The sequence below is a fragment of the Oryx dammah genome, unplaced genomic scaffold (genome assembly GCF_014754425.2).
Source record: "Oryx dammah isolate SB20612 unplaced genomic scaffold, SCBI_Odam_1.1 HiC_scaffold_2, whole genome shotgun sequence".
NCBI classification, from domain to species: Eukaryota; Metazoa; Chordata; class Mammalia; order Artiodactyla; family Bovidae; genus Oryx; species Oryx dammah.
Window position 1 is genome coordinate 31,091,664 of NW_024070186.1, and position 144,179 is coordinate 31,235,842.

The 144,179-nt window shown below is 41.8% G+C and overlaps 1 protein-coding gene across 1 annotated transcript; it reads right to left on the reverse strand.

Annotated features, from left to right (window-relative positions):
• Nucleotides 1-314: 314 nt before the first annotated feature.
• On the reverse strand, nucleotides 315-83,981 carry PCOLCE2 (procollagen C-endopeptidase enhancer 2). Its single transcript, XM_040234178.1, has 9 exons — nucleotides 83,639-83,981; nucleotides 82,535-82,643; nucleotides 29,331-29,586; nucleotides 23,223-23,347; nucleotides 19,797-19,933; nucleotides 11,409-11,563; nucleotides 7,064-7,147; nucleotides 3,937-4,104; nucleotides 315-891 (listed from the first exon to the last, which is right to left on the reverse strand). The coding sequence occupies exons 1-9, from the start codon at nucleotides 83,719-83,721 to the stop codon at nucleotides 761-763; spliced, it is 1,248 nt and encodes a 415-aa protein (XP_040090112.1). The 5' UTR covers nucleotides 83,722-83,981; the 3' UTR covers nucleotides 315-760.
• Between the last annotated feature and the right edge of the window lie 60,198 nt (nucleotides 83,982-144,179).

Below are 144,179 nucleotides of genomic sequence, written 5' to 3' on the forward strand. Positions count from 1 at the left end.
ACTGCTCTTTTGGTGGTGGTGGTTTAGCCGTTAAATCGTGTCCAACTCTTTCGATCCCATGGACTGTAGCCTGTCAGGCTCCTCTGTCCATGGGATTCTCCAGGCAAGAATACTGGAGTGGGTTACCATTCCCTTCTCCACGGGATCTTCCTGATCCAGGAATTGAACCCAGGTCTCCTGCATTGCAGGCTGATGATTTACCAACTGAACTATGAGGGATGCCCCTTGATACAAGGACAACTTTACAGGTAAATACCAGAGAATATTCTTTTCATAGTGTTCCATTTTTTAATAAAAAAGTTTAATGGCAGTTATATAATCATTTAAAAATATTTTATTAAGCACTGGTTTTAAAAATGCAAGAGAAGAATATAACACCTCAGAGCAAATGCTTGAAGGTAAAACACATATCACTATAAATATTGCACGTATAAAAATCTCTTTTTTACATCTTCACACAACTCATTTCTAAAATATCCTTTTACAGAGATACATAAATAAACTGCTTCCAAACTGTCAACGCTTGATACATTTAGTCTCATCACCCCACTGAGTCTGCAGGCTTCCAATCAGATATCTGCTCCTCTCCCATGCAAGCAACAGAACTTCCATCAGCAACACCGAGCTCTCCTACCTACATCCTGTGAAGAGTAAATCTCTCTGAAAGCTCAATATTTCAGGTTATAAATTTTCTTTTTCTACTGAGGAAAAAAAGATCTTTCAAAGGCAGTGACAGAACGCAGCTTAAATGGACACAGTGTTAACATTGCTTGTTCTTCAGGGCGTCCAGGAGCTTCTGATTCTTGGTCTTGAACATCATGATAAAGCTGTTGGGCATGATCTTGCCTCGTCCATCTTCACCCACTTGACCCATAATTATGTAATTTAAACCTAAAAGAGAATGTAAGATTAATTTTTTTCTCTGTGTGTGTTGGTTTGAAACAACTTAAGACTATAACTTACCTCCAGGTAAATGTTTTACAAATGGTGTAATTAGATATTTGTTTTTTCTAGCATAAAATCTTGTTTAAGACTCTCATTGAAAAAAAAAAAATCTAACTTTGACAGACTAGAATGTTCCTGCTCTGGTTACATTAAGAAACTGGATGGAATGATTAGACCCAGTCAGGTCCAGCTCTGCATAAGGTCTAGTATTTACTGAGTGTCCTCTACAAACACTATTCCTATGAAAAAGCTCTCTTTCCTCAAGGGGCTCTCTTCAGAAGGCCCCTCCTGGTCCCACTAGGCTTCTGGATTTCCCCAGGCATTTGGAAACTATTGATCCATTGTCTTCCATTGTTGTCTTGAACTTTTATTAAACCCTCCAACATTTATATTATGTAAGTTTTTGAGGGCATGGTTGGACCATATGCTTCTTTACATTCTTTTAGTCCCTAAAAAGATATGTACTAAAAAGTACTTTTATCGTTGTACTATTTATTTATGTATCTGTGTGTCTGGCTAAGGTAGGTAGGCCTAGACTGGAGCCCACACTGAGGTATGTCGGGTTCAACTCTGAGGATTTACATTGCTTCAGAAGAATATATGTGTTACCACCTCCTTTACTCTCCCTCTCCCCCTGTGTTGTCATGAGACATTTTCCCCCTGGACAAGCCTTCCTCTGTGGTCCACCACTATAATCGTAGTGGTCCTGAGCCTGTGAAGGCTCGGCAGGCTGGGCAGGCAGATGCCACTGAAGGAGAGATGACAGTAAGTATGAGATCTGATGAGATGAGATCTGACAGTAAGTATCCAGACCTGGATTATTTGCTGTTCTGGATACTTCTGGAAAGAAGTGTTACCTTTTACAGAGTCTTTACTATCCCTTCTTAAGAGTCAATGGGATTATTATTTGGAATTTATGTGTTTTACATGCATATTTGTGCTCATCTCTGATTATTTCTTCAAGAAACTGTGTTTTAGAGCATAATTTCTGAGCAAAAGTATGTGAGCATATGAAAGTTGTACTATGTTGCTTTTTTAACAAACTATAAGGTGATGTTGGTCTTATTTTTCTGATGTTCACTTTTCTTAATAGTGAGGTACAATGTTACTGTATTAATTTATTATTTATTCTTGATTATATCCTTTCTACATTTTGCTTTGAAATTACCAATTATTTTCTGTTCAGAAATCAAGTCCTTAATACTACTTAAATATTATCAACCTCTTGTCCATTGTGTTTTCAAAAATTACTCTATCATTTTATTTATCATGTTTGTTTGCATTTTAATCTAGTTTATAATGTTATATGAAGCTCGGAAGATCAAATCTGCTGGCATTTTCCATTTTATTGTAGAAAGATTTTCTCACAATATATAATTTTTTTCAAAAATAGAGCCGATGTGAAGCTGCTGGCCTCTGACTTTTCTGAACAATCTCAATTCATAGTAAAGCTTTCTTAATGTGGATATCTGTATTTCTGTATGTGTGGTAAAGGTTTGGCTTCTTTTGATTGTGGAAGAGGTTTGTAATAAGACTGAGAAAAGGAACAAGCTGATGTCGGATGGGAAGTCATGGTTCATCACACAGCGGAGTGCCAGGCATTACTGCCATTCCAAAGAAAGAGAGAGCTGTGTATATGCTGTTGATGGAAAGCTGTCCACATACACATCATGTGGAGGGAAGTTTGAGCAGAATATGTATAGAAAGATCCCATTTGTCTACATGTGTATGTACATTTTTACACGGACAGAACCTTCTGGAAGGAGCTTTTCACTGTGCTTCTGGGGAAAGGGAAAGGGCTTCCCTTTTTATTTTAAATCCTTCTCTACTTAGTTGGCACTAGTGGCAAAGACCGCCTGCCGATGCAGGAGACATCAGAGACGTGGGTTCGACCCCTGGGTTGGGAAGATCCCCTGGAGGAGGGCATGGCAACTCACTCCAGTATTCTTGCCTAGAGAATCTCCAGGGACAGAGGAGCCTGCTGGGCTATATAGTCCATAGGGTCACAGAGAGTCAGACACAACTAAAGCGACTAAGTGTGCACTACTTATTTAACTTTTTCAAAAACCATAGAACACACATTACTTTTATATACCTGTTTTAAAAAATTATGTGCCTCTGGTTCTAGGGTAACTTTCCTTTTCCTAAAATTTATCTTAATAAACTCACTCTCACCCATGAATTTAATAATCTCATATCTACAGATGAGCCCCAGATCTTTCATTCTAGCCCATAGATACCTCTCTCTTCTGAACACCAGCTCTGAATTTCCCGTTCCTTTTTTTAAAAAATGTTTTTATTTGGCTGCACTGGGTCTTAGTTGCTGCTCATGGGATCTTCAGTCGTCACTGAGGTATGTGAACTCTTAACTACAGCATGTGGGATCTAGTTCCCTGAACCAGGAATTGAACTCGGGCCCCTTGCATTGGGAGCGTAGAGTCTTATTAGCCACTGGACCACCAGGGAAGTCCTTGAATTTCCTATTCTTTGATAGATATTTTCCTCTACACATAGTAGTGGTACTTTAAGTGCTGCTGCTGCTGCTGCTGCTAAGTCGCTTCAGTCGTGTCCGACTCTGTGCGACCCATAGACGGCAGCCCACCAGGCTCCGCTGCCCCTGGGATTCTCCAGGCAAGAACACTGGAGCGGGTTGCCATTTCCTTCCTGCAGTAACTGAAAATCTCTCTTCTGAACCTCTTTCTCTGTCTGTTCCCTATTGATCCAACTTCAAATGCTTCTTGAACTCACTGACCATTTCCATTATCCTGTCTTCTTCCACAAGTTACAGGAACTGAGATTGGAGCCCAATTCTGCCTGACTCCAAAGGCCCTCCTTCTCCATCAGAAGTGGGCAATACATGAGCCACGACTTGACTTCTCTAGACCAGCCATGGCATGGAAAGATCCATGACTTGCTCGGAGAGGCTCTCCTTTCCCCTTCTCTGCCCTTGAGCTCCCCCGGAAGAAAGCCTGGAGTTTTCTTGCTGCTCACCTCTTCTGAGGAGTGGGCACTGCTTGCAGACCACAGTGACCTTGGCGCTCATGTTCTTGCCAGCCTGCTGAATTGCCAGATTGCCCTCTTTATAAATGTTGATGATCGAGACCGTGGCATGCAGACTCCCACCTCGAGGGATGGTGGTGATGACAGTGCCGGCTAAGACTGCAAAAGAAAACATTTTTAAAATCATAGGACAGCGAAGACCAATGTAAGCAGAACTGAAAATAGTTGTATTGATACATTCCTCTAACTTTCAGATGGGAAACATTTTAATGTTAGAAAGAAGGGCCTAATAAGAGTCATTAAATTTAATTCTGTATATCTGTCATCAAAATACAGGTTGAAAAACAGGAGTCATGGGGCTATAATGTTACCCTAGCCATTAGGCATTGAAAAAAAACCCAAAATAACTACCAAACTGCAGTCAGTTGCTGAGACAGACTTGTTCCAATGTTTTATCCAACTTGTGACTCAATTACCAAACGTGGTAATTGCACCTCTGCTTGTTAATACTCAACAGGACCGTGTATCTTTAAGGCAGTGCCATAATAAGAAGTTGCATGATGGAGGTTTGAGACATAAAGATCTGAGTCCTTGTGTCTGTGTGGGTGAGCACTTACCTTTCTGTATCTCCCTGATTCCTCTCTTTTTATTTATTTATTTGGCTGAGCTGGATCTTAGTTGCCGCATGCAGGATCTTAGTTCCCTGACCAGGGATCAAACCCAAGCCCCCTACATGGGGAGCTTGGAGTCTTAGCCACTGGACTTCTGGGGAAGTCCTTCTGGGTCTCTCATATTCTCTTTCTTATCCATCCTTTTTATCTCAATGAACAAGTCAAAGTATAGAACTGAGGTATAACTTTAAACATTTCCTTGGTTAGAAAAAACTAGCAAAATTCCGTTGCTTTTCATTATGTAACTCTCTTTTCTTACCATGTAACACTCAAAGAAGAGTCTTACTTCCGAGCCACATAAAGAAAGATGCACAAAGGCATATGCTTTGGGCATTTTTTGAAGGGGGTGTATTCCATGTGGTGCAGGACTTGGATTGAATGACTTTTTGATAATCCTGTCCTTACCCAGAAAACCAACTGCAGCCCCCAGTCATTGTGAAATCAAAACTTGCCCCTAAAGGGATTTCCTTGGTGGTCCAGTGGTTAAGACTCCATGCTTCCACTGTAGGGGGCATAGGTTCGATCCCTGGTCAGGGAACTAAGATACTGCATGCTGCATGCTGTGGCCAATTAAAAACAAAACCCTGCCCCTAAAAGAGTGTTACCAAGGCTGGTTAGGAACCAACAGGCCTCCGGTGATAGTATTGGGTCATTTTGCCGTGTAAGTCACAACGGAATGGATGAAGTTTTGGACTTAATATTACCCTTTCAGGATAAAGTGAAAACTCACTGCTTATGTGGTGTGCAAAGCTCATCACATCAGAATTCTTATTACGCCTTACTTTGATTCCCAGTGATGAGCGATTCTCTACAAAATGTCAGTCGGTAGTGGAGTGGAATCAGCTAGCTCTGAAGGACTGGGAGGGAGATTTCCTTAAGCACCTGTTACAGGAGATCACACTGGATGTGGGAGCAATGACACCTGGTGCTACTAGTGTTCATTTTCATGCCGGTTATTTGCATTTTGGCATGCAAATTCCAGATACATTTAGGGGCCTAGTTTTTTTTTTTACTGGGGTATAGTTGCTTTGGGGGCATCCCAGGTGGCTCAGTGCTGAACAATGTGCCTGCCAATGCAGGAGACACAGGAAACTCAGGTTCGATTCCTGGGTCGGGAAGATCCCCTGGAGTAGGAAATGGCAACCCACTCCAGTATACTTGTCTGGGAAATCCCATGGACAGAGGAACCTGACGGGCTCCACTCTGTGGGCTCACGAAGAATTGGACATGACTGAGCTGCTGAGCATGCATAGTCACTTTATAATGGGGTACAACAAACTGAATTAGCTATGTGTGTGTGTGTGTGTGTGCGTGTGTACACTCAATCATGTCTGACTCTTTGCGACTCCATGGACTGTAGCCCACTAGGCTCTGTTCATGGAATGTTCCAGGCATGAATACTAGAGTGCGTTGCCATTTCTTCCTTCAGGGCATCTTACCAACTCAGGGATTGAACCCACATCTCTTACATCTCCTGCACGGGCAGGCAAATTCGTTACCAAATGCACTATCTGGGAAGCCCCAAATGAGCTATACGTATACATATATTCCCTCCTTCTAGAGGGCCCTAGATTCTTTACTGTCCTCACATCTTTACTACAATATGGTCAATCTGGGCTGCAGTTATCATTTGAAGGCATAAGGAAAAGCAAGCAAAGCTTCTTCTGGGAGGCCCTCTGTGTTAGGTAACCTGTTTAGGCCGTAACAACTTTCTTTTCCTGATAAGACTTTTCTTCCATATTCCTTTCAAACATAACCAACATAATTCAACTTGGGATCATTTGCTTTTAAGCAGTTTTCACAGAATGTGCAAGATTTTTTTTTTTTTTTTGATTCAGGGTGCAGGATGCTTGGGGCTGGTGCAAGATTTTTTCTAATTGGAAAAAAACTCTTTAGGAATTCTGATTCATTAGGTAATATCTGCCTGATATCTTCCAGTTTATAAGAGTTTCCAAATGGATTTCAGATTTCCAAGTTTTAATTTCATCCTCTGGAGGGACATTGCAGAGGAAATATTTGAATTTCTTCTGAGAGAGGCCAGCTTGGATATGTTTCTGATTTATTTAAGTTGAATTACAGATGTGTGAAAAAATACTCAGTACATGAAAACTATGTGAGAAAAAAACAGGATGCAGGGTTTTTTTCCCTGGGGTGGGGGAAACACTAGGCTACACAGAGTACACAGAACAGCAGTGCCATGCACCAGAGGTCAAATTATTAAGCTTTAAGTTTATGTGAAAAACGTGTATTTTCTGCACACATTTTTCTCAGTTGTGAACTCTAACACTTCGAACTGTGCAACACACCTTAGTGTGGAGGAAAATACTTTCCTGGGTAGATGCAGAGTGTAACTGACCCTCTACCATCCCATTCATGGCAGTTCCTTTGAGATTAAGCGTGCAGTTTCAGGTTTCTGATTAAAGAGGAAAGACGGTTTTCTTTCTTACCGAAGTTGCTTGAGCAATAATTGCTCTCCAGAGTCCCCGACCGTCTACACTTCTGCTGACACAGGGCCACGGTGGGCTTTAAACCTTCATTCCAAGAAGAAATGTATAAGATTCAGGAAAATGAATGCATATATAATTGGTGTTTAGATCTGAATCAGTCAATTTAAAATTCTCATTTATTTCTCTGAGCCCCCAATCTGTCACTGCAATGAAATAATTAAAGAACCTGCAAAGGATATTCCTCATGTTACCAACCTCTACTCTTAATTTCCTCAGGGTAACTCAATGCCCTCTACTGAGCTTTAAACCTGAGATCAAAGATAACCCAAATTTAGCCCTATTCTCTTCTTCCTTTATATATAACTAATGCTGTAACCAAAAATAGATACAGTCTCATGTGCCCTGCTTACCAAAAACCCAGAACAACAAATAAGAACACAGGAAATATAGGTTAACTCTTCACTTCACCAAAGGAATCTTATGGGGTTCCCCTGAGAGTGGAGGGAGTTTTCTTGGTGCATTTGAAATACACAATTATCCAAATGTTAGCATTACAGGTTTTGGGGAACAATGCTCATGTGATGAAGTGTGCTATATCTGTACTTAGATGCAACCCAACACTAAAACATTTTGAGCCTGTCATTGCCTGTAATGATCTTAAGAACTGAGAAGTAGGCAAATTTAAAAGTACAGCTAAATAGATAAACACAGTAGTTCTCAATTGGGGGTGATTTCTCCCACTAGGTGACATTTGGTAAACTCTGGAAATATTTTTGGCAGTCACAACTACGGGATGATACCAGCATCTAGTAGGTAGATAACCAGTGATGCTGCTCAACATTTCACAGTGAACAGGACAGCCCCCAACAGCAAAGAATTATCTGGCCAAAAATGTAAATAGTACCAAGGTTGGAAAGCTGTGATATGATGATAATATTTAATCCTTATGAAATGAAATGAAAATATTTAATCCTAATTTTCATCATTAAAAATGTTTCCAAAACATTTGGTAATGATTCCCTTATATGTGGCAACATGTTGTTGCTGCTGCTAAGTCGCTTCAGTTGTGTCCGACTCTGTGCGACCCCATAGATGGCAGCCCACCAGGCTCCCCTGTCCCTGGGATTCTCCAGGCAAGAACACTGGAGTGGGTTGCCATTTCCTTCTCCGATGCATGAAAGTGAAAAGGGAAAGTGAAGTCGCTCAGTCGTATCCGACCCTTAGCGACCCCATGGACTGCAGCCTACCAGGCTCCTCCACCCATGGGATTCTCCAGGCAAGAGTACTGGAGTGGGGTGCCATGTGGCAACATGTTAGGAAGAACTAAACAGAACCACTGTCATAGAGCTGTACATATTGGGTAAGAATTTGCCCTTCTAATATGTTCTGCTAACCCTTCTGTGAATTTACTCTTAATTTGTATCCCTACGTATCTCCAAAAGGATCTAAAGTGGTTACAATATTAAAAATATACACAGTTTAATGTTAAAATATACATAATAGCATATATATATAGTAGAGAAAGAGCTCAGAAAGCATTTAGAGGGAATATTGCTCTAAAAGTTGGGGACCTAAATTTATCTAATTCACTGAGTCCAAAGCTAAGTGCCCTAGTGGTTCTCTTGTCTGATGAAAGAGCATCTTCTTACGTGGACCACTTGAAACCAGCTCCTTCTCGACCTCAGGACATTAGTCTGGAGGTTGGGTGGGTGGCCCACCCTGACACTCTTCATCTTCCTGTCTGTTCTCTGCTGCCCTGTACACCCAAGCGTGGCATGGGGTTTTCAGCTTTCCTCTTCACGTGCTCCCTCAAGCATCTCGGTGCGTCCTCCCTCCTTGGGGACGATCCCTCTCTGGCTGTAGCCTCAACACCCCCTGCATCTCAGATGTTCCCTTTGGTCCATCTCCGCCCCTCAGTCCCAAGCTCACGTGTCCTTCTGCTGAAGTCTTATCACCAATCTCTCATCCTTCATCCAACAGAACCTCCTCTCCTTTCAGTTCAGTTCAGTCGCTCAGTCTTTCTGTCTTTAGAGGTTCAATACACTGACCCCTCTCCTATTTCCCACTCCATCGCCCTGGCCCATCTTAATTCCTTAGCTTCTCCACGTAGTCCATTACTTCAGTCACTTTCTTAACAATACTTACACTCCTGTTCCGCTCTGCCCTCTGCCCTTTAGGAGTCCAGTAGGAGACTTTTCTCTTTCTGTGCCTGCTCACAGACAGCTGAGAACACAAACAGACCCTCATCCAAGTGACAAACTGCCCCACAACCCCCAGGGCGCCCACCTCCCTTCTTGTTCTCAGCGGGTGACCTTGCCTATTTTCTGGTGAGAACGAAGATCACAGAACAAAAGGTCCTCCACCAGACCTCTGAGCTGTCTCCATCTGTACCCTCACTTTCTTCTCCTAAGAGAGGAGGCTGCCTACCTCTGGCCTAAGGTCTGTCCTTCTGCATGCCCTCCGGAGGCCAGACCCTGCCATTTTTGTGGAAATTTCCTCCTCACTTATTCCCTTGCTCTGCCCTTCTGTTTTCCCTCTTTGCAAGCTACTTCCCCTTAGCTTTACCACGTTCAAACACTCAGGCTCTCTACCTCCCTTCCTCAGGGCTGAACCCTCAGACTAAGTTGCTGGACGTGGTGTTCATTTCCTTGCCATGCTCCACACACTCCCTCGCCCTTGTCCAGCTTCTACCTGCACCACTCAGCTCACACAACCCCTGCCAGGGTGTCCGGCAGCCTCCACATCACGAAATCAGATGGTACCATTCTATCCCTGCTCTTGTTTAAAGTCTCATCAACATCTGAGTGAGGTGAATTCTCAACATTAAGTGAGAATCTAATCCTAAACTTTGCTTAAATCCACCAACAGCTTCCTCCACACTTAGGATAAAATCCCAAATACTTAGAGCATAAGGAGCAAGGTGGTAGAGCCCAAAGATGAAGCTAGAAGGAGAGGACCCAGGGTGAAGGAATTTGGCCCCTGTGCTGTCCTCTGGTCTGGCCGCTGGCCACAGGAGGCTTTTTAAATTTAATGAAGTTAAAAATTCAGATCTTTAGTTGCACTAATCACATGTCAAGCATCTAAAAGTGGCCACCGTATTGGAAGGCATAGGCATAGACAAATTTTGTGGGGGAAAGACACAGTCTGCGATGTTGGGGGTCGGGGGAAGGGACAGGGCATGCTGTGGGGAGTTAAGATAGAGAAAGTCAAGGGAACCCTAGGAGTGTGGCTGCAGATGCTGAGGCCCAGGCTTGAGAAAACAGGTGGAGAAGCAGAAATGAGACAGAATACAGTGTGCCAGAAATGAGTTAAATCTGATATATTTTCATTTCAATGTCTAGCAGTTGCAAACCTGTAGGAGATAATTAAAAATTCATGTTTGCAACTTCAGAGAAAGTTTAGGACTGGATATAAAAGCTGGAGAACCACACGGGTGTAGACAGATGATTCACTAGAAAGAATAAGGACACCAGGGTCCGCTGAGAGAACTGGAGCAATATTGCTGCGATGTGCAGCAGTACACTTCCGGGCCACAAGGTGGCACACTTGCGGAGTGTTCAGAAAAATCAGCCCTTCTGGAAGTGCCTGTACTCAGGACAGCCCTCTCCACGAACTGGCAGAAAATGGTGGGCAATAAAGCTGGGCTAATTTCAGCCCAATTCATGTCTTAACCTTAGATTCCCCCTTCCCACTTTTTCCTCCTCCCTTTTAGATTTTTGAGATCTGAGGCCTGAAATCCTGGAGGGCTGTGCTGACAGGGTGTAGAGACAGGAAACAGGACGCTCTGTTGCCCTTGCCCTTCTGAGGTCATACCCAGACCGGAGGTCCCCAACTGGTGTCTACAATACATAGAATATATTTTGTTTGATTCACTCCAGTTTGAAGAAAATAAAATATTTTGTATGGCACATTTTGGATCATACCCCTCCCTACAACAAAGTCCAAATACTGGCAGAAATGAAAACAGGCAGGAATCAGAGCCCTGAAATTTTAACCCAAAATTCTACAGTTCTATGTAATAAAAAGAAAAATATGATTTTATAAATGTCGAGAAAGAAAAATTAGGCTTGTTATGATCTCTACTTATAATAGGGTTCCTAGTATTTTTAAGTGACCATAATTTTCTTGGATAACATTTTAAAATTATTATCTTATAAGAATTCTTGTATCTTATACTTTTCTTTCATTCATGGAATCATATTATTCTCTTATGTAAGTTTTTGTCTTATTTAACTCATTTTACTTTCAAGTATTTTCCTCTTAATCAGATTTCTTTTTTCCCCCACTTCAGAATAATTTTTCTTATGCTCCTCAAGTCTGAGTAGAAATTTCAAAGCAGGCTTACTTGTAGTCGCTGGAAAGGTGGTGGTTACAGGCAGTGCAGTTGTTGTCGGCAATTTTTTGGGCCTGAATTTGTAGTGACCAATAAATCCATCTGCAGTTAAACTTAAATCTGATAAAAACTGAATGAGAAGTTCGTTTCTCTCAGATACAATTGGCCTAAAAGGAAAAAAAAAGTTTTAAAAATGCATATATATATATATATAGATAGATAGATTTAAAAGTGTAAGGGATACCTCTGAAATGTAGAACTAACTTTCCTTTAATTTCCAACAATAGATTACTGTCTGTTTAAACCAAAAAGTTAAAAGACTTAAAAAGATGACATTCTTTCTTAACCTGCTCATATTCATGCAAATAGCTAACATTTACTGAACGTTTGCTCAGCTAGGCACTGAGCTTTTTGCAAACTGTTGAATTGTGCTTTCACAACAACCATGTTATTATCCCCTTTTTATGGAACAGGTGACTGAAGATCAGCGAGTTCAAGTGATTTGCCCAAGGCCCTCCGCTTGTGTGTAGGAGAGTCAGGATTTGAACCCAGGACCAGGTGCCACTGGGGACAATGTAAACACTGAAGCTGCAGCTGGTGCTTCATAAGCGCTTTAGGGTCTGGTCTGACTCAGCAACCGCACAGCATCTTTGAACTAAGACTCAGTTCCGGCTGGCCTGGGGAGCTAGGGATTGCTGGCCATGGGGAATCAGATGGAGAAACCTGGTGAACAAATTTCCGGACCCTGTGAAGACACAACGAAAGGGATCATCTTAGCGAGGTGGTCACCTAGGGATAAGAAAGCCACGCAGAATTTAATGGGACTTTCATTTCATTGTTAGTAAGAGTTCCCATGCGTGCCTGAAATGGAAACCTTTCTGTTTATAATCTGGGTAGCAAAATGCTCTTAAGGAGAAAGAGAAAGTGATTGTTTTGGTGGTCATGAACAACCTCATTAAGAATCTAATTTTAAAGCAATCTTAGGGGCGTGCTGGTTAGTTGGGACTAAAGATTTAGTGGCGATAATTACTGAGGCTCAGAAGCTCTCTTACTTAAATCTTAGGGGATAACTATATTATAAAAGACGGTAGTTTCATCTGATCTTTTGCTATTGTTATTTAAACAATGGTTTAAAAATGCTGTTTGGCTAATTTCATTTTAAAACTAATTCAGAAGTGGAAAAAATTAAAGTTATTTAACCAAATTAATTGGTGGTTTGTCTAAACTCCTTTTTTGAGGCATCTTCTCAGCCGAACCACTTCTTAGGCATCTTGGACAATAAATAAATGAGGCAACTCTTGTTTTCCTTCACCTATCAGCTACTTTGAGTTGGAAGCGTGGAGGGGAAGGTAGATCTGGATTTGACCACCAGGGAGAAACAGTGCAGGGTCTTCTCTGTCCTGAAGGTCATTGCCTTCCGAGTCAAGGGATGAACCAAACCTAAGAACGAGCTCTGTGACCTCCCTTTTGCCTTCCAGTCACAAAAATGGGACCAAGGTCTTTTAAATAATGCTTCTGAGCATCAAGCCACAAACGCGAATATTTAATCCTGCTTCTGAAAATATTCCATGAAATAAACACAGCGTGCATGAAACACAGTTCTCAACTACAATTACAAATAAGACATGCTAACCTTGTTTAGATGATAAAATTACAAAAAGCACTTCTTGTAAGCAGCAAAGAAAACCTGAAGATCCAACCAAGCCAGCCTTATGGGCACGATGTTATAATTATAGTGATCATTCACTGCCTCTTGTATGAACTAATCTTGGAAGCACTATACTGGAAGCTGAATTTTCTCAAGGAAGAGTATTTTTGTCACAAAGACATATTTCAGCTATGCTGCTACTGAGCTTTAGCATGAATGTGACAGAACCGCAGTGCCATAAACGTACTGAGGGCCAAGTGTTGCATCTGCAAATTAATGTTGCAAATCACTCGAAAGGCAAGGGGATATCTCATGTGTGCCCACTCCCCACTAGCAAATCCCAGGACTGGATGAAGGATGCTGACTGCTGTCTTACAGAATTGGCTATGAGAACTGTCTGCAGCCAACCAACCACCGTATTTCTTGACCCACCTCCTCGTCTTCATCTCTACCACCCTTCCCTACCTCCTTGTCTTTACCTGGACCACTGCCACAGCCTCCCCCTTGCTCTTGTCTAGGAGGGGGTTCTAGGGGCACCAGTCCTGTCATTTCCCCCACCTGCACGGGGAGAGCCCCCATGTCTGCACGATGTGGAGTCCAACTCCACTCTCAGCCTCCTCTCCCTCTCCCACTCAAGGTGTAGGCTCCAGAACAGCACCCATCTCCTCTGTGTATCTTTACAACCAAACTCTGCTTGGAACGAATCCTCTGTTCTGTATCTAACTTACACTCTTCCTTCAAGACTCAGCTTCAAGAAGCATAAGCTCCCCCAATCTCCCCACCACTTGTCCCTACTGGACCAAAGGACTCCTTGTCAGAAATCCACTCAAGACTTTTCATTGCCAATTTACCTGTCTGCCTTGTTTCCGCCCCTCCTGCTACTCACCTCTGTGTCTTTTATTAATCTTGGAGTTCCAGGTCCCTAACATCGTGCCCACCACATGGCTTGGGTATATATAGTAAATGTTTCTGAACTGAATCCAATGGTACTGATACTGCGCTGAATCAGGCACAGGGATGCTGGTGATGTCCTGCCAGTCACAACACTCCTCCTCCTAGTCACACATCTAACAGGGGAAAAGTTCCCCAAATGGGTTTTCTCACTTTCTGTACTGCCCCACCCCAGAAGTACTCTGACTGTGGGGAGATAGTCTTCTGGTCTAAGTGCTAGTTGGTGGGCAGGCAGTCCAGCTCTTCCAGGCAAACTTCTCAGGAAGCCAGGGATGGTCAACAGTGCCCCCCCATTGCCCCCACCCACACTCATGGGGGCAACCACTACCCTGAGTTTGTGCTCCTTCTTTCCCTTCCTTTATCTACAGATTTACTTATATAAGCTATGGTCTGTCCAGATGTATGGATGTGACAGCTGGACCATAAAGAAGGCTGAGTGACAAAGAATTGATGCTTTTGAACTGCAATGTTGGAGAAAACTCTTGAGAGTCCCTTGGACAGCAAGGAGATCAAACTAGTCAATCCTAAAGGAAATCAACCCTGGATATTCATTGGAAGGACTGATGCTGAAGCTCCAATACTTTGGCCCCCTGATGTGAAGAGCTAACTTGTCGCAAGAGACTCTGATGCTGGAAAAGTCTGAGGGCAGGAGGAGAAGGAGGTGACAGAGGATGAGATGGTTGGATGGCATCACTGACTCAATGGATGTGAGTTTGAGCAAACTCTGGGTGATAGTGAAGGACATGGAAGCCTGGTGTGCTGCAATTCATGGGGTCGCAAAGAGTCGGACACGACTGAGTGGCTGAACAACAACGGTCTGTATCGTGAATCCATATAACCTATAGGTTTGTATGCTTTTAAACTTCATATAAATGAAAGCGTATAGTGTGTCTTTTTCTGTTTTTTTTTTTCCCTCACCCTCAACATTACAACTGTGAGATTTATCCACTATGTTCATAGCTATAGTGTGTGAACTGCAACAGTATCTGACTATTCTCTTGTTGATAAACTGTTTACTCTCCCTCCAGAACAAACAACATTAAAGAGAACACTTTTATGTCCTGTGACGCACGAGGACAAAAGCGTCCTTAGTGGACACACCAGAAGGTTAGGGTATACACTCTACACCAGGTTAAAGGATACAAGCTTGTGTTCAATTTTAGTAGATCTTGCCAAACTGATTTCCAAAGTGACTGTACCAGTTTACATTCTTCTCAAAGATGTAGTCACTGTGCAGCTTTCTTCTTCTGGGAATGCCTTTTCATGTCCTTTGCCCATTTTTCCTATTGAGTTGTTACTTTTTCCTTATTCACTTTTAAGAATTTCTTGATATGTTCTGGAACCTAGACCTAGGTCTTTGTCAAATCTATCAAATATTTTACAAACATCTGTTTCAGTTTTGTGCCTTCTCTTTTCTCTCCCTTTAAGGTGTGTTTTGATGAGCAGAAATTCTCATTTAAACTTCTCATTTAAGTTCCACCTGTAACCCATCTGTAATTGGCTTTTGTGTGACATAGATATGAACACAATTCATTTCCCCATGGAAACAAAAATGGTCCCTGCCTCCATTCTCAACAGGACCAACCTCTGGCTGCTGACCTGTGGGACTCTGGAATGTGCCCACTCTGCAGAGACACGTGGGTGTGTTTCTGGCTTCTCTGGTGTTTTCATTAGTCAATTTTTCTACCTCTCTGTTAAAACCACACTGGCTTAATTACAATAGCTTTCTGACCTTGTTTCATCATGGTAGGTTAAATCTTCCTGCCAGTTCTCTTTCAGAACTGTTCCCTGATCAGGGATCAAACTGCTGTGGTGCCTGCATTGGGACCATGGAGTCTTAACCACTGGACCACCAGCAAAGTCCTGAAGTGTTTTCTATTTATCCATTAGACCAAGCCTGTTGGTTTACAACCTTCTACCTCTTCATTTCTACTTTTTTTAAGAGGTTACCTCAATTTACCATCCATACTTACTTTGGCATATTATAAAGTTTCACAATATCTTCACCCGACTCTCAAACAATACAGAGACCTGAGAATCCTTTAACTCTATATCCAATATCTTTGCTCAGTGCTGGTTCCTGCATTTCAGTCTTTTATTCTGTGGTCATTACCTTTCTGCCTGATTTAAAGTCATAATGCAGTTTCTTTAGTTTGGATTTGTTGGTAGTAAACTGTCTCAGCTCTTATTCAACTAAAAATGTCTGTATTTCACCCACATTCACAAAAGAGAAGGTTTTCTGGGTAATTAATTCTAGAGTGTCAGACTTTATTTTGGGGGGCTCCAAAATCACTGCAGATGGTGACTGCAGCCATGAAATTAAAAGACGCTTACTCCTTGGAAGAAAAGTTATGACCAACCTAGATAGCATATTCAAAAGCAGAGACATTACTTTGCCAACAAAGGTCCGTCTAGTCAAGGCTATGGTTTTTCCTGTGGTCATGTATGGATGTGAGAGTTGGACTGTGAAGAAAGCTGAGTGCCGAAGAATTGATGCTTTTGAACTGTGGTGTTGGAGAAGACTCTTGAGAGTCCCTTGGACTGCAAGGAGATCCAACCAGTCCATTCTGAAGGAGATCAACCCTGGGATTTCTTTGGAAGGAATGATGCTAAAGCTGAAACTCCAGTACTTTGGCCACCTCATGTGAAGAGTTGACTCATTGGAAAAGACTCTGATGCTGGGAGGGATTGGGGGCAGGAAGAGAAGGGGACGACAGAGGATGAGATGGCTGGATGGCATTACCGACTTGAAGGACGTGAGTCTGAGTGAACTCCGGGAGATGGTGACGGACAGGGAGGCCTGGCGTGCTGCGATTCATGGGGTCGCAAAGAGTCGGATACGACTGAGCAACTGAACTGAACTAATTCTAGAGTGACAGTTATTTTGTGTTAGTATTTTGAAGATATTTTTCTAAGATCTAACTTTCATTGTTGCTACTGAGAAGTCAGTTGTTAGGCTCTTTGTGATAATCTGTCTTTTCTTCCTGGATGTTTTTAACATCCTTCTTTGCTGTTTTGTGGTTTTACTATAATACGTGCAGGCATGGATCTATTAAAATATATATTGCTTAGGCTTTATTGACTTCTCATATTTGATCATTGATATCTCTCCTCCATTTTGGAAATTGCTCAGCTAGTATTTCTTCAAACATTAAATTTCCTACGTTCTGTATTTTTTCTTATGGAACCTTGATTAGGTTCCTTCACTCTAGCTTCTATAAATCTTAACCTCTTTTTCATATTTTCCATCTGTCTCTTTGCGCCATGTTCCAGGTAATTACTTCATGCCTGTTTCTCAGTTCCTTAAATCCTTTCTGGAACTATGTCATATCAACTATTTAACATATGTATTAACTTTCTTGTTTAAATTATTATATATCTCAGTTCTGGAAATTCTGTTAGACTCTTTGTTAAATCTATTTGATCATTTCTAGAAGTCTCTTGGTTCTTACTCACTTTCAATAGTCTGTACCTAAAGGCTCTCAAGTAATATATTTTACATGAATTTCTTTGTACATACTTATTTTACATTCTGTATCTCATAATTTTACTATATTTTACTATATATAGTAATTATGTAAATATTTAATTAATATATTTAATTTATATTTAATATAAAATTAAATATGTATGTTTTAATTTTACTATATTTTCACTGATTATATAATCAGGCCTCTGTAGGTCTGATTATAGCTTGTTTCTGCTGCTGCTGGTTTGTGTTTGCTTTTTCTTTGTGTTTCATGATTTTTTTGATTAGTACTTGTATTTCTTGAAACTTTATTTATAGGAATTCTTAAAGCCTATGTTAAGATGCATTCTTTCAGGGAGGATTTGTGTTTTCCTCTGTCATACCATGTGGGCACTCACAACTTGGAAATTTTTTAAGTTTCTGACTGCATTTTTTGGGGAATAGTCAGGTAGTGTAAATTATAACCTCAAGTTCACATGTGGACTGGTTTTTGGTTAAGAATTCCCATCAGAGACTATTTTTCCTTCCTTTCACTAGAAGCCAAGGCCAAAACCAGCCAATTTTCCTTATTATCTCCCTTGGGGCGGGGGGGGGCGGTAAAGAAAATTAATTCAACCACATTGGTGTCACATAGCCATCTCCAAAGCCAAATCTGTGTATAGTAATTTTGAAAGTAATGGCAACCCACTGCAGTATTCTTCCCTGGAAAATCCCATGGACAGAGGAGCCTGGCGGGCGCTACAGTCCATGGGGTCACAAAGAGTCAGACATGACTGAGCGACTGATTACATACACGTTTAAATTACTACTAACTTGTACGTATTCAAATTCTTAATATTATCAAACTTAATAAATATAAATGAATCTAAACTGGAAAGTAACTTGGGACTTTCCTAGTGGTCCACTGGCTAAGACACCATGTTCCCAATGCCTGGGGGGTCGGGGGAGAGGGGGCGGGTTTGATCCATGGCCAGAGAACTAGATTCCACATGCTGCAACTAGGAGGTCGAATGCCACAGCTGAGACCCAGCATAGCCAAAGAAATAAATAAAGATAAATTTTAAAAAAAGAAAGAAAATGCTGTGCTTTAATTCTAATGTGCCTGTGAGAAATCACAGAAATTCACTAAGATCGAGTGATGCAGATACTCTCATTAGGTTGAAGAACAGGGTAAGAAAGACTTTTTTTAAGAAAGACGTTTTTTTTAGAAAGACTATTTAAATTAGCACAATGGTGATTTGCAGGCAAGCAGTAGTCATTTAAACTGCCACCTTTACCAGTATTGTATGCGAAGGTGTGACATGTAGTTTAGTCACTAAGTTGTGTCCGACTCTTGTGACCCATGGACTACAGCCCACCAGGCTCCTCTGTCCACGGGATTCTCCAGATAAGAATACTGGAATTGGTTGCCATGCCCTCCTCCAGGGGATCTTCCCAACCCAGGGATCGAACCGAGGTCTCCGGATTGTATGTGAATTTTTTACAGTCTGAGCTACTAGGGCTTATTCAACGAGAATTTGGGCAACCATGTGAGGAAGCATAAAGCCCCCAAAGGTCCAGGACAGACCTCTGATCAGGTAAAATCATCTGCATCCAGCTAGCCTAAGCTTTCCTCATCTGGATTCTCAATAAACAGCCCTCAAATTTTTCCTTAGAATTTTCCTCATTCTGCTATGACACTGGAGCTCCCCTCGCAGGGCAGTGAGGTTTCCGGGTCTCTGGCTCAGCATCTGCGCCTGGCTCACCAACTCTGCTTCTGTGTATCTATTCAGCTGCCCAGGCTTCTCTGCTGCTGCTGCTGCTGCTAAGTCGCTTCAGTCGTGTCTGATTCTATGCGACCCCATAGATGGCAGCCTCTCTCTTGTTAATGCTGCCTTGCTCTCTGGGTTGGCTATTCTTTGTGTTGTTGCTGTATGGGACTCCACTGGGAAGGAACCCAAGAATTTGTGAACAAAACAACACAACATCTTCCAGAAAATACAATATAATTGGGCAATTTTAGGGGACGTCCCTGGTGGTCCTGTGGTTAAGACTCCCCCTTGCAACGCAGGGGACTTGGGTTCGATCTCTGGTTGGGAAACTAAGATCCCACAAGCCGCAGAGCAACTAACCCCATACGCCACAACTACTGAGTCTGTGTGCCACAACTACTGAAGCGCACACGCCACAACTAGAGAGTCCATGTGCACAACATAACAAAGATCCCGCGTGCTGCAACGAAGGCCTGACGTAGCCGAATAAAGGACGACATGCTTAAAAAATATATTAAACAATCAGGCAATTTTATAAGAAACAAGTATAGAGCCCCTAAAATAAAACAGGTGCTACTTACGCAGGGGGGCTGTCGCCACAATACTTTCCAATTCTTTCAGCGTCGTTGATCTCCCCACCATTAAACACAGCCACGTAATCGTACCGGCAGTAGTTATCACGCTCAACATCAAATTTCTCAAACTTTAATTCTATAAGCTTTAGTGAAAGCACAACATTAGAAGGGTCAAAGGGGTAGTGCAGAATAACCTCAAACAGAATTCTTCCTCTCCTCAACTCAGGTTTGTAAGGGTACTGTGTTTTTCCTTCCTAAAAAAAAAATGTATTCACCTTGTTTAAATGTTTTCTTATCATTTTCAAACTTCTTTAGTTAACAACATATTCCCTTGCTTTCATTTTTAATTATTTCGAAAGATCACTTTAAGCCCAGATCAACCCTAGTTAGGATCTTTTTTTTACTGTTTTTTTAAATTGTGGTAAAAGTCACATAATATAAAATGTACAATTTTAATCACGCTTCCCTGATAGCTCAGTTGGTAAAGAACCCACCTGCAATGCAGGAGACCCTCATTTGATTCCTGGTTCGGGACGATTTGCTGGAGAAGGGAAAGGCTACCCACTCCAGTGTTCTGGCCTGGAGAATTCCATGACGGTATAGTAGCACTTACATTCACGTTGTTGTTCAACTCTCACCGTCATCCATCTCCTGAATATTTCACCTTCCTAAATTGAAACTCTGTCTCCATTAAACTCCAAGTCCCCATTCTTCCTCCCCCACCGCCAGCCCCTGGCATCTACCAATATACTTTCTGACTCTATAATTTGATTATTCTAGGTTACCTCGTATAAGTGGAGTCAAACAGTATTTGTCTGCACTTACAGAATCCCATGGACAGAGGAGCCTGGCGGGCTATAGTCCACAGGGTCGCAAAGAGTCAGACACGACTCAGCGATTAAACAACAACTGTATATTAGAATGCATTTTTAAGGTTACCGATTTAGGATCTTAAACATGGGAACTCTGTTCACGTACAGCTAAGAAAGTACAGAAACACTACATAATCCTAGCAATCTATATTAAGACTTAAATTGGGTTTGTATTGGAGTGGAAATTGGGGCTATATACCAACTTCATTCTTCTCTAGAGGAAAACTAATAGAAATAAAAAGTATTACCTACAATGTCCCCTGTAGTAGTGTACGTTGGGATGTGGTGTTTTTGTACGTGTTTGGTTGTCTGAGATGGGTGGACACAGCAGTTCTACCTTCAAGGGAAGGAGACTAATATTCCCATCACATGCAAAGAACTCAAATTCTTCAGGACCAGAGGTTCAGGGAGGTGGGAATTGACTAATGATGTCTTCTGGAAGTATGTTTTTAAGACTGTGTCTGCCAAGCACAGTGTGCTTGGTGATCTGGTTGATTTTTGAAGAGGCTGCATAGAAGCATGAATGCACAAAGTCAGTGTTAGATTTCTGAAGTTTTTTTTCTTTTTTTGGCATTGGTACCAACAATAGTGTCCTAAAATACTCAAGTCAATAGGAAGTTTTGATTTAAAAGCAATCATTCCCCTTATAAAAGCAGATCTTTCGAGAGTACCTCTACCGTATGAATCAAAGGAAGTCTCACTGGGTTCATAAATACCCATGGCACCCAGAGACTGGTTCCTATTCTTCCTGGGTGGGCAGGCAACCCTCCCTAATGCTTACGGAAGATAATAGGTGTTAACTCCTGTTAGGACAGTCACGATGTTATTAGCCGTTAGCTAGAGAAGACTTGGACAGTAATGTGGGTGAAGTTGTAACACCAGTGACATCACAAAGAGACATAAAAGGAAAGTTTGGCTTTGAACATGATTGCTACATATCCACATATTTATCCACTTTTCAAAAGCACCGGGAAAGGGTGAATAATAGCTTATTCATACTCAACACTGCTTTAAGTTACATTAAAATATTTCCCCTTTGGGTCCTGTAACTTTTCATTGGTCAGAAATAAAATGCATTCCAGGTTACTAAAAAACTGGCTGAACTTTTTCTACTTAGAAATTGGTTACAAATTTTGGGAGAGAAAATAAAAATAAGGAGGGTAAAGTGGAAAACTATGATTTTTTTAAAAAGATATCTTTTAATAGAAGAAAATGCCCAAAGATTTACATAGAAATTACTTGACTTAATTTTCTCATATTATTTTTCTCATTTGGACAGTTTCCACTGATTTCAGACACTACAACTATGACTAGAGACTCAATTGGCTAAAGCCAAAAATTAAATAAACTCTAAATGTAATTTAAATAAAAAGAAAAACTTGGGGAAAAGATGCTAAATTGTAATCTGCAAGTATAATTAAATGGAAATCACTTAATCTAACATATTTACAAATGACACAAAGAGAAAAATGATCAATACAATCACAAGAATTACATAATAGCTTAAATGTTGGATAAATTCAATTTTTAAATGTTATCTTAAACTATAAAATGTTCAATAGATTTACAGAATCCTTTATTATCAAATAAATGAGTAAATTTTTCATTTAAACATAAAACTGAGTTTTAGGATTATGATCAAAGTATGTGTGTGTGTGTACTCAAATCACTGACTTGCATGGTATATTTGCCTGAATAATTTTCCACTAAAGAAATGAATATATGGCAAACAGTATCTGTGTAAACAAAAGATCACGTTAGAAAAAAATTTTTAACAATATCATAATATTCACCATACAGTGTTTGGATTAAAGTCTATAATGTTTCCCATAATAATAATTTTTTAAAGTTATTTTCAAAATTCTATAGCAAAGAGTTGGTTTATTCTCATGCTAAGTTCTGTCCTGAAATTAATATCTGAGAGTGGTCCACAGAAAGGGTAAAAATTTATATAACCACAAACTAGTAAACACTGGAAAACTAGATCTCTGTTGATTGTTTTAGAGCAATGAATAGTTCTTTGTGGGGAACCTGCACAAATTTTAAACCACCAAAAAAAGAAAAAGCATCATGGAGCACAGCAGTTTTCATGTCAGAGACCTTGTTCTCTGAAAAGATGTGATATGCTTGCACTGGCTTTGCTGAAGTGAAGCATTCTGGCTGTTTTGGATTTGGTGATTTGGAGGGCGGTTACCAGGACGTGATGCTCTGTGAGCAGATGGTAACCTGAGGTGTACATAGACTTGGGGATTTGTTGTCCTCCTGCAGTTGGTCACTGCTGCTCATAAACCCGTGCTTATAACACCTTCCACAGTGTTTAAACAACCTCATGTGGGATTTGCAGGCCGTTTGTATTTTAAACCTGTTGAAAATTATAATTCTCTAATTGGAAATTAAACCCATGACTTTGCAAGTCAAAGAGCACAAAGGTAACTTTAACCTGGGTCTCTGCATGAAGAAATACTGTGTCCAGCAGGGCCTTCCTTGCCTGTTATCTTTAACAGTTCACATTGGGCAATTCACACATGCATACTTTCTTCATGTTTTCAGGGAACCTCACCTGATTCTTCGGGGCTACGATGTGCCACACACAGGTGACTCCTGCAGGGTAATCACGGTCTGGCCAGTTGGGGGTTTTGAAAGAGCCGGAAGGTCTTTCCAGGAGGCCTCCACAATACTGATCACCTGAAGTTATTAAAAATGAAAAAAAGTCCACATTTATGGCCAGGCAACCATATGGAAATAGGAACTTGGAATACTGATAGTATAACAAAGGCAGTAGCAGATGCTCTTAGTTTTCCCCTTAAAAATGGTTGTACAGTCTCCTTTAAACACACACACATACGCACACACAGAATGATCTCGAGGTTACCCGGTAGATCACATCAGCATAAGAGAGTGAAGGAGTGAAATGAGGGCCATAGACTCTTTTCTTTTCCCCATTTTTTTTGGATGAGACAAAACCTTTGGGAGGTTACTCACTCATTCAAACACCATGCAGGCTCAACCAAATCTATACATTTAAGAACTCAAGGCAGGGGTATTTATTAATAAGGCTAAAATTCAGGTCCATGGACAAAGTCTGAATGAGTTATTATAGACAATTCTTATTACGAGTAAACTGTTTATAAATCTTTCACAATTTTCAAGAATAATTTTGTCAAAACAATATATAACACTGTCAGCGATACAGAAAAGCATTAAAGGTAGGATTGATTTCTAGATTGGCCTGATATCGGGCAAGCTCTCTCCTGGTCTGAGAAAAGTGACTGCTCCAGAAAAGTCTGCTGGATTAACAGGTACAGGTGTCGCGTGGGGTGGCTCCACGCCTCACAGCTAACCATGCCTCTGGACTTGGTGCCGGGCATGCGCACTTCTGCTCTGAATGACGTCAGAACAGAACCAGGATGGCTAGCCCCCAGGAGCCTCAGAAGGGGCTGTTGGCAGCGCCCTCACACCACACAGCACAGGCCTGCATGGTTTGACAGGGATTGTGCTTCTTTACCCTGCGTCCCTCTGCTGCCCTCTTTCCCCAAACCCTCGGTTCCTCCCTCGCCTGCACACTGAGATGGCCTTGTGTAGGGGGATGAGACCGTCCCCCACCCATTCCTCTGTTTCTCCCACCCCAGACCCTAACCTAACGTAGAGCCCAGACTCAGCCGTGCTGAAGGGGCTCCCTTTAGGCACAAATGTCATTATTTCACTAGGAGGTTCCGGAAGTTTCACCAGAGCCAGACTCAGCAGTAGTTCTGACAGTGAGGATACTAAGGATGAAGGTTTGGTTTCAAACTTGGTTTTCAAGAGAATATTCTGCAATGCTAGCTTCCTGGCCTGTGCCAATATTAGCCTCACTTCCCTGGGACTGAACTGGGTTTCCTGGACACATCTAGACTCCTAGCAAAGCTGCTTATTCCCTGTGGGGGGTGGGGAGGGATTGAATTTGGGGTAAGATTCCCTCAAATCCCACCACTTAAAACTAACCACAATAAGTATGTGACAAACACATTTCAGACATCTCTATGCATAAAGGGTTGACTGAAATAATTTTAGAAAGATATTTCAATACAAGTTTTAATTTAATTTTACTTGGATTTAACCAACAAAGAAAAACTGAAACTAATTCATATACTTTAATAAAATATTTGACACAGAAGTTAATCATTCTTAAAAGGATTCTTTAAATTGAAGACAATGTATTATAAAAATTGAGGTTGGAATAATTTCTACAACTTTTTGTTTATGGAAAACTTCAAGAATATGCAAAGCAAACAGACAATATAATGAATCTCTATGTATTCGTCGTTCAGTTTCAACAAGTATCATCATTCTACTATTCTTTTTTTAAATGTCCTTTTATTTTTATTTATTTATCCTTTTTGGCCATGCTGTGTGGCACGGGGTCCCTTAGTTCCCCAACCAGGGATTGAATCCAGGCCCCTGCACTGGCAGTGTGTGGAGTCTTAACCACTGGACCACCAGGGAAATCCCATCATTCTACTATTCTATCAATATAGCTAGCCAATGCCCACCACTTGCACTATGATTATTATTATTACTTTATAGGTTTGAGGGAGGTAAATTCGATACTTTGAAATGCACAAATCTTAGCTGTAAAAAATTGAAAAATGGTTACACCCGTGTGAGCCACACTCCTACGATGTACGTATCCAAAATTTCTGTATCCTTCACCAGTCAATTTGCTGGATCTCCACATCACTTTTCTGAAAGATTCCACTATAGATTAGTTTTATTCTAGAGCTTCATATAAATGGAATCATATGGTGTTCCTCTTCTGTGTTTGACTTCTCTTGCCTGGCACAATGTCTGAGATGCATTGCTGTGTGTATTGGTAGCTTGTTCCTTGACATTGCTAAGTAGTATTCTGGGGTGTGGAAACAACAATTTGTCCACCCATTCTCCCGTTGATATCCATTTGGGTTGCTTCCAGTCTGGGCTACTGTGAATGAAGATGTTATGAACATTTTTGTACAAATCTCTTGGTGGACTTGTATTTTCATTTCTCTTATATAAATACCCAGGAATGCAATTGCTGGGCCAAGAGTAGATGTAGATGTTTAACTTCATAAGAAACTACCAAAATATTTTCCCAAGTGGTTTTAGTATTTTATGCCTCTCAAGGGATGAGAACTTTGGCTGCATCACATCTTTGCCACCATTAAGTGTTGTCAGTTTGCTTTTTTTTTAACCCAACCTGGTGGGTATGTAACGGTTTCTCATTGGGTTTTTAATTTGCATTTCCCTGTTAACTAATGACACTGAACAGGTTTTCATGCACTTATGAATCATTTGTGTATCTTCTTCTGGAAAGTAAAAGTTCAACTGTTTGCCCATTTTTATATTTATTGGGATCTTTATCTTTTTACTGTTGAGTTATATAAGTTCTTTATATATTCTGAATACAAGTCTGTTATGAGGTATTTTTGCAAATGTTTTTCTTATTCTTTAGGCTATCTATGTAAAATTATCTTTTTATAAGCATTAGTTTTCACTTTAATGAAGTTTGCATGGTACATATTTTTCCATCTTTTTATGTTTAGCCTGTTTTGTCTTATTTCAATTGCTTTATTGTAGTCAATTATGGTTGGGCTTTGCTTTTTAACCCATTCTAATACTTACTGTCTTCTAATTGGAGTATTTAACCCTCTATATTTAATGTATTTATTGATATGCTTGGATTGAGTGTGCCAATTACTATTTTGTTCTATTTGTCATACCTTTCTCTTGTTCCATCTCTTCTTCCTTTCCTGCTCTCTTTGCGGTGGTTAAATAATTCTGGTATTTATACTAATCTTTTGGCTTTTAGTTAAAACAAAAAAGGCATTTTTAATGGAGTCTCTAGGGACTGCAATATGCATCTCTAACTTATCACAGCCTTTTAGAGTTAACCAAATATTTCTTCATGTATTGCATATTTCCACTTGCTTCTCCATCCTTTGTTCCATTATTATCATATATTATACTTGCCACAATATGCACTTAAGCCTTTTGTTTTGTTTTGAACAGACAGATGGTGAAGAAATGAAGAGAAAAAAATAAAATAATACATAGTCTGCTATATTTACCATTTCCAGTGCCCTTCACTGCTTCTGTTACATTTTGGTTACCCTGTGGGGCCACTTCCCTTCAATTTAAGAAACTTCCTTCAATATTTCTTGTGACATGGTTGTTTACCTGAAAATGTCTTTATTTCACTTTCATTTTTGAAGTCTGGTTATAGAATTCTGGGTTGATGCTGTTCCACTGCCTTCTGGCCTCCACTGTTTCTGATTAGAAGAAAGCCATCCTTCATACCACTGTTTTTCTATATGTAATTTGGGTTTTATCTGATTGATTTTAAGATTTTCTCTTTATCTTCTGATTTCTTTAATCATGATGTGGCCAGGTGTGGCTTCATTTTTTACTCATCTCATTTGGGGTTTGTTGACTTTCCTAGCTCTGTAAATTGATGTTCTTCACTAAATTTGGGTGGCTCCAAGCCATTATTTCTTGAGATTCCTTTTTTCTGCACTTTTATCACTCTCTTTTTCCTCTGGGACACAAATTACACATATGTTAGACCACCTGATATTGTCTCACTGGTCTCCAAGGCTGTCATTTTTTCATCTTTTTCCTATTGGTTCTTCAAATTGAATCAGTACTAATCAAAACCACTGCATTTTTCTTCTACCATCTCCAATCTACTTGTAAGTCCCTCAAATAAATTTCAAAATTTCACAGTCTTTATCTTTCAGCTCTGGCATTACCATTGTATTCTTTTCTGAGACTTTCAATCAGTTTGTTTTTTTACACATATATTTTCCTTTAAATCTTTAAACAAATGTATAATAGCCGCTTTAAAATGCTTGTCTGCTAATGGTAACCCCTGGGCTAGCTGCAGGTCAGTTTATTTATTTATTTATCTTTGGCCGGGCTGGTCTTTGTCGCTGCACTGGCTTTTCTCTTGTGGTGAGCAGGGTGGTGGTGAGCGGGGGCTGCTCTCTAGTTGCGGTGTGCCAGCTTCTCACTGTGGTAACTTCGCTCGTTGCTGAGCACAGGCTGTAGGGTGCATGGGCTTCAGCAGTCATGTTGTGGGCTCAGTAACTGTAACTCCTGGGCTCTAGAGCATAGGCGCAACAGTTGTGGTGCACAGGCTTAGTTGCTCTATAGCATGTGGGATCTCCCCGGATCAGGGATTAAATCTGGATCTCCTGCATTGGCAAGCTGATTCTTTATCACTGAGCCACAAGGGAAGCCCTGGGGGTCAATTTTTATTGACTGCTTTTTTTGTTGTATATAGACACACTTTCCTGGTTTCATCAGATGATTGGATACTGGCCATTATGAATACAATATAAAGTATATACATATGTATATGTATATGTGTATATATTATGTATATGTGCATACATTATGATACACTGTAAAGTCTCTAGATTCTACTATGTTCCAATGAAAAGTGATTTTTGTTCTGGGAGGCATTCAACTTGGCTAGATCCAAGCTAGAAGTCTGTCACCCTGCTAATGGGCAGCAGCTGTATCTTGGATCGGTTTCTTCATATTCCAGATGATGCTTTTGTGCCAGGCCACCTGGGCTCTCCCCCATATATGCAGAGTTTAGCTGGTAGCCAAAGATTTGGGTGGATTTTATATGTATATTTTGTGCCTCAATTCTTCAGACGCTCCCAGCCAAGATTTCCTCCCAAGTGTTCTGGCTGCTCTGTCAGCCCCAGATTCTGTACTCTAATATCTCAAGGCTGAGCTACAGTCCAAGGCAAGAAAAGCTTAGGCAGTGCCTTTAGGCAGAAGGCTGCAGATCTTGGCCACTGCAGCTGTCTTCCAAGGATGGAGGTTTCTACCCTTGGGAGATCACATGTACTGATATGAAACTACTCCAACTTGTAGGGCGAACCAAACAGAAAAAGCTGTGAAACAATATGAAAGCATGATCACACTTATACATTTTAAAAGTTATTGCAAAAGTACAAACTAATAAGTAAGTGCACAAACCATGTATGGGACCCACCAGCCATGCATGGCTGTTTCTAATAGGGGACTACCATGGGGTGAAAAGTCACTCTATATATGCAAGGTTTCACATTTTTCACTCCATGAATTTCTACATTTGAATTTTATAAGAATATATATGGGCTTTAAACAAATACTGATTTTTATATATGATTTATCTCAGAATACATGAATATAATTCCCTGTGCCATACAGTAGGACTTGTTTAACCATTCTATATATAACAGTCTGCATCTGCTAACCCCAAACTCCCAGTCCATCCCTGCCCATTGGCAAGACTGATTTGTTTTAATGGTCTCTTGATGGTTTGGTGGTCTCAGCGGTAAAGAATCTGCCTGCAATGCCAGAGATCAGGTTCAATCCCTGGGTTGGGAAGATCCTTAGGAGAAGGGAATGGCAACCCACTCCAGTATTCTTGCCTGAAGAATTCCATGGACAGAGGAGCATGGTGGGCTATAGTCCATGGGGTCACAAAGAGTCGAATATGACTGACTAACACTGATGATTTGGTGGTATTTATTAGCTCTCTGTTTGAGAAGAATTGCTCTTAAACTTTGCATTAAGTGCCTAGAACAGTGCCTGACATAAAGGAGGCATTCAGTAACTATGGGCCCTTATTATTGCTGTAATGTGGGAACAATACCTCTTTCATTTGGTTCCGCGGCAGAGAACATGGCCATGAAGCCATTCCCAGCTGTGTTGGCGTCGGAAACCATCTGCACCATCATCTTGTTGCTGCTGGACACGAGGGCTCCAGGCCGGAACGTGCCGCAGAAGCGCCCGATGCGCTGGCCGTTGGCGTGGCCATTGTACACATCCACAAAGTCATAACGACACAGGTTGTCACTCTCCAGGTCTATGAATCGGAAATTAAGAACTACCACTTTTCCCTCCGGAACCTGCCAAGAAAACGGCCAAGGGGAAAACTGTGTCATGGAAATGGCGTCTGAAGCCTTCACGTCTAAGCCAATTACTGAAATGAGCAGCGAAAAGTTTAATACCCCAGATCATGCTTTTTTCCTTCAACTCTGAATGAGGCCAGAAAAGGCATTCTACCATAATGCGTTCCCAGTAAAAGACGAGCATTTATTATCTTTTCACAAATTCCACAATTCTCTAGGGTACATGAGATTATTCTTAGGGAGTCTGTCTCAAAGTTGCAAACTATTGGATCAGTCTTACTTTTGAAAATTAATTATTAATTTGTTTGGCTGTACTAGGTCTCTGCACCATATACAAAAATGCAGCATGCATTTTTGTTCTGTTTTTTTTTTTTTAGTTGCAGCATGCGAACTCTTAGTTGAGGCATGTGCGATCCAGTTGCCTGAACAGGGATCAAACCTGGGCTCCCTGCATTGGTAGCACAGAGTCTTAGCCCTAGACCACGAGGGAAGTTCCAGGATCAGTCTTACTAATTAATAAATCATAGCTTACAAAGAATACCAGGCCCAACTGGATCTTAGCACACATCTCACATCTGCACATTCTAAAGCACCATGGCACTCAGACATGGTGCTCAGCAAAGATACATTTGAAATGTCAATTCTTACAAATAACACAATAGGACAATTTCAAGATATAGAATGTTTCTATGAAATTCAAACTCAAAGGGTGATTTGGCAACTGTGTAGGTAATTTATAGATAATTAACTTTGGGTCCTCAAGAGGCCAGATCAATTATCTACACTGATTATATTGATTAATTGTTGAATCAGCTCTTCTCAAAGTCACTGTTTTTGTTTTCCAGGTGAAAACTATATACCAGGCAGCCTTGAAACATAATACACTGATGAAAAAGATGCGTTTTCACCTTCTCCACTTTCTCCTAGGACTTTTTCACCATAATATCCTCCTCCCTCCTTGTTCCCTGACTAAGTAGAGAAAAATGGCTACAAAAGCATTTGGCAGGATTCTTACAAAAGCCCCATTTATTTCACACTATCTTTTAATTTCTTCATACAAGCTGTTTAGTCATAAAGTTTTGATCAGATTTGTTTCACACTCGATAGCATAAGAATTTCATTCTGTAAAAACCTACAGATGACAAAGATTAGTGATTTAAAAACAACAAAGATACACAAGCAACACTGTTCGCTTCATCTTAATTAACCATCTCAGACTTAAGGATCAAAGGACGCCATCACATAAATGTAGCTTCCCCATGTTGCTAAGCTCCCCATACTGGTAAGTGACATGAATTTTTTTTTCCTATAATAAGTAGTGTGTCAGTACCACTTGCCTTTTTTAATCAAACACATAACATCCAATGGAGAAACTATAACCCAGTAACCACAGGAAGGGGGATATTTTAGCTTTACCATTGTTGCATTCTAATTGCTGGAGGCTTATCTTAAGTATGAACATCAGAAGCTCTAAAGCCACAGTCTAAGAAGGTGACAGCAGAAAACACAATTTAATTTTTAAACATTCTCACTGAGATATTTGTTGCAGAATATCCTTGGTTTTGTTTTGTTGCATACAATCTCTCTTTATCCCATGATCAGAAAATTATCACAATGTAATGCCACATCTGCTCCTTTGACTATAGGCAAGCTCTCCATGAATCACTGAAAAATTCCCAGTTAAGAAAAACATTTGGAACTAAATTAATTTGGATTGTCCTTGAGTGAATAATGACTATTTGCGTAAATGTATAAACTCTATGGAGGGTAGTTCAAAGCTATGACACTCATCCACCCACAGAGTGAGTGTAGATGAAAAAGGAAAGAGGTCTAAGGATGGAGTCCTGGGGCATTCCAATGTTATCATGTCTCCAAGATGAAGCTAAACCCCCAAAGGGACTGAGTCAGTAAGTAGGAGGCAACCAGAAGGAGGATGTGGCGCCCAGAAGCCAGACGAAGAGAGTGCGTCAAGCAGGAAAGACTGATTGGCTGAATCAGGCGCTGCTGTTTAGTCAGCAAGATGATGTCTGAGATATGACCACTGGGTTTAGCAACCAGAGGTCACTGGTGGCTCTGACATGGCTGTTTTGCTGGAGCAGTAGGGATGAAGCCTGAGAAGAGAAGGATCGAGAGAAAATGGAGTGAGAGGAATTGGTGCAAATGAATACAGACAAGTCTTTCAAGGAGTTTAGCTGGAAAGACGAACAGAGTGAAAAGGCTGTAACTAGAAGGGGATGTGCGGTCAAGACAGGATTTTAAATGGGCTGAGTTAAGGCATGTTTGCTTGCCAGTGGGAACAATCCCGCAGAGAAGGCAAAACTGATAAAGTAAAAGAGAGGGAGAACTGATTGAGCAATGCCATTAGCAGGCCGGGGAGAGCTGATCTAAGACACCGTGGAGCACGGATGGTCTGCCCAGTGAGAGGAAGGCAGGCAGATGCAGGGAGGTTGGTACACGAGGCTGTGGTGGCATGTGAAACTTTTCTTCTGATCACTTTGCTTTTCTCAGTGAAATAGAGAATGAGGTCATCAGCAGCGAAAGAGCGGATATGGGAGGAGCTACTGGGAGTTTGAGAACAGATGAACAGACGTTTAACAGATTAGGGAAATGTAACAGGGCTGCCATGAGTGCTGAGGGTCCACTGGAAGTAAATGAATTAAAAGTGAGTCCTCTCTACCGTATGATCCAGCAGTTCCACTCCTGGGTACGTATTTGAGAAAAACAAAAACAGTAATTCAAAGACACCTGCACCCCAGTGTTCATAACACCATTATTTACAAAAGTCAAGACATTGAAGCAGCCTACGTGTTCATCACCAGATGAATGGATAAAGATGTGGTACATATATACAATGAAATATTACTAAGTCATAAAAGAATGCAATTTTGCCATTTGCAACAGCATGAATGGACTTGGACTCTGGGATTCCCTGGTGGCTCAGACGGTAAAGAACCCTCCTGCAATGTAGGAGACCTCGGTTCAATCCCTGCATTGGGAAGATCCCCTGGAGGAGGGCACGGCAACCCACTCCACTATTCTTGCCTGGAGAATCCCTATGGACAGAGGCCTGGCAGGCTACAGTCCATAGGGTCACAAAGAGTCAGACATGACTGAGCGACTAAGCACAGCACAGGATGGACTTGGAGAGTATTCAGTTCAGTTCAGTCGTTCAGTTGTGTTCGACTCTTTGCGACCCCATGAATCGCAGCATGCCAGGCCTCCCTGTCCATCACCAACTCCCAGAGTTTACCCAAACTCATGTCCATCGAGTCGGTGATGGCATCCAGCCATCTCATCCTCTGTCGTCCCTTTCTCCTCCTGCCCCCAATCCCTCCATCATCAGGGTCTTTTCCAATGAGTCAACTCTGCATGAGGTGGCCAAAGTATTGGAGTTTCAGCTTTAACATCAGTCCTTCCAATGAACACCCAGGACTGATCTCCTTTAGGATGGACTGGTTGGATCTCCTTGCAGTCCAAGGGACTCTCAAGAGTCTTCTCCAACACTACAGTTCAAAATCACCAATTCTTCGGCGCTCAGCTTTCTTCACAGTCCAACTCTCACATCCATATATGACCACTGGAAAAACCATACCTTTGACTAGACAGATCTTTGTTGGAGAGTATTACGCTAAGTGAAATAATTTAGACAGAGAAATACAAATACTGTATAATATCACCTAAGTGTGGAATCTATAAAGTACAACAAACTAGTGAATATAAAAAAAGAAGCAGGTTAACAGATACAGAGAATGAATCAGCGGGGAGAGGGCAGGGAGGAAAGGGAGCAGAGTAGGAAGGTAAAAACTATTATGTACAAAATCAACAAGACCTGGGTTAGATCCTTGGGTTGGGAAGATCCCCTGGAGGAGGGAAAGGCTACCCACTCCACTATTCTGTCCTGGGGAATTCCATGAACAGCATAGTCCACGGGGTCGCAAAGAGTTGGACACGACTAAGTGACTTTCACTTTCACAAAATAAGCTACAAGGATATAGTGTACGACACAGGGGATATAGTCAATAATCTATAATGTTAATAACTATAAATGGAGTGCAGCCTTTAAAAACTGTGCATCACAATAACTTATATAATCTTGTACATAAACTATATCTCATTTAAAAGGAAACAATTGAGTCCTCTGCATGGTTGTATTCTCTTCCTCCCCAGCCATGTTCAGCTCCCTAGGTGGAGGTCCAGAATAGGCAGAGTTGAAGTAAAGCAGTGCTGTGGGTGGAGGTTGGGGAGGTGGAGGGATATTTGCCAAGTTAGGACGATGAAGGGAGAGAGGACATAGGCGGGGGAATGACCACAGTGGTGGGCTACGGAATCCATGCTGGGTTATAAGGACACAAGTCAGGACTCAGTGGGGTGACGACAGTTGTTCTTGTTGTGGCTCTGCTGAGTGGCTCAGTCATGTCAAACTCTTGGTGACCCCATGGACTGCAGCACACCAGGCTTCCCTGTCCTTCACCATCTCCCAGAGCTTGCTCAGACTCATGTCCATGGAGTCAGTGATGCCATCCAGCCATCTCATCCTCTGTCGTCCCCTTCTCCCCCTGTCTTCAATCTTTCCCAGCATTAGGGTCTTTCTAATGAGTTGGCTCTTTGTATCAGTTGGCCAAAGTATTGGAACTTCAGCTTCAGCATCAGTCCTTCCAATGAATATTCAGGACTGATTTCCTTTAGGACTGACTGGTTTGATTACCTTGCTGTTCAAGGGACTCTCAAGAGTCTTCTCCAACACCACAGTTCAAAAGCATCAATTCTTTGGTGCTCAGCATTCTTTATGGTCCAACTCTCATATCCATACATGACTACTGGGAAAACCATAGCTTTGACTAGACAGATCTTTGTTGCCAAAGTAATGTCTCTGCTTTTTAATATGCTAAGTCAGTCACACCTTTTCTTCCTAGGAGCAAGCGTCTTTTAATATCATAGCTGCAGTCACCATCTGCAGTAATTTTGGAGCCCAAGAAAATAAAGTCTGTAGATTGTGGTGGAGGCAAGGATAATGACAATGGATGTGGGTGACTAAGAAGTGATGGAGGAGGGAAGATAAAAGACCCAAAGGGATCATCCACACAGATGTTGAAATGACTGTGAATAATGACAAGTCTGGTGCTGAAAACATCGACCATAAGCCAGGGCCTAAAGTTTATAAGAAATGAGGAAGGCTGTCCTGAAGTCTTCCAATGACTGCAACATGGAGGGACCCGGGACACGATAGTCTTGTTTCACTGGTGATTTCTCAGTTCTCTGTCACTGAGAAAATACTGTGGCTGCAGTGAGGCTGTTGAAATGGAACCCAAGCTTTGGAAATTCATTCCCTATGGGATAAATCATTTCTTCTCCAACATTCTTTACTTGGTCTGGATGCAATTAAAAGTTGAAGCTTCTCTGAGAATGAGACACAAATATATTGGTAATAGAAAACGGGCTACATCGTCTAACTCTGAACACAAAATCCAACAACCCTAACAAAAATTCTTTGGAGGGAAGATTTCAGGGGAGATTGGTATTCACTGTGGGTCTCCTGGAACTAGATAAATGGCATCTTGCACTGAAGGCCAAGAGAAATTCTGTTGCAAGTGAGACGCAGGCCGCAGTGAACCCTTCACTATAGCACAACACTGTTCATCTTTATATGAGGAACCAAGATTAATGCCCTGTGATGTGAACTCTGCTAAGAGTTCCTGGATTATCATTCGAAAGGACTGTGGAAAGCATCTTCTCTGAAGATGAACTTCCACTTCAAGAATGTATAGTCTGTACCCTTGGTTTTTCTTTGTTAGGAGTATAAAAAAATATTGAAAGATACATAAAGTAATATACACCTGGATACCAACAAGCCAGAATTGATTATTGTTAACATTCTTTAAAGTCTCTTCCAATAAAGTAAATAAATAATTTCAGATGAAATAGCTTTCTTTGTCCTCATGTACAGCCTTATTCCTCTGCCTTTCTCAGAAGCAAACACTCACAAATTTAGTGAGTTTCATTCCATGCTATTCAAAAAGCTAAGTTAATATACCTGTTATGTATCCATGCAAAATCCATAATTGTGTTTTTATGTCTGTTTTAAAAATGAATGAAAGTGGGATAATACTGTACATATCACTTTCCAACCTGGGTGTCCTTGAATTTTCTCAAGGGTGAGGAAGAAGAGAAGCAGGAGAAATTAAAACAACAGGGACTTGGTAAGCTATTTCTTCTGCCTAGAGCACTTTTCCACTTCTGCCCTTCTCTTACTCAGGCTCAGGGTCTCAGTTTCAAGGTCACCTCTTCCTGGAGGTGCATCCAGACCCCTCCCACGTCCTCCTCTCAAGATGGGCTCTGCCCAGTTAACAGCCTGGCCCTCTGGTCTCGGAGCCCTGGAAGGCTCAACCCACTTACTTGGCCCCTGTCTGTTTTCCCTGAAAGATGGAGTTCTAGAAGGTAAGGATCCCCATGCCTTGTTCACTGTTGCATTCCCAGCTTCTGGACAACCCATGGCCCCAAGCAGTTGTATCATAAAGATTTACTAAATGAATGAATCCATCAAGAGCTAAATGGACATTAGGTTCTTTGCACAAATCCTGGACAAGGTACCTCCTGGGTGGCTCTGCCTCTTTGAGTTTTAAAATCTCATACCCCATCCAGCAGCAAAACTCTAGAAGGCCTTCTAGGTCATTCTTAAAAAAGAAGAAGAAGAAGAAGACATATACTTGGGGAAACTATCTTTCAAATCTCCTGTAAATGCTAACACAATGCAGAAACTCAATTAAGACACTTTCTTGGGGTAACATATTAGACAAGGCCACTGATTTGTGAGATCAAATTGACCAGGGGATAAATTATCTGCCTGTAGAAAAATAAATCTGTATTCATGTTTTTCCCTATCAGCAGCTGAATCCTTCATCGGCCAAAGCCCGGCGCTGCAACAATGACCTCAGCTCACCCCGCAGCGCCTGGGATGCCCTCACGGTCACAGGCAAGAGTGCCAAGTCGCTCAATGCCAATGCCAGGGCTGCTGCCAGAAAATGAACTGGGAATTGCATTCTAGGCTGGTTGTTTGTATTTTCAGGAAACTATAAGCAAGTGCAAATAGAAGTTAGCTTCTTTTGTGTGGAGGAGTAGATTTCCGCAGAAATGGGAACGCTCCTTTGTATCTACAGCTTTTCTTTCCTCAAAACACCATTTACTAATTTAAGCAAAAAAAAATCTGTTTCTAAAGCCTGAGATTTTAAAAAGCCCTTGTTTTTCATTCTTTTTCATGACTAATACCAAGCTTCCCAGGTGGCTCAGTGGCTCGATGCCTGCTGATGCCGGAGCTGGAGACATGGGTTTGATCCCTGGATCAGGAAGAACCCCTGGCAACCCACTCCAGTATGGGAATTCCAACGACAGAGGAGCCTGGTGGGCTACAGTCCACAGGGTGACAAAGAGTCAGACACAACTGAGCATGTACGCACATATGTACTATATATCTTTATCCATTCATCTCTCAATGGACATTAGGTTGCCTCCCTGTCCAAGCTCCTGGATCAGGAACTGGCAGCCCATTCCAGTGTTCTTGCCTGGAGAATCCCATGGACAGAAGAGTCTGGAGGGCTAGAGTCCATGGGTGGACTCTAGTCACTGAGTGACTAGCACACACACGTCCTGGCTCCATGTCCTGGCAGGCTGTACTCCATGGGGTTGCAGAAGTCAGATACAACTTAGCAACTGAATGAATGGAACGAACTGCGAGACCACTGGGGTACACGTGTCTTTTTGAATTATGGTTTGCATAGGTTGCTTAGCTCGGTGCTCTGTGATGACCTAGAAGGGTGGGATGGTGGGGTGGGAGGGAGGCTGAACTGGGAGGGGATATATGTATGGTGAAGTCGCTCAGTCGTGTCTGACTCTTTGCGACCCCATGGACTGTAACCTACTAGGCTTCTCCGTCCATGGGATTCTCCAGGCAAGGATACTGGAGTGGATTGCCATTTCCTTCTCCAGGGGATCTTCCCGACCCAGGGATCAAACCCAGGTCTCCCGCATTGGAGGCAGACACTTTAACCTCTGATATATGTATACATATAGCTGATTCACTTCGTTGTACAGCAGAAACTAACAAAACATTGTAAAGCAATCGTACTCTAATTAAAAAAAAAAAAAGCCCTTGTTTTAATCTAAGATTCTCCTGTTCCACAAACAGACCTTGGGGAAAGTGTGTTCTAAAACACTGACCACATTTTATTTATGGAAAGTTCAAGAGGCATAGCAGCTCTGTTGTCAACTCATTTATATCCCCAAATATAATCCAGGACAACGTACATACAAATTATGTACAAATATTTGGTGATGCCTCAAGAAGGGGATAAATCCAAAGCTTCAAGATCTTATTCATGTATATTCTGTGTCTATGTAAATACTCTTTTGAAAGATTGAACTGTATAAGCATTTGGAAACCAGAACACACATTTTGATTCATGGAAACAACATGTGATGTTTATAAAAGAAATTTTTTTGGCTGGGGATTGAAAAAAAAACAACTCTATTTACCTGCATGTTTAAAAGGAGGGTGGAAACCCCTGACTACCTCAAGCCCAGGCCATGAGAATCAGTCGAAATGGAATGATACGCCTTTTCTGAAAACGGTCCAAAAGCTTTCCCATCAAGGTAGGAATAGAATCCTCACTGTACCTACAGTCACACACCTGGGTAGTGTGTATTAGGTGCCAGGTATTTTTCTAAGCACTTTACTCATATTATTCCATTTAATAACAGCAAACCTATGAAGGTGATGTTAGCCCAGTTTTACAGTTTATAGGTAAGGAAACTGAGGCACAGAGAGGGAAAGGCCACGTGTAATATCCCTGACTCTGCAGCCTCATCTTTCTCTGTCATGCAACAATCTGGCTGTTCAAGGAACCCTCCAAGCTGGTTCTCCACCTCAGGGCCTTTGCACAGTCAAGCCCCTTTGCTCAGCACACTCTCCTCCCTGATATTCACACATCTGCCTCTACCTACCTCATCATTTAACACTCACCTCAAGTGTCATCTTTCCAGAGGGGCCTCTCCTGAGCCCTTCATTTGCTTTAGATCATGTCATTCACATAACCATGATATTTCTTTATAGATTTTCATCTGTCTCTCCACCAGAATGTACAATCAAGAGACCAGAGCTTGTCCACAGCTAGTCCAATACCTGGCTATTACAGGAGTTCAAAAAGTAACTACTGAATAAATGACTGAGATCCTTATAATCTTTTTTTAAAGAAATTTTATTTATTTATTTTGCTGTGCTGGGTGATAGTTGCGGTCAAAGCCAGGCCTCCTGTATTAGAAGCGTGGATTCTTAGTCACAGGGCTACCAGGGAAGTCCCCAAACACTCCTAATCTTAATTTTTAAAAAACAGTGCAGACCACAACTCCTATAACTAGCACATTAAGTTTATGTAACAATGTACATTAACTAATGGGCTTCCTTGGTGGCTCATTGGTAAAGAATCCTACCAACGCAGGAGACGTGAGTTCAATCCCTGGGTCAGGAAGATGTCCTGGAAGAGGAAATGGCAACTCACTCCAGTCTTTTTGCCTGGGAAATCCCATGGACAGAGGAGTCTGGCAGGCTACAGTTCACGGGGTGGCACAGAGTCAGAAACAACTTGGTGACTAAAAATCAACAACAAACAGGTACAAGGCAAGCAGGAGTGGCACGCGTCTGAAAAGGAAGAAACTGCTTGGAGTGGTTGTGATGACTTAGAGGCACCCAGCAAGTCAGCAGCAGAGGCCAGGTCTCCTGACTCCTTCCCGACTATGTTTCCCGTGGCCTGATACAGGCAGAGGCTGAGGAGGTGCTTACGATCTCAAGTCCTCTCCCCAGCCCCACAGGAAGCTGACGTGTCCCAGCCTGCACTGTGGTTAGGTAAGGCCAGATGCCTGGGTCCTGATCAGTGGGATGTAGTAAGGGAAGTCAGGTACCCACGTCGAGGCCTAGCCATAAATGTCTCTGCCCAATCCTTTCAGAGTTCTCTTTTGGCTCTAAGGAGGGAACTCAACGGAGGAAACAGGAAGGTTCTAGGAGAAGGCAGAGTCATACAGGAGTTAATGCTCAAAAGAGCTGTCCAGGGCAGTCATCCAACAGCACTGGACTGTGTCATAAGCGAGAAATCACCATCTGTTCAGACTCACAGACACAGAGTGCTTCACGACGGCGCTGGTGGTAAAGAATCCACCTGCCAATGCAGGAGACGCAAAAGATGCAGGTTCGATCTCTGGGTCAGGAAAATCCCCTGGAGGAGGAAATGGCAACCCACTGCAGTATTCTTGCCTGGAAGCCCCGTGGACGGAGGAGCCTGGCGCCCTACAGTACATATGGTCGCACAGAGTCGGACATGACTGAAGCGACTTAGCGTGCACACACAGACCCAGAGGAGGCTGCCAGGGGGAGGGAAGGATTGGGAGTTAGGGGCTAGCAGATGCAAACTCTTCCAAATAGAATGGATAAATGACATGGTCCTACTGTATTGCATACCTGGGCCAAACTATGGTGGAGGTAATGAAAATAATGGTGACCTCCTTCAAAAGGTCCCACGCATGCACTGCTACCCTCAGTGTCCCCAGCCCTGCAGCAGGCCACCGCCAACCCACGCCTCCACTGGAGACTCCTGGACACTCACAGGACTGAGTGAGTCTTCACAACCCAGATAATCATGAGGGTGTGATCACTCACCTAGAGCCAGACATCCTGGAATGTGAAGTCAAGTGGGCCTTAGGAAGCATCACTACAAACAAAGCTAGTGGAGGTGATGGAATTCCAGCTATTTCAAATCCTAAAGATGATGCTGTGAAAGTGCTGCACTCAATATGCCAGCAAATTTGGAAAACTCAGCAGTGGCCACGGGACTAGAAAAGGTCAGTTTTCATTCCAATCCCAAGAAAGGCAATGCCAAAGAGTTCTCAAACTACCACACAATTGCAGTCATCTCACACACTAGTAAAGTAATGCTCAAAATTGTCCAAGCCAGGCTTCAGCAATACGTGAACCGTGAACTTCCAGATGTTCAAGCTGGATTTAGAAAAGGCAGAGGAACCAGAGATCAAGTTGCCAACATCCACTGGATCATGGAAAAAGCAAGAGAGTTCCAGAAAAACATCTATTTCTACTTTATTGACTATGCCAAAGCCTTTGACTGTGTGGATCACAATAAACTGTGGAAAATTCTGAGAGATGGGAATCCCAGAGCACCTGACCTGCCTCTTGAGAACTCTGTATGCAAGTCAGGAAGCAACAGTTAGAACTGGACATGGAACAACAGACTGGTTCCAAATAGGGAAAGGAGTACGTCAAGGCTGTATATTGTCACCCTGCTTATTTAACTTCTATGCAGAGTACATCATGAGAAATGCTGGGCTGGATGTAGCACAGCTGGTATCAAGACTGCTGGGAGAAATATCAATAACCTCAGATATGCAGATGACACCACCCTTATGGTAGAAAGTGAAGAGAAACTAAAAAGCCTCTTGATGAAAGTGAAAGAGGAGAATGAAAAAGTTGGCTTAAAACTCAACATTCAGAAAACGAAGATCATGGCATCTGGTCCCATCACTTCATGGGAAATAGATGGGGAAACAGTGGAAACAGTGAGAGACTTTGTTTTTTGGGGGCTCCAAAATCACTGCAGATGGTGACTGCAGCCATGAAATTAAAAGACACTTACTCCTTGGAAGGAAAGTTATGACCAACCTGGATAGCATATTCAAAAGTGGAGACATTACTTGGCCAACAAAGGTCCACCTAGTCAAGGCTATGGTTTTTCCAGTAGTCATGTATGGATGTGAGAGTTGGACTATAGAGAAAGCTGAGCGCCAAAGAACTGATGCTTTTGAACTGTGGTGTTGGAGAAGACTCTTGAGAGTCCCTTGGACTGCAAGGAGATCCAACCAGTCCATCCTTAAGGAGATCAGTCCTGGGTGTTCATTGGAAGGACTGATGTTGAAGCTGAAACTCTAATACTTTGGCCACCTGAAGTGAAGAGTTGACTCATTAGAAAGACCCCGATTCAGGGAAAGATTGAAGGTGGGAGAAGAAGGGAACAACAGAGGATGAGATGGTTGGATGGCATCACCGACTCAATGGACATGAGTTTGGGTAAAATCGGGGAGTTGGTGATGGACAGGGAGGCCTTGCCTGCTGCAGTCCATGGGGTTGCAAAGAGTCGGACATGACTGAGCGACTGAACTGAACTGTATAGCACAGGGAACTATATTCAATATCCTGTAATTAACCCATAATGGAAAAGAATATGAAAAAGAATGTATATATATGAATAACTGAATCACTTTGCTGTACAGCAGAAATGAACACAACATTGCAAATCAACTATACCTGAATAAAATAATTTTTTTAAAGAAATTACCATTTGTTGTGGCAGGCCACCGAGATTTGGGGGACTTGGGGTACAGCTTTGCACTTTAGGTTAATTATCCTGACATGAGTCAGTTGTCCTGACCAAGCAGCTCGGTGACAGGCAACTGGAGAGATGTCTTTGTTGTTTTTTGTGCCTGTTAAGGCTATGGTTTTTCCAGTAGTCAGGTATGGATGTGAGAGTTGGACTGTGAAGAAGGCTGAGCATTGAAGAATTGATGCTTTTGAACTGTGGTGTTGGAGAAGACTCTTGAGAGTCCCTTGGAGTGCAAGGAGATCCAACCAGTCCATTCTGAAGGAGATCAACCCTGGGATTTCTTTGGAAGGAATGATGCTAAAGCTGAAACTCCAGTACTTTGGCCACCTCATGCGAAGAGTTGACTCATTGGAAAAGACTCTGATGCTGGGAGGGATTGGGGGCAGGAGGAGAAGGGGACGACAGAGGATGGGATGGTTGGATGGCATCACCGATTCGATGGACGTGAGTCTGAGTGAACTCTGGGAGTTGGTGATGGACAGAGAGGCCTGGCGTGCTGCAACTCATGGGTTCGCAGGGAGTTGGACAGGACTGAGCGACTGAACTGAACTGAAGTTCTATACAAATCAACATTATAACATGGCCAGTGAAAAAGTGGGCACAGTCTCAGGCTGTGTGAATGGTGAGAGAGGTGACAGACAATTTGGCGCAATCAGGAAAGCGAGCGGATTCAGTAGGCGTCGCTGAGGCGGGCATGTGCTGTGAATCCAATGCCTCCTGCAAAGTCTAACTGGCACCACCATCGTGACCTGACGATGCCTTTACCTGTGGCTGGGCAGTGAAGGTGAGAGGAGGGTCAGCAGCCAGTGGGACTGCTCCAGCTGGGAAAAGAAATGGATCTTACGACTGAAGACTTGGCTTAGTCTGCAAGGGAAAATTCTGGTGGGAAAAACTTGAAGAAGCAATAAGGCAGAACCCAGGGCAAAAGGATCTGAGGAAATCCCAGTCAGGATGGGGAGACAGGCAACTGGAGAACGAGCTGCTGGTTTAGGTTTTGCTTGGGATAGAAGAAAAAGTCAGGTTTAAATGCAGAGTATTCCTTTTTTAAAAATTCTGAATGAAGTTATTTTATTTGTTATTGAATTATAATTGATTTTAAAAGTTGTGTTAGTTTCTGGTATACAGCAATGTGATCAAGTTATATATATATATAAAATATATAAATATATATAAGTATATAAAAATAAAAGTTATATATATGTATATATATGTGTGTGTGTGTGTATCTGGGAGTTGGTGATGGACAGGGAAGCCTGGTGTGCTGCAGTCCATGGGGTCACAAAGAACCGGACATGACTGAGCAACCAAACTGAACTGAACTGGTATATATATGAGTGCATGTATGCACGTGTGTGTGTGTGTGTTTGTTTGTGTGTGTGTGTTAGTCATTCAGTCGTGTCTGACTTTACAGCCCTATAGACTAGCTCATCAGGCTCCTCTGTCCATGGAATTCTCCAGGCAAGAATATTAGAGTGTTTTGCCATTCCCTTCTCCAGGGAGACATATATATACATATCCTCTTTCAGATTCTTTTCCATTATAGGTTATTATAAAATATGGACTATATTTCTCTGTGCTATACAGTAGGTTCTTATTGTTTACTCTCTATATAGTAGAGTGTATATGTTAATCCCAAATTCCTATATTCCTCTCCTCCTTCTCCTTTGATAACAAAGAATTTGTTTTCTATGTCTATGGATCTATTTCTGTTTTGCGTATAAGTTCATTTGTATCTTTTTTTTTTTTTTAAGATTCCACATTTTGTCTGATTTACTTCACTTAGTGTGATAATCTGAAGGTCTATTCATGTTGCTGCAAATGGCACTATTTCATCCCTTTTTTATGTCTGAGTAGTATCCAATCCAGTATTCTTGCCTGGAAAATCCCATGGACGGAGGAGCCTGGTAGGCTATAGCCCCTGGGGTTGCAAAGAGTCAGACATGACTGAGCGACTTCACTTTCACTAGTATCTCACTATGTATCTACCACATCTCCTTTATCGATTCATCTGTCGATGGACAATGAGGTTGGTTCCATACCTTGGTGGTTGTAAATTATGCTGCAGTGAACACTGGGGTGCATGTATCATTTCGAATTACAGTTTCTCCCAATATATACCCAGGAATGGCACCCCACTCCAGTGCTCTTGCCTGGAAAATCCCATGGACAGAGGAGCCTGGTGGGCTGCAGTCCATGGGGTCTCGAAGAGTCAGACACGACTGAGCGACTTCACTTTCACTTTTCACTTTCATGCATTGGAGAAGGAAATGGCAACCCACTCCAGTGTTCTTGCCTAGAGAATCCCAGGGATGGAGAAGCCTGGTGGGCTGCCGTCTAAGGGGTTGCACAGAGTCGGACACGACTGAAGCGACTTAGCAGCAGCAGCAGCAGCATGGTAGTTCTATTTTCAGTGTTTTAAGGAAACTCCCTACTGCCCACATCTTTTCACACTGGGGCCTTGTCTGCTTTTCCTGTGGCTCATGACATCACTAGTACCCTACTGCGGATGTAAGTGATGACAAATCTGAGCAAGTTAGGCAATTCATCATCACCTTTCTTGAGAACTGGAAATTCACTACTTAATTTTTCACTAAATTCAAGCTGCCTTTTTGGCTATTTGTTCCTGAAAGGATTTACTGCAAAAAAAAAAAAAATCATTACCTAATGATAAAATAAAAAATCACTACCAAACAATAAAATAAAGATTTATAAAACAAAGAGCTGTAGATTTATACCAAGCAATAAATAACAAAACCATTCTAGCAAGAGCACTCAGACTATTTTAAACAGAACAGCTCAGCCTTTGTTTCCCAGCATACATTTCATGGACAATGAATTTATACTTCCCATGTTTTCCATGGGACCAGCCCACTGGAAGCCTGGTGGCCTCAGGTGTCACTGGTGCCATGTGGCTGGGGGGAGCAGAAGCATAAAATACTCATCCTTCTACCACCTAAGACTGAACACAGTGGCTGAAGTCCAAGCTATCTGATGTGATCACTGTGCGTCCTGAATACTGCCCTTGAAAGGTCTTAGCTGTGTTGGGAAAAAATAGACAAGTTCTCACTATTTGTCTTTCTCATCTAACCACATGTTTAAGAGAGAATTCTGCACACTGCATATGCGTAATATGTACTTGTAGATAAGATCTCGGCAGAAGATGGAACCACCAAGGGAAGCTCTACCAAACCCATCTTGGATTACTATAGCAACTCTTAGGAGTAATATGCCTTTTAAAACAATGAAAAATCCACAACAAAGAGTAAACTACATGAGATGCCCTGAATGACAGGTACACATCAGAATGGGGTCTAGGCCAAATGAGGACATCTGGCTATCCTGGCCTCAGGGCCTAAAAACCACAGGTTGAGAGATTCCCCTCATGATCTGGTGGCTAGGATGCTACAATTCCACCATAGGGGCCTGGGTTCCATTCCTGGTTGGGGACCTAAGATCCTGTAGGCCAAATGGCATGGCCAAAATAATTTAAAAATTAAAAATTTAGAAAAAGGATTTCCCTGATGGTCCAGTGGTTAAGACTCCATACTCCCACATTGCAGGGAGCACAGGTTCGACCCCTGGTTGGGGAAGTTCTACAGGCCACCATGGTATCAGTTCAGTTCAGTCGCTCAGTCGTGTCCTACTCTTTGTGACGCCATGAATCGCAGCACCCCAGGCCTCCCTGTCCATCACCAACTCCCGGAGTTCACTCAGACTCACGGCCATTGAGTCAGTGATGCCATCCAGCCATCTCATCCTCTGTCGCCCCCTTCTCCTCCTGCCCCCAATCCCTCCCAGCATCAGAGTCTTTTCCAATGAGTCAACTCTTCACATGAGGTGGCCAAAGTACTGGAGTTTCAGCTTTAGCATCATTCCTTCCAAAGAAATCCCAGGGCTGATCTCCTTGCAGTCCAAGGGACTCTCAAGAGTCTTCTCCAACACCATAGGTATCAGAAAGCCATTCCTTCACCCTTTTATCCATTCAGCAGCTCTTCATTTAGTCAACCTATGGTTTTTATTTTACTTATGTATTTATTTATGTATATATGTATTTATGTGTATATGTTTTTATTTATGTATTTACATAGATTTATACCAACACACATAAATAAATACATACATACATAAAAAATACATAAGTAAAATAAAAACCATAGGTTGACTAAATGAAGAGCTGCTGAATGGATAAAAGGGTGAAAGAATGGCTTCTTGATACCTGGAGAATGGAGTCCAAACTCCTTAGAATAGTAGTGTGTGAGGCCCACCCTTCTGACATTCTACCCATCCTCGAACATACCCAGCCCTTTCCATTTCCACCTCTATGAAACCACGTGTGCATCCCCTGCCTGGAATCCTTTCTTCCTGTCTCAGACTATCCACTGCCACCCTCATCCCAAATTCTGGGCCAAGCAGCACCTTTCTAGGAACCCAGCAGCCTCCCAGTCCACCACCAATGTCCACACTCAGGGGGACGTTATCTTCCCTCTTTCTGCTCCGGGAGTCCACTCATCTACTGTTCTCCCTGCTCTCTTGGTAGATCCCTCAGCATCTACGGGGCCCACAGGGCATGGGGTGTGTGTTCTCTGCCTCAAGAAGGACTGTGAACCTTCCACAGGCAGGACTGTTCATTCTGATTCATCTGTATCTGAGTCTGAACCCACAGGCAGCTGGAGGCCAGGTATCAAAAAAAGTGCAGTGAAAGTTAGTTAGGTAGGAGATAGATGGCTCCTGGGTTGGACAGCTGGTGTTTGTCAAGTGGATTAAAACTGAAGCTTTGTTTTCACCCAGACACTCTAAGGACAAAGCTAGTGGCAGAAACTGAGCTCTGCAGAAGTAAAGAGATAAGATGACCACTCCTGGGGTCAAGGAAAACTTCCCTGTCTGTACACGTGCAGGAAGGTTCCCTGGGGGTCAAAAGGGAGGGGGCACCACCCCGTAAGAAGTGTGGGCTTGCACCCACAGGCCTCTGCAATAATGGACTCCATCTTAGCAAAATGTTGCACATGCATGTTGGGGAGGGTCCTAGAACAGGTCAGGTGGGGAAAAAGAAACGAGACAATTGGCCAAGGTAAACAAAGACCCGGGCTTCCCCTATAGATCAGTTGGTAAAGAAAATCTGCCTGCAATGCAGGAGACCCCGGTTTGATTCCTGGGTCGGGAAGATCAGCTGAAGAAGGGATAGGCGACCCCACTCCAGTATTCTTGGGTTTCCCTTGTGGCTCAGCTGGTAAAGAATCTGCCAGCAAAGCAGGAGACCTGGGTTCAATCCCTGGGTTGGGAAGAACCCCTGGAGAAGGGAACGGCTATCCACTCCAGTATTCTGGCCTGGAGAATACCACGGACTATTCAGTCCATGGGGTCTCAAAGAGTTGAACACAACTGAGTGACTTTCACTTTCAAACAAAGACCCGGAAGAACTATATAAGTGATTTAAATCACCTCTTTTCTGTGCTCCTCATTCAGGACACACACACACCTCTCTGGGTGTGTATTTCTGCCTAGCTTCTGTCTTAAATAATAAACTGCTTCTCTGTGTGCTCTCCCATACCTTGTACTGTGTCTCCAATAATATACTTTGACCTTGTTTTTACAACTTTTGCCTCCTTGAAACATTTCCTGCTTTCAAATGGAGGACCCCTTTGCTTCTAGCCTCTAGCCTGGGGTGATCTAGTGGTTAAAACTCCTGGTTTTCATCCAGGCCACCCAGGTTCAATCATGGGCAAGGAACTGTGATCTCTCTTCAGGACAGCTCACTGCTCTCTCCAAGATCATTAGAACGGAGATGGGGAACAGTTTCCAATCTTCACTTCAGTCTCAGATCTGTGAACAGTTTGGGGAATTTCTATGCCATTTGATTATTTGTTCTGCAAATCAACAAGTATTTGTTAAATACCAGCTGCTGGCACAGCATCATACATCAGGCTGGAGAAAACAGACTCCGAGGTTCCCTGTGACCCGACAGTGCCTCCATGGAGCAAGCTGTGCACGCTAAGTTGCTTCAGTCGTGTCAGACTTTTTGCCACCCCATGGACTATCGCCTGCCAGGCTACTCTGTCCACAGGATTTGTTACTGTCTGGGCCACCAGGGAAGTTGCTTGGAGTAAATTAGGGCTTCACTAAGACATGTGAGAGAAGTTTTCCTTGACCTCAGGAGAGAGAAGTTGATTTGGAAGAGCACCCATCCCAAGCTGTCTGCTTTGTTATACTTTCTCAATCTGCATGGGATTCCCAGGTGGCACTGTAGTGAAATCTGCCTGCCAATGCCAGAGATGCAAGAGACTTGGATTCGATCCCTGGGTCAGGAAGATCCCCTGGAGGAGGGCATAGCAACCACTCCAGTATTCTTGCCTGGAGAATCGCATGGACAGAGGACCCTAGCAAGGTCTACAATCACAGAGTCAGACACGACTGAGGCAACTGAGCGTAAACATTTATACTGCTGCTCTGGGCCTCAGTTTCCTCATCTACAGTCCATGGGGTCGCAAAGGGTTGGACATGCCTTAGCACACACGCATTCTCAACCTGAATATAATGGATTATGACTCTTTACAGTAAGGATATTCATTGCTTCTTCTTAGCTGTGTTTCAGCAGACTGCAGATAGGTCACAGAGATTAAAGCTAGCCAATTTTTTCATGCCTTCAAAATATGGAACAAGGTACTTACTTAAGTCATTTTAGGATATGTTTTCAGTTCTCTAGAAGCTGTCAACACAAGTTAATCCAGAATGGGATAAACATGATTGGTGGAGATTCTTGGAGAAAAAGCGTTTCTACCCTAAGCCACTGTTTCATGTTTTCTGACAGCAAAGCTTAATGGTAACGGATACAAAAGCCAGGGTTGTTCTTTGCTAGCAAGGGGCCTTTCTGTCATACAGTACCTGGGGTTTTCTCCTTAAGAACATGTCGGTGTAATTTTTTTTGAATGTTTTTATAGGACAGCATTGATTTTTATGCAGTGACCTAAGGGAAAAAAATCTGAAATATTTTCAGGAACATAATTTTGTAATCTGTGATTTCATCTGAGAAATCTGTAACGGCCCAGGAATACAAAATTCTACTATTTTACTAGGAGTGAAACAGAAAGCCCTTCCCTTCTGGGATGAGAGAAGTCACAGGAAGGTAATAAACACATTTCAAGCAGAACAGATGCAAATGTGAGCATCCAATGTTCTCCTCAAGGAGTAAGAAACAGGGTTCACGTGGCCACATTAGGTTGTTACAAGAAAGAACTCAAGTTGTTTTTAAACCTAATTCCTGGACTTCCCTAGTGGTCCAGTGATTAAGAATCTACCTGCCAATACAGGGGACACGAGTTTGATCTCTGGTCCCAGAAGATTCCATATGCCTCAGGGCATCTAAGCCCATGAGCCACAACTACCGAGCCCAACCAAGTTCTAGAGCCCCGTGCTCCCCAACAAGAGAAGCCACCGCACCATAACTGGAGAGGAGCCCCTACTCACCACAACTAGAGAAAGCCCATGCAGCTTTCTGAAGACCCAGTGCAGCCAAAAATAAAGTTTAAAATAAAAATAAAAAAATCATAAACCTGATTTCTTTATCCAAAAAAATTCATGCTATTTTATAATTTAAAATAGCACTACAAGACTTTAATGGAAAATAACAGCCCTGACTCTCTTCTGATCCCTGATTTCCACTACTCAGGGACAACCAAATTAACTCTTTGTCTGTTTTATCTGGCCTTTACCTCCTACTTTTTAACAAAATGCTTAAGTTGCTATTTCTTGACTTATCCTTTTAAAACTTCATCTCTTTACTCACTACTTTGCCCCTGTTCCTTAATCAAGAAGTGAAAGTGTTAGTAGCTCAGTTCTGTCTGACTCTGTGTGACCCCATGGACTGTAGTCCACCAGGCTCCTCTGTGCGTGGGATTCTCCAGGCCAGAATACTGGAGTTGGTGGCCATTCCCTCCTCCAGGGGATCTTCCCAACCCAGGGAATGAACCCAGGTTTCCTTCACTGCAGGCAGATTCTTTACCGTCTGAGCCACCAGAGAATCCAATCATCAAAATTCTGGTTAAATCAATATTTAGAATTTTCAGTATTATGACCACATACATATTACTCACTGCTGAACTAAGTTGTTACAGTTCTTGTATAATTTTTTGTTTTTCTTAGGTTAATAAGTTGCCTTGTTCCTTAAGGGTCCTTTGTTTGCCTCGTGCCTGTCACTCAAACCCCTCACAATAATGGGCAGGCACTGGTGTCCTATCAATTCCATTTTCCTCTTGGAAACAATAATTCTGGAACCTTCCACCCTCCTGTCCCCTCTCTCTTTCCAGTCTGGACTGGCTGCTGAACAGCAGCGAGGCTGGGATTTCCTTTTATCATCAACTCAGGAAATCCCCACAGGGCTCCTTTGTCTCCTTTCTTGTTTACCTTATTCCCTCATTGTGCTGGAGCTCACCCTCTTATAGTTTTCTTACAAAGGTTACACAGAGATGAAAAGTTTCAGATCTTGCATTTCTAAAAACACCTTAATTCTGTGCTCACATTTGTCTGCCAGCTTGGCAGGGTATAGAATTGTAGCTTAAAATACTTCTCATCTGAATTTTAAAGGCACTGTTCACCACTGTCTTCTAGTTTCCAATAAGTTAATGTTCCTTTTTCTTTCTATGTGATTCCCCATCCTCCAGAAAGGATTTTCTCATCTAAGTTTAACAGAGATGTGCCTTGGTGTTTATCTTTTTCCATTCATTGTGCTGAGTATTATTTCTTTGATAGTTTCCTCCCCTTCATATTGTTTTTGTTTTTTTTTTTCCCTAGAACTCATCTTGGTCATTCAGGGGTTCCCTAATTTTCTTTTCTCTGCAATATCCTACCTCTTCTCCTTTTGTTCTACTGTTTGAGTGTGTTCAGGTTTATCTTCCAGCTCCTCTATTGATTTTTTTCATTTCTACCAAGTTATTAATTTCCAAGAGCATTTTGCTTATCTTCTTGTTTCTTTTCTTAAGTATCCTATTCTTATTTTACAATAATCTTTTTTACCTCTCTGAGATAACAATATTCATTTTGAAATTTTCTTCTGCCCTCTGTACTGTCTGTTTCTTTGGAGTTTCTGGTTTTTGTCTGTTTGGGGCTCCATTCTTTCAGGTAAGAGGTTTTCCTCAAATATCTAGGAAACTTCAGCTGTCAATTCATATTCAGAACTGGGGCCAGGCTGACAGAAAGCCCTGTGGCAGGACTGATCACTACAGTGTGACTGAGGACAGACTGGCTTTTTCCTTGAGTCTCCCAAAAGTCAGTGTCTGGAGGGCCTTCCTTTGGGGCTATTCATTTTCTCTGAGATTCTTCAATGCCTTGCCCAAAGGGTGAAGACCTTGCTGTAGCTTTCATGAAAAGAGCAGAGAGTAAGGGAATCAGGAAGGCCCCACCTTTCCATACGCAGACTTTAATTATCCAGTTTTCAGTGCCACACCTCGGCCTGACCCCTTCTGCTGGGCCTGCAGTTCCCAGGTCCAGAGTCCCTCTGCTTCCTGAAGAAGCAGCCCTACCATGATGGAGGCAACAGGCAGAGGAGGCGCCCCATGCTGCAGGGAGTGGGGAGGGAACTGAGGTGGTTAATTGCTCTTACGTGTGCATGCTAAGTTTCTTCAGTCGTGTCCAACTCTGTGCGACCCCATGGACTGTAGCCCCCCAGGCCTCTCTGTCCATGGAATTCTCCAGACAAGAATACAGGAGTGGGATGCCATGCCCTCCTCCAGGGGATCTTCCCAATCCAGGGATCGAACCTGCGTCTCTAATGTCTTCTGCATTGGCAGGCGGGTTCTGTACCATTAGCGCCACCTGCTGCTGCTGCTGCGTTGCTTCAGTCATGTCCGACTGTGAAACCCCATAGACGGCAGCCCACCAGGCTCCCCCGTCCCTGGGATTCTTCAGGCAAGAAGCCCAGTCGCTTTTAAAACGCTTTCAACTATAACTCCAGTTTGTAACCTCCCCTCCTCTGCTGCCTTCCAAGAAATCTGGCACCTCCAGCTCCTTTCAGGGATTCTGTGGCACAAATCCGCTTGCTCTGCTGTGGCTCCGTCCCCCTCCCCTCTGGCAGATACACATTTTCATTCTCTCTCCTTTGCTAATTCAGTTACCACTGATCATCTGCTTTCTTGCCCTCCAAAATTTTGTCAGTATCTCTCATCTACTGTTAGTTCCATTCCAGTGCCCTTTGTCCTTGTGGGTTTAAATTTTTAAATTTCCTTACCGTAATTTTTGTGGGATCTTGAGAGAAGGTGGAAATAAACACAAGAATTTAATCTACCATGCTTACCAAAAGTCACTAAGGTGATTTTTATAAAGACTAACGTTTATCTTATCCCTTTCCTTTTTTGAGTGCTTCCCTGGTGGCTCAGCTGGTAAAAAATCTGCCTGCACTCCGTGAGACCTGGGTCCGATCCCTGGGTTAGGAAGATCCCCTGGAGAAGGGAAAGGTTACCCACTCCAGTATTCTAGCCTGGAGAATTCCATGAACTGTATAGACCAAGGGTTCACAAAGAGTCGGACACAACTGAGCGACTTTAACTTTGTCACTTTTCCTTACTGATAAATATCTCTCTACCTCCTTCCTTCCCTCATTCCTTTTTCTTTCTTCCTTCCTTTCTTTCTCTGTATCATAGATAAAGATAAGTTTCAAGCATGTTTGATAGAAAATAATAAGAATGATGACACTATATTCTAGGTTATTTGTAAGACTATGCTGTGTATAACATTATGAAATTATGTATAAGAATACGCTTAAAAACAAAAGCCAGATTCTATTAAGCACTTGGAATAATGCTTCTTCTATTCTATTAAGCATTATTCTTAAACACCAAGAACAATGCTAAATGCTATGGAGGACTCAAAAGAACTAAAAGACAGCTATGTTATCATTTTTAATGGCTTTATTCTAGTGTATGTCTATACTACAGTTTATAGAAACAATCACATCTTTTTCTCCCTTTAGTATGTTTCACGGGGCTTCCCTGGTGGCTCAGGCAATAAAGTATCTGCCTGTAGTGCGGGAGACCCAGGTTTGATCCCTGGGTCAGGAAGATCCCCTGGAGAAGGAAATGGCAACCCACTCCAGTATTCTTGCCTGGAGAATCCCAGGAACAGAGGAGCCTGGAGGGCTACAGTCTGGGTTGAAAAGAGTCGGACACAACTGCGTGATTAACACATGCCAATATGTTTCTAATTTTTCATTACTATATGATCACAACTATATAAGTCTTCTTGTGTTTAAGGGAATATTTCTGTAGGATGAATTCCTAGAAATGGCTTGGTCAAGTTAAGGAGTATGGGCATTTTAGATGATTACAAAATATACCCAAGAAAAATACATATTCTCATATTTCACACCCTCAGCTACACTGATGCAATCAAGACATACCAATCTGGTAGGCAAAAAATGACATTCCACTGTTGATTAATTTTACAATGGGCATCTTCAGGGGACACCTGGGTTCACTTAAGGTGGTAGAGATGAAACGGAGAATGGCAGGGAAAAGAAACTTCTCTAAAGATGACCTCGAGGCCTCAAGCCCACAGGTACCATCCGCATTAGAACAGTGAGAAAGACAGAAAGCTTTTGTTTTGTTTTAGAGGAAAGCGGATGGACGGAGAGAAGGTGTCACAAGTTTGCTTTTGAACATGACAAGGATATTATATCAGAGGTATAATTTCAGTATCAAAAGGCAGCTGGAATGATGGTTGGAGGGAGGGGAATGATTTTAAAAGGTGTCGTTCTCTCAGGAAAGAGGACATGGAAAACTTTTACAAGAGAAAACACAGTCTGAGGCCAGAGATGACTCTTACTCTAGCCACATGTCTCCCAAATGTGAAGCCACAAGGCAAGGGTGAAAGAGGAGGGTGTGTGCGGGGCTGAGAGATGCCAGGAGCCACAACCCAAAGGGCATGTCCTTGGTACGCGGTTAGGAGCGTAAACAGAGGCAGTTTCTCCATTATTTCCACTACTGTCTTCCCGAGACCAACAACCTCGCTAACTCTGCTCATAAATTCTCCTCCCCTCTGAGCCCCACTCCCCAAGGAAGCTTTTCAAAAAACGTAAATGAAATTACAAACACAAGTGGATAGACGAACATGCTTTTTAAGAAAAACCTCAGGACTCTCAGAGGAGAGTTCAGTCAGCAGGAGAAAAGACACTGAATCCTTTTGCTCAGATGGTGTGACATTTAAATTAAATGTTCTGTGACAACAGCACATTTAGGGAAAGTCACAAAAAGAAGGCACTCGTGGATGGGAAGAAGAAAATTGGAGAGAAGCTGAGAACGAACTCAGTAGTCCAGACGGCGTGTAATTGGCACAGATGGTTTGAAAAGTCACGGCAGGGCGGAGGTCGTCAAACACGGCCTGGCATGGTGTCCTGCTCCGCCTCTGCTCTGTCCCCTGTCTGTTCTTGTTTCTGCAACTGCAAACCTTGGGCTTATTCATAAAATGGAAAAAAAAAAAATTTCACCCTTTCCTCAAAGCTCTTGGCTGCCTAGGGGGATGGCTGATATCGAGGCGAGGTGTTATCGTGTGGGTTTTTAATTCAAGAAAATGATTCTTGAAACTAGAGCCCTGTAGTGCCAGACAGCAGTTCTGCTTTTATTAGTCCCCACTCGGCCACAGGTGTCAGGTAGGGTTTTAGTGTTTCTTTAGTATCTCAGACCCCATTCCAATTCTGAAAACTTAAAAAAAAATAAACAAGAAACTTCACTGAAGTAAAACTTACAAACCATACAACTGATTCCTCTTAAGGATACACGAGGTAAAACTTGCAAACCATACAACTGATTCATCTCAATGATTTTTAGGAAATATTTAGAGTTGGGCAGTCATCATCGCAATCCAATTTTTTATATGTTAATTTATTTTTACTTGTAAATTAAATTTTTTTGGCTGCACCATGCGTCTTGCAGGATCTTAATTCCTAGACCAGGCACTGAACACAGGCCATGGCAGTGAAAACACCAACGCTAACCACCAGACCCCAGGAACTCCCTCTTGATCCAATTTTCTAACATTGTCATCCCTTCAAAAAGATCCCTCAAGCCCATTCAGTCATTCCTCATTCCCATGCCCAGCCTCAGACAACCACTAAACTACTTTCTATCTCTATAAATTTGCTTTTTTGGATATTTCATGTCAATGGAATTATATAACACGTGGTCTTTTGCGTCTGGCTTCTTTCACTTAGCATAGTATCTTTGAAGTTCATGCATGTTGTAGCATGAACCTGATTTCATACATCGATTTCATGTTAAGAGGAATGTACAAGGCACCCCTAACAAGTTTCGCTGATGAAGTTACACACAGAAAATTATAGTGAGTTGACAACAGTACTTTTTAAAGAATGTGTTTGTTAGGAACACTGGATTCTCATTTTAATTTCTCAATCAGCAACAGTTTCTACAAAAGATGTTGAAAAACTGAACTGGAAATCCACACAGAAAAATACGAATGTTAACTCCCACCTCACAATCTCACAAAATTAATTTGAGATGGATCGTAGACATAAACATAAAAGCTAAATCTATAATACTTCTAAAAGAAAATATAGAAGAATATCTTTACAACCCTGGGTAGCAAGAAAGCACTAACTATAAGAGTAAAAACCGATAAACTGGACTTCAAAAAATCTTCAGTTTCTGGTCATAAAATGAGTAGATAAGCCACAGATGGTAAGAAAATATTTGCAATACATGTATCTAACAAAGAACTTATATTCAGAATAAATAAGGAACTCCTACCATGGGAAATAGATGGGGAAACAGTGGAAACAGTGTCAGACTTTATTTTGGGGGGCTCCAAAATCACTGCAGATGGTGACTGCAGCCATGAAATTAACAGACGCTTACTCCTGGGAAGAAGTTATGACCAACCTAGATAGCATATTCAAAAGTAGAGACATTACTTTGTCAACAAAGGTCCGTCTAGTCAAGGCTATGGTTTTTCCAGCAGCCATGTATGGATGTGAGAGTTGGACTGTGAAGAAAGCTGAGTGCCGAAGAATTGATGCTTTTGAACTGTGGTGTTGGAGAAGAGTCTTGAGAGTCCCTTGGACTGCAAGGAGATCCAACCAGTCCATTCTGAAGGAGATCACCCTGGGATTTCTTTGGAGGGAATGATGCTAAAGCTGAAGCTCCAGTACTTTGGCCACCTCATGCGAAGAGTTGACTCATTGGAAAAGACTCCGATGCTGGGAGGGACTGGGGGCAGGAGGAGAAGGGGCGACCCAGGATGAGATGGCTGGATGGCATCACCGACTCGATGGACGTGAGTCTGAGTGAACTCCGGGAGTTGGTGATGTACAGGGGGGCCTGGCGTGCTGCGATTCATGGGGTTGCAAAGAGTCGGACACGACTGAGCAACTGAACTGAACTGAACTATCTTATAATTAATAGTATTTTCACATAAACAAGAGGGGTGATTACAAACTGTGCCAATGATAACAACAAGATTCTACTGTATAGCACAGGGAACTATATTTAGTATCCTACGATTAAGCCATAATGGAAAAGAATGTAAAAAATAATGTGTATGTGTGTATATAAATATATATATGACTCACTTTGCTGTATAGTAAAAATTAACACAACATTGTAAATCAATTACACTTTCACAAAAAAAGTGTACCAATACATTTTATAATAATCCCAGAGGCAGTCAGTTTTATTTTTTATTCTTGTCTCTAAAAGTTAGAAAACACTAAGAATCATAGGATGTCAAGAAAGGCAGTGAGTGTTTCCTGGCTCTGTCAGAAAGTTCTGGTGAGTCAAATCAAATCAGGATCCAGAATAACAGAGTGACTTCTCATTATAAATGACAGCATTCTGTAAAATGTCAGATTGATGGGTTTATCACACTCAAGGCCTACAAAGCTGTTTCAGTTTGGGCAGGAGCAGTGAATGGGTTCCTGATTCTGTCTATGATAACATTTAGCTCTAGAAAGTATTTTTTCATGTTCTGCTACAGCATTTGGGTGTGGTTAGAAAATATGTCTATTATTAAGTTATTGATTTATTTCTCTGAAAAGTGAAGAAAAACATCCAGTGTTGGGAATATGCCAAATTCTCAGCAACTAAACCCTATGTACCCCAATTCAATCTCAAAAGGTTCTAACTCCTAATTTTTAATGTAAAATACTGACATTATAGATCTGAATAATAGGTTTACTCTAGGCAAGAAATAAGGTTTATTGCAGTCATACACCAGAGAAAGTCATTTGAAGTAAAAGAAATGTCTTTATCAACATTATCAGTGAAGCAAAGCTATTTTTTTTAACTCTATATGCCACTTCATTTCAAAAACTTGCATGAGTACACTTATCTTCAGCTGCCAGACACCTAAGCATATCCTTTACTGCAGCCAGTCCCTTGAACTGCAAATTTTAAAGACAGGGGCTCACTGATGTCACGTGATAATTTTTGTATTTTCCTTATTTTCCTAAAGCACTGATTCAGTAGAAAGCCAACTGTTAACTGCCACCTGTTCTCTTTCCGAGTTAAGCAGTATTTGGAAGGGCACTTTGGTGTGGGGTCTGATGTACACTCCAGCTTAACATGTTGAAACACCACCCCTGATCACCCCAGCAAATCTGCTCCATCCCACCTTCCCTGCCACACTTGGTCTCACCCTTCCGGTATGCTCAGACCAGTAACTTTGAAGCCATCCTCAGCTCCTCCCTGTCTCTTCCACCCCACATTCTGTCCATCAACAATTCTTATTGGCTCTACTTTAAAGTATATCCAGAAACTAATCAGCTCTCCCCTACCCCTCTGTGGCTTTCATGCTGGTCCAAGCATCATGACTTCTTGCCTAAATTATAGAAAGAGCCACCTAACCAACCTCCCCTCTTCCATCCCTGCCACACCCCCCATGCTCTGCTCTTAACACAGCATCCAGGGATCTATTACAAACACCAGTCATGTTGTGTCACTGCTCGCCCAGAGCTTGGCACTGGCTCTGGATGGTTAGTTTCAGCTTGGCTGGCCTGTAGCACCCAGTGATTCAATCTCACACAATTAGATTCCAACTGAATCTAATTAATTAGATTCAATTAATCTAGGTGTTGCCGTGAAGGTATTTCACAGATGTGTTCACATCTACAATCACCTTGTTTTATTTTTTAAAATTAATCTCTTTATTTATCTGATTGTGTTGGGTCTTAGTTGTGGCATGCTGGATCTTTCCATGCAGCTAATAGATTCTCTAGTTGTGGTGCTCAGGTTCCGTAGTGGTGGCATGAGGGCTGAGCTGCCTTGCAGCATGTGAGATCTTAATTTCCAGTCCAGAGATTGAACTTGAGTCCCCTGCAAAGTGGATTCTTTACCACTGAAGTTCCTACAATCACTTCATTTTAAATAAAGATTATCTTGATAACGTGAATGGGCCTCATCTAATCAGCTGAAGAGCCTTAAGAGCAAAACTGAGGTTTTCTTGAGGTAAAGAGAGAACTCTGCTTCAGGACTGCAACATCTTCGACCTCGACTGAAAAATGCTAGCCTGCTGACCTGCATTACAAATTTCAGATTGGCCAGCCTCCACAATCGCATAAGTTGATTCCTTGAAACAAACTCTTTACATATGTACTTCTGTGGCACCTGCCAACGCAGGAGACACGAGACTCGGGTTTGATCCCTGGATGGGGAGATCCCCTGAAGGAGGAAATGGCAACCCATTTCAGGATTCTTGCCTGGAAAATTCCATGGACAGGGAGCCTGGCGGGCTACAGTCCATAACATCACAGAGTTGGACATGACTGAGCGACTGAGCAGGCACACGCATGTGTCGGTATACGTGTGTATGTATACGTGTGTATATATTTATATGTACGTATGTATATATGAGGGCTTCCCCTGGTAGCTCAGCTGGTAAAGAATCCACCTGCAATGCAGGAGATCCCAGTTCGATTCCTGAGTTGGGAAGGTCCCCTGGAGAAGGGATAGGCTACCCACTCCAGTGTTCTTGGGCTTCCCTGGTGGCTCAGATGATAAAAAATCCACCTGCAATACGGGAGACCTGAGTTTGATCACTAGGTTGGGAAGATCTCCTGGAAGAGGGCATGGCATCTGACTCCAGTATTCTTGCGGGGAGAATCCCCATGGACAGAGGAGCCTGGTGGGCCGTGTGTGGTCTATGGGGTTGCATGGACGAATGAGCTACCAAGCACAGCACAGCACAAGTATATATGGATGTATATATGTATGTGTGCATGCTAAGTCACTTCAGTCGTGTCCAACTCTCTGCAACCCTATGGACTATAGCCCACCAGGCTCCTCTTTCCATGGGATTTTCCTGGCAAGAATACAGGAGTGGGTTGGCATTTACTTCTCCAGAGGATCTTTCCAACCCAAGGATAGAACCCTCGTCTCCTGTGTCTCCTGCATTGCAGGTTCCTTACCCACTGAGCCAGCTGGGAAGCCCATATATACACATTCATGTTGCATATTTATATGCACATATGCATATGTTTGTATGTGTGTATATGTTTATCTAGCTCCTACCGCTCCTGTTTCCCTGGAGACCGCTGACATAAGTTCCCCATGTCCAATGCCTTCCATTGGCCCCTCTGGATCCATTCTCTTCCCATCTCCACCCTACTCCCCTTCCTAGATGGTTGATCTGGATCCGTGTATCAACCATTGTCTTCAGGGTGCTGGAGCCATGGGAAGCCCCAACAGGAAACTGAAGCTAGGAAGAGTGAGATGAGGATGTTAACTTCCCTGGTTCTTTCTGAGGTCATAGTGGGTTGACTCCTGTGTTCTAATAATGTCTCCCTCCTCCAGGCTTCCCTTACCTTTCTAAACATCTTCTTTGTAAACAACACCCACCCCCCTCCATCATCATCTTTTGAATGTGCTGTTTTCTATGTAGACTCTGACTGATAAGACTACCTTGCTCACACCGGTCTCCAGGCCTTATATGATCTCCTGGTGGCTCAGATGGTAAAGAATCCACCTGCATTGTGGGAGACCTGGGTTGGGAAGATCCCCTGGAGAAGGGAAGGGCTATCCACGCCAGTATTCTTGCCTGGAGAATTCCATGGACAGAGGAGCCTGGCAGGCTACAGTCCATGGGATCACAAAGAGGCAGACACGACTGAGCAACTTTCACACTTTCACTTCCTTGTCTGAACTCAGCATCTGCTCCTCTTCGTTTGGTTCATACCACAGGCCTCTTCGCTGCTCCCAGCACGTCAGGCATGCAAAGCTCCTCGAGGGCAAGAAGCTCTGTCTGCAAGGTTCCTTGACGTATCCCTGGTGCCCAAACAGCGCCTGGAACACAGTTGTTATTGTTTAGTTGCTCAGTTGTGTATGACTCTGTGACCCCAAGGACTGTAGCCTGCCAGGCTCCTCTGCCCATGGAATTTTCCAGGCAAGAGTACTGAAGTGGGTTGCCATTTCCTTCTCTAGGAGATCTTTCCGACCCAGGGATCCAACGGGCATCTCCTGCATTGGCAAGTGGATTCTTTATCACTGAGTCACCAGCGAAGACCCCCTGGAACACAGTGCTCAGTAAATATTTTTTGCATAAAACAAATAAAATCATTTCATCAATCTCCGTACTAGCCTTGTTCCCTGTTGTGCCCCTAACAGATGCTGCGTCTTGTGTCTTTATCACAGCTGACAAAGTAACACCAAGTGGAAGGAAAAATCTTGTCTCCTGTTGCCTGGATTTGTAACAGAAGCCACCATGTCTGTTCCCCTCATAAAGGTCCCCAGGATCACTAAATACATACCTTAGGAAAAGTGTGAAATCACTGTTCACCCAGAAAGAAGTATCATTATCAACAAGATGACAACTTAACTGTTAATTCATCCTCACAAGACATGAAGAATTCCCCTCAAATGAATTTTTTTTCCCCAAAAAAGATGTATGGCATAAATGGAATGAAATATGTAAACTTAAATACAACACTTAAGATGTTGTGACTGGATGTTATAAACACTCATTCACCAAACAATTCTACAAATGTTAAAATGATACTATAATCCATTTCATTCAGCTCTATATCACTCACGTTTTTGTAAGACTGGTTGGCTTGAAAAGTCAATAACATTTTTCCCAAAGTGCCGGGAGCCAGCATGAGGAATCTTGCCTGTGGCAAAGGTCATGAGGAAGGAGGCCTGACTTTACGCAAAGGTGGGATCAAGCCTCAGGGGTCTCCCTGGACATTCTCGAGCATCTACCCCCCGAAACCAGAGTCTGCCTACCTCACTGCATTATGCTTTCACCTACACTTCTGACATTACAGGGCGCTATCCCCCACCACCTCTCTCTGAAAAGGAGCTAACTTAGAGCTCCAGTTAATAAATCTCCTGGGCGTGACAAGACTGTTTCAGTCCACAAGCTCCTCTGATGGTTCTCTAGCCTACCTGACAGGTTTGTCCGGCCATATATGATTGTTCACAGCCTCCCAACCGTGAGAGGCATGCGATGCTCTAAACTTTCTAAAAACAGATTCTTTTGAGAAGTTAGAAAATTATTAGTATAGTATTAGCGAGTTAGAAATTATACTGGTGGAGGGTTTCATTGTTGAGCCAATATTTGCTGCTAAGCCTCCATATCCCTTGCCCCTTATACACACTAATTGATATAACTAGCATATAGGAGAAATAAGTATTAACTTTGGTATTAATCACGTTAGACCTTAGGCTAAGTAAATTCTTTTCTTGATTACAGCCCACTGCACCTTTGCCCTGTAGGAATGCAACTTTGTCTGGTGCCTTTGGAGGGTGGTGCCTGACTTAAGAAAAATCACCTTTGGAGAAAATAAGTTTTTTGGTTGACTAATCATCATCAGAAAGGGTCATAAAATGTTAGCAGGCCTCTTGGCCAAAAGATGATATAAATCACCTGAGAACTTTGTATCAGTAAGGGTCAGGACTGCTGACCCCACATGACTTTGTATCTTCCATTTATCTCTATGTATAACAAAAAGTATAAAAGTGGACCTGGAAAATAAAGAAACGGACCAGTTCCTGGAAAGACTGGTTTCCCCCGTGTGGTCTTTTCTCATTCTCTTCTTTTCTGGCTGAATTCCCATCTGGAGCACGGAGGCTCGCCAAGCCTACTAATTTTGCCTGGGCTTCTAAGATCTGAACGAGGGGGCACTTTGTGTCTCTACTCCTTCGGGAGACCAGGAAGATGCCTGTGGCCTACGTAGGTGGTGCAAACCCCTTGTCTCGGAGTTTTATTGGTTCTTCGCGTAAACCAAGTTATTCAGCATCTTTTCTCCACTAATTTTCCTACTACACTATTCTTTTCTACTCTCTCTCCATATCTTTACTTAATTTTCCTCTAGACGCCAACTCCATCCCCACTTCGAATTACCCTGGATCCACCGGGGCTGGACCCCGGCACCAAAGTGAACTAGCTAGTAGATTACACTCTTAACTTATATTAGCTGTTCGTCGACTTCTCTGTTTTACTATTTACAGATTCCAATCCCAAATGGCTGTATATGTAAAGCTGCAGCTTTGAAAGTCAACACGAATAGTGCAGCCTATACTTTGTACTGTCGCCTATACAAAATGAATACATACATGAGTACACGTATACTAACACTGTGCAGTGGAACAGAAGGCATAGAAGAGCTTCACTCCATGATGCATCTAAGACCATTCACCCATGCTGGCAAGGAAAGTAAACATTCAGAAATCAACATTCAATCCACAGGGTGTGGTGTTCGCTCATGTCACTGATAACGCAAACTGACTGGCAGTCACCCGGTACAATCATACAGTGACTTATAATGCACGAACCCTGGGGGAAGTGCAAACAGCACACACGTATAACACAACTAGACACAAGGGAGGATGGAGGAAGGGAAAATTCTTTCAGCAGCAGCATTCTGCAGATTATGAACATCTTCAGATTGTTTCCTTCCCCAGAGTTCTTTGGCAGTAAATAGATATTCTTCTGCAGGGATCTGTAGCTTCTGTGCTGTTCTGCCTAAAATCAGGTTTGGTCATTGAATCTGTTCACTCATTTATACATTCATTCTTTCACTCAGCTACTACTACATGTGTCAAGCACTATGTTAACTACTAAGAGAACAGGAAACTAAAACAAGGATCTCGTCCTCAAGAGCTTTGCAGTTTAGTACAGAAGACAGATTAGTAAACAGATGATCAGTGATCAGTGCTGTAATACAGATATTCCCCAGATGCTATGGGGTCACAGAAGAAGTAGATTCCAGTCTTCACTATGGGATAGAGAGACAGCCAGGAATGTTAACTGGGAACTCCTTTCTGACTTAATAATTCTATGATTCATTTCTCTAATAAGAAATACAGTTTCATTATTTTCAGATATATAAATAGCTAAGATTTGTCTCTATAAATTGTCTCTACACCACTGTAATCCCTAAATACAATGATGCAAGTAATGAAATAATATATGTATTGCTAAGATTTTTATGGATAAATATATATAAGACTTATGGAGAATAATAAAGCAAGTTCATTAAAACTGTAACTCACAATTATAATAATAAAAACAAGTATGTTAGACAGCTCTTAGGGTAGCTGTCTGACTTCTGATAAACCTCTTGCTCTAATATTTTTTTTTCAGCTACATATATGCACCCCCCAAACAATACATGCTTAGCTGTAATCCCTAAAAACAATGGTGCAGGTTCATATTAACGTGATGACCGTGCCAGAATCCCCGCTAAAATCTCAGTTGTTTTGGAGTATCCCAAAGGGATATCTACACAGGCCCACGAAGCAGTCTGGCTCCCTAGTATTCACAGGTCTTTCTTCTCTGCTGGAAAGTAAGTTGCGTATGTGCGTGCATGCTCAGTCACCAAGTGTGTCTGACTCTATAATCCCATGAACTGTAGCCCACCAGGCTCCTCTGTCTGCAGGATTTTCCAGGCAAGAATACTGAAGTGGGTTTCTATTTCCTTCTCCAGGAAAACAAACTGACGGCTCCTGAAAAAGCCGAGAATTACCACATGATCCTGCATTTCCACTCCTAGGGCTATGCCCAAAGGGATTAAAAGCAGGGACTCAAACAGGCACTTGTACATCCATCTTCGCTGCAGCATTATTCAAAATTGCCAAAAGGTGGAAGTAACCCAAGTGTCCCTTCACAGACAAATGGATATACAGAACGTTCCTGGTGACTGATGTACCATCCAAGTCCCCTGAACAGGCCGATAAAGAGGAAGCCTCTATCTATTTCAAGGGTGCCATCTCCTGATGCTCCTAAGATTCTGCACTCGCCGCCCCCAACCAAAGGTTGCACAAACTTGTGAGCTGGGATGATGAGAACACCTACCTCCCATTCTGCATCCCACTGAGTCACCTGGGACCCAAGGCAACACTACTCACAAAAACCGACCCTTAAGCTCCACCCTCCCTACATTCTAAAGCAGCTTTCTAAAGTAAACACCAAACAACTTAAATAGACAAAGAAGCAAACCAAATCCACTACTCTCTCCATAGAAGCTAACCTTAAATTCGTGAGTAAGGCCTTTGTACTCATAATCATCTGGAAGATATTTCGTATTCACAAAGGACAAGAAACCTCAGAAGTTGCTGAATGCCACATACCAAGTCATCTGCATTCAGAGCAGTGATGACCTCACCGTTTCTTCAGGGAACGTCAGTGGGAAATGCTTTGCATCATCCAGGTTTCAGTTCAAATGTCACAGCATCAGCATCAGTCTTCTTTTACTGTCTTCATGGTATCCATTCCCATCCTACAATCAGTGATCTATTTTATTGTCTCTCTTTCCCCCCAGAAAGTAAACACCATCAATGCAAGAACCTTCAGGACTGTATCTTCAGAATATAAAACAAGGCTTGACACATACTAAGTATTCAGTAATTATTTCCTGACTGAATAATATCTTTGTTTTAGTATTTACCACCTGGTAACAGTATTTTAGTATTTACCACTGTTCTTAACACTGTACGTGCAACAGCTAACTTAATGTTCAAAGTGATCCTACGAGGTAGGGAGTATTAGCAGCCATAGTTTATAGATAAGGAAACTGGGGCATGGAGGAAACTAACAAATTCCAAATTCAACCTCATACCGCTGGTGAGTTACAACCCCAAAATTTGATGACTTGAAACAACAATGTACTCATTTCTTTTAATAATAAATTGTATTTATTATTATTTTATAGTAGATCCTTGTTGGTTACCTGTTTTAAATATAACCAGTGTGTTGTTATCATTTAGTTGCTAAGTCGTGTCTGACTCTTTGCAACCACATGGACTGTAGCCCTCCAGGCTCCTCTGTCCATAGGATTTCCCAGGCAAGAATACTGGAGTGGGTGGCCATTTCCTCCTCCAGAAGTTTTTCCAGATCCAGGGATCAAACCTGAATCTCCTGCATTGGCAGGTGGATGCTTTCATGTACTCTCATTTCTTATGGTTTTGTGAATTCACTGGTCTCAGCTGGGTGGTTCTCGCTTGCATTATCTCATGCAATTACTATCAGTTCTCCGTTAGGCCTTAAGTCATCTGAAGGCTTAAGTGGGCTGATCCTCCAAGATGGCTTTTCCACTCACATGTCTGACACCCTAGCTCAGAATACTGGAACAGCTGGCGGTTATCTGAGTGTGTTTCTCTCTCTCTCCATGAAGCCTCGCTACAGGGCTAGCTCGGGCTTCCTCACAGCATGGTCATCCTTACAAGGCAGCTAGCTTTCCCCAGAGTTCATATTTTAAGAGACTAAGACAAAAGCTTTAAGATTTCTTATGCCCTAACTCCGGAAGTCTTGTAGTGTCACTTTTGCCTCATTCTATTTTTTCATCAGGTCAGTCAAGATTCAACATTTGGAGGGACTAGGAAAAGGCGTGAATACCAGAAGGCGAGGTTATTTAACGGTCATCATTGGAGATTCACCACCACAACTGTAGAGCTGGTGTTTGAACCCATGCAGTCTGGCTCCAGAAACTATACTCATGGAAGTGTCTCTATTAGGAATAATGAATAAATTCATTACTTAATTTGTAATAATGGGGACTATTCTGACAATTTGAGGCTGCAAAAGTGAATTAAAATCTCCATCTCTAAAGACAGAAAATTATTTCTAATTTTTAGCTGGCAATTACTTCTCTGCCTCTAACATCTTAGTTTTAAAAGTTAAAGGGTATTTTCATATGGAAGATGGTATGGAGATTCCTTTAAAAACTAGGAATAAAACCACCATATGACCCAGAAATCCCACTCCCAGGCATGTACCCTGAGGAAACCAAAATTGAAAAAGACACATGTACCCCAATGTTCATTGCAGCACTATTTACAATAGCTAGAACACGGAAGCAACCTAGATGTCCATTGACAGATGGATAAAGAAGTTTTGGTACACATAATCAATGGAATATTACTCAGCCATAAAAGGGACACATTTGAGTCAGTTCTAATGAGGTGGAAGACCCTAGAGCCTACTATATAGAGTGAAGTAAGTCAGAAAGAGAAAGATAAATATCATACACTAATGCATATATATGAAATCTAGAAAGATGGTACTGATGAATTTATTTGCAGGGCAGCAATGGAGAAACAGACACAGAAAACAGACTTATGGACATTGAGGAGAGGGGTGGAGAGAGTGAGATGTATGGAAACAGTAACACAACCTACATTACCATATGTTAAATAGATAGCCAATGGGAATTTGCTCTATGGCTCAGGAAACTCAAACAGCAGCTCTGTACCAACCTAGAGGGGTGGGATGGGGAGGGAGACGGGAGGAAGGTTCAAGAGGGAAGGGATATATGTATATCTATGGAGGATTCATGCTGAGGTTTGACAGAAAACAACAAAATTCTGTAAAGTAATTATCCTTCAATTAAAAAATAAATTAAAAAAAAAGTTAAAGGGCATTCTCAGGTAGTGTGGGATGGGGGTGGTTGGTTGAGGGCCCATGGCTTGAGGAGAACCAGGGAAGGTTTGGAAGCGCTTCTGTTGACAAAGTCTTATGAAAGACCATATTTTAAGTGAAGAAAGGACATAGTAAGTAGGAATGGATATTTCCAGTGGGAGCTAGCCATGCCCCAAAGGGATTACCATCCAGTTTGAAATGCATTGGCTTGCAGACAAATTCTACACAAACACCACACTTTTATGCCTTATTACAACCCTGGAAGAGAGGTTGAAAAAAAACACATTTATTGAGTACTTTTTTGCATCAAGCGCTGTGCCAAGGGCCTTTCATCTGCTACCTCCTTCAATCCTCACACTACCCTTATGAGGCAGGTCTGGCCATGATAACCAACTTTGGAAAGTTCTGGAAACTGCATCACATTCCTAGCAAATGGCTGAACGATATTTCAGTATGACTTGCCAATGCCCTTTCTTCTAGTTACTGGATAATGCCATACTCAAAAAGTTCCACCATGAACCCTGTCACAAATGTGCTACCGTGATTCATTTCCCGGACATCTCCCAGACGACTGACTCTTCCTTATTATCCCAAGCTCTGTTCTGGGACATGGTTTTCCAATCATTACAGTCTCTGTGCCCAACCCAGCACCTGATCTCTGGTAGGTACTTTAAATTGTCATGAAGTATGATTTATTCACAGAAGATCAGTCATAGCCCAGGCTTTTAGGAAGTCTGGATCAGACCTCCATCAGACCCCCACTGACACAGGCCAAGACTTCAGACCTTTTGCTGCAGTGCCTGTACCTGGAAAAACATCACCTTCATCAGCAAAATACAAAGAAATTTTAAGGGACTAAAAATCACTGTGCGCACGTGCAGTTGAGCTGTGCACATGTGCAGTTGGGAAAAATTCTGGACAACAAGATACAAAGAGACCAAATACACAACTGCCACTTCTGAAGAGCCAGGAGCAAAAACAGGGTACTGTGAATGACCCCTGCACTCAACACCACCTCAGGGGTGGGCCAACCACCTCAGCCACCCCCCTGGCTCAAGCCCAGGACACACCCCTACCCTCACGCCGTATGAGGAACCAGCTCACCCCTCCTCAGGGAATGAGCAAGGGAGCGTGTTACTTGTTTTCACTCCCCTCTGCTGCTGCAGGGGCCCCAGTGAAGCCTTGCCTGAATTTCTTGTCTGGCCTCTTATCAGTCTCCATTGATTAAGAAGGGCCAAGAACCCTAGTCAGTAACAATATCAACTCCTTTCTGGGAGCAGTAAACAGCAATCCAATCTCCATTGGCTTCCCCGTGCTTCTTCTCAGCCTGGTCTACGGAACAGTCCGTCTGTGACTAAAAGGTCTTCCCCTCCCTCCACACTTTGGCAAACACTATTTTATTATTTGTCATGCTCAGCAGTGTGTTGGAGAGGTGATGAGAGAGGGGTGACACTTAGGGGCAGGACTTGTCCTGCTTTAACTGCAACTCCCCACATTTCTATGGGTGTCCCATTTATTTTCAGATATTTATACTGATTTTCCCACAGAAGGCAATGGCAACCCACTCCAGTACTCTTGCCTGGAAAATCCCATGGATGGAGGAGCCTGGTGGGCTGCAATCCATGGGGTTGCTAAGAGTCAGACACGACTGAGTGACTTCACTTTCACTTTTCACTTTCATGCATTGGAGAAGGAAATGGCGACCCACTCCAGTGTTCTTGCTTGGAGAATCCCAGGGGCAGGGGAGCCTGGTGGGCTGCCATCTATGGGGTCGCACAGAGTCGGACACAACTGAAGCGACTTAGCAGCAGCAGCAGCATATTGGTTTTGCAGAGACCTGCCACATTGACTCTTATGATCTAAGAAATAATGTAAATGAAGAAAACCCTTCTATTCTCCCAAGTTCCTAGAGTGAAAAATTCAAGAGTACCCCCAAAGTGCTATTGCCACTGTTGATAAAGTTGCTAAATTATAAGGGGTGGGTGTGTAAGTTCAAGGGCTTCCCCGGGGGCTCAGTCAGTAAAGAATCCGCCTGCAATGCAGGAGACAGGTTTGGTCCCTGGGTCGGGAAGATCCCTTGGAGGAGGACAAGGCAACTCCCTCTAGGAGAAATACCACTCCATGGCAACCCATTCCAATTGCAAGGAATCCACAAAATTCTTGGAACAATTCAAATTTGCCTGTAATTCCATATCATAAATTGAACTCTGAGAAAGGGAACTCTGGGAAAGTAACTCCACCAGTCTTTTTAATAATAAAATATTTAGAATCACTTCTGTGTGTTTTACCTCTGTTAAATACTTTCTCATTAGATAGCTTTTTAATAGAGAGTTTTAGATTGCTATATTTATGCTCTATTATAGCAATATTTCAGAAAAAATGACTTTTTGTCATTAATATATTTATTAAAGAGAATCTTTTTCAGAAAAAATACCCAAAGAAGAGTTCATTTTCATGGTCTCTCATTTCCTTCTCTGTTCATTAAGCCCTTTCTAAGATATCTGCCTTCACCAAGCACTAAAAATACAGGCAGTACAAATAAGCACATTAATAAAACATCGTGTTGTCAATCAACAGAAACATATTTGATTTCCATGTGAGACAGCAAAGAAAAACAAAACAAAAACAAGCAACAGAGCCCTTAAAAGCAAACAGCAAAATAAACAAATTCAGAAATATTGGACTGAGGCCTCAGTGGGAAAATGTCATCTACTTGGCTTATTTATTTAGGATCTGTATTCCTCCCTCCTTCTCACAAGGATGGAAGGCAGCAAGGAAAATGTTTTAATTCTTCCAGTGTTTTATCAACTGAAACCTCACTGGGACAATTTAAGGGTCATAAGGGGGTTTCCCCAATGGCTCAGTGGGTAAAGAATTTGTCTGCAATGCAGGAGATGTAGGTTCAATCCCTGGGTTGGGAAGATCCCCTGGAGAAGGCCATGGGAACCCACTCCAGTATTCTTCCCTGGGAAATCTTATGGACAGAGGAGCCTGGCAGGTTACAGTTCAAGACACGACTGGGTCGGACACGACTGAGCGACTGAGCAACTGAGCACACGCACGCACACATGCACGTGTGCGTGCGCGCGCACACACACACACACACACACACACACACACACATAAGGGTTGTAAGAATCACAAAGTTTCTGAATGACACTCTCCTAAGTTAAGAAACAAGCAGCTATGGCGCTCTTGTTCATATAATCAAGTTTGGGTATGAGACATTTCTGTTAACTGTACTCATCTTTACTAAGGAATTTGATATAAATAATATTAAGTCAAGCACTGGGTTAAATTACTACTCAGGCAGCTGAAATAATGAAGCCTAGTCCAACCAATGTATATGTACATTACGACAAACCCCACAGTTAAGACTGGAATTTAAATCTCTATTTAACTCTAAATCCTACATGGAGTTTAAAGCCAGGAAATATTTGTTGAAGGCCAAAATTCCATTCCCCTATCTGTCCTGCTGTGGTTATGTCAGGCAAATAATAATTACAGTAATTTTAGAACTCCTTGCTATAGCCTTCAGTATAATTAAGGGACTTAAATGTTGAGTTCCTGTCTAAATTCCCTACTTGTTTTCTCAAATTATATACCTAGTGCTAATCTTAATAAATAATCACTATATGTATCAATTTTCATGATATTCCATGTCCCACCCCTGTTTTATTTTCATGAAGCCATATGAAGGTTATTGGGAGGATGTACATCCCAATCAAATTTTCAGTCTATCATTTCTTTAAACTAAATGTGAATGCCATTTAAATTTAATCAGGCTTTTGGAGGATGTATTCCGTATGATGACTTTAACACACATTAGTAACAAAATCCCCCCATGGTACAGGAATGCCTATACATCATTGTTTGTTAGGCATACTTAGAAACATCAAGGCATGTGTTGTGAAACAGCCCTGTGCTATCAAACAAAGGGCATATAACAATTTCTCAAGTCTCAGAGCAGTACAGAGGTAAAATGAGTCATGGCATCTTTTACTCTTTGCATGAGGTAAAAACTTTTTCATTTAAATCATCTAAAACGTTCAATAACTTTTAAAATCTCATAAGCCTTATTCCACATTATCAATACTTAAAACTATACTTACAGTGAGCAGCATAATTATTTACACAACAGAATTGCTATTGATTTTCTATTTTTAAGGTGTTTATTTTTAAAAAATGTTATACATTTACTTATTTTTGGCTGCACTGGGTCTTTGTTGCTGCACAGAGGCTTTCTCTAGTTGCAGCAAGCAGGGGCTACTCATTGTGGTGACTCCTCTTGTTGTGAAGCACCGGTTCTAGGGCTCATGGGCTTCAGTCGTTGCAGTTCACAGGCTCTAGGGCTCAGGCTCAGTTATTGTGGTGCATGGACTTGGTTGCCCCTCAGCATTTGGGATCTTCCCGGATCAAGGATTGAACTGGTGTTCCCTGCATTGGCAAGTGGACCAGTGGACCATCAGGGAAGTCCTTGATTTTCCTATCTAATTCCTCCTTGTTGTTGTTTAGTTGCTAAGTCGTGTTTGACTCTTTGGCAATTCCATGGACTGCAGCCCACCAGGCTCCTCTGTCCATGGGATTTCCCAGGCAAGAATAGTGGAGTGGGTTGCCATTTCCTTCTCCAGATCTTCCCAACCCAGGGATTGAACCCAGGTCTCCTGCATTAGCAGGTGGATTCTTTACCACTGAGCCACCAGGGAACCCTAACTACTCCCTACCAGATTATAAACTCCCTAAGAATAGAAACTAGGTCTTCCCTTTTTACTCCCAGGACCCCCCCGCAATGCTCAGTACACAGTAGATGCTCAATAAGCATTGAATGAATGTTTGTTTATTTATTATAGAAGGGCATAAGAGTGAATTTGTATCACCAAGTTAGAATTGTGCTAGTCTTTTCATGCCATTTTCAGGGATATTTGTAAAGATACAAATGCTTTAGACCTCAGTTTCACCATTTGTGAAATGGACATAATAACATGTATCCACTGACATCATGGAATAGGATGCAGATGAAATAACTACCTGTTATGATTTTAGATCTGTGATCTACATAATAACTAGTGTATTTAATTGCTGTTGAACAGAAGAAAAAAGGTAGTTATCAAAGTGACAGTACGTATATTACTTGGGGAACCTGAAGATCTACATATGACAATTGATGCCTTTTTTCTTCTGTGTGAATTAGCTAAACAAGGAAAATTTTGCCACATACTTTCAGCCTAAATGGGACTGACTCTATTCATTGCTGTAATTCTCTTCCCATTTCTGGCATAGGTCTGTGACTTTCTGATCGGCCCACATTACTTACTTCAGAGTTAAAGGAACCTCCAGTACCAAATTTTAAACTGCTCAAATGTTAGCTGGTTTTTTTCCCAAGCCAGATTTCTGCCAAAAATAATAACTGAAACCTTCAATAATCTGCTCTCTAATTTCAGTGCCTTTAAAAAAATTGGAAATAAAGAAGAGACATAAATCATAAATAAATGCCCTGCAATTTCAATGATGATTTATAACAATAGGACCACATACATGAATTATCTCATTTTTAAAAACTGTTTTTGTTAATGATGCCCACTTTTAAATGTAAGGACAGAATAATTTTCACTGACATCTGCATGCCAACTGCTATTTCTTTAGATAATAACAGCAATTCAGATGCAATATTCAGTTTTAACGTCAGGAACCAATTTAAAATAAAGATTTCTACATACCTAGTAGAGGAGAGTTCCCAGAAGGTTCTAGGCTTCAAGTTTCCTCTAATTTGCATAGCCGCCATAAACAAAGGTTCAGCTGGTTCCACTTAGCTGGCCATGCCACATGCAGCCCAAGTCAGACTCTGAATAGAATTGCTTTCGCAAGGTGTTATTTTGCTACCTATGTATGCTCTTTTTATTTTAAAAAATTGTTTCAAATCATCACTATGTATTTCTAGTTCTACTATGAGATTGAAAAATGAACAAGTTATGGATGAGACTATCACAGTTTGGAAGAATTGCTCATGTGCCAAGTTAACAGCGAATTTATCAGGAAACCACTAATAGAATGGTGATCTTTGTGTCTCTGGGATCAAGAAGCCAAGGTGCCTGTTGGGCTTTACCTCCCTTCCCACTCAGAGCCTGGGAAACACGTCATCCCAGGCTGCCCAGCCTGCCATGCTCGCATAGCCCACATATTCATCGGTGTGTCTCCAGCACCTAGAACCATGCTTAGGGGGCTCTTTGTAAATGTGCCTTGGCCATGTAGCAGTAAGCCGTATCCCACTGGCTGTGCTCTTGTTGACAATGGTCCACTCTTCCTGACTTTTGGGCAGGGGTGGGGGGATCTCCGGCAGGACGTTCTCCAGCACAGTCCTGCCCCTCTGGGCATATGTGCCCAGCACAAGGACCACTGTAACAGAGAGATCCAGGTGGTGATATGTCAATAAGTGGAGCTTCACTTCGTGTTGCCAGGCTTGATACAGGTGCACTTACTATTAACAGTTCTTATCCTTCAATCACTTTGGATGACTTTTGCCTCAACCCAATCATATCCTTCCAAGCCTGTTTAGAAGACCAGCCACCATTTTCTAAAAATTAGACATCTTTCAGCTGTCAAATCATACTTAACTCCTGACCACCGCTATGTATGCAGGCTTAGTATTTTATGCAGACACTCCTTAGGTCACAGGAGTGAACATCAATTCATAAAGGAAACTAAGAAAACCTTAACCCCATAACTGATAACAAAATATTTAAAATTTCTTAATCCTCAAATTCTCTGATTTGATCTCTTTTTTTAGAACACACTCAGGAAATTGATTTGAACATTTTTTAGAACACACTCAGCAAAATTAATTAGTAAAACCTAATACCAACTCATCTTACATACTAGTAAAGTGATGCTTAAAATTCTCCAAGCCAGGCTTCAGCAATACGTGAACCGTGAACTTCCAGATGCTCAAGCTGGTTTTAGAAAAGGCAGAGGAACCAGAGATCAAATTGCCAACATCTGCCGGATCATGGAAAAAGCAAGAGAGTTCCAGAAAAACATCTATTGCTGTTTTATTGACTATGCCAAAGTCTTTGACTGTGTGGATCACAATAAACTGTGGAAAATTCTTCAAGAGATGGGTACACCAGACCATCTGACCTGCCTCTTGAGAAACCTATATGCAGGTCAGGAAGCAACAGTTAGAACTAGAACAACAGACTGGTTCCAAATAGGAAAAGGAGTACGTCAAGGCTGTATATTGTCACCCTGCTTATTTAACTTATATGCAGAGTACATCATGAGAAACGCTTGGGCTGGATGAAGCACAAGATGGAATCAAGATTGCCGGGAGAAATATCAATAACATCAGATATGCAGATGACACCACCGTTTTGGCAGAAAGTAAAGAGCCTCTTTGGTGAAAGTGAAAGAGGAGAGTGAAAAAGTTGGCTTAAAGCTCAACATTCAGAAAACTAAAATCATGGCATCTGGTCCCATCACTTCATGGCAAATAGATGGGGAAAAAGTGAAAACAGTGGCTGACTTTATTTTTCTGGGCTCCCAAATCACTGCAGATGGTGATTGCCACCATGAAATTAAAAGACCCTTACTCCCTGGAAGGAAAGTTATGACCAACCTAGACAGCATATTAAAAAGCAGAGACATTACTTTGCCAACTAAGGTCCGTCTAGTCAAGGCTATGGTTTTTCCTGTGGTCACATATGGATGTGAGAGTTGGACTATAAAGAAAGCTGAGCGCCAAAGAATTGATGCTTTTGAACTGTGGTGTTGGAGAAGACTCTTGAGAGTCCCTTGGACAGCAAGGAGATCCAACCAGTCCATCCTAAAGAAATTAGTCCCGGGTATTCATTGGAAGGACTGATGTTAAAGCTGAAACTCTAATACTTCGGCCACCTGATGCGAAGAGCTGACTCATTTGAAAAGACCCTGATGCTGGGAAAGATTGAGGGCAGGGGGAGAAGTGGACGACAGAGGATAAGATGGTTGGATGGCATCACTGACTCAACGGACATGGGTTTGGGTGGACTCCGGGGGTTGGTGATAGGGAGGCCTGGCATGCTGTGGTTCATGGGGTTACAAAGAGTCGGACATGACTGAGCGACTGAACTGAACTGAATACTAACTTCAATCGATACGCCAGGCTCTAGGTTCATCCACAACACTATGACTGACTCAATTGCTTTTGTTTTTAAGGCTGAGTAATATTCCAGTATATATATATACACACACACACACACACACACACTACGTCTTCTTTATCCATTAATCAATGGACATCTAGGTTGCTTCCATGTCCTGGATATTGTAAGTAGTGCTGCAATGAACATTAGAGCACATGTGTCTTTTTGAGTTATGAGGGTCATACTGCATATATATGAAATCTAGAAAAACAGTACAGATGAACCTGTCTGCAGGGCAGGAATGCAGACGCACACTTAGACAATGGACATGTGAACACAGCAGGGAGGGAGAGAGTGGGAAAAACTGAGAGAGTAGCACTGACAGGTATACACTACCATGCGTAACACAGGGATCTGGCAGGAAGCTGCTGTGCAGAACAGGGAGCATAGCTCGGCGCTCTGTGATGACCTAGAGGGGTGGGAAGTCGGTGTGGGGCGGCTGGAAGGGCAGTCTAAGAGCGTGAGGATATAGCTAATTCACTTGCTATACAGCAGAAACGAACACAATGTTGTAAAGGAACTACATTCCAATTAAAAAAAAAAAAAAACAAAAAACCTTGAACATTATCTACAACAGCACCGTCCAAAATAACTTTTTGTGATGATGGACATACTCATATTAAATACGGTCTAATACAGTGACTGCTATCTACATGTGGCCACTGAGCATTTGAAATATAACTGAGGAACTGGATTTTTAAAAAGTTTTATTTGGCCATGCTGGGTCTTAGTTGTGGCATGCAGGATCTTTAGTTGTGGCATCTGGAACCTAGTTCCCTGACCAGGTATCGAACCTGGATCCCCTGCATTGGGAGTACAGAGTCTTAGCCACCGGACCACCAGAGAAGTTCCAAGGAACTGGATTTAAAATGTGTAACTTAAATTTAATTAAGTTTAAATTTAAATAGCCAATGTTGATTGTGTATTTAGACAGTGCAGCTGTTCACAGAATAGCAATGAATTCTTTTAAGTACTATAATTTAAAGACAAATCTAAATTTCCACTCTGCAAATTGAACTTCCATATCAGAAAGTCCAATACAAATGGCTAGAAAGTTTGCTTGTGACCATTAACTAGCCTTCACCTTTCTCAAAGTATACAGACATTAACATCAGACTTTCCCCAACCCCCCACTGATAAGACACAGTTTAATGACAAGGATTTGATGGTGAAAGCCACCTTGCTGGGACACATCTTCAGTCTAGAAGAATGGACTGGGAGGCAGATGTGGGGTGAGAGGCGGGATATTTCTAGCTATGGGAACTTGAGTTTGAGGGCTACTCTGAGACTCTTCCCCCGTGGGCTACTGTCTGTGGGGTCGCACAGAGTCGGACACGACTGAAGTGACTTAGCAGCAGCAGCAGCAGCTGAGACTCTTCCATCTTGAGGGGTGTCTGTAATATTGAATCACTAGTGGGATGTACTGACTGCAGGAGCTGGAAGGTAAACTGGATCCACTGGCTTTCAGAAAGCCTTTAATAGACTGCCTTGATTGAGGCTATACCAGAACACAGCCCTGTCTGGAGCAGGCGACAAGGAAGGGTCCAGAGAGAGCCTGGAGCATCGGGCCTCTTGGCTGATACCACTCCACCCTTGCTGCATTCAGAACCTCTAAGACAACTGCATTAGGCAGAAGGCTCCATATTTCTTCATCTCCTTGGTAACTACCCTTGTCCATTCTACCACCTTCTCTCTCCTGGAGACCACAGAGCTTCCTAATTGGTCTCCTAGCTTCTACTCTTAGCTCCCTACAACTCATTTTCCACATAGCAGCCAGAATCATCTTTTCAAATCAGATCATCTCTGGACTTCCCTGACAGTCCAGGGGTTAAGATTTTGCCTTCCAATTCAAGTGTGCGAGTTCAATCCCTGGTTAGGGAGCTGAGATCCCACATGCCTGGAGGATAAAAGACCAAAACATAAAACTGAAACGATATTATAACAAATTCAATAAAGACTTTAAAAATGGTCCACATCAAAGAAAAAAATCTTTAAAAAAAATCAGATCATCTCACTCCTCTGCAAGATTCTCCAGTAGCTTCCTACTCAAAAAATTCAACTTCTCCACCATGGCCTGCAAGGCCCTGCTCACCTTTTTGACTTCTTCTCTAGTCATCCCCTTTGCTCATTCTGTTCCCAGCCACACTGATCTCCTGGCTGTTCTTCAGACAAGACAAGCTTCTTTGAATCTCAGGGCCTTTGTACCAATGTGTGCTGTTCCCTCTGCCTAGAATGCTCTTCCCCAGACCTTCACATGGCTGGCTCCTCATCACTCAGGCCTCAGGCCAAATGTCAGCTCCTCAGAGTGGCCTTTCCTGATCACCTCATTCATGGCTCCTGCTCTCCCACCACTAGGTTATGTCTGTTCAGTTGTTTCACAAATTTCTTGAGAATATTAACATATTATAAAACTCATGCATTTTAAGTGCACTTTTAGTGAAAATACCAAGTTGTACAACCACCACCATAGGTCACTTTTAGACTATTTCCACCTTCTTGAGATCCCTCATGACCATTAACTGTTAATCCCCATACCTACCTGTCCCCTGCCGCAGGCAAGCACTAATCGATAATACTCTTTGTCTCTATGGATTTGCCTTTTCTGAATATTTCATGTAAGTGAATTATACAATTATTATCTAATACTCCACTGCTCTGTTTTATTTAATTATTATTATTATTTTTTAACTGTGCCATGCAGCTTGCAGAATCTTATTTCCCTGACCAGGGACTGAACCTGCACCCTCGGCAATGGAAGTATAGCATTCTAACCACTAAGCCACAAGGAAATTCCCTTATTTTATTTTGAAAATATTTTTTATCTTGGTAAAATATACATAACATAAAATGCACCGTTTTTGCTATTGTTGTAAGTGTATAGGTCAGGAGCATTAAGTACACTCACACTGTGGTGCACCCATCACCAACATCCATCTCCAGAACCTTCTCATCCCTCCCAACTGAACCTCTATATCCATTAAATACTAACTCCTTTCCTCTACTCCCCAGCCTGAGAAGACTACCATTCTACTTCCTTTCTCTGATTCTGACTACTCTTGGTGTCCCCATGTTAAAAGAATCATACAATATTTGTCTTTTTGTGACTGGCTTATTTCACTTAGCATAATGTCTTTGAGGTTTATCCATGTTGTAGCATGTGTCAGAATTTCTTTAATAGTTAAAGCTGAATAATATTCCTCTGTATACCACATTTTGTTTGTCCATTCATCTGTAGATAGATACCTGGGTTGCTTCTACCTTTTGGCTATTGTGAATAACGTGGCCAAGAACATGGACATATAAATATCAGTTCAAATTCCAGCTTTCACTTCTTTTCGGTATACACCCTGATGTGGACGTTCTGGATAATATAATTATATGCTTAATTTCTTGAGACAGTGTCCCCTTGTTTTCCACAGCAGCTGCATAATTTTACATTTCTATCAGCAATGCACAAGGATTCCAATGTCTCTACTTCTTTATCAACACTTGTTATTTTCTATTTTTTATAGTAGCCATCCTAATGGGTGTGAAGTAGTATCCGCTTTATTTTTATAATTCATTCATCACTACTTATTTACTTATTTAAATAAGAAATATTTAAATATTTTCTCATTTACTTGTTTGTTTAAACATTAACTGCCTCATCTCTCCAAACTAGGATGCTAGCTGCATGAGGGCAAGGAGCTTGTTCACTATAACTCCAGTGGTATCCAAGACCCAACATACATTTGTTGAATGAATAATAGACCTTAGGGCTACAAGCTTCTACAAACTGTAGCCCAACCGCCGTTCTCCTTTTATCAACCCAGGGATCTACAGAAGCTGCTAAGTCGCATCAGTCGTGTCCGACTCTGTGTGGCTCTGCCGTCCCTGGGATTCTCCAGGCAAGAACACTGGAGTGGGTTACCATTTCCTTCTCCAATGCATGAAAGTGAAAAGTGAAAGTGAAGTCACTCAGTCGTGTCCGACTCTTCCTGACCCCATGGACTGCAGCCCACCAGCCTGTCCATGGGATTTTCCAGGCAAGAGTACTGGAGTGGAGTGCCATCACCTTCTCTGACACAGGAGCTAGGGAACTCCTTTTAGCTACTCTGACACACCAGAGGACCATGAGGAAGAACTGTAAAGATTTTTACCAATGATGTAGTTCTTTTCCTTGTGAAATATGAAGAAAAGAAGATACCGTCAGACTATAACCTTGAGAGCATCCACGGCCTTTGTGAACACTCTGCTGAGGATACAATTATAACCAGGAGAGTGTGCTGGGCTCCTCTGGAAGCTCTTGGTGCTACTCACATGCAAGCATACAAGTGGCAGCCGCTTGAAATAGAATCAACCAGCTAAGAGTGAAAACTATACAGCTTTTCACTAGAAAAACAAATTGTGCCGTCCTTTCTTGTACATTACCTATGCTTTCTAAAAATATATTTTTTTCTAAAAAGACTGGCATTTGTTACTCAACTTTTGAACATTAGTTCGGGTAGCCTAGGCAAACCACAAATAAATATGTCACAGAGACTGCCTGTCGTCTGCTTGTTTTCCCTTCTTTCCACAGTTGATAGAAGACGTTTATTCAAAAGGCGACTTCTGGATTTTAGCAGAGCACACAGATTCCTTCCTGACAAGAAGCCTTCATTTCAGGGCTTCCTTGCAGCTAGTAGGGGCCATGTAATTAATAACTGGCAAATGTGATGTGAACAGCGAGGTGCATGTAATTCTGCACAATGTCCTTACAGGCAGGATCTGTGCCCTTCTTCTCTTCCTTTTTGCTGGCTAGACCATGTACCTAACTGATGGCTGGAACTTGAGCACACATCTGAGAGGATACTGAGTTACTAATGATTTGAAGCAGCCACACCAATTCTGGACTGTCTACCTCCAGATCCCTTCACGTAAGGGAGAACCAAGCTTCTGGTTTTGTTGTTGCTCTAGTTGCTAAGTTGTGTCCGACTCTTTGCAACCCCATGGACTGTAGCAAGCCAGGCTCCTCTGTCCACAGGATTCCCCAGACAAGAATACTGGCATGAGTTGCCATTCCCTTCTCCAGCGGATCTTCCCAACCCAAGGATCGAACCTGTGTCTCCTGCATTGACAGGTGGATTCTTTACCATTGAGCCACCAGGGAAACCCAACCTTCTGGCTGAGCTACTGTTACTTTGGATCCCTTTAAATGGGAGCTGACCTAGTCCTAACTCACATAGAATCTCCCCAACAAGATTATAGGAGAACTGAAGTACAAAAATTTCCTAAAGGTACATGACAACATTGATTGTTCCATCAAAGATGAGCTGCTTATAGCTGATGCCAAGCCCAGCTACGCCAATATACTAAGTGTGTGGCAGTGATCTGCCACGTTGCCTGTGGGTCAGAAGGAAAGATGAGTCAATACCAGCAACAAAGGGTAACAGTGTTGGCTAATACTTAGTGAGCACTTATTATATCCCAGGCACTCAGCCCAAGAGCTTTATATGTACCATCTCATGTCTTTACAACAATCCTGAGGTTTAAAGAAGATAAATCCATCACACAGCTTATGAGTGAAGAAATGTGGGCCCACCAGCATCCATTAATACTTCCCTCCCGGATACATAAGAATGGGGTAGTCAGGGCTCTCTAAAGCACTCTAGTTTGTCAAGGAGAACTTTCACTGGACACCCTCCTCTGTCCCGCCAACACTAACAATGCCCCTAACACCCAAAACACTGGGCTAACCATGGAGTCTACTTGTCAGGCACAAGACGCCCCTCAGTCCCTAATTTCCTTGGATCATTTTTAACTCGTAGCCATTTACTTACAACTGAAACACAACTATAATGTGAAAACCAAGTTACATGTTTGTTTCAGAGCCTTATTTTACATTTATGCTAATATCAATATTTCGAGGGACTTCCCTGGTGGCTCAGCAGTAAAGAATCTACCTGCAATGCAAGAGACCCGAGTTTCATCACTCGGCCAGGAAGATCCCCTGGAGGAGGGCATGGCAATCCACTCCAGTATTCTTGCTGGAGAATCCCCATGGACAGAGGAGCCTGGCAGGGCTACAATTGAGGCGGACATAACTGAAGCAACTGAGCATGAACATTTATACCGCTGCTCTGGGCCTCAGTTTCCTCATCTATGATATGGGAATAATAGTACTTTCTCACAGTGATTTCAAAGATTCGGTAAAATTATGCCTGTTAACTTCTGGCACACAGTAAGTGCTCAACAAGAGGTATCTACTTAAAAAAAATCATAATTCATGGCTGACATTGAATGAAGCTTTCAGTGAACTAATGTGTTCAATTATTAAACAACTTCCCTAAAATGAAAAAATACAGAATATAACAGTCACTACTGTGCTGACTGGAGAGATGACTTAGTCTAGTTGACTAAATCCAGACTTATTTTTTTTAAGCTAGCTGTCTCTAAATCTGACTTCTTATCTTGACTTAACTTAATCTATGCTATTACTAACCAGCCTGGGCATTCTGTTAGTTTTTGTTTGATATTTAGGCATTTCTCCCCCTGAAAGTGAAAGTAAAAGTTGCTCAGTCCTGTCTAACTTTTTTCGACCACATGGACTATGGAATTCTTCATGCCAGAATATTGGAGTGGGTAGCCGTCCCCTTCTCCAGGGAATCTTCCCAACCCCGGGATCGAACCTTGGTTTCCCACATTGCAGGCAGATTCTTCACCAGCTGAGCCACAAGGGAAGCCCTTTTCCCCCACTAAGTTATTATTATTCTCTGTTTTTAGATTGCCTTTAGTGGTGGTTTTTTAAAAATATCCTTTCCCCCCAAATGCATTTGTGAGAACAATCATTTAATTTTTTTAATATTTATTTGTCTATGCTAGGTCTTAGCTGCAGCATGCAGGATCTTCTGTTGTGGGATCCTTTTTAGCTGCAACATGCTAACTTTTAGTTGCAGCATGTGAGACTTCCCCCACCAGGGCTCAAACCCTTGTCCTCTGCATTGGAAGCTCAGAGTCTTAGCCACTAGACCACCAGGGAAGTCCCTTTAGGGTGGTTTTAAGTCAGAGACATTAATAGGATTTTTTTTTTCTTTTTCTTTTGCCTAACTGCCCTCCAATGGATATAAAGTAGTCAGAGGTGAGTACTACCTTTGATTTTCTATCCACCACTGGGAGACATTTATGAAAGGCACAAGCAATAAATAGCTCCTAAAAGTCTTTACAAGGGGCCTTTGCCTGAAAATAGCCTTCATTCTGAATCCATGAAATTCAGCTGAGTCCAACTGGGTTTTCAGAAAACACATCTGCTTTAAGAATCTATCCCTCCAAGCATTATCTCGAGCCCTTTCTAATTGTTAACACAGGACACCACCAGTTCTGTTAAAAATCTCCCAAATAGTTGAGGTAAAGCCAACATTTCACTATTTCAGACATTTACCCCCAACCCAAATTCTGTCACCAGAGGAAAAAAGCAGCAGCTTTTCCAGTTTTCAGTATTCATTTTTGGAGAATAATCTTTTAAAAACTGCTTACTGTGATTTTCCAGGTACATTTGCTATTGGGAGGGTACACTCCAGGAAAACCTTCGCTGCCAATAAATCCAGACTCTCCGGTAAGAATGCCGCCACATGTGAAAACAGGTCTGGGAAAATAAGAGAGGAAAAGAAATCTGAAACAGAGCCTAACAATTCACTGTCAATTTCAGAAAGATGTAGTTTATTAATAGGGATAAAATGAATACTATTAAATGCCTGCATCATATAGGGAATTTGAAATACTTATTAGCTCTTAGAATATTTAAATTATGCCTAATAAAACATTCAGTCCAGCTACAATGATCTCCACCATAGTAACACTATAATAACAAGATCAATCTACCGATCTATCCATCCATCCATCCACCATCCATATGCGATCAAGTCCTTATCAAGTGATAAGATGTCACTGGAAAATGGTAAATAGAAAATGTAACTCGGGGGCGTGAGAGAGAAAGGGTGAGAGCTAGGCTCTGTGAAGTGCTTGGTTTTAAAGATAGACAAGTAATTAATGTGGAAAAGTTTTAATTTCCTAGATTAAGAGAGATGCCTAATTCTTCCCGTTTTGGAAAATAGTTGGCCATTGGCAGAGCCTCCCACTGAAAAGGGAGGTTGATGGTGATGGAGGTGGAAAAGGAGATGCCAAAGTTGGCCATAGGACGAGTCCCCAGCCCAGGTCCTGGAGCCATCCCGCAGCTCAGAGGTTGGTGAAGAGTTAACTTTCCGAGAGCTGCTCCCGGGCGCCGGGCAACTCGGGCTTTTCCGTAGGCTTAAGCCTCTGGGCAAAGCGTCTCCAGGGAAGAAAACAGAAGTAAACCAAAGTTCACATATTTGGGCCCCAGTGCTTCTTTGCACCCATATAAAGCTGCGGGCAGAGAAGACCCAGGGCAGGTTAAGCCCCTACCACGTGGTGGCTGGCCAGCTGCAGGGCCGTCCAGCGGGCGAAACTAGGGGCGCAGGAGGGAGCCCCGACGACGGGCGCCGTCCCGCGTCTCGGTGGCGCGAGGATCCCCCGGCGCCCCAAAGTGGACTGGGTAAAGCAAAGCAGCGGGCGAGCGGAAGGGAGGGAGGAGGGGAGGGGTGCGGATGGGGGTCGCGTTACCTCTCCGAGAGCTGCGGCCGCGAGTGCTGGGCGGCAGCGACCAGCAGCAGGCAGAGCGGGGCCCAGGCGCCCGCGCCCCTCATGGCTGGTGAAGACGCTCGGGGCTCGCCCCACCCCGGCGCGCACACCGGAGCACCGCGCGCTCCGCACCCGCCCGGGCTCCCGCCCCGGCGCGCCCCGCAGCCCGGCTTCTCCCGCTCGCTCGCACGCGCCGCCGCAGGGCAGCCCAGGTAGCTGGGTGTGCGCGGCAGGCGGGGCCGGGGCGCTTTTCTAGAGGCGATTACGGTGCAGTCTGCTTCGCCGCTGGATGTCCCCTGAGGAGTTGCTCTGGCAGCCACAGGCCACTGCTGAATATCCCGTTTGTTCTCCAGCGGCGAGAGGGGGCGGCTCCCAGGCCGGAGCCTCCTCCTCTCTTGGGGCGGGCGGGCGGCTCCTCGCTGGCACCCCGAGACCCGCAGTCCCGGTCACATCCCGCCGGCAGGGGCGGTGAGGAGAAGGATGAAAGAGAACCCCCTGCCAAGTGGTACCCAAATGGGACTTGGTGCCTTGATCCACAGATGATGGGGGGGTGGGGTGGCCTTGGTTTGCTTTAGGGGGTGTTTTTCTCTAGTTGCTTTTAAATAAAAAGTATTGACGCTTGCTGGTTGCTGGAAAACGTAGGGTTCCTCCTTCAAACACCCAGCTCCAAGGACAGAAAGGGGAAAATAAAAGAGGGATTCTATCATATTTTAACTCCTACCCTAATTCTCTTACTGTAAGCAAACCGGACCTACACACACACACCCCTCTCCATACACACGTACAGTGTCGGTAGATTCTTTTATGTATTTACTGGTGTGTGAGAATAGGGAGATAGTTTCTATTTGGGAGGGGGATTAGAAGTTAGAAAGGAGTTTTCAGCCATGCGATTTGTGACGGAATAATCATTATTGTGCCAAATATAAGACAAAATCCGGATCATCAGTTCTCACTATCCCCTGTTAAGTTTTGAAAATATTATTTCTTCGCTAGCATCCCTCTCTTTTAAAAAAGATATTTTCCAACAATGTCTTTTTCTGTAGTGTTAATTACTTAAGATTTACAGAGAATTTGTTTTTCTAAGAACAACAGCAGTCTTATGGAGTCAAGACTTTATTTTTTTTAATTAGTTTTAATTAAAAATAATTTTAAATATTTATTTTGCTAAGTGCTTCTCAATAACCATGGATTAGTAAAAGAAAAACAAGAACAGAATGGATTCACCAAGGTTTTTCAATGACCAGGTCCCCACAAAAGGGATATAGCTGAATTTAGATGCCTCCTTTTAGACATTCCTCCTACATTATTTTCACCATTCTAAGCAAAATAATAATAATAAGCATTAAGATAGTACTTACCAAGACTTCATTTCTAATAATGAACCTACAGTGTTAAGAACATAAATACTCCTGGCAAGGAAATAAACAAAAGTTGGCTACATAGAATAATCTTATTTTTAGAAAAGTGGATTCCAGGAGTCAATAGTAGGAACCAGAATTTCCCTGTGGGGTTTAGATTTTCTTACTATTTTTGAAAAAGTGAAGGAAAAATACACCAAGAACGACAACTTTTAAAACATTTTCTAAAGGCACCACACCCTGTGAGACATTAAAAAAAAAAAGGATTACAGAATTTGGCAAACAACATTGCATCCTGAAACCTACACCGTCAACCCAATAAAATTGTTTTAAAACAGCAAATAGGAAAATAAATGATTGTTTATCTTGCACATTTTTCAAGAGTAAGCTATCCAATAGCATATGTGTTTTAGATGATATTTTATTGAAAAGTCAGAGTTTTAAATTATAGAGTGAAAATATTGCTCAACTCACTTTCTGGTAATGATTTGAAGTGATCATAGCCAGAAAATACTTCATTCTTAGGACTAAGCTAAGTTTTCAAAATTTTGAATTAAAAAACAAAGTATTAAACATGACTAAGTGGATAGATAACTGTTTGAACATAAGTACTCAACAACTCTTTTCTTAATTTATGTGTTTATATAATGACTGTGTTTATTACTGTGTTTATATCCTCACTAAAAAAGTTAGAGTTTCAGCACTGATAGTTCTATTATTGTTGAGATATGTAAAAAGACATGGATGTTACCATATGATTTTAGAAATTTACTAAGACCTCATTATTTGCTGTTAGAAATGCATATTTAACTTGGAGCTACAATTCTGACCAAAATTATAAACCTTTAATGTCCCGAGAAGTTTAATGTGTTAAAATTGAGACAGACCCAAGTGGACTCTGAAGGTTCATGTAAGAACCTTCAGTGAGACCGATTTTTGGACTTCAGAGATGCAGTGTTGGTATAATGGTAGGTAGCCACAGAATTCCAGGCACTAGGAAAGGGGAAAGGTGGAAGGGACCAAACCCTGTGGATGCAGAGTAGTAGGTGAGGTGATCCTTGTTGTTCAAGGTGTATATTACCCAGCCTTTGCAGTAAACCAAATCGCACAGACTCAAAGTCGTAAGAGTATGAGAATATTAACCAGTGGACTAACCACTAACAAAATCAGACCACACTCAAATGTATTTTGCTGCATAATATCAGCACCTGTGTGGACATAATATCAACACCTGTGTGTACATTTTGAAGAAAGTGGAAAAAACCACTAGACCATTCAGGTATGACCTAAATCAAATCCCTTATGACTATACAGTGGAAGTGAGAAATAGATTTAAGGGACTAGATCTGATAGACAGAGTGCCTGATGAACTATGGATGGAGGTTCGTGACATCGTACTGGAGACACGAATCAAGACCACCCCAAGAAAAAGAAATGCAAAAAAGCAAAATGGCTATCTGAGGAGGGCTTACAAATAGCTGTGAAAAGAAGGGAAGCGAAAAGCAAAGGAGAAAAGGAAAGACATACCCATTTGAATACAGAGTTCCAAAGAATAGCAAGGAGAGATAAGAAAGCCTTCCTCAGTAATCAATGCAAAGAAATAGAGGAAAACAATAGAATGGGAAAGCCTAGAGATCTCTTCAAGAAAATTAGAGATACCAAGGGAATATTTCATCGAAAGATAGGCTCAATAAAGGACAGAAATGGTATGGACCTAACAGAAACAGAAGATATTAAGAAGAGGTGGCAAGAATACACAGAAGAACTGTACAAAAAAGATCTTCACGACCACGATAATCACGATGGTGTGATCACTCATCTAGAGCCAGACATCCTGGAATATGAAGTCAAGTGGGCCTTAGGAAGCATCACTACAAACAAAGCTAGTGGAGGTGATGGAATTCCAGTGGAGCTATTTCAAATCCCAAAGGATGACGCTGTGAAAGTGCTGCAAAGGCTGGGTAATATACACTTTGAACAAATTTGGAAAGCTCAGCAGTGGCCACAGGACTGGAAAAGGTCAGTTTTCATTCCAATCCCAAAGAAAGGCAATGCCAAAGAATGCTTTTAAACTACCACACAATTGCACTCATCTCACATGCTAGTAAAGTAATGCTCAAAATTCTCCACGCCAGGCTTCAGCAGTACGTGAACCGTGAACTTCCTGATGTTCAAGCTAGTTTTAGAAAAGGCAGAGGAACCAGAGATCAAATTGCCAACATCTGCTGGATCATCAAAAAAGCAAGAGAGTTCCAGGAAAACATCTATTTCTGCTTTATTGACTATGCCAAAGCTTCTGACTGTGTGGACCACAATAAACTGTGGAAAATTCTTCAAGAAATGAGAGTACCAGACCACTTGACCTGCCTCTTGAGAAATCTGTATGCAGGTCAGGAAGCAACAGTTAGAACTGGACATGGAACAACTGGTTCCATGGTTCCAAATAGGAAAAGGAGTACGTCAAGGCTGTATATTGTCACCCTGCTTATTTAACTTATATGCAGAGTACATCATGGGAAACTCTGGGCTGCATGAAGCACAAGCTGGAATCAAGATTGCCAGGAGAAATATCAATAACCTCAGATATGCAGATGACACCACCCTTATGGCAGAAAGTGAAGAAGAACTAAAAAGCCTCTTGATGAAAGTGAAGGAGGAAAGTGAAAAAGTTGACTTAAAGCTCAACATTCAGAAAATGAAGGTCATGGCATCCAGTCCCATCACTTCATGGCAAATAGATGGGGAAACAGTGGAAACAGTGGCTGACTTTATTTTGGGGGGCTCCAAAATAACTGCAGATGGTGATTGCAGCCATGAAATTAAAAGATGCTTACTCCTTGGAAGGAAAGTTATGACCAACATAGACAGCATATTAAAAAGCAGAGACATTACTTTGCCAATGAAAGTCCGTCTAGTCAAGGCTATGGTTTTTCCAGTGGTTATGTATGGATGTGAGAGTTGGACTATAAAGAAAGCTGAGTGTCAAAGAATTGATGCTTTTGATCTGTGGTGTTGGAGAAGACTCTTGAGAGTCCCTTGGACTGGAAGGAGATCCAACCAGTTCATCCTAAAAGAAATCAGTCCTGGGTTTTCATTGGAAGGACTGATGCTGATGCTGAAACTCCAATCCTTTGGCCACCTGATGCAAAGAGCTGACTCCTATGAAAAGACCCTGATGCTGGGAAAGATTGAGGGCAGGAGGAGAAGGGGACGACAGAGGATGAGATGGTTGGATGGCATCATTGACTCGATGGACATGGGTTTGGGTGCACTCTGGGAGTTGGTAATGGATAGGGAGGCCTGACGTGTTGCAGTTCATGGGGTTGCAAAGAGTCGGACATGACTGAGTGACTGAACTGAACTGAACTGTCTGTACTCAGTCACTCAGTTATGTCCGACCCTTTGCGACCCCATGGACTTTAGCCTTCCTCTGTCCATGGCATTTTCCAGGTAAGAATACTGGAGCGGGTTGCCATTTCCTACTCCAGGGGATCTTCCAGACCCAGGGATCAAACACACTTCTCCTGTGTCTCCTGCATAACAGGTGGAATCTTTACTAGTGAGCCACCTGGGAAACTCCTTGCTGCTACTGCTGCTGCTAAGTCGCTTCAGTCGTGTCCGACTCTGTGGGACCCCATAGACAGAAGCCCACCAGGCTCCCCCATCCCTGGGATTCTCTAGGCAAGAATACTGGAGTGGGTTGCCATTTCCTTCCCCAGTGCATGAAAGTGAAAACTGAAAATGAAGTTGCTCAGTCGTGTCCGACTCTTCGAGACCCCATGGACTGCAGCCTACCAGGCTCCTCCATCCATGGGATTTTCCAGGCAAGAGTACTGGAGTGGGATGCCATTGCCTTCTCCATGGAAACTCCTTAGCTAGGCCCAATATGTCAACATCTTTGTTAGTTAGTGCCTGGGCAGTTCATCAACCTTGCAAACATCTGAAAATGCAACATAAATACATCGCACATTTAATCCATGGTGCAATACTCATCTTGTAAAAGGTCCAGAATCCCACAAGATAGAAACAAGTGATGTTGAAAGAAGTAGAAGGATGATGGACTTTCTTTGACAAATGAAAACCTAGAAGAATCACTCCAGTGAACAACTGAAGGAAAAAAACTAAAGGTCTCTGAACAAAGGAAAAAAAAAAAGATTTTTAATGCCAAAAATATTAGAGACGACCATGTGAACAATTAAAACCCCCTAAGCTATTTTTTTCAAAAGTAATCTACTTTATGATTTTGTGAAAGTCAAAGGTGGAGGGAAGAATGTTTGTATCTTGCTCAAATGCATTTTCATAGGGAAAATTATTCTTAAAAATCCACATTTGATTCAGTATTTTGAGAACTGGCACATAGCTGCAAATATAGATGGAATTTTGTTAAATACAAAATTTAATTTAAAATTTTTTAGTTTTGTTTTTGAAGGTAAAATTCTAAGCAGTTTTTCATTATCTGCTGTGAAAATTTGGAACTTGTTTTCAGTACATTTTAAGTGGCCTTTTAATCTCAGATATGACCATCTCTAATTACCCTGAAAGGCACTTGAACCACAATCCAGGGCTCTGCATCAGATTGAGGAGGAGAGGCCAAGAGAGGACATAATAAGGAGCTGGGTTCTATCCTCACATCCCTCCCATTTGTTCTCTTAGAGGATGAGCCATATCTGGAACTCAGGTGTGCTCTGTGCTCCCTGAACTTGACACTACTTCAACTGCAGCACACGAGTCTCAGGATTTATAAGTGCTCCAGATGTATAAAGGAAATGAAAAGTATATGGAAAGCAATGTGTAAATTTTTTTTTATGCAGCCCAAGTTAGTGACAATAAAATGTTCAGGATGTTTGTTTCCATAACGTGTGTCATTCTTCAAAACTGTCACACTGGAATCTCCCTGTGTTCTTTTATCTAGGAAAATATAATAGTGTAGAGTTATGATATTAATACTTAAGTGATGAAATGCCTTTCCTGAATTCAGTTTTTCTAGATACTATCAACATTTAGGAACAGTCTGTAATCTTTGAATTCTTGTGCACAGATACTCTGTTCTTGTGACCAAGGATTTTGAAAATTAAAAGTTCAATTTTTTTTTTTTTTTGATGAATAGTAGCCGTACTATTCCTCCTAAAGAACAGAACGTTGGCAGGGAATTGTACTGGTTAGTCTTCTTAGCTTCAAACAACTGAGTTTATTCTGGCTGGCTCAAGCAGTATAAGGAATGTATTTTAAAATAGAAGGTAGTTTATATTACCATTAAGAGAACTGGAGAAACTTATTTCAAGGCTATTTCCCCCAGAATAATAGGCAAAACCTTGCTTCAGAAATGGCCCCATGAGAAATCTGTTGACATTGCTGCCACCACGGCTAAGCGCTAAATGCAAGTGCTTCAACTTGTTGCCACTGCCAACTCTGTGAGCATAGCACATGGATTTCTGCCCAGTGAAATTCAGTTTCCAACACTCCTACCTCAAAGGCCAGACAGCTCTGCTGCCACCTACAGAATGAAAGCTCATCACAGACCCTCTTGGCTTGGATCTCTTGAATGAGTCTCCTGCAAGTGCATACGGTAATGTTCATGTCACGTGCCTGCATCTCAGCTGCAAGAAAAGCTAGGAGCTCAACTCTTTGTGGGTGATAAGAATTGCATGTTGTATCAATTTCCCTCAATATTAAAAAGCGACTCAAAAAAAAAAATGACTGGCACAAATATGATTAATCTCCAAGACAGGGGAATCTACAAAGTTCCATTAACCTGTCTCTATTGAGGAAATCTGATATGAGAACAAACTCATTGGAAAGGACCCTGATGCTGGGAAAGATTGAAGGTGGGAGGAGAAGGAGCTAACAGAGGACAAAATGGTTGGATGGCATCACCGACTCGATGGGCATGAGTTTGAGCAAGCTCCAGGAGTTGGTGATGGACAGGGAAGCCTGGCATGCCACAGTCTGTGGGGTCGCAAAGAGTCAGACATGACTGAGCAACTGAACTGATTGAGGAAATTGGCTTCCAGGTGGTCTTTATGTAAACAGGTCCTGAAGAAACCTAATGTGTGTTGAATGAAACCAACTCCACTCATCTGCCCATATTGGACAAAGAGGTCAGCAACATTTTCCTGGTTTGGAATGAAACTCTGTCCAATGGAAGCACTCCATGATAAATCATCACCATCGGCATCATCACCATCTCTAACTTTTACTGAGCACTAATATTATGGCCTTCCCTTGTGGCTCAGCTGGTAAAGAATCCGCCTGCAATGCGGGAGACCTGGGTCTGATCCCTGGGTTGGCAAGATCCCCTGGAGAAGGGAAAGGCTACCCACTCCAGTGTTCTGGCCTGGAGAATTCCATGGACTGTATAGTCCATGACTATACACGACTGGACTGAGCGACTTTCAGTTTCACTTTCAATATTATACACCAGAAACTGTGATATAAATGCTTTACAACAATATTTTGTTTAATTATCTCAAAAACCCTATATAGTAAAAATGATTATCACTATTTTTACAGGTGAAGATTCTGAGATTTATAGAGGTTAACCAATAAACCAAAACCTGCCATATGTAACAGAAATGCTAGAATTTAAACTCACGTTGACTAAAAAGTCCAAGCTCTTGATCAACACTGCACATCAATTCAACAGAGCCTTGCAGGGGATTCTAAGTTCAGTGTACATGGAGATGGTGCCTGGAGTTGATGGATATACACCATGTATATGCGCCCAGGAACATTGATTCCATTTTCAGTGTTTCTCCAGCCTCTGCCTCACCTGGCCCCCTTGGGGCGTGTGACCAAGGACAGTCCAATCAGACAGCTCTCCCAGGACTCTTCTGTTGTTGTTTAGTGCTAAGTTGCCTCAGACTATTTGCAACCCCACAGACTGTATCCTGCCAGGCCCTCTTGTCCACAGGGTTCTCCAAGAATACTGGAGTGGGATGCCACTTCCTTCTCCAAGGGATCTTCCTGACCCAGGGATCGAACCTGCATCTCTTCTACTGGAGGTATTGGCAAAAAGGTTCTTCTACCCTCTGGAAGCAGCATGTAAGCAGATGTTATAGGAAAGAGGAGTGAGCCCGAGGTAAATGCTTCAGAGAAACAAGATATTCAATTTCCACATGAAGATGAACCTCCAAGAATTTGGAAAAGATTCTGTTGGAAACCCAAGATTCTGCCACAGAATAAGTAGACTTGGTCATAAGAAAAGATATAAGCACCAGTGTTAATCAAAAAACTAACTTGATCCTAAAAAGTCCTCAGTGAGTGGAACATTAATGATACTGAGGGCCATGAAGTAAAGAGTATAATTATCAACAAGACCAAATCAAACCAAAACACCTCTGAATGATTTTATTATGTTGACTTTTGGGGATAAACATTTGCCTAAAAGAATGATTATTATTAACTGTAGGTAAGAGTTTTCTTTTTATTTGTTAGATATACATCCCATAATTAAGTAAAAAAAATCATTTGGATGCTTTTTGTAGCAAACTCATCCAGCTATCTCACCAGGACTCAACTTTACTCATAATCATGAGTCATGGCAAGATGGTGACTGTCTTCAAGAAGGCAGTGCAATGGAGTCACTTGGGGGAAAGTGATGGGACCCCAAAGATTAGAGGAATGCCACCATGATTGCCCACTAACAAGGAACCAGGAGTCTGGAACAAGAAATACCAGAGTACCACAGAGTATTAGCTCAGATCCCTTTGCCCTAGACCATCCTGAGGTCCTATGCCCTCCTCACTGATTCTCAGAGCTCAAGAGTTGGGTGTCAGACCCAACCCTAACCAGCACCAAGGAGCAAAAACTGAAACTCTCTCTCAAGCTCTGTGGGTTTTCATCTTTGCTCACCATGTCTTCTTCTTTTTATTTTTTAAGTCAAAATTTCCCTGAGTAAAAAGGAAATACATGCTCATGATATAAAATCTGGAACACATTTAAAAAGAGAAAGAAAAAAATCACCATTAACTTTGCCACCCAAAGATGACACTGGTGTCCATTTTGTTCCCCATCCTTTCTGATGTGCCTCTTCTACCATAAAATTGTATCCAGGGATTTGAAGAGTTTGTTTTCAATCCTAGTCCCTCTTTGATTGTGGGAAAGTTACTAATAGAGAAAATCAATGATAATTTTAGAGTGTCAACATTACTGCAATGACAGGCTGAACATGACTTCCTAAGAGGAATGGTGGCTTATCTTTTTCTGTTTTAACTCCATTCACAAGTCACTTCCTGCTTACTCATCGCTCTTCTAAACTGCTGTTTGGAGAAACCAATTCTAATCACAGCCAGAACTAGCAAATCTACATCCATTCAATTGTCTTTTATTTGTCCCTCAAGGAAAAGATTCACATTCATTGCTCATTAAACATCTGGAATAAAAGAATTTGTGTTTGCAATCTGAACTTTGTTTGTTATGAGTTGCAAGATTGTTTAGGGGTTATTGCTTTTGAAAAAGTGAGGTAACTAGCTAAAAGCCATTATCCAAATAAATATTATATGTAAACAAAGACTGTAGAACTATGAGACTGAATCATTAAGACATTCTTTAGAGTGCTGTGAATTATGCAGTTTGTTTTCTTTTAAGCATTTCTGTAGAGATATTGCAATTTGAGAATGAATGAAAATTAAACAAAATTAAATTTAAGAATTTCTCTGAAAACTTTATATATAAAGAATTTATTAATATAAAATTATGTGTAAAGAATTTATATGCAGTATAGTACATGAATATATATAAATATATATAAATTATGGCTATGAACACAGTTCTAAATCCATGCTGTTAATAAAACTAGCTTCAAGTATGTGTCCCAAGGCCTTTGACTTCAGAGTTCTAAAGACATTTTATAGTCTTGTAAATGCTTTTGAAATAATCCCAACGAAAACTTCATTTTTCCTAAGAAATGAGTTGAACTCTGAATACGTATTTTTTTCCACTAAGATAATTGCAAAAGAAGATATATGTAAGAAAATATCACTTTGCATAAATTTAAATAAACCCCAAAGGTTTGCACATCAACATATATTTATTCTGGATATTAAGTGGTTATTCATTTTAAAAATTTGCGTGAGACTTGTTTGATGGAATTTAATAGGATTATAGCTTTTGACAGAGTCCAGAGCCTCTTCTCAGGGACACTGCAATTGCAACATCCTAACTGAGGGATGTTTGCCAGACGCTAATGACAGGAGTATCCTGGCTCTCTGTATAGAACTAATTGCCCAAATGAGAAGTTGTACCAACAGAAGTGCTGTGTCTGTGTCTGGAGCTGGCATTGTCTGTTTTCTCAATTGGTAATGTTTCCATTGGCAGTGTGGAGAGATTTTGTTCATTTGTTTCATTTTCCTTTGAACTTTGTGCTTTATTTTTGGTAAATATTGAAAATTCTGAACAAAGTAATATATGAACATATATGTATAATATGCCCAGCATTTTCTGCACATGTACTGTTTATGCATATGTAGATAAGGATGCAGCTTTGAATGTGTATATACATCGTCCCTAGACAGTGCTGAGAATGCAATAACAAATTTTTACTCTTTGAAGTTCCCTTTTCTAAATGCCAAACTGACCAGCCTCTTCTGACTACATGTTTTTCCTTATAATGCTACAGTTCTGATTCAATGGACATGAATTTGAGCAAATTCTGGGAGATGGTGAAGGACAGGGAAGCCTGGCGTGCTGCAGCCCTGGAGCTGCACAGAGTCAAACAAGACTTAGCGACTGACCAATAGCAACACAACGACAAAGTTTAATTAGATTTTTAAATCTCAGCTAATCCAAAATCTTCCCTTCCTCCCTCCCTCTCTTCCTTTCATAAGTTTTTGAGAGCCTACTTATATATCAATTGCTGCACTAAGTCCTGGATATGCAGTGTTGAATAGAGCCGACCCAGCTTGTATTCTCACCATTGAGAATGCCCTTCAAGGTTATTTCTCCTTGGTGAGTCAAGGGAACTAATCTCTTTCATTTTGTATGGTGTTGGTTTGGTCCTCTGGGAAGCAAACACTAGTACAGACTTAGGTGTCCAAGAAATGCCTGTGGGAGATAAAGGCAAGAGTAGATGGGGAGTCTCAGACTGCAATGCAGAGTGGCACCTGTGAAAGGAGTTAGAGAAAGAAGTGGGGTTGGGTTGGAAGAACTTTGGGTAACAGTGCAGTCCTGAGTAAAACCTGGGCTGCAGCATCAAGAAGGTCTCGAAAGGAGCCTGTTAGAGGAGACCTGGGTTGGGCAGGAAGGGCCTGGCTCTAGTATTTCTGCCATTGACTGGAAATAGCCTGGTGGCCTTGGCATGCATCTTAGTAGATTTCTAAGTCGGACACGACTGAGCGACTTCCTTTTCACTTTTCACTTTCATGCATTGGAGAAGGAAATGGCAACCCACTCCAGTGTTCTTGCCTAGAGAATCCCAGGGATGGGGGGAGCCTGGTGGGCTGCCGTCTATGGGGTCACACAGAGTTGGACATGACTGAAGTGACTTAGCAGCAGTAGCAGTAGCAGCATGGCAGCTGGAGGCTACCAGCTAATGACAGTTCTTAACTCAGGTTCTCTCCAGAGGGACATCTGAATGGTATACTCCATGACTGCCAGGTAGATAGATTTTAGGGTTTTATCCACAGATTGTACAGTATCTGCATGCTCAGTTGTGTCCAACTCTTTGCGACTCCATGGACTGTGGCTTTCCAGGCTCTTCTGTCCATGGAATTTTCCAGGCAAGAATAATGGGGTGGGCTGCCATTTCCTTCTCCAGGGGATCCCCCTGACCCAGGGGTCAAAACCAAGTCACCTGTGTCTCCTGTGTCGGCAGGCAGATTCTTTACCTCTGCGCCACCTGGGAGCTGATCTTCAGAGGCAACTTTATTTTCAAGTTTTTGGAAGGCATAGGAGGACAGTGAGAGTGGAAGAAACATTTCACTGCTGCCCCCATGTAAAGACTGCTGTATCAAGAATTTAACTGTCTGGCAACAAGGGACACAAGCAACCACAGGGAACTATATTCAATATCCTGTGATTAAACCATTATGGAAAAGTATATGAAAAAGATTATGTATCTATATATATGCATAACTGAGTCAGTTTGCTGCACAGCAGAGATTAACACAATATTGTAAATCAACTATATTCAATAAATTTTTAAAAAAGAATAAATAATATGAATAAAAATTTATGCTATGAATTCACAGTGATGGTACAAAATTTGAAAGGTGAAATTTAACAAAAATAATTTTGTGTGAAAAAAAATTAATTTTGTAACACCCAAACAAGTGCATTACTGTGTTCTTCCATTTTAGGAACGAGGTCTAGCACTCTCCATGGTCCAACTCCACTGAAAGTGTATATAGGACTATTTGTAATGATGCATTTCTTTGGATGTCTAAGGCTCCAAATCCTTTTTTCACTCTTGCACAATAGACACTTATCAGCAGTAAGGTATAAAATTAGACACACCGCAGGCATCCTATATTGCCTGTCTCTTCTAGACTGCTTCTGCTACCTACAAATCTAGGACGTCCAGTCCTGCAGTTCTAGGACATCTTGGATTGCCTTTCCTCTTCTCTTCAACAAAATAAAGCCAAAACCACACCATCCCATGCCGCCACCACCACCAAAAGACTTGTAGTTGAGGAAAAGAAAGACCAAGTTAAAAAATGGATTAAAAAATGAAAAGTACAAAACCCTGTGATTATCTCCAGAATAATTGTACTCTAATGCATTTCCGTTGGACCCTCCTCCAGCTTGCCCTCTCATCAGGTAGCTCTAGTGGGTCTGAAAACATAGGCAGCCCAAGAGATTTTAACTGATAGTATAGCAAGCCAACAACTCTCCATCTCCAAAATGATTATTACCAAGAAAAAATTGAATACCAGCAGTCAATTGAATTCTTCAGGGCAAGAACAAATAACTGAATACTAAGTGTCCAGATGGGTAATATTTCAGATGAAGACATGGTGGTTGGATTTTTTTTTCAATCTCTGCTAAAAGCACTAAAGAAACAGGAGAAACTTGGGTCTTGGTTTCTAAAAAGGGAAACATGAGAACATTAGACACAATGAGAAGGTGGTTAGGAGATTCTCGCTATTGCTACTCCTCAACATTTTTGTGGTTGGATCTACACTTATCCAAAATACTAGCTCCCTACATTAATTTTAAAGCATAACTATGAGGTCTTTAATGTTCTGAGAAACAGTAAATTAAAACATAATTTAGCTGAGTATCCAGATGTGTGCTATTCAAGGACAGCCACCAGTCACATGTGACTATTTAAATTTAAATTAAACATATCAATTAAAATCTAAAAATTCAGTTCCACAGTTGTACATTTCACATTTTGAGTCTCCAGGAGCCACAGCTATGGGGCAGCACTGGTCTAGATGACTGGTTAGATTTTAAATAAATTGGCCTGGTCTACAAGATAGTCAAACAGCTTCTCATTTGCAAGTGTTTAAATAAATAGTGTGTTTGCCTTTAGCAAATGCTTATAACTTATCTCTCTTACTATGAGAACTCCCCTCCTTGCTTACCTTCCACTCTCTTCTTTCTTGCCCTTCCTTTCATTGATTCTTTTGTTATCTGGTGTGAAGACCAGTTGCTCCCAAACATTCTCAGCAGGTTTAGCCTGCCTCTCCCATCCCTGGTGTTTAAAGCCCAGGGGAAAAGATAGACTTTAAATCAGTTAGACTTTCAACATAACCAACTGGAAATTTGTACCCTTCCTCTTGAAAATGAGCTTTAACAACAGGTTAAATTCAAATTGTTAGAATTAAACAAAATCATATTATCTTAATTCTATATATTATTTAGCCAAGTACAGATTTAAAAGAACTTACAATTATATAAAAATGAAAAATATATTTGAAAGCTAGGGCAAACAGCTTTAATTATCTTTTCAGAAGAATCTTTATTTATTTTTTAAATTTAACTTTATTTTACTTTACAATACTGTATTGGTTTTGCCATACATCAACATGAATCCACCACAGGTGTACACGTGTTCCCAGTTCTGAACACCCCTCCCACCTCTCTCCCCATACCATCTCTCTATCTTTAGAAAAATCAATGGCCTCTCTGAAATTCTAAAAAGTTTTACAATATGTGACACAGTTTTTCAGAGAAATCAGAAATATTTTTATATTTACTTTGGTCAAATATCACATATATAATTAGGGACACTAGGTCTATTGTTTAAATCATTAATAAAATCTTGCCAATCAAATCAGACACTAGTTTTGAATTTAATTGTGCAGCACATATGAATCCTCTAGTGACAGAGCTAGATGTTATGAAAACGAAACTTTCTCGATTTTTCTAGAGCTGAAATTATGCCATCTCTCAAGCCCAGGTGGCACTAGTGGGAAAGAACCTGCCCACCAGATTCCTCCTGCCTGCAAGAGCCTTGAGAGACTTGGATTTGATCTCTGGGTTGGGAAGATTCCCTGGAGAAGGGCATGGCAAGCCACTCCAGTATTCTTGCCTGGAGAATCCCATGGACAGAGGAGTCTGGTGGGCTACAATTCGTGGGGTCTCAAAGAGTGGGACATGACTGAAGCGACTTAATACACACAAAGCCCTAGAAGGCAGAAAGCCTCATCTTACTTCTTGAGTCTAAACCCAAATCACTGCCAGTTTCTTCTCAGTTTACTTTGGGTGGTTACTCAGTGGTCATCATTCCCCTTCTCTTCCTCTTCTTCAAGGAGTGGCCTCATTCATTCATTCATCAAATATTTATTGAGCTACCACTATTCAGCAGGAACCAGGCACTGGGGATATAATGCAAATAAGACAAAGTCATAGGACTTCCCGGGTAGTTCAGTGGTTAAGAATCTGCCTTCCAGTACTAGGGACATGGGTTGGATACCTGGTTGGGAAACTAAGATCCCACCTGCCCAGGGTCAACTAAGCCCTCGCGCCATAACAACTGAGCCCCGTGCATGCACCACAACTAGAGAGAAGCCATGTGTGCACAATAATTAAAAAAAAAAAAGACAAAGTCCTTCCCCTCAGAGAGCATGCATTCCGATGGGGAAGGAGGACAATAAGAAAGCAAACAAATAAATACATGAAAAATATTGACTCTAGTACAAGCTCTAGAGAAAATCAAAACAGGATGTTGTGGTAGAAAGCCCTGGGTGAACAGGGAACCCTCACTGTGATATCATTTAAGCCAAGACCTGAATAACAAGAAAGAACCAGGCTTGAGAAAGAGAAAAGAGCATTTGGGTGAAGGAAACAGGAGACACCAGCTCAAAGGTGAGAAAGAGCTTGGCTTCTAGTCTCCGAAGACTTCCATGAGCTCCAGCAGCAGCAAAGAGGATAGTATATCTCCTCCCTAACCCTGAGCAATGCATCTGGCTACCTCAGTAAGGGAGGGACTTGGGCAACCAGCAAAGTTTAGGAAAGAGAAGCTTTCATATTATCTTAGACTTTTACCACACAAAAGTAAGCATTCTTTAATCAACTTGTGCACTTCTCCCCTTTCATTTTCTATTCCTTGCATAACTTTTTTTTTTCACTTTTAGTAGAAAATAGCCCAACTGGTAAAGAATCTGCTTGCAATGCAGGAGACCTGGGTTCAGTCCCTGGGTTGGGAAGATCCCCTGGAGGAGGGCATGGCAACTAACTCCAGTATTCTTGCCTAGAGAATCACCATGGTCAGAGGAGCCAGGCATGCTGCAGTCCATGGGGTCACAAAAAGTTGGACATGACTGAGTGACAAAGAACAGCACAGTACAGAAATAATATTAAGAAAGTCTGGAGTTCGGTATGACATAATTTTTGAAGCAAGAGCCAAGATGATGCTTTTTCTTTCACAGGCGCATCATCTTTCTGGCAGGACCATGCTAGCCAGTTGTCACTCTTGCCTCAGTTGAGCACCAAAACGAGAAATATGTACGGTGAAGTTCTTGGGAAACTTCTTTATGCCAATGTGATTTTTCAAAACATGTATCATAATTAAAGGGCTCCCCAGGTGGCTTAGTAGTAAAGAATCTGCCTGCCAAGCAGGAGACATAAATGGCTACTCACTCCAGTATTCTTGCCTGGAGAATACCATGGACAGAGCAGTCTGGCAGGCTACAGTTCATGAGGTTGCAAAGAGTCAGACATGAGTGTGCACACACACACACACACACACACATCTTAATTAATATACATCTAATATTCTCCCTAAAGTATTTAAATTATTATTTATTCCTTGAGGCTATGTCATCTGCCCACTTGTTTTTATGTCCATACATCCATCCACCTGTTGGGCAGATTTCGTCAAATATACAAGGGTCAGGTCCTTCTTGATCCAGTCCTGCTTAAACCCTTTCCTCTCTCCCCTCCCTTGGAATCCCTTTGACCCTTTTTCCGTGCTGTGAAGCTTAGCACTTTATGATGTGTTGAATGCATTATCCATTCTGACCACTGCAATGGTGGCAAGAATTAGGGTAAATATTATTCCCATCTTGCTAATGAGGAAACCAAGGCCTGGAGTATTGACATCTATGAGTGCTCTATTCTCTATTAAATATCCATCCATCTTTCTTTTTTAAAATTAATTTTTATTGAAGTATAGTTGATATACAGTGTTAGTTTTAGATGTATAACATAGTAATTCAATATTTCTATAGATTATATTCCATTCAAAGAAATACTAAATCACTATGTATCAGACACTAGCATAGTGTTGTTTGTCAATTATACTTCAAAAACATTTAAAAAAGAGATAACATTTGTGGTAACCAGAAGTGGAAGGCAGCATAGGGAAAAGAATTGGATGAAGGCTGTGAAAAGGTACAAACTTCTAGTTATAAGACAAATGAGTACCAAAGATGCCATGTACAACATGTTAAATATATTAACACTGCTGTATGTTATGTGTGAACATTTCAGAGAGAATGGATACTGAAAGTTCTCATCACAAGAAAAAAATTTTTATATTTCTTTACTTCTGTACTATGAAATGGAATATTTCCTGCCATATCAATAAACAAGGATGTCCCAGGTATCCGTGAATCCAGCCCTCCAGATATGAATTTCTGAGCCCAGGAAGAACAATGCCTGCTATCTGACAGCAGTCAAGCTTCCACCACAAGCTGCCACCACTCCCTATGGTGAGCAAGGAACTAAGAATATGAGTAATCAAACTGCAGGCTGCTGGCCCCAGATAGCTGAGATGCACGTGAAAGGAACCATTTCAGTAAGTCCAGACTCTTGCATCTTCCCATACATAGAAAAGCACTAAATTCCTTAAACTGAGATATCTGATTTTCCTTAATTAACAATAATCTTTCAGTGTTCAAACTACCTGCCCCTTGCTGCAAACTTCTGTATAAACTGACTCCTCCTCCTGCCTCTTTGGAGCAGCTCTCTCAGGGTCACTTGAGATGCTGTCTCCCAGGCTGAAGTCCTAAAAATTCCCACCAAGTAAAATGTGACTTTGAACTTCTAGGTTATGACTACATTTTAAAGTTTACAATACCTATGGGAGATGGTGACTGGACTTGTGATAATCACTTCATGGTGTATGTGGGTCAAATAATCATGCACTGCAGCTTAAGCTTATACAGTACTACTAATCTCATGTAGATTATGTCTCAAAAAAACTGGAAGGAAAAAAAAGCAATGGAGTAAATCTCTATGTACTGGTAAGAAACGATGATCAAGTTTTATATGTTTAAAAAGTAAGTTGTTAAATATTGTTATAATAGGATCCCATTTGTGGAATAATATAGATGTCTCTGTGTGTATGTACATGTACATATTTGTATACACACATATATGTTTATATTTATCCATATGTATTTGTATATGCATGAAAAATCTGGAAAGTAAGCGACTGCAAGAGGGACTTCTATGTTTACCTTACACTGTTCTGAATATATGAATTATTTACAATAAGAATATGGCAATTTTATTATTAAAGTTTTCTTTTACAATTAAAATAAATACTTTGTACTAGGTGAAAAAAGTTATTACAAAATAAGGTCTACAGCTCTCTGTTCTGTAAATCTATCCTTGTTACTTTGCCTGTGCTATGCTCAGTTATGTCTGACTCTGAGACCCTGTGGACTGTAGCCCATCAGGCTCCTCTGTCCATGGGATTCTCCAGGCAACAATACTAGAGTGGGTTGCTATACCCTGCTCCAGGAGATCTTCCCTATCCAGTGACTGAATCCATGTCTCCTGTGTTGTAGGCGTATTCTTTACTGCTGAGCCACTGGGGAAGCCCATTGCTTTGCCCGTTTTCCTAAAAAGTTAAACATACACTTTTGACCCAGAAATCCCATTCTTACATCTTTTCTCAAGAGAAATAAAAATATATGTCTACAAAAAGACTTATACATGAATATTTATTGTCATTTTATTCATTTTACCTAGCTCAAACGTAAAATAGTCCAAGTGTTTAACAATAGGAACGTAGATAATCAAATTGCAGTACATGCATACAGTGGAAAACTACTCAGTCACAAAAAAGGAAGAACCTTTTTTTAATGCCTGCCAGAACATGGATGAATCTCAAAAATATTATGCTGAGCAAAAGAGGCCAGCCTAAAAGAGTACATAATACAATTCCATTTATATGAAATTTTGAATCAGGCAAAACTAATCTGGAGCAGTAAAAAGCATATCAGTAGTTTTCTGGGGCCAGAAATAGGGGTGGGTAGTGGATGAGTATAGATTACAAAGGGTGCAAGAGGACTTTTGGGGGAGGTGGAAATGTTCTATAGCTCAATTGTGGTGATTCCATGGGTATATGCTTTTGTTACAACCCACTGAATTGTACACTTAAAATAGGTAGATTTTGTTGTATGAAATTTATATATCAATAAAAACAATTTAAATATATATATATATCTACCTATAAAATGTATATATATGTGTGTGTGTTCTTAAATTCCCTTTCCTCTGTATAAGAAGGTCTATGAAGATGTAGGGAACTATATGTAAGCCAGAAAGTTCCAGACTAGGAAGACACTGTATGAAGAATGAGTATGTTTCTTAGCTTTAAGGATAACATGCAATGAGCAGATAGAAATAGGTTCCAAAATATAGGAGTGAGGCCACTGCACACACTGGAAATTCAGCTCCTGGGAGGGTAGGCTTCTAGCTGCTCTTCCTAAGCAGTGGCTCATAGATTCCAATAGAGCATAATAAAAAGTAAAAAACTGAGGTGGTAATACCTGTGGCCTGGCCTCATTAGGTCCCTGTGGAGGGGGTTGGTGGTGGGCCTCTCTGGGACTGCAGCTGCTAGCTGGCTCCCCCTAGAGGTGGGGACTCTCCGGTGGGAATGAAGAGAAAGCCTTTCCCACAGTGTGGGCTCCAGAGAAGACAAGGCTCACAAAAGAGCTGACCAGAAATTGGTCCTCTTGGAGACTCTGACTTGGAGCTGCTTACCTGGGGCTCTGTGGTGGTGAATTGCTTGGTTCCAGATTTCTGGTCTGAATGACAAAAGGCAGCGGAGATTGGCAGGGCTGGAGCTGAAATGGACGCTTGTGGTCAGCTCCCCATTCTTGCGCTCTTAGTGCCTGGATTGTCCTTCCCCACTCTTAGTCCAAGTTGTCCTGGCGAGGAGGCTCCACCCTGGCCCTCTGGGGAGAACAGTGACTCAGGCAGCAGTAAATCAGAGCTTCCCACTCCCCTGGCCACAGAGAGCACTTCAGGGATGGGCGTCTGACTGCTCCCTCCCCAGAGCCCATGGGTTGCCACGAAACATTTTTGCAGAGTGAGACATTTCTGTGAAGAGTGAGATGTGGAGTCATTTTTGCTCTGAAACTAAGAGCTGAGGGGGTGTTGGGTCAGATCTGCTGCCACCATCTTGATACAACTGTAGCTATCTCAAAGGAAATCAGATGAGAGACAGAGAGCAGTCCTGAAGACAGTGCTTGGGCCCAGAATCCCGCCATGATTGATGAGTCCACCCTGGGACTTTCTGTTTTCTCACTCAGTTCCCTAGCCAATTCCCTTCTTCTTTAAACCCACTGGTGTCAGGTTTTCTGCCTCATGCAACTGAAATGGAAAATTCCCGTTGCTTCCACTGCGTGGAGTTACCCCACCCCACCCCACCTCCATCAACTGGCAAATATGTCCTTCTCTTTCAAGATTCACTTTATGCACCAATCACCTCTAAGTCTTTTCTGGCTCCCCTGCCCAAAGTGGAACTTCCTTCATTTTCCTCCACTGTATTCCGTACACATTTGTATCAAAACACCTAAATTCCTTTAGAACCCTTATTCTTATCATTGGTGGCTCTCTCTCTACTAAGTTGTAAAGTTCTTAAGGACAGGAGCTGTCTATGCGTTGGTTTTGTATCCTCAGAGTCTAGTCCAGTGTCTGACACATAGTAGGTATACAACTAGCATTTGTTACATGAATCAGTGAATGGGGCAAGGGTCTGTATCCAAGTTTTCCTATAAGTGATATGCACATCCTTGCAGCTGGACAGAGTGAAGTAAGTCATGGAGAATTTTGGGTTGACAGTGGAAAGAATCAATCTGTTCATCAGTCAGTCAGTCAGTCCATCCGAATCTTCTTAGGCATCACTCATAGCTGGAACTCCCAGGCAGACGAGTGACTCATGCTTAGAAATAGGAAACCCAGGGCTGTTTAAAAGCCCCCTCATGCCCAGAACTGATTTTTGTGGCAACCTTTCCCCAACCCTGCTCTCTCTCAGGACATCTGGGTGAGCAGTTCTGGAGAGCCAAGGGCAGAAAACCTGAGGGATGTGGTTGAAAGTCATGGAATAGTTTCTAAGTATTTGATAAATTCTTATTGATCAATTGAGTTTGTTTCCTCCAGGTACTTTTTTTTGTCTCCATTAATATGAGAAGCCCTCTTAGGGTTATAAATATGACCAAAGGCAAAATAAAATGACATTAGTGGATATAAACAGAAAATGTTTGCAGCATCAGATGTTTTCTCAAAAGTATCCTCAACACAATACTATTAGTAAGTAGGTCTGATCACCTGTCATGTTGTGGACTGATCTTGTTGACTTTTTCTATTTCCCAAATGAGAAGGTCACCAACCCTATGTTCCATCATCTATTAATATTAACTAGAAAACCTTGGGCAAGTCATTCAGCATATCAAGGGTATAGCTTTATCACCTCCTCAGTGGGACAATAAAATCCTCATCCTTACTTATTAATACATCTCATAGTTGAAATGAGGATTAAATGAAAGGAGAGATGGAAACTGAAGTGAGCTCGCATGCCTTTTAAGTTCTGTATCCTTTAGTGCACAGGTTACAGACTGCATCTGTCTTTATTTTCTTGGTTACAAGTGACAGAAAAACAACCCAATCAGCCTTAACTGAAAACAAGATGTTTTGGCCCTTGTAACTGAAAAATCCCGAGACAGATCTGGGATCCAATGGCATCACTGGAACCCAGACACTCTCTCTCATCTCTGGTTATCTTCAGTGTTGGTTCAATTTCCGAATATTTTGTGGTTAGAAGATGCTTCCAGGAGCAGCAGACCTCATTCAAGTATGTTGGGACAGAGTAATTATTCCCTAAGACTCCCAATAAAAACTTCATTGAGCTTTATGACTGGATCATATGCGCATCCCCAAACCAATCAGTGTGACCAGAAGAAATGTCTTTTTTTTTTTTCTGATTAGCAAGGCTGAGACACATATCCATATGTTGAGCCAAGGGTACAATCAACCCCATATTCATTCTATGAACTGAGAGAAGAGTTGGTGATCCCCCAAGTCTTTCAAGGGAAATTTCAAGGGAAATTATACTGTGGTTAGCAGTAGGGAGAATAGAAGCTACATAACAAAACAAATGTCAATTACCCATAAATAACTCTTAAGACCTCAGGACACACAAGAGTGGTGATATTGGCTGGAAGCAGGTGGGAGAGACAAAGAGGGTCACAAGAGCATACAAACTAGAATTTCTCTGGGTTTATCCCTCCCTGCTATGTGGGAACTTCAGAACCTCAGCTTCCTCCTAAATTATTTGGGGAGTCACTGGAGACTTTAGCGAGGAGTCCTGTGTACATGTGTGGACCAGTTCTTCTGGGTATCGCTCAGGACCTGTAACCTCTTCGCCCTTTGCGGTGGCCTCCTGTGGTGTTTCCGTGGCTGCTAAAGCCAAGGTACCCAAAGCACAGTGCTGCCGCCGCAGTGTCCAATGCCTTCAGAGACGGCGGAGGCGGTGCACGTGTTGCTGAAAGGACCAAACCCTTTAAAAAAATGGCGTCTCCTCACTTCTCCAACAAGGACTCGGTGTGAAGACAATACCCTCCGCTCTCATTTCTGCCATTCAGGCCCTCTTACCCGACAGACTGGGGTCAGGGGTGCCCAGCCAACATGGAAGCCAGAAGAAGGGGTTGGGGCACAGCTGTTTGTGGTTACAAAGCCAAGGAAATGAATCCATAGAGTCCAGGGAAATTCCTGGATACAAGTCCCAGTTCAGAGCCCAAGTCCAGGGGAGGGGAACAGATAGTTGAGAAGCACCAAGGGGGAAAAATGAACTTGAGCTTGAGTTGATTGCCTGGTGAGTGTCCTCTCTCTCAGAGCTGCTGGCTGGGCCAGGCTGTGCTTACTTGGCCACAGAGATTAGTCAAACCACCATGTGCGTTAGTAGTTAATCTTTCCTGCAGCCCTCTGCCTCTCTGAGTCCCTGGGGGCTGGGCTGGCCATCAGTCGACAAGGTAAACTACAGAGAACCACGTCTCTCTTGCAGGAGTTGCTCTTGGACCAGTGCCAGAGTTCCAACTCTTTATCCCTTGAGGGATGACCCATTCTTCATGCAAATTCTTGCCTGGGAAGGATGGCAGTGGTGGAGCTGACTGCTCTGCTGGTCCTCCAGGCAGTGGTCAGATACTGTAGAGTGGACACTGCACATCATGATAACAACATCTAATACAAATTGAGAGCTTGCTATGTACTGGGCAGATTTAAGGGTTTTTCACTCTTTTTAAAAAGTCTGATTTATTAATTTATTATTTTTGGCTGTGCTGGATCTTGGTAGCTGCGTGGGCTTTTCTTCAGTTGCAGCGAGTGGAGGCTACTCTTTGCTGCGGTGTGCGGGCTTCTCATTGCTGTGGCTTCTCTTGTTGCGGAGCATGGGCCCCGGGGCAGGCAGGTTTCAGGAGCCATGGCTCCTGGGCTCTAGCGCACCGGCTCAATAGTTGTGGCACAAGGGCTTAGTTGCTCTGTGGCTTGTGGGACCCTCCCAGACCAGGAATTGAACCCATGTCTCCTGCACTGGCAGGTGAATTCCTTACCACTGAGCTACTAGGGAAGCACCGCATTCCTTCTTAACAGCAATCTTCTGCGTTAGGAACTATTATTATCCAGTTTATAGATGAGGTCACTGCAGCAAAGAAAAGTTTAGTAAATGTAACTGCACTTTGAGGCTGAATATTTGTCCATCTCAATCACTGTTGTGTTTCTTGTGCTCCATATAATGCCTGACGTAGAGGGGTTACCTGAGAAATAATTTTAAAATTGATGGATGTACAGGGTATGCTGTGGTGGGCTTCTTTGATCTGTCATTTGGGACCAAGGCAATCATTGCCCCAACTTCTAGGGTGTCAGCATGCTGGGGTGTCAGCGTGCTGGGGTGTCAGATGCTAAGGTCTCCCGATTGGCACATGTCTAGGAATTTCCCACAGGACAAGATTTACAACTGTTCCCCCAGAATGGCATCCAGTGGTAAGTCTATGTGGGAGTTAAAAAGACCAGCCCCAGTTTGGGAATATTCTGAGAGGCCATCCCAGTCCCCACTGAGGCTGGAGTCAGCTAGGCAGGCCTCTGTTGCATCTGCAGTGCAGTTCCGTCCCTCCTCTGCCCAGCCTTGCTTTCCTCACTTCTTTATAGGTGCCACTGCTGCCTGGAAAATCCCATGGACAGAGGAGCCTGGTAGGCTTCGGTCCATGGGGTCTCGAAGAGTCGGACACGACTGATCGACTTCCCTTTCACTTTTCACTTTCATGCATTGGAGAAGGAAATGGCAACCCACTCCAGTGTTCTTGCCTGGAGAATCCCAGGGACGGGGGCGCCTGGTGGGCTGCCGTCTATGGGGTCACACAGAGTCGGACACAACTGAAGTGACTTAGCAGCAGCAGCAGCTGCTGACTAAACACCTTGGATCTGCCACCAGGATCTGCCACCTACTTGCAAGTCTCCATCTCAGAGTCCGTCTCTAGGCAATTTGACCCAAGGCAGATGGAACATGCTACTCACTCAGCCTTGTGGCTCTCACGTCAACAATCCTCCCTAGAGATTGACTCTTTTTCTAGAACTATTTGAGGTGACATGACTATGGGCTGTTGCTGCAAAAACCTTTGCCTTCTTCACTGAAACCTCCAAAATTCAGGAAGATGCCAACCCTCATCACAGCTGCTCTTTCTAAACTAGACCCTTTGTTCAGCCCTGATGGCCAGAGATGGCTCTCTCATTCCAGTGCTCCAGGTCATAGTGATGGCTTAAGATACAAAGAAGAAGGCCTCTTCCCTTCAAGATTCTCTCAGGAGCTCCACCTCAGCTTCACAGTCCTGCCTATGAACCCTCCACGCTGGTGACCCTCTTGGATCAGACCATCTCCCAAGGCTTCAATAACCAGCACCACCGTTCCCCAGTGAACCAATGGCCATGAGTTCAGACTCCTCCTTCCTTGTGAATTCCTGCCAGGTGAATTCCCTTCTTGCTCTTCCTTTCCATCTGTCTATTGTCAGGGTCACATTATACACTTCTGAACCACAAAATGGGTCCACTTTCTCCCCACAGGTCCTCTATAAGTTTGCCTGACTCTCCATTCCCCTTGCCTCTCCCCAGGATCTGCCAAGCTCTGAGAATATTGAATATATTAGAACTGGGAGGGAGGGTAAAGGTGGGAGGAACGTCTGCTTACTGAGATAAGATCCAGACAATGTCTCATTATATATGGCAGAGGAGTTAAGGAGTCAGATAAACCCAGCTTCTTTACATACACATCTGTAAAATGGGGACACATCCCTAAGATGTTAATATAACTGAATAAAGTAAGGCATGTGAAGCACTTGGCATTGTGCATGGCATGGAGTAAGTGTTCCATGGATGATGTTTGTGCCAGTTACTTGGTTTTTGTCTTTCTGCTCCACTTTGTGGGAAGGTAGTTGCTGCCCATAGCTGCTACGGGTATGATTTCTTAATGCCTTCTTTTTACCTTTTTGGTCTCCTACTTAATAACGTTATACCTAGTTAACAAAAGTGAAAGTAAAGTCGCACAGTTGTATCTGACTCTTTGCGACCCCATGGACTGTAGCCTACCAGGCTTCTCTCTCCATTGGATTTTCCAGGCAAGAGTACTGGAGTGGGTTGCCATATCCTTTTCCAGGGGATCTTCCCAACCCAGGTATCAAACCCGGGTCTCCAGCATTGCAAACAGATGCTTTACTGTCTAAGCCACCAGCTTTTGTTTGTTTGCTTCGGCCTTGCCATGTGGCATGTGGGATCCTAGTTCCCAGACCAGGAATTGAACCCACAGCTTCTACACTGGAAGTGTGGAACCTTAATCACTGGACCACCAAGCAAGTCCTTAAGTGTTTTGTTTTTTTTTTTTTTCATATTAAATTCTCACTTCTCAGATGACTGGTATGGTTTCTTGTCTCTTGACTGGGCCCTGATGGATATCACTGTTTTCCATTTTGTGAATGAGAAAACAGGAGTTCAAGTTGATTAAAGAATTTCCAAAGGTCACAGAGGGACCTTGTGGCCACAGAGGTTGAGATGGTTGAATGGCATCACCAACTCAAAGGACATGAGTTCGAGCAAACTCTGGGAAGTGAAGGACAGGGAAGCCTGGCATGCTTCAGTCCATGGGGTTGCAAAGAATTGGACACGACTGAATGACTGAACAACAAGCACAAGGTCACAGAGTGGTTCTTTGGGATTTGAATTCTGTTCTACCTGATGCCAGGACTGCATTGGCATATCGTACATTATACAATACAGCTAAGATAAGCCACATTGCACCCGCTCCAGGTCAGGTTTTCATCCCTGCCTTGGCCGCAGCCAGTTGCGTGATGGGAGGGACTCTTCCCACTACCCTGGGGGAGCTGAGGATAAAGCCCAGCTGCTGCACGGCTAACAATGGGACACTGCGTGCCTCCAAACGCTAGATTCCTCTCCACAATTCTCTATTTAAGAAAGTTATTTTTTTACCAATTTCTAAATTTCTCATAAAGGAAAAAGAAATAAACAGTAAATCAGTTATAAAACATTTCAATACTAGTGAATCTAAAAGGGTTCACTAAGGGTTATAACATTATTTTGACCAAAAGAGATTCTGTAGGCCTGACCCAGAATTTTGGGGAGAGAAAAACAATTCTCAAACCCAGCTATTTTAATTTCATTCTTATTTTTAAAAGTGTTTCATGAAGCACTTTTTGATGGAGGACAAGTGGTCAGAGAGAAGAAAAGGAGTTAGGCCAAAAAAGAATCTTTCCCATCAAACAAGGGTGGACAGCTTATCTTTAAAAGATGAGGAACCAGCATTCTAATAGACTATCTGGGGAAAAAACACAATGACATTACTGGGAATCCAGCCAAAGTGGGGACTATTACTGGATGTTTCTGACTTTGTTTAGAATATTCCTGGAACTCAATATCTTTATAATGACATAGAGATAGAAGCTTTTCCTAATATGAAGAATGCCACAGTCCATTAGCAGAAATTGAGCTATGTTTTAATTTTATTATAATGAACATCTGATTAGAATGGTACTCCAAAGAAAAACAAATGAGTTGTTAAGCAATTATTGTCAAGAAATAATGAGTAATGTTATTAGATGAATGGAAAAAGACCGACCCCAACATGTCTGTGAAAACAGAAAATACAGTCCAATTCCTGGATCACTACCTAGGAATGAGGGCAGGGTTCTCATTCCAGGCAGTGATAAGTTATTGGGCTTGATGTTTCTCTACTAGAAAAACAAAGTCGTGTAAGCGAAGAGTCATTTTTACAAGTTTAAAAAACTAAGGACACCTAATTTTGTGTCATCACGAACAAATGTTCCTTGGAAATATAATTTTTGTATAAAAAATGGTTTTCAGAATCAGGCCAGGGAGCTGAACATTCAGAATTTATTAAATATTGAGTGTTGGCAGATAAAAGCCAAGAGAAGTGAATATTTCTGCTATCTAGCTACTTCCTTTCTTTCCAGTATTCCAATATCTTGCTTTCTCAATGACTGACTTCTATTTGGCTATTTCTTGGAGGTTTGTACTATTTATGCTATTTACTCATTACCAAATTTTTAAAAAGGAAAAAAATGGCAGAACCCACCAACTTTTCTACCAGTCTGAAAAGGCTTTCTAAAGCAGCATATTTTACAATTTTTTGTACAGCTGTTACTGAGGGCACTTTTAGAGTACTTCCTAAGATTATTTTTCTCCATTCTTCAAGCCACCAAGGATAGTGGAGAGAACACGGCAACGTCAGTGTGCCACTTTGGATAAGATCACAAGCTCCAAGGGCCAAGAGATTTGGATTTGGAGTTTTGGTTCAGCCATTCACTAGCTATGTGACCTTTGTGTAGGTCACTTAACATTTCTGAGCCTTAATTTCCTCATTTATAAAATGGAGTGCTGACAGTAGCCACCTCATAGGACTGATGAGTACAATAGATGGTATGCCTGGCATATCATGAATGCCCGGGAGTTGCTAGTTAATGAAAATGCAGAGACCAAGGACAGGATCTGAATGAGGGTTATCTGTTGCCAGGGTATCAACTGTATATGATGAACACTTGCATAAAGTTCACTGAAGCTTTTACTCATCCATATTTGTTGAACTCCTACTGTATAAAAAGAGTTTACAAAGCTAAGTAAGTAACAACCATGCCTCTAGAAATTTAGTCAAGTGAAGTCATGAGTTGTTGTTCAGTCACTAAGTGCTGTCCAACTCTTTGTGACCCCATGGACTGCAGCACGCCAGGCTTCCCTGTCCCTCACCATCTCCCTGAGTTTGCTCAAACTCATGTCCATTGAGTCGGTGATACCATCCAAGCATCTCATGCTCTGTCACCCGCTTCTCCTGCCCTCAGTCTTTCCCAGCCTCAGGGTCTTTTCCAATGAGGCTACTCTGCACATTAGCTGGCCAAAGTTTTGGAGCTTCAGCTTCAGCATCAGTCCTTCCAGTGAATATTCAGGGTTGATTTCCTTTAGGATTGACTAGTTCTATCTCCTTGCTGTCCTAGGGACTCTGAAGAGTCTTTCCAACACCACAAGTTGAAAGCATCAATTCTTCAGCACTCAGCCTTCTTTATGGTCCAACTGTCACATCCATACATGACTACTGGAAAAACCATAGCTTTGATTACAGGAACCTCTGTTGGCAAAGGGATGTTTCTGCTTTTTAATACACCATCTAGGTTTGTCATAGCTTTTCTCCCAAGGAGCAAGCATCTTTTAATTTCATGGTGTGGTCACCATCTGCAATGATTTTGGAGCATCCCAAATTAAAACCTGTCATTGTTTCCACTTTTCCTCTGTCTGTTTGCCGTGAAGTGGTGGAACCAGATGCCATGATGTTAGTTTTTTGAATGTTGAGTTTGAAGCCTGTTTTTTCACTCTCCTCCTTCACCCTCATCTAGAGGCTCTTCAGTCCCTCTTCACTTTCTACCATTAGAGTGGTAACACCTGCACATCTGAGGTTATTGACTTTTCTCACAGCTCTCTTGATTTCAGCTTGAGCTTCATCCAGCCCAGCATTTCTCTGCATATAAGTAAAAAAGCAGAGTGACAATATACAGCCTTGACTTACTGCTTTCCCAATTTTGAACCAGTCCTTTGTTCCATGTCCAGTTCTGTTGCTTCTTGACCTGCATACAGGTTTCTCAGAAGGCAAGTAAGGTGGTCTGGTATTCCCATCTCTTTAAGAATTTTCCACAGCTTGTTGTGATCCACACAGTCAAATGCTTTAGCATAGTCAATGAAGCAGAAGGAGATGAGGCATGATAGAAATATCCAAATAATTTAGGGACAGAAGAAAGAAGATCCCACTGTGTGGGTCAAGCAGTGAGCTCTGGAGAGTCTCAGGGTGGAGAATTTTGGGGTTCCCAAAAATGACACAGGTGGGTTGGATTGGACCAGGGAGGTGACAGTAACATTTCAAGGGAGGAAATAATATAGAGCAAGAAAAAGAGGTGGCAACCTGGGCAGTTTATTCGGGAAACTAACCTGTTTGGCTGTAGCACTGGGTGACAGTGAAAGAATAGTAGAAAGTTGGAGCCAACCTTTGAACAGAGTTTTCTGTGTTTATCTGGTTGGTTGGTTTTGGTTTTAAGTAGGTGATAATATGTAGCCACTGGTAGAACTCAAACATGCTCAAATATCTTTTACCTTCTTTTTCTCCTTTAGCTGGGTCCTATCACTTTCTTCTCTCTTTCACTCATAGTTCTTGAAAGTCTTGCCTAAATACTTTGAAAACCAGAAGCTTGTGAACCTTTGCAGCCTGCCTTCTGTTCATCATTCTGCTTTGAGTGGCCTTATCGAGCATCTCCTAACATTCCTTTTTTAAAAATAGAAATTTATTTACTTTAATTGGAGGCTAATTACTTTACAATACTGTAGTGTTTTTGCCATACATTGACATGGATCTGCCACGGGTGTACATGTGTTCCCCATCCTGAACCCCCCTCCCACCTCCCCCGACCCCCCGATCCCATTCCTCTGGGTTCATCCCAGTGTTTATTGAATTATAGTTGATTTACAGTGTTGCATTAATTTCTGTTGTAAAACAAAGTGATTCAGTTATATATCTGGGTGTGTGTGTTCTTACTCACACACACTTTGCCGCCAACTCTTTGTGACCCTATGGACTGTACCCCATCAGGCTCCTTTGTCCATGGGATTCTCCAGGAAAGAATACTAGAGTGGGTTTCCATGCCCTCCTCCAGGGGATCTTCCCGACCCAGGGATTGAACCAGTGTCTCATGTCTCCTGCATCGGCAGGTGGGTTCTTTACCACTTGCACCACCATATATAATGTTTTTTTTCATATTCTTTTCCATTATCACAAGATACTGAACATAGTTCCCTGTGCTACCATAACATTTCTATTTATTTTTATTTTTGGCTGCGCTGGGTCTTCACTGCCTTTTGAGTCGGCTTCCTCTAGTTGCAGTGAGTGGGGGAGGTACTCTTTGTTGCAGTGCTTCAGCTTCTCATTGTGGTGGCTTCTTCTGTTGTGCAGCACAGGCTCCAGGGCACCCGGACTTAAGTAGTTGCGGCTCTGGGGCGCTGTAGTTGTGGCTCACAGGGTTCAGGGTACAGGTTCAATAGTTGCGGCGCACAGTCCTAGTTGCTCCCCATGTGGAATCTTCCCATACCAGGGATCAAACCCATGTCCTCTGTATTGGCAGGTGGATTCTTATCCACTGCACCACTAGGGAAGTCCCAGTAACATTCTGGATGCCACTTTGCAGTCCCTATCAGGTTGACACACTGGCCCTTCCTCCTGCACTGTCTTTGCTCGGCCTCCAAAACACAGCTCCTTCCGGATCTTCGTCCAGCATCTTGAGCTGCTCTTTCTCAGCTCCTTAGCAGGCTCATCTCCCTCTGCCCATCCTGAATTATCAGGACACCTGGAGATCTGATCACATGTCTCTTTCCTTCTTCACATCTCTTCCTGAACTATCTCACTCTCCTCTTCAGTTCCACACCCCTCACCACTTCCATGCTGAGCATGATACCCAGATCCCCATCTTTGGTCCAGTGCCCTTTCCTATGCTTCTGAACTGCACTTCCACTTACCATACCAACAACTCTACTTGGAGTTTCTTTGGGTGCCTTAAGCCCAGTGTGTCCATTAAACTCACTGGCTACCATATCCTGCAGCTATCTTAATGAAGGGTGCCACAACCCACGCACTGCCTAAGCCAGAAATCCAGTGTCATCTGAGCCTCTTTCTTCTCCTTTACATCCCATTTCCAGCCACCAAGGCTTATTGCTTCTCTGTGAGCCTGTTCCTTGAACCCATCTACTTCCGTTCATCCCCACTGCCATTCTCTTATATCCTCTGCTAGTCCTAAATGGTCTTTCTTTTCCCTCCATCCATTCTCCATGTTGCAATCAGATTGGGAATTTTGGGAATTTTGTGGGTTTTTTTTTTTTGAGATGCAAATATTGTCCCCTTATTTAATCCCTCAATGGTATCCATTGCTCTTAAGGATAAGTCACAGACTCATCACAGTTTACAGGCCATATAGTAGGATCTGCAGATATGACCCTGAAATGGCAAGTGGGCTTTATCTAAGAGTGTTTATGGTTCTCATTACCTTTAGGATGCAGGCCAAATGCAGAAAAGCCACCAGATCTTTGACTCCCTGGCTCCCATCTGCCTCTCTGGCTCATCCCTGGACTCATACACACACTGTCCTCCAGTCATCTTGAACCTCCTCCAGGTCCTGGACTATGCCATCGTCTCCTCTGCGCCTAGCTATGCACCTGCCGCTTGCTCTGAGTGGAGCATTTGTCTTCCCTTCTGCAGCTGGCACATCCTGCTTACTTTTAAAATGATTTTCCTTGGTCTCTTCCTCCAGGGAGCCTTCCGAGACTTTCAAGTCTAGGTTAGGGGCCCCTACTCAGTGGAGAAGGAAATGGCAACCCACTCCAGTACCCTTGCCTGGAAAATCTCACAGAGGAGCCTGGTGGGCTGCAGTCCATGGGGTCAAGAAGAGTCGGGCATGACTGAGCGACTAACACACACTTAGTTCTCCGATTTTTCTTTCGTCATTTTTGCTTGCTATAGTGTTTATGTTTCTGTATTGTGATTCTCAACTCACTTGCCAGATTCTTCATTTGGACTACAAGCGTGGTGTGGAAAGGACCAGGTCTATCTTATTCATTGCCATATTCTCAGCTCCATTCACCAGTGTATGGCATGTAGTAGGCATGTTAGGTGAATGAATGTATGAATTCAACACAAGTTATTACTATAATAATAAAAAATTAGAAACAGCAGCTATTGAGAGGTGACAGGATGAATTGGGAGATTGAGATTGACATATATATGCTATTGATACTATGTACAAAATAGATAACTAATGAGAACCTACTGTATAGCTCAGGGAATGCTATACAATGTTCTGTGGTGACCTAAATGAGAAGGAAATCCAAAAAAGAGGGGATATATGTATATGTATAGTTGATTCACTTTGCTGTACAGAAACTGACACAACATTGTAAAGCAATTATACTCCAATAAAAATTAATTAAAAAAGAAAAAACAGAAGCAATTTGAAACAGCTATATAAGACATTCAATTTTTTATGTAAAATGACTTTTTAGGTTTAAGGTTGCCTGGTGGGCAGCCGTTTATGGGGTAGCACAGAGTTGGACACGACTGAAGCGACTTAGCAGTAGCAGCAGTAGCATGTACAACATATAAGTTTCACTAGCTTCATAAAGACAAAGTAATTTAAAAAACCCCAAATAGCAGCTATTAAATATTACCATTCATTCATTCAAATCACTGTTTACTAAGGACTTATCATGTGCCAGGCACGGGGTTGAAAAACTGGTAATGAAAAAGCTACAGAAATATGAAAACATGTTTATAATGCAACATAATGTAAAATAAACAAGCCAGAATACCAAACTGGGTGTACACTATGATTACAGCTCTATAAAATATGTAGGAGGCAGCCTGGTGTTATGCAGTGGTTTTAAAGGTTTTCTATTTTTAGTTAAAGGCTTTTTATCCAAATGAAATTGGAGAAGCCCCAAAATATAAAGCAGAAAAAAGCAAAGATTTTCTGCTGGAGATAGGGGATAGGAGCCAGAACCTTTCCACACTTTCCTCCACCTCTCTCCCCTCTGCCCCCAAACCCCCACCACCACTCCCAAGCCGGAAGGCAGCCACTGTGGCACGTTCAGAGAGGATTATTTGAAAATCCCCAGAATAGACTTCTGGTTAAACATTGCTGTTTAAAAGCATACACTTTTCTTTGATCCCTTCCCAAACACCACTAAAATGACAACAAACAAGTCAAAATGGCCCACGTCCACAAGGACAGAGGGAAGGAGTGAATAGTTAGTGTCAACTTTGTGGAGAATAGGGACAGGGTCTGGCTGAGTAGTAACTAACCTTGCAGAGCTGAGAAGCCAGAACACAGTTTCTGCAGATGAGAAACAGTTAAGAAGGAAGCCAGTTAATGACACCACCCTTCAGAAAGGCCCTAGGATTGAGGGGCACAGATTCTTCTGAAGGTAGGAGGTAGGGCTGCAAACAGGAGGTTCATGGAAAGTCTTTTGAAGGAACAGTCAGATCCCCAAGTTCCTCCTCTTAGCAGACAAATGAGTATCTTTCTCCCAGCCCAGCAACCAGGTTTGCTCTTTGGGTACAGTGACCCAGAGGAGCCTCTAGATTCAGGGATATGGACCAGCCAGGGACGTGCAGAGACACCTTGCTGAGAGAAGAGAATGGACTGACTGGTCTAGGGTGTGACATGCAAGTCACATTAGGTCAACCGAGTCCACCCTTCACATTTTTATATTCTGAAGCTGAGAGAGAAAAGCAGAGTTAGAAGAGAAGGATGAAGTCAAACACAGATGAGAGAAATTGTGTGTGTGTGTGTGTGGGCTCTGTTTCTAGTCCTGGTGGTTACTCGCTTTGACTGGTTCCTATAACCAACTCTTCCTTCAATTCTGCAAAGTATCCAGAATCCTTCTATATTATTTTGCTTTTTGTCTTTGTCATTATTGTTAGCTGCTAAGTTGTGGCTGACCTTTTGTGACACCGTGGACTATAGCCCATCAGGCTCCTCTGTCCGTAGAATTCTCCAGGCAAGAATACTGGAGTGGGTTGCCATTTCCTCCTCCAGGGGATCTTCCCCACCTAGGGATTGAACCTGGGTCTTCCGCATTGCAGGCAGATTCTTTATTGCTGAGGGTTGCTATAACAAAGTACCACAGACTGGGTGGCTTAAGTATCAGAAATGTATTTCCTCATGGTTCTGGAAGCTAGAAAGTCTGAGATGAAGATGTTAGCGAGTTGGTTCCTTCAGAGGCCTCACTCCTTGGCTGACTGAAGGCTGCCTTCTCCCAGTGTCTTCACGTGGCCTTCCCTTTATGTCTGTGTCCAGATCTCCTCTTCTTATAAGGATACCAGTTAGATCGGATAAGGGCCCACCCTAATGACCTCATTTTACCATAATTACCTCTTTGAAGCCCCTCTCTCCAGACAGTCACATTCTAAGGTACTGGGAGTTAAGGCTTCAATAAATGAATTTTGGGGTTTTGGGGTAAAGACACAATTCAGCACACAAAAACAAATATGGGTTGTAAGTAAATAATATTTTCTTTTCTTTCTTCCTTTTTAAAAAAGCTATTTCTTTTTTTAACTGAAGTATAGTTGGTTTACAATGTTGTGTTAATTACTGCTGTCTGGCAAGGTGACTCATATATACCTTCCTTTTGAATGTACATTATGGTTTTACACAGGATATTTTTTGCATTATGGTTTATCACAGGATATTTAATATACTGTAGTTCCCTGTACTATACATTGTTTATCCATTCTATATATAAAAGTTTACATCTGCTAACCCCTACTTCCCACTCCACCCCTCTGCCAACCCTCTCCCTCTCAGCAAGCAGAAGTCTGTTCTCTATGTCCATGAGTGTTTCCGTTTCATAGATAGGTTCATTTGTGCCATATTTTAAGTTCCACTTATAAGTAATATCATATGGTATTTGTCTTTCTGACTTAGAGTATGATAGTCTCTAGTTACATCCACGTCGCTGCAAATGGCATTATTTCACTCTTTAAAAGCTATTTCTAATTTAGTTTCTGCCTCTTGGACTCAAAGAACTCCCTGATTCACCATCCCCTCAGCTCTGTGGATGGTCTGGCGGACATCAGAGTCTTCCTTGAGTGTTCTTTAAATCTGCACTGCAAAAATAAATAAATAAATAAATCTGCACTGCACTGCCCTTCACCTTTCCTAATTTATGTTCCTTAAAACAAGAGGAGATCATATCCAGCAGTTTGTACAGTCTATGCTGCTAGGTGATCAGATTAGTAGAGATCTACTTATTAGCTGCTTGATTTGGTGAAGTTCTCTCTGCCTCAATTTCCTCATCTGTAGAATGGGGATGATGATAATAGAAGGCTGCTGTGAAGATCAATGTGTTAGTGAATGTAAAGAATTTCAGAGCCTGGCATATGGTGAGTGTTCTGCAAGTGTGTCTATTATTTATTCATCCAGTAATCTCTATAGAGATAACTCTCTGTCACATATATGGTAGATGTTCAGTAAATATTTCTTAATTCTTTAGTGACTCAGACGGTAAAGAATATGCCTGTAATGTGGGAGACCCAGGTTCAATCTCTGGGTCAGGAAGATCCCCTGGAGAAAGGAATGGCAACCCACTCCAGTATTCTTGCCTGGAGAATCCCATGGACAGAGGAACCTGGCAGGCTATAGTTCAAGGGTCACAAAAAGTTAGACAAGACTGAGCAATTAACACATAATTCTACTTTATAAATATGTGTGTTGTAATAAGTGGTTCTTAAAGATATCTTCAAATCTTCATTAATCAGTATCTTGTTATTTGCCAATGTGAGGACATCATTTCTTTTTCATTGTTTAGTCAATGGCCATCATAAACAGCTGTAACTCTGGAACATCTCTTAAGTACTTTAAGCAAGTTAATACAATAAACAAGTAAAGAGCATTTTCTTGTACTTTAGAAGCTCGGTCATATAGAAAAAGAACCTGGGGTAAAAGTCAAGGTTGCTCTCTCTTGGTCCTGGCTCTCCCCCTTCTGTGAGACTGACAGAAGTGTTCTCCAGGCTCTGGCACCTTTATTTACAAACCAAGGCTGGATTACATAATCTTTAGGGTCTTTAACATTCTTATTACTTATCTTTTAAAGAACATCTTATCTGAGCTGCTAGATCTTTAAAAGTTACATTCTCCCTACTTTTCTGCTTTAAATAGAACCTTAGTAATTCTGACACATAGTTAGATGTGTTTTTCCTGGCATCAGTTATATAAATGAGCAATACATTATTAAAATTTGGCAAAGATTAGTATCAGGCATAGTATCTTTTAATATGTTGAGCGTTTTATTTTCTAATAAGTAGCCCTCCCTCCAAAGGAAATCAGTAAAAGGATAAGAAGAGAATAAAAATTGCTATTTTGTTTTATTGAATTTTATTCCTTGACCATTTTATTTTTTATTTTTTTATTTTTATTGGGGTATAGTTGCTTTATGATGTTGTGTTAATTTCTGCTGTACAAGGAAGTAAATCAACTCTATGTATACATATATCCCCTCCTTCTTGGGGACTCTGATGCTGGGGCAGGAGGAGAAGGGGACGACCGAGGATGAGATGGCTGGATGGCATCACGGACTCGATGGACGTGAGTCTGAGTGAACTCCGGGAGATGGTGATGGACAGGGAGGCCCGGCATGCTGCGATTCATGGGGTGGCAAAGAGTTGGACACGACTGAGCGACTGAACTGAACTGAACTGATGAAAGAAATCAAAGACGACATAAACAAACGGAGAGATATTCCAGGTTCCTGGTAGGCAGAATTGATATTGTGAAAACGACTATACTACCAAACACAATTTACAGATTCAATGCGATCCTTATCAAACTACCAATGACATTTTTCACAGAATTAGAACAAAAAAAATTCACAATTCATATGGAAACACAAAAGACCCTGAATAGCCAAAGTAGTCTTGAGAAAGAAGAATGGAGCTGGAGGAATCAACCATCCTGACTTCAGATTATACTACAAAGCTACAGTCATCAAGACAGCATGGTACTGGCACAAAAACAGAAATACAGACCAATGGAACAAGATAGAAAGCCCAGAAATAAACCCATGCATCTATGGATACCTTATTTTTGACAAAGGAGGCAAGAATATACAATGGTGCAAAGACAGCCTCTTCAATAAATGGTGCTGGGAAAACTGGACAGCTACATGTAAAAGAATGAAATGAGAACACTTCCTAACACCATACACAGAGATAAACTCAAAATGGATTAAAGACCTAAATGTAAGACCAGAAACTATAAAACTCTTAGAGGAAAACATGGGCAGAACACTCAATGACATAAATCAAAGCAAGATTCTCTATGACCCACCTCCTAGAGTGATGGAAATAAAAACGAAAGTAAACAAGTGGGAACTGATTAAATTTAAAAGTGTTTGCGCAGCAAAGGAAACTATCAGCAAAGTGAAAAGACAACCCTCAGCATGGGAAAACATAATAGCAAATGAAACAACTGACAAAGGATTAATTTCCAAAATAAGCAAGCAGCTCATACAACTCAATACCAGAAAAACAAACAACCCAATCAAAAGGTGGGAAAAAGACCTAAACAGACATTTCTCCAAGGAAGACATACAGACGGCTAACAAACACATGAAAAGATGCTCAACATTGCTCATTATTAGAGAAATGCAAATCAAAACTACAATGAAATATTACCTCACACCGATCAGAATGGCCACCATCAAAAAGTCTACAAACAATAAATTCTGGAGAGGGTGTGGAGAAAACAAAACGCTCTTGCACTGTTGGTGGGAATGTAAATTGATACAGCCATTATGGAAGGTGGTATGGAGATTCCTTAAGAAACTAGGAATAAAACCACCATATAAGCCAGCAATCCCACTCCTAGGCATATACCCTGAGGAAACAAAAATTGAAAAAGACACCTGCATCCCATTGTTCATTGCAGCACTATTTATAATAGCTAGAACATGGAAGCAACCTAGATGTCCATCAACAGATGAATGGATAAAGAAGTTCTGGTACATATACACAATGGAATATTACTTGGCCATAAAAATGAATGCATTCGAGTAAGTTCTAATGAGGTCCATGAACCTAGAGCCTATTCACAGAGTGAAGTAAGTCAGAAAGAGAAAGATAAATATCATAAACTAATGCATATATACGGAATCTAGAAAAATGGTACTGAAGAACTTATTTGCAGGGCAACAGTGGAGAAACGGACATAGAGAATAGACTTATGAACATGGGAGAGGGGAGGAAAGGGTAAGATGTATGGAAACAGTAACAAGGAAACTTACATTACCATATGTAAAACAGATAGCCAACAGGAATTTGCTGTATGGCTCAGGAAACTCAAACAGGGGCTCTGTATCAACCTAGAGGGGTGGGATGGGGAGGGAAGAGGGAGAGAGGTTCAAAAGGGAGGGGGTATATGTATATCTGTGGCTGATTCATGTTGAGGTTTGACAGAAAACAACAAAATTCTGTAAAGCAATTATCCTTCAATTTAAAAAATAGATAAATAAATTAAAAAACTAAATAGTAACCACTCTTTCAGAATTTAGACAAAAAAAATATTTAGGGGGAGAAAGGGCATTTCACGTTGTATCTGACATTGTGTAGAATTGCCAATATGTGATCATGTATTAATATTATTTATTATTATGTATTAATATTAATAAAAGCAGACCAACTTAGTTTTTATTGTTTTAAAACTCTCTACAGACAATCCACTCCTTTATTGCCTGGGACCATTCCTGTGACTACTTTTGGAGCATCAGTGGCACAGGAAATGAGGAAAACTAGTATAGAAACTATAATTTAAAGCCAGATGTATTTAATTTGTAAAAGCCTCCTTATCTCCCATTCCAGGCCAGTTCTCACAGCCATGGGAGTCTCAAGAAGCCCGTGTAGACCGTCTGGGTCTTGCACGAGGGTGAAGAGCCTCCCCAAGGCTGCTTATCATCCGATTCTGAAATGATAGCAGAAGCTGTGTGTTTATTGGGTGAGGGTGAAATGGGAGTCGGGGTGTGTATGCATGCAGACAAACAAGTTTGCCCGTGGAGTAAAGTTAGAGAGGCTGGTGAAGAGCACTAAGAATAAACATAAAACAAATTTGTGCCCTCTCCTGGAAACAATGGGAAATTTTGGTTTTAAAATTAATGTGAATTTAAGTAGCCTATTTGAGAAGTACAAAATACCTCATAGACACCATTTAATTCATATTTTCAGTTTCCCTATGAGTTTGGCAAAAGATTTCTAAAAACAGGAGGAAATTCTGGAAGATACATTCACTGACCCCTCCCACTCCCCGGTGAATTTATTAAATGATAGATGAGTTTCAGACATATCCGCAGGAAGGAAAAGAAAGAGACTGAATCAATAAGAAGTAATTATTTAAGAGTATAATATGACAATACCTGGTATAGTTGAAGATAGACATTTCAAATGATCCAGCCGGTCACTTCTTTCTCTAAAATTATTTGTGTACAAATTTTAAAGGTTACACTCTGTTTACAGTTATAACAAAACATCAGCTATATTCCCCATGTTGAACAATACATCCTTAAGCCTGTCTTACACCCAATAGTTTGTGCCTTCTTCTCCCCAGCTGCTATAGTGTCCCTTCCTTCACTTCCCACTGGTAACCAGTAGTTTGTCCTCTACATATTGAATCTGCTTCTTCTATGTTATATTCACCAGTTTGCTGTATTTTTTAGATTTCACATATAAATAAAACACAGTATTTGTCTTTTTGTCTGACTTGTTTTTCTTAGCACAATGCCCTCTGAGTCTATCCTGTTGCTGCAAACAGCTAATTTTTTAAAATCAGCCATTCACTTCTAAATATATACCCTAGGGAAATCTCCTGTATGTGCACAAGAAGACATGTGTGAGAATGTTTCGGACAGACTGAGTTTCTTAGGCTCAGCCACAGTTTTCTTGGGACTTCCCAGGGGGTGCTGCTGCTAAGTCGCTTCAGTCGTGTCCGACTCTGTGCGACCCCATAGACGGGGGCCCACTGTCTCTGGGATTCTCCAGGCAAGAACACTGGAGTGGGTTGCCATTTCCTTCTGCAATGCATGAAAGTGAAAAGCGAAAGTGAAGTCGCTCAGTCGTCCTCGACTCTTAGCGACCCCACGGACTGCAGCCTACCAGGCTCCTCCATCCATGGGATTTTCCAGGCAAGAGTACTGGAGTGGGGTGCCATTGCCTTCTCCCCCAGGGTGTGCTAGTGGTAACCTAAATGAAATGTTAGTCGCTCAGTCGTGTCCGACTCTTTGTGATCCCATGGACTGTAGCCCGCCAGGCTCCTCTGTCCATGGGATTCTCCAGGCAAGAATACTTGGAGTGGGTTTCCATTTCCTTCCTCAGGGGATCTTCCCAGCCAGGAATCGAACCTGGGTCTCCCTTATTGCAGGCAGATTCTTTACCATCTGAACCACCAGGGAAGCCCAAGTAGTAAAGAATCCACCTGCCAATGCAGGAGACATGAGAGACACTGTTTCCATCCCCGGATTGGGAAAATCTCCTGGAGGAGGGTGTGGCAACCCATTCCAGTATTCTTGCCTGGAAAATCCCGTGGACAGAGGAGCCTGGTGGGCTATGGTCGATGGGGTCACAAAGAGTTGGACACGACTAAAGTGACTTAGCAAAGTTTTCTCAAGATCCTGCAGGAAGATCGCCTCCTCTGGGGCCTCTAAGAGGTCATTTTGACCATTGTTATAGGGAAGCTCATGGAACTCCATCTGTGGAAGCCGTGCTGTTGTGATGTTTCTCCTGCTCAATTAGCGGGGCCCATCATATAGCTTCTCTGGGTCACCCATGGTACAGCCCAGGTGTCACCCTGCCTCGAGCCTCACACCTCAGCCCCTTCTTTCCCACCCTGAGCCCTCCCTGTCTCCACAGAGGTACGAGACACAGCAGGACCACGGGAGCACACTAAGTTGATAGGATGCTGCAGGCAGAAAGAGGATGTGCCTGGCTTGTGCCTGCTCACGGGGAGGCAGATGCCGCGGCTGTGTCCACACGGCTGCCAGGAGGAGCCCAGAGATGATGCCAGAAGCACAGGATGGTAACACCCAATGAAGCAAATGTTACCTAGGGATTCTTGTCTGTTTTATTTAGGGTTATTACATACCAGTTTGTTTTATTTTTTATATTCCACACAGAAGTGCTATCACTTTGTCTCTGTCTTTCTCTGTCTGAACCCTCCAAACCATCCATATTGTTGTAAATGGCAGAATTTCATTCTTTTTGATGGTTGAGTAGTATTCCATTGCAACCCACTCCATATCTTATATACAGAATAAACTACTGGTTACCAATGAGGAGAGGGAAGGTAAGAAGGGCACTATTAGGGTAAGGGATTACGAGGGATAATTATGTATAAGATAATTATATATATAAATATACATGTATTTAAATAATTATGTATAAAATAAGCTACAAGGATGTATTGTACAACAGTGATCCCCAACCTTTTTGACAACAGGGACCGGACTTGTGAAAGACAATTTTTCCACCGACAAGGGAGTAGGGAAATTGTTTTGGAATGATTCAAGCTCATAAGATTTATTGAACACTTTATTTTTTAATGAATTTATTTTTATTGAAGGATAATTGCTTTACAGAATTTTGCTGTTTTCTGTCAAGCCTCAACATGAATCAGCTATAGATATATATATATATCCCTTCCCCTTTGAAACTCCCTCCCATCTTCCTCCCCATCCCACCCCTCTAGGTTGATACAGAGCCCCTGTTTGAGTTTCCTGAGCCATACATTTTATTTTTATTATTATTACATCAACTCCACTTCAGATCATTAGGCATTAGATTCTGGAGGTTGGGGTTCTCTGTTATACAATACAGGGAATATAACCAATATTTTATAATAACTATAAATGAAGTATAAACTTAAAAAATTTTGAACCACTATTTTTTACTCTTGTAAGTTAGATAATATTGTACATCAATTATGTTGTTGTTCAGTCGCTAAGTCGTGTCCAACTCTTTGCAACCCCATGGACTGCAGCACTCCAGGCTTCCCTGTCCATCACTGTCTCCCAGAGTTTGCTCAAACTCATGTCCATTGAGTGGTGATGCTATCTAATCATCTCATCTTCTGTCACTCCCTTCTCCTCTTGCCCTCAGTCTTTCCCAGCATCAGAGTTTTGTTCCAGTGAGTCGGCTCTTTGCATCAGGTGGCCAAAATATTGGAGCTTCAGCTTCAGCATCAGTCCTCCCAATAAATATTCAAGGTTGATTTCCTTTAGGATTGACTGGTTTGATATCCTTGTAGTCCAAGGTACATCTATTATATCTCAATTTAAAAAAAAAAAAAAAAACACAAAAAAACCACTGAGAGGATGGATGATTTTTCTCCTTCCTCTCCCCAAAGGACTCGTCTAAGAAATGTTTCCATGTGGCCTCTGGAAACTTCCTACACAGCTGAGCAACCAATTGTGCCTTCTAGTGAGGTTGGGGCCAGGTCAGTCGAAACCCACCTTCTGTCTGCTTCCCCTTCCTCCTGCCTCAGTGCCCTGTTCCTCTTCTCTTGTGCTTCCATGAATATGTGTTCTTCTGGTAAAGCTTCAGAAAGTAAAACTTACTTCAGGCTCTAATTTCTAGGGAACTCAGACAAAGAATGTTGACTGCAGCAAAATTGTCACAATGCTCAGACATTGTTTTATGGTCACAAAAAGTAATTTAACCATTAGCACAAAGAAAAAGAAGGAAAACTAGAGGTGAGGAAGGGAATTTCAAAGCTGGAAATGAAAATGAAAACAAACACGGACTCAGTGCAAATAATAGCCTCTGATGTGGAAGCGTTCACTTCTACTCTTTCTTTGGTGCTTATGGGCAAGCTGTGCTGAAAACCTTCTACTTTAAATGATTATGATATCTTGAGAGTCCCTTGGACTGCAAGGAGATCCAACCAGTCCATTCTATAGGAGATCAACCCTGGGATTTCTTTGGAAGGACTGATGCTAAAGCTGAAACTCCAGTACTTTGGCCACCTCATGCGAAGAGTTGACTCATTGGAAAAGACTCTGATGCTGGGAGGGATTGGAGGCAGGAGGAAAAGGGGACGACAGAGGATGAGATGGCTGGATGGCATCACGGACTCGATGGACGTGAGTCTGAGTGAACTCTGGGAGTTGGTGCTGGACAGGGAGGCCTGGTGTGCTGCAATTCATGGGGTCACAAAGAGTCGGAGACGACTGAGCAACTGAACTGAACTGATGATACGGTGAAAAGCTTTTGGTTCCTAAAATCTGCTTAAGTGTGTGCATGCTAATGATTAGCCTAGAAAAGAAAAAAAATTATTCAGAAGAGTAACTGTTGTTTCAGGTACAACTTTGAAAGTGAAGTCACTCAGTTGTGTCCGACTCTTTGCGACCCCATTGACTGTAGCCTACCAGGTTTCTCCATCCATGGGATTTTGCAGGCAAGAGTACTGGAGTGGGGTGCCATTTCCTTCTCCAGAGTATCTTCCCGACCCAGGGATCGAACCCAGGTCTCCCACATTGTAAGCAAGACACTTTACCGTCTGAGCCACCAGCGATGTCAAGGTACAACTTTAATACATTTTATTTTGTAAAATTGATCAGAGTTTCAAAGATTCATCCATGAGTTCTGGGATCAGGTGACCTGGGATCAAAAATCCAGATCCAGCCAGCACTCAGAGTTTACTACTTTAAGCTTCAGTTTTATCTTCTGATAAAAAAATACCTAAGTCATAGGGTTGTCATGGGTTTTAACTGAGATATCAGTGTCTGGCAAGCATTGTTCAATGAACATCATCATCCATTATAGTCTTAATGAGGGAAATCAATTCTTTGTGAGCAAAATTTGGTGCTGAACAAAGCTACATGTGTGTGTGTGTGTGTGTGTGTGTGTGTGTGTGTGAATTCAACCATTTTATTGAGCACCTACCTTAGCCCTGGCATTTTCTAGGCAGGCAAATAGCTAAATCAAGATAAATTAGGTCGCTGTTCTCAAGGATTTCTTGTTCATGAAAAACAGCTTGCTATTGTTTTTGGTTTTCTGTTTGCTGTTTCAGGAGGTGATCAGCACTTGACAGGGTGACACGAAGTTAATACCCCAGGACAGAATGAAAAGTTGGGTCAGATGATTCACTGTCTTTGCCAAAATGGTTCTGGGCTTATAATTTTGGCTGTGGTTCTTTCTACCTAGCCTTTGAGATAACTGATATTCTTCCATATCAACAAATTTGTTACTGCCTAAATCAATTTTTCGTGCTTAAACTGAGAACCCTCTCCAGAACTTTTAGCAAGAACATCCTCTTTTATTGTCTAAATGCATCTGGGCTAGACATCCTATTCCTTGAAGCAGGAGCACCCCAACTGATACAGGAGCACTGGTAATGTGTTCCCAGAGCTCTGAACAATAGCAGATGGGTAGAGTGGGGCAGGTGCAAAGTTAAATTTAGTCCAATGTGTCTACTGCAGGCAAGGAGGTTGTGGCAGGCAATAGTCATGTGGTTACCATGAAGATTGCAGGTCTCAACTTAGCCCTGCAGCCTGCTCCTCCTGGATCTGAGAGTAGGCATCCTGTCCTTTCTACTGCTCTCCTCATTGTGGGTAAAGCAGGAAGGAAGAATGACTGGCTTGCTCATTCTTTCCAATTTTGGGGTGTTCCTTTTACCCCAATCCTATTCTATTTTGATATTGTCAGTGAAGGGTTTGCAAGCATATTGTAGAGCTGGTCCAGCAGAGTTGGCTGTCTGTGGTCTACACTTTCAAGGGATAGATCTAATTCTGAGATGCCTAGGAAACCTTTCTCTCCTGACTGGCCCCTTTCCAGATAAGCCTACTTGTTGAGTATCCCCAAGGTGTAGAGGATAGCTATTCAGTGTTGGGTTCTTGTTTGTGGGGTCATCGTATGATGTTATGAGACAATGCTCTCACACAAAATAAGAGGAATTTAGGAATTATCTTGAATAAATAAGTACTGGCCTCATAACTATGTTTATTTTTCTGTGTTTCCTCTTGTACCTAGATTTTGGCTTGATGTTTTCTTATTATTTTGTTAGCTCTTTGATGCCTCTAAGACATGTATTTTTCCAGTAATATATCCAGTATTTTTTATTATTTCCAGAGGGAGAATGGTCCAAACTATCTTGATAACAATATTGCCATATATAGGAATCTTCCACAGAGTTGGTTTTTTTTTTTAATCTATTTGGCTGAGTAGGGTTTTAGTTGTGGCACTCGAGATCTTCATTGTTTCATGTGGGGTCTTTTGTTGGGACACACGGATTCTCTAGCTGTGGTGCAGGCTCAGTAGCTGTGGCGCTTGGGCTTACTTGCCACATGGTGTGTGGGATCATAGTTTCCCTGACCAGGGATTGTACTCATGTCCCCTGCCTAGCAAGGCAGATTCTTAACCACTGGACCACCAGGGAAGTCCCTCTGATTGAGTTTTAATTCCATTATTATATTTTTCATTCTTATAAGTTTTAAATGGTCTTTCAGTGTCTATGATATTTTAAAATTATGTCTTGTTGCCTGTCCATATTTTCATGCTTGCATTTTTTCTAAAATTGTTAAGCATAGTTATTTTATATTTTGTGTTTCATATAGCCAGTATGAGGTCTTTGGAGTACTTCAGTGACATCTACTCTTTCTGTTGGATCTTGTTCATGGTGCCTTGTTTCCTAGTATATTTAATATTTTTTCCTGAAGACTGTCTGTTTCTTGGAATTTGTGTGCTTGTGTGAAATTCCAGAACTAATGAAAAAAACCCATAGATTTAAAAAATCTTCTCCGTTGCTATCACCCCTGCCTCCCTGACAAAGAAAAATCCCTAAGAAGACAAATTTTAAACTGTATACTTATGGTAGGGATACAAATTGCTGCAGCCACTATGAAAAACAGTATGGAGGTTCCTTAAAAAAGTATAGAGCTACCATGATCCAGCAATCCCAGTCCTGGGCATACATCCAGAGAAAACTAATTTGAAAAGATACATGCATTCTGGTGATCATAGCAGCACTACTTACAATAGCCAAGACACGGAAGAAACCTAAGCGTCCATCAGCAGATGAGTGACTGTGCCGGATCTTTACTGCTGCACATGGGCTTTCTCTAGTTGTGACGAGCAGGGGCTACTCTTCATGGTGGTGAGTGGGCTTCTTATCGTGGTGGCTTCTCTTGTTGCAGAGCACAGGCTCTAGACACATGGACTTCAGTAGTTTCAGGTTTCGGGCTCTAGGGCATGAGCTCAGTCATTGTGGTGCATCCGCTTAGTTGCCCTAAGGCATGGGGAAGCTTCCAGGACCAGGGGTCAAACCCATGACTCCCGCGTTCTCAGGCAGACTCCCATCCACTGTACCACCAGGGAAGTCCTACAGTATATTTTTAACCTGAGGCATATGGGCATTGAGGAAAAGGGGAGGGTGGAGAAAGAATGATGTAGGTAATAAGGAGGAGGTGAAGAATGGCAAAGCAAAAAAGGGAACAAGGGATGCAAAAATTTTATTTTTTGAACATTCACATTTAGGAATTTTTATAAATGTGTATATGTAGAAAAAACTTAAAAATAAAATGTCTTTACAAAGCAAAGCAATATATCTCTATATAGAGAGATCCAAAATGAAATAACTGGAAATTGAATCTAAAAGTGGGTTGACTATGTCTGATTTGTGTTGATGGTTGACAGAAAACAACAAAATTCTGTAAAGCAATTATCCTTCAATTAAAAAAATTAAAAATAAATCCCTATGGTCACATGCAAAGATGACTCAATCTTAGGAAATCTATCAACATAATTCAACATATTGCACTAGCTAATTAAAAGTAAATCATGTTATATGTCCCTAGAATAGTGATTGATAAAATTCAGAAAGTATTCTGAACATAAAAAGAACTTTTAAAGTTTGTAAGGATTTCCCTGGCAGTCCAGTGGTTAAGACTCCAAGCTTCCAAAGCTGGGAGTGCAGGTTCAATCCCTGGTCAGGGAAGATCCTAGGCTCCACAGCCAACAATGAAAAAAAAGTTTGTGAAAATATATCAGCAACCAATTAAAAAAGTAAACCAAGGACCTGAAGAGGTTGGTGAATAAAAATATGAAAAGTTAAAATGTCATTAAACTGTTAAGGAAACACAAATTAGAGACAAACCTTCATTTGTCACATCTGCAGCAAATATTCCCTTATTCTGGTTTTCCACTTTCAGTTGTCTTTGTATTGACCAGCAGATTTCTAATATTTCTCATGCGTGCAAATTTGTCATTCTTTTTATAAGTGATGTCATTTTTACCTTTGAGATTTGCAAAAACTGAAAGGGTTATAATAACATATGTAACGGAGTTTCGCTGGTGGTTCAGCGGAAAAGAACTCGCCTGTCAATACGGAAGATGTGTTTACGATCTCTGGGTTGGGAAGATGCCCTGGAGAAGGAAAGGGCAACCCACTCTAGTATTCTTGCCTGGGAAGTCCCATGGGCAGAGGAGCCTGACGGGCTATAGTCCATAGGATTGCAAAAGAGTTGGACGTGACTTAGCACCTAAACCACAACAAACAAGCAATATAGTTGCCTGAAACTATATATACAGTGAAAAACTATTCCATATAGTTTTGAGATAAATATAAAAATGAACCACACAATCAATACTTAACTTTAATACTCCACATTATTTATCTTGATCACAACGGTGGCAACCTCCTTGTCAACAATCTTGTGGTTTAAGAGTTGATTCTCATTCTTATATCCATCAGGCAGGTATGCTCTCTTCAGTTGGTCTGACTTGGATATAGAGCCTCCATTCTTCACATGGTGAGACAGGAAAGCACGGACCGCTGGGTGATCTGCCTTCTCAAGTGGGATATTGGCTTCCAGTCACATTAAGAAAATTTTTTTCAAAATCTATTTTATTGTACCCAAAACAGTGGAATTAACTGTACATAATAAGCTATTTTATATATATATATAAATCCATATCCATATATATATATATATATATATATATACATTTTAAGTTATAGGGAATAAAGTGTATTTTGGCAGAGAGTGTTAAACAAAACTCAAGTTGCATACATTAGTAACATAACTCAACATCCTTAATTCGGTATAAGTGTGACACATTTTCTTGCTTTCCTGTGTTCTGCTAAATCATCCCAACCTAAACTATAAAATTGATATGCTGAAATTTAATTTTATTATTTTCACTTACACTCTGTAATAACATTGTCCAAAATGTGAGGAAACCAACATTCCCATCCTATGTTGACGGGAATGCAGACAACAGATTTTGACATATAATCAGCTGTATGGCTGCCAGTGTAACTAACGTCTCCTTGGATCTGTTCATTTCAGCCTGTCCCTCCACTGACACTACCTAGGACTGTACTGTGTGGCAAATCACTTCTCTGTTGTCAAGGGCTTTGTAATAATCATTAGGACAGATGGGCTCTGCTCCATTAGTTTCCAAACAATAATGAAGACCTTCACTGACATATTCCTGGTCCCCAGACACTAGTTATCCATCCCGAAATCCTGACATAAGTCCTGTTTCCAAGCACCACCTCCATATCCTAGGTTAACTATAAATTTGTCCCAATGGCCCCTTGGTGGTACTGAGTGCAGATGTGAATGCTGGATGGTTTGTCTGCTTGATATGCATCACACCCTGTGAATAAGTTACCTTGTAATAAACTGATTAATTGATTAGATGGAGCTGCCTGCTTATTTTTTCAGTCTCAAGATGCCTTTCTAGTTTGGTGGCTTTTTTTCATTCCCTCCATCCTCCAACATCAGGTAATGAATATTAACATATTATATTTAGAACTTGTAATCCCACTTAGAGGTATCTGTATTGTAGAAATAAATGAACTAGACAATACAAGGATGTTTCTTATGGCACCGGTTATAATATGGGGGAAAAAAACTCTGTGGGAAGTGGGGGAATGGAGACAGCAGAACATCCATCAGTAATGAAATGGTATATTCTATGGGAATTTACAAAAAAGAACGGTTTTTTTGTTCATTATTGACGTTATATCTACACTGATTACTTTATATGGAGGGATGTCCATAATGTACTATTAAGTGGAGAAAGAGAGATACAGAATGTATTGGTAACAGACAATGTGTGGTTTTTGCTGACCCAGAATTCATTAACCTTTTTGGAAAACCAGAACCCGGGTTTTCCTTTTAGGAGTATTTTGAACTGGATGTTTATGTCCACAGCTACCACCCTGCCAAATTCCTATGTTGAAATAAAAACTACCAATGTGATGACTGAAGGCAGGAGGAGAAGGGGACTACAGAGGATGAGATGGCTGGATGGCATCACTGACTCAATGGACATGAGTTTGAGCAAGCTCCAGGAGTTGGTGATGGACAGGGAAACCTGATGTGCTGCAGTCCATGGGGTCACAGAATCGGACACAACTGAATGACTGAACTGAACTGAACAGAATGTGATGATATTAGAAGGTGGGATGTTTTGGGTACTTTGGATATTAGTTCATGAGGATGGAGCCTCATGAATGAGATCAATGTCTTTATAAAAAGAGGTATGAGAGCTTTCTCCATCTCCCCTTCTCTTCCTCCCAGCGTCCTCCTTTTCCTCCTCTTCTTCCTCCTCCTTCATCTCCACTCCTTGCTCTGTCTTTGTCTCTCTTTCTCTCAGGGTCTGCAAACCAGTAAGAATATCCTCACCAGGCTCAAATCTAGCTCTTGATTTTGGATTTCCAGTTTCTATAAGTATGAGAAGTAAACGCTTGTTATTTAAGCCACCCAATCTAGTATATTTTTGTTACTGCAGGGAGACTGTTCTCAGTCTACGTGTACCCATGACACATGCCTGGGTGATCACAATGAGAGCATTCCTCTGGCCTCAGGCATGGACATTTCACTGATCCAACCAGAGCCAATTCTGTTGGAAGAGAATAACTCTTTTTTTCCCCTGGGTTTGGAGCTGTGAAGATGTAAGCTTCTCTTGCCATGACAAGGGAAGTTTCACCCAAGAATGAACCAGTGTAGAGAAGAAGAGTCAGTTCAGTTCAGTTGCTCAGTCATGTCTGACTTTTTGTGACCCCATGAACTGCAACACGCCAGGCCTCCCTGTCCATCACCAACAACCAGAGTCCACCCAAACCCATGTCCATTGAGTCAGTGATGCCATCCAACCATCTCATCCTCTGTTGTACCCTTCACCTCCTACCTTTAATCTTTCCCAGCATCAGGGTCTTTTCCAATGAGTCAGCTCTTCTCATCAGGTGGCCAAAGTATTGGAGTTTCAGCTTCAGCATCAGTCCTTCCAGTGAACATCCAGAACTGATCTCCTTCAGGATGGACTGGATGGATCTCCTTGCAGTCTAAGGGACTCTCAAGAGTCCTTCAACACCACAGTTCAAAAGCATCAATTCTTCGGCACTCAGCTTTCTTTATAGTCCATCTCTCACATCCATACATGACTACTGGAAAAACTATAGCCTTGACTAGATGGACCTTTGTTGGCAAGGTAATGTCTCTGCTTTTTAATATGCTGTCTTGGTTGGTCATAACTTTCCTTCCAAAGAGTAAGTGTCTTTTAATTTCATGGCTGCAATCACCATCTGCGGTGATTTGGGAGCCCAGAAAAAGAAAAGTCAGCCACTGTTTCCACTGTCTCTCCATCTATTTGCCATGAAGTGATGGGACTGGATGCCATGATCCTGGTTTTCTAAATGTTGAGCTTTAAGCCACCTTTTTCACTCTTCTCTTTCAGTTTCATCAAGAGGCTCTTTAGTTCTTTTTCACTTTCTGCCATAAGGGTGGTGTCATCTGCATATCTAAGGTTATTGATATTTCTCCCAGCAATCTTGATTCCAGCTTGTGCTTCTTCCAGCCCAGTGTTTCCCATGATGTACTCTGCATATAAGTTAAATAAGCAGGGTGACAATATACAGCCTTGATGTACTCCTTTTCCTATTTGGAACCAGTCTGTTGTTCCATGTCCAGTTCTAACTGTTGCTTCCTGACCTGCATACAGATTTCTCAGGAGGCAGGTCAGGTGGTCTGGTAGTCCCATCTCTTTCAGAATTTTCCACAGTGTATTGTGATCCACACAGTCAAAGGCTTTGGCATAGTCAATAAAGCAGAAATAGATGTTTTTCTGGAACTCTCTTCCTTTTTCAATGATCCATCAAATGTTGGCAATTTGATCTCTGGTTCCTCTGCCTTTTCTAAATCCAGCTTGAGCATCTGGAAGGTCATGGTTCATGTACTGCTGAAGCCTGGCTTGGAGAATTTTGAGAATTCTTTTTCTAGCCTCTGAGATGAGTGCAATTTTGTGGTAGTTTGAGCATTCTTTGGCATTGCCTTTTTTAGGGACTGGAATGAAAACTGACCTTTTCCAGTCCTGTGGCCACTGCTGAGTTTTCCAAATTTGCTGGCGTATTGAGTGTAGCACTTTCACAGCATCATCTTTCAGGGTTTGAAATAGCTCAACTGAAATTCCATCACCTCCACTAGCTTTGTTCGTAGTGATGCTTCCTAAGGCCCACTTGACTTCACATTCCAGGATGTCTGGCTCTAGATGAGTGATCACACCATCATGATTATCTGGGTCATGAAGATCTTTTTTGTACAGTTCTTCTGTGTATTCTTGCCACCTCTTCTTAATATTTTCTGCTTTTGTTAGGTCCATATTATTTCTGTCCTTTATTGAGCCCATCTTTGGATGAAATATTCCCTTGGTATCTCTAATTTTCTTGAAGATATCCCTAGTCTTTCCCATTCTATTGTTTTCCTCTACTTCTTGCATTGACCCCTGAGGAAGGCTTCTTATCTCTCCTTGCTATTCTTTGGAACTCTGCATTCAAATGGGTATATCTTTCGTTTTTCCCTTTGCTCTTCTCTTTCCTTAGGTCCATGAGTCAAGGCAAATTGGAAGTGGTCAAACAGGAGATGACAAGAGTGAACATCGACATTCTAGGAATAAGCGAACTAAGATGGACTGGAATGGGTGAATTTAACTCAGATGACCATTATATCTACTACTGTGGGCAGGAATCCCTTAGAAGAAATGGAGTAGCCATCATAGTCAACAAAAAAGTCCAAAATGCAGTACTTGGATGCAATCTCAAAAATGCAGAATGATCTCTGTTCATTTCCAAGGCAAACCATTCAATATAATGGTAATCCAAGTCTATGCCCTGACCAGTAATGCTGAAGAAGCTGAACTTGAACAGTTCTATGAAGACCCACAAGACCTTCTAGAACTAACACCCAAACAAGATGTCTTTTTCATTATAGGGGACTGGAATGCAAAAGTAGGAAGTTAAGAAACACTTGGACTAACAGGCAAATGTGGCCTTGGAGTACAGAATGAAGCAGGGCAAAGGCTAATAGAGTTCTGCCAAGAGAACGCACTGGTCATAGCAAACACCCTCTTCCAACAACACAAGAGAAGACTCTACACATGGACATCACCAGACGGTCAACAACAAAATGAGATTGATTATATTCTTTGCAGACAAAGATGGAGAAGCTCTACACAGTCAGCAAAAACAAGACTGGGAGCTGACTGTGGCTCAGATCATGAACTCCTTATTGCCAAATTCAGACTGCAAGTGGAGAAAACCACTAGACCATTCAGGTATGACCTAAATCAAATCCCTTATGACTATACAGTGGAAGTGAGAAATAGATGTAAGGGACTAGATCTGATAGACAGAGTGCCTGATGAACTATGGATGGAGGTTCGTGACATTGTACAGGAGACAGGGATCAAGACCATCCCCAGGAGAAAAAAGAAGAGCATCAAGACATAGTAAACCAGGTGCCAGTTTAAGTCCCTGATCCAGCCGTGCTTGAAGCCTCAGTTTTGTGAACCAGTAAATGCTACTTTTTAGTTAAACTACTTTCTGTTTCTGTTACTTGCTACCCAGAGTCCTGATTAAGAAGTAAAATGATGTGAATGACTTGATTATGACTATAACATGGAGCTTTTATAACTATGCATTTGTGTCTGAATAAATGGGAACTTTCCTGGTGGGTCAGATGGTAAAGAATCTGCCTGCAATGCAGGAGACCCAGGTTTAATCCCTGGCTTGGGCAGATCAAGGGAGTGGCTACCCACTCCAGTATTCTTGCCTGGAGAATTACATGCACAGAGGAGCCTGGCAGGTTGCAGTCCATGGGGTCAAAAATAGTTGGACACAACTGAGCAACTAACACTTTCACTTTGAATAAATGCACATGTAGCTATTTGTTTAGTGAGGAGAATATACACTAAAATCTAACATTGTTTTTCTCAGGGGGATGGAATTGAAGAAAGTGAAGAGAAATTAATAACTTTTTATTTTTACATATCTGTGATGTTTGACTTTCACATAGGTGTTTGTATCTTTTGTAACTTTCAAAACTCTATAAATGTTTTCAGATGTGTGTCATATATTTTGTGTTTTTTCAAATATGGGAATATATAGAGGGGAAATGATGCAAATTACTTGGAAAAAGTAAAAAGTTTAAATTTAATACTGTGTTGTCTGTGCTTAGTTGCTCAGTCATATCTGACTCTTTGCAACCCCATGGACTGTAGCCTGCCAGGCTCCTCTGTCCGTGGGGGTTCTCTAGGGAAGAATACTGGAATGGGTTGCCATGCCCTCCTCCAGGGAATCTTCCCAACCCAGGGATCAAACCCAGGCCTCCCAAATTGTAGGCAGACACTACGGTCTGAGTCACCAGGGAAGCCCAAGAGTACTGGAGAGGGTAGTCTATCCCTTCTCCAGGGGATCTTCCCAATCCAGGAATCAAACCAGGGCCTCCTTCATTGTGGGTGGATTATTTACCAGCTGAGCTACCAAGGAAGCCCAAATTTAATACTAGAAACATTTTAAAACAAATAATCATATTAGCTGATGAAAATCTATAGAAGCTTTTCTGAGTAGATTCTTGATTTCAGGACTTAAATATAATTGATTATTGATTTTTGTATCTTTATCTTGAATACATATGATTAACTGTTTAAAAACACCCTTATTCCTAATGCACATGTGACTTTAATCCAATATATTTAGGAATAAGTAAAAGGATTTCTCCTCCATGATTAAAGTAGACCACCCTTATATTAAGAAAAGAAAATAATGAAGTCACTATTATCCAGGAAATTTGTCTTTCTCAGATACTAATTCTGAGTTTCAACACTAATTATAACTTTTGATAACTTATTTTGAAATATACTTTGATCCCCTATGATAATGTTTGAGCCTTTTTTCCATACTGGCATCTGTTATTTTTTTATTATAAATATAACCAATTGTCTGATCAGCCTAAATGATCAAAAACCTTGATCTTATAATTTCATGAAAACACAATTGAAGGCATATATTGTTACAGTATTTGCATTATTTAGTAAGATGGTTTCTTCCCTCTTGGAGGTTGGGGAAGAGAGTTCATTGAGAACGTTAGTGACAGAGCCTGGAGAAAACACTGCCAGCTCTTATCTTCGAGTGGCACTACACGGGTCTTAACATCACAGCCCGTTTTAAACCTACAGAAGGTCATTTACTTTCTTGCACAAGCCTTTAACCCACTTGAGAAATGGGTTTAGTCAAAGATAAAGCCCCTGTGAATTGGTTACCTGGTTTTAGGAAAGATTTTCATAGTAACTAAGGTGTTGGATAAACAGACACCATTTGTTTACAAAGAAACCTCATAGCTATGATTACTATTTTGATTGTGTCTTCATAGCACAATATAGCTGTCTTGACCTCCTTTTTCCAAGGAGTCAGTTTAAAATATGATTAAAAGTTGGGAATTGTTTCTTTGAATTTGAGTGTTCAGGTTATTACACTGTATCTGCAAACACAGTCTGCCATATTTATAGGTAGGAACAATCATGTCTATTAGCAATTTACAGGTAAAAAGGGCATTTTTAGCTGAATAGGACTTCTAATGTACCATATATGGAATATTATCCATTAAATCGATCAAAATGAAAATCTTGACAAATAATAGTGAGTGACATAAATAAATAATGTCCTCAGAAAACACACAATGATATGTAAATAATTTTTATCTTATAAAATCAATCCCTCAAGAGAAAATAATTGATTTTATTGATTTACAGTACCGTCAGAATTTTTGTAATGTAAAATTTAGTAGCTAGCCTTGGACATTAAATTTTAAACTCAGAATCACCATCAATCTTTTATTTAGATTTGATAAGCTTCTGATGCTCTAACAGTGGCATCTTAATATGGATCTCCCACATGGAGCAATTCACCTTCAGGATATTATGTTTTCTTTTATAAATCTATAAGCAAAAGTATGACCTACTATAATGGAAATAATGTATGACTAAGACTTTTTCACTTGGCATTGGGATGAGGATTACACTGCTTTGACTAACAACTTTTCTTTTTTCTCCTCAACTTTATTAACTCTAGCCAAGTCCTTAATTTTCATGAATGGAATTGAAAATATTGTTCTTTTGATCTTTTGGGTTGAGTTCTGGATCATGTAAAGATTAAGTGAAGTGATTCCAAACCCCAAATCCTATAATTATGAAATGTTTAAGCTGATACTTGGACTTCTTTTTCCCCTTTGCTTTTAACTTGGGAAGAACGCTTTCTGAACTGCAAATTAAGATAGTCTTGACCCCTTCATCCTTGGCAAAGCAAACAGATTTAAAGAGGCCATCTACTTAGTAACCATTTGTTTTGTTTAATCTGAGATTAGGCCTAGGTTGACAAAAAGTTTACTGAACTTAGAGTAGACCAGCTGCTTTAAAATTTTTTTAAAATTTTCTGTTATGATTATTTTTCACTTTTTGGCTATGCCACATGGCATGTAGGATCCTAGTTCCCTGGCCAGGGATCGAACTGGCATCCTCTGCGTTGGCAGCTCCAAGTCCCACCCACTGGACCACCAGGGAAGTCCCAGAATGCTTTAAGACAGCATTACTTGGTAGTAATTTCTTCCTGCAGGCTCTTCTGAGTGGTTTGTGAATAGGAACAAAATGTAAATAAGCTCTGACAGGTTAGAAGATGCAGTTTTAGAGGGAATCAAAATATTTATGAATTGATCAAATAACATACTAAAGGATTTCTAAATGGCAGCATATGTTCCTTAACCGATTTTTAAGGGAGCTGGTAATAATTCTTTTAATGATTTACTGCATGTGTTTTTACCACCGACCATCACCTAAGGGAAGAAAGATCATGTGATTCATTACTGTAATGGCCTGGGTAAAGAATCCTCCTGGGGAGGAAAGACTTAGAACTACAGCTGTGTTTCTAATTGGAGTGTGGTGAAAAAGACACTAATCACAATTGGAACAAGAGGCCAGGACAGCGGCTTGCCTGTCTTGCAACCAGCAGTCAGCAAATCTTTACATCAGCATATGAGGTACTTTTTGAAGCCAGTTTGGGAGTTTAAATTGTAAAAACATTGAAAGGGACCAAACTGAGGACATTTCCTAGATTTAGGATTTGACAATTTGTTTTAAGGACAACTACAAAGGGTAATATGACCTTTTATCTTAGAGACAGTATTATTAATTGATAGATGGTATTAGTTTAGTTTTATTTTTATAATTCTGATGAATGTAAAGAAATGTCTTAGTGGTCACTCAAAGTGGGAAAACATATTTACGATGCTGTGCTTTTCTGCTTGTTGCTTTCTCTGCTTAGAGAGCCTGCCAGGAATAGGATGGTGAAGGAAGGAAAGAGGAAGACTCAGGGCCAGGTAGACAGACAGACCTGTGTTCATATTTCAGCTCTATAGTTACTGGCTGGTTGGCTGTAAGTGTGAAACTGATCCTCTCTGTTTCCCCAGGTGTTCAGTGGAATCAATGATAATTATACCGAGGGAATGTGGTGATAATGGAGTAACAAGCAAAGTACCCAGCACAAGCAGGGGCTCCAGAATGCTGCTTTCCTTCCTCTTGCCCTATGTCCACCTGGTAAATCACTCATCCTTCAGACTGACTCAACAAATCTCTTACCATCCAGTTCTCAAGACCCTTCTCTGATCATGAAAATACAGACATCAGACTGCAGCAGGGAAAGGTGGTGGAAAATGTACTTCATCAAGGTTTCTAAAGTAGCAACCAGGACACTAAATGGACTTTGACATAAATAAGTCAATACAGGTAACTGACTTATTCACTTTAATATCAAGTAGGATGGCAACCCACTCCAGTACTCTTGCCTGGAAAATCCCATGGACGGAGGAGCCTGGTAGGCTGCAGTCCATGGGGTCGAGAAGAGTCAGATACAACTGAGCGACTTCACTTTCACTTTTCACTTTCATGCATTGGAGAAGGAAATGGCAACCCACTCCAACGTTCTTGCCTGGAGAATCCCAGGGATGGAGGAGACTGGTAGGCTGCCGTCTACGGGGTCACACAGAGTCGGACACGACTGAAGTGACTTAGCAGCAGCAGTAGCAGGATAATTCCAATTTTTTCACCTTGTAGGTAGTAGCTTAAAAATTTCACTTGATAAACTGTATCTATATGTGTCATCAAAAAGAAAATTTTTCTGTTATTTTATGTGTAGTTCAACTAAATCTCAGTGAAGATATACTCTTATCTCATACCATGTTTTCAGTGGAAGAATAAGAAACTTTTTCCAGACAAAGAAAGGTGAAACATTTTGCTTTTTAAAAAAAACTATTTCTGAGACTGTGGTTCATTTTATTCTGTAATTTGGAATAAATATCACTTCTGCTTCTAAAAAATGTTGGACTGTAGTTGGGATCTTATTCCCAGGAATGTTACTGAAAGGGGGGATTTGGTTGCAGTGGGGGTCTTGTCACTCGCTGTTCCAAAGCCATTAAAGAGGCCAGGTTGGTAGAAAGGAAAATCTATTTTCTTTTGGATGCAGGCAACTGGTGCGGGAGGAGAGTGGATGCTGTCCAAAGGCCAATTCCCCACCTCTGACAATCAGGGGCAAGACATTTTATAGGCTGAGGGAGGGGGCTACACGCAGAATCAGCAGTTAGCTTAGACAGTCATCTTGAAATTGGTCACTGGCACTCTGACCACTGTCATCTTGACTGCTTTCAGTTCAGTTCAGTTCAGTTGCTCAGTCATGTCCGGCTCTTTGCAGCCTTGTGGGCTGCAGCACGCCAGGCCTCCCTGTCCATCACCAACTCCCGGAGCCTACTCAAACTCACGTCCATCCAGTCGATGATGCCAGCCAAGCATCTCATTCTCTGTCGTCCCCTTCTCCTCCCACCTTCAATCTTTCCCAGCATCAGGGTCTTTTCCAATGAGTCAGTTCTTTGCATCATGTGGCCAAAGTATTGGAGGTTCAGCTTCAACATCAGTCCTTCCAATGAATATTCAGGACTGATCTCCTTTAGGATGGACTGGTTGGATCTCCTTGCAGTCCAAGGGACTCTCAAGAGTCTTCTTCAACACCACAGTTCAAAAGCATCAATTCTTCTTTATAGTCCAACTGTCTATATAGAGTCCAACTCTCTCTCTTTCTCTCTCTCTCTCTCTCTCTCTCTCTATATATATATATATATATATATAGTCCAACTCTATATATAGTCCAATTATATAGCTTTCTTTATAATCCATCTCTCACATCCATACATGACTACTGGAAATACCATAGCTTTGACTAGATGGACCTTTGTTGGCAAAGTAATGTCTCTGCTTTCTAATATGCTGTCTAGGTTGGTCATAGCTTATCTTCTAAGGAGTAAGCATCTTTTAATTTCAAGGCTGCAATAACCATCTGCAGTGATTTTGGAGCCCTCCAAACTAGTCTCTCACTATTTCCATTGTTTCCCCACCTATTTGCCATGAAGTGATGGGACTGGATGCCATGATCTTAGTTTTCTGAATGTTGTGCTTTAAGCCATCTTTTTCACTCTCCTCTTTCACTTTCATCAAGAGGCTTTTTTAGTTCTTCTTCCCTTTCTGCCATAAGGGTGGTGTCATCTGTATGCTGCTGCTAAGTCACTTCAGTCGTGTCCGACTCTGTGTGACCCCATAGACGGCAGCCCACCAGGCTCCTCCGTCCCTGGGATTCTCCAGGCAAGAACACTGGAGTGGGTTGCCATTTCCTTCTCCAATGCATGAAAGTGAAAAGTGAAAGTGAAGTCGCTCCGTTGTGTCCGACTCAGCGACCCCATGGAATTCAGCCCACCAGGCTCCTCTGTCCATGGGATTTTCCAGGCAAGAATGCTGGAGTGATATATATCTGAGGTTATTGATATTTCTCCCGATAATCTTGATTCCAGCTTGTGCTTCATCCAGGCTGGCATTTCGCATGATGTACTCTGCATATAAGTTAAATAAGCAGGGTGACAATATACAGCCTTGACACACTCCTTTTCCTATTTGGAACCAGTCTGTTGTTTCATGTCCAGTTCTAACTGTTGCATACAGACCTGCATACTGACCTGCATACAGATTTCTCCAGAGGCAGGGCAGGTGGTCCGGTATTCCCATCTCTTGAAGAATTTCCCACAGTTTATTGTGATCCACACAGTTAAAGGCTTTGGCATAGTCAATAAAGTGGATGTTTTTCTGGAACTCTCTTGCTTTTTCGATGATCCAACGGATGATGGCAATTTGATCTTGACTGCTTTAAGTACAGTTAATCTTTAGTTCCGAGGGCTTCCCTGGTGGCTCAGGTGGTGAAGAATCCGCCTGCAATGCAAAAGACCCAGGCTTGACCCCTGGGTCAGGACAATCCCTGGAGAAAGGAATGGCAACCCATGCCAGTATTCTTGCCTGGAGAATCCCATGGACAGAGGAACTGGTGGGCTGCCATTCATGTGGTTGCAAAGAGTCAGACATGACTGAGCAACTAACACCCTTTGACTGTTTTCCTTTGTTTGTGCATTTTCTCACTTCTCTGATTAAACTTATTCTTTAGCTAAGGTTTTTCCATAGACAAAAGGCAGGCAGAGGACACAGGGTCCTTTGAAACACAGAGGACTATGCTCCTTTCAAAAGTCGTAGAAGCAATTGTCTTCAAACAACCAAGATTCTGTCAGAAGATGGAGTAGCAGATTACTTGAATCTTCAAAGTACCAGGTCCTTGAGTCAGTTGAAGATCTCTTGTTCTCTTTTGTACAATCTAATCATAAATTCTGTAAAGTCAACAGACTGATTAAAAAAAAAAAAAAGCTCTGCCTTTATCATTGAACTCTCAACCTAGTGACATTTCACAGACTGACCTTGCCAATTGATTTGCCCTTTGGTCTAGTTTTCCACCTGTTGTTTGTCTGACCAGGGAATCTGTTACGTCTATAGGACCTGTTCAAGCAGCATTCACACCAGCTCAGTTTGCTACACTGACTGTCCTTTGATAGATTACCTCCTCCGTCTTCAGAGCTCTCCCTTCTCTGCATAGGTTTCCATCAGATGTTTATGAAGAGGGACAGCCAAATCAGTATTTTTGCTCTGCTTTGAGGCCAGAATT

Bases quoted from the DNA above. Each gene is read 5' to 3' on its own strand.
- PCOLCE2 (XM_040234178.1), bottom strand. From the start codon at position 83,721: ATGAGGGGCGCGGGCGCCTGGGCCCCGCTCTGCCTGCTGCTGGTCGCT. The intron at 23,348-29,330 runs GTATTGTTCCCA...TAATAACTTCAG, and splicing joins CGCGGAACCAAATGAAAGAG to GTGATCAGTATTGTGGAGGC. The intron at 7,148-11,408 runs GTAAGCCTGCTT...CTTGGAATGAAG, and splicing joins CACCTTTCCAGCGACTACAA to GTTTAAAGCCCACCGTGGCC.